At 37.4% G+C, this 144,179-nt stretch overlaps 1 protein-coding gene across 1 annotated transcript; it reads left to right on the top strand.

The window, feature by feature from the left end:
• The first annotated feature begins 79,797 nt into the window (after positions 1–79,797).
• Positions 79,798–140,421, top strand: ZDHHC15 (zinc finger DHHC-type palmitoyltransferase 15). The gene is made up of 3 exons (XM_065901022.1): positions 79,798–79,933; positions 106,173–106,267; positions 140,236–140,421. Exons 1-3 carry the CDS (start codon positions 79,798–79,800, stop codon positions 140,419–140,421), a joined length of 417 nt encoding a protein of 138 aa, XP_065757094.1.
• Positions 140,422–144,179: the final 3,758 nt, after the last annotated feature.

Raw genomic sequence — 144,179 nt, 5'->3', positions numbered from 1 at the left:
AAGAGAAGTGAGGGGTCACAGGGATTTCCACATTCTCCTCTCTTCAAAGTATCCTCTTCACTCTTTCCTCCTAAGCAACCCTTCCCAAACATTCACAACCATCCCCACAATCCTCTAATGTAGAAAAATGCATTGAGAGCATAAGGCTGGTGAACTAGGAGCCAGGAGGCCAAAATTCTACTCCTGGTATACTTCTGATTGGTTACCTGACCTTGGGAGAGTCACCTCACATTTCTGGGACTAATTTTTATTACAGGTTAAAAATAGGAAGTTTGAAGTCCACGAACTCAAGGCTCCCTTACAATTCTAGACTACCGTAATTCTCTTCCAGCGAAGGAACATTTACTAGCGACTAAGGGACATAAGACCTTTTGCTAGGCACAGTGAGAAATACAGAAATGATAGCGATACTGTCTCCCTTCTCCAGGACACAGTGAGAAACACAGAAATGATGGTGATACTGTCTCCCTTCTCCAGGACCCCAGAGTTCATGGGATTCATTTCTCCATACCTATTTCGGATTATTGCTTTACTAAGGAAGCCCGGTTGCTTCTGGTGTATTGACATGTACAAGATCCTAAGCGAATAATGTTGTTCATACTACAGATAAACGTTTTGGTATTTGCATTAGTTATCTATTGCTTCATAACAAAGTGCCCCAAAACGTAGTGGCTGAAAGCAATAGACTCTTATCTCACAGTTTCTGTGGGCCAGCAACTCAGGAGCAGCCTGGTTGCTGGGTGGTTCTAGCTCAGAGTATTCATGAAATTGCATTCAGGATGTTGGCCAGGGCTGCAGTCATCTGGAGGCTTGACCAGAGCTGGACAATGCACCTCTAAGATGATTCACCCATATGGCTATAAGCAGGAGGTCTCAGTTCTTTGCCATGTGGCCTCACCATAGGCTACTTGAGTGTCCTCTTGATATGGCATGTGGTTTTGTCCAAAGCAAGTCATCCAAGTGAGAGACCAACTGAGACAGAAGGCTCAATGCCTTTTACGACCTACTCTTGGAAATGACGCACTGGAACTTCTGCTTCTTTCTATTCATTGGAGGCAAGTCACTAAGACTAGCTCACACTCAGAGTGGGGGATTAGACTGTACCTTTTGAAGAGACTGTCAAGGAATCAATGGACACGTGAAATCATCAGGGTTTTTTTGTGTTTGTTTGTTTGTTTTGGTTTGGTTTTGGTTTGGGTTTATATGGGCCACAGTATTTCAAAGGGCCATAATAAGGAAATGTTTTATCTTGTTGTGTTAATTTCTTGGTCCTTCAGATTCTGTCTTACCCTTGCTCCCCTCTTTAATGGCGGCAGGGGTATGAGACTGGGCTTATTTGACTTCATTGTATTGGAGGGAGGGGGTCAAATTGGCTTCCTCCTGGTCCCTGGATCATGAACGGGCAGCTTTTCCCAGTTAGGGTTAAGGTAGTCCCATTTCCTTTCGCCCTGTGGTTCCACTGCCATGTCTGTTGCTGATAATCCCATGGACTCCATTTTCAGGGCTCTGTCTGAAACTGATGAATCTTCCTCTTGACCCATCCCCAGCAGGGCTTCACTTCAATGAGCAACTTCTGACTCTATCACTGGCTCTAGCCCATTGGATTGTGATATCTTGACTATAACCCAGGCTAACCTTGAGTCCACCCAAGGCTCTCTCCTCTTCTTTCTCTTCCCCTTGCCTCATGTGAATATTTACAGATGCTTCCCACTCTTCAGAAATAAATCCCTCTACATGCCAAATTACACATCCAGGTATAGAGTTTTTATTGAAAAATTGACCTGTCTCCCTGAGAGCCCTCCTTCTCTACCTCCAGCTCTATCATCTTGGTTCTATACTACGTGAAAGAACTGCCACAATCGAGATACAGCAAAGTTCCTCCTCATCTAAAAGATTTGCTGTGCTCTTTGCAGTCTGTCCCTCCTTATGTCTCCTGTCCCAGACAAACACCAATCTGTTTTTTATCACTGTAAGTTTACTGGCAATCTCTAGAATTTTAAATGTGAGCATACAGTATCATTCTTGTGTTCTGCTTCATTCACTCAGTATAATAATTTTGAATACCAGCTATGTTATCAAATGCATCGGTACTTCATTCCATTTTATTGCTGAGCGTTATTCTGCTGTATGGATGTCCACCTTTTGTTTTTGCTCATTGTCTATTGATGGCCCTTTGGACTGTTTCCCTTTTCAGGTCATATGAATCAAGCCACTATGAGTATTCATGTATGTGTCTTTGCAGGGACATACGTTTTCTTTTCTCTTGGGTAAATACCTAGGGGTGGAATAGATGGGTTATACGGTGATAGGTGTATGTTCCACTATTTAGAAATCTTTCAAACATCTATCAAATGTGTTTCTACAAGTTTAGATTCCAGCCAGCAGTGTGTGATCCTTTTAATGGCTCCATATCCTCGCCAAGAATTGGTATGGTAAAACCTTTTTACTTTTAGTCTATTGAGTACCTTAATAGTGTCACTGGAGGAACAATATTTTACATTTTAAGCAATTCAATTCATTGAGTTTTCCTTCAATACTTAGCAATTTTTTGGTGCTGTCTAAGACATCTCGACCTAAGCAAAGGTCACAGAGATATTCTCATATATTCTCTTTTAGAAGAATTATGTTTCTAGCTTTTACATTTAGTTTTAGACTCATCTCGAATTATTTTTGCATATGGACTGACATTGGTTTGGTTTTTTCCTTTTCATTTTCTTCAATTGGTTCTAACATTGTTTGTAGAAGGAAACTTAACTTTCCTTATCGGATTTCCTGGCACCTTGGTCTAGAATGAACTGGCCATAATGTGTGGTTCTATTTCTGCACTCTTTTTTCTGTCCCATTGAGCACTGCTCTATCCTTATGCCAATATCACACTGTCCAGACTACTGTACTTTGATTATCCTAGGAAGAAAGGGCAGCAAGAAGAGAACCAATGCATCACTGTCTTGTTCCATATCTCTTCTTAGAGAAACACAGGCAATGGAATTTGAACATACAGAGTCAAGTGTAGTAGAATTAAGGATGTGTTTTGAAATCCATCCCTTCATGTTTCTGTGTATCCCATCAAACCACCTGCAACCCGCACAGTTTTCCAGTCTGTCAGATGACTGGTTTACAGTCCAAAGCCTAAAGAGTCGATTGCGGAAGCAGAGAGTGGGGAGTTCTGGGATTTGTTTGCTGTTTGGTTGTTCTACACTAGTCAACAACTATCTGTGTACACCAAAATTTGCATTTCATATAACTGTCAAGTTTTATGAAATATTATTCTTTTGATTTGTTTCAAGCACTTAAAAATGAAAAAGTAAATCGTAGCGCCCAGTGTGCACAAAAACAGGTGGTGGGCCAGTTTTTGCTCATGGGTTATAACTTGGTAACCCCTGATCAAAGTTGTCTATGCATTGTCCAATAGCTTCAAACTCATTTTACAAGGCCAGGATCACCTTGACCATAAAACAGACAAAAACATACAAAAAAAAGAAAATTATAGGCCAGTATCACTGATGAACATAGATGCAAAAATCCTCAACAAAATATTAGCAAGCCAAATCCAGCAATACATTAAAAAGACAATACACCGTGATAAGGTGGGATTCATCCCAGGGATGTAAATATGGTTCAGTATGTGCAGATCTATCGATGTGATACATCACATTAGCAAACTGAAGAATAAAAAACATGTAATAATCCAAGAGATGCAGAATAAAAAGCTTTGGACAAAATTTGATATCCATTTATTATAAAAACTCTCAACAACGTGGTTATAGAGGGAACTTAGCTCGACATAATAAAGGCTATATATGACAGACCCACAGCTAACATCACTCAGTGGTGAAAAGCTGAAAGCTTTTCCTCTATGATCAGGAACAAGACAAGAATGCCCACTCGCAGCATTTTTACTCAACATAGTATTGGAAATCCTAGCCACAGCAATCAGAAAAGGAAAAGGAACCCAGGTTGGAAAGGAAGAAGTGAAACTACCGCTGCTTGCGGGTGACATGATACTAGACACAGAAAACCCTAAAGATGCCAACAAAAAACGGTTGGAACTTACCAAAGAATTCAATAAATTTGCAGGATACAAAATTAATATTTAGAAATCTGGTGCATTTCTATACACTAACAACAAACTATCAGAAAGAGAAATTAAGAAAACAATCCCATTTATCACTGCATAAAAAACAAAACAAAACAAACAAACAAAAAAACCCTAGGAACAAATCTAACTAAGGATTTAAAAGATGTGTACTCTGAAAACTATAAGACACTGATGAAAGTAATGGAAAACAACACGAAGAGATGGAAAGATATACTCTGTTCGTGGATTGGAAGAAGTATAATATTCTTAACGTGGCCATATTACCCAAGGTAATCTACAGACTCAATGCAATGCCTATAAAATATCAATGTCATTTTTCACAGAACTAGAACAAATAATTCTAGACTTTGTGTGGAAATACAGAAGATCCTAAACAGCTAAAACTAGCTTATGAAAGATAAACGAAACAAAAGGTGTCACAGTCCCTGATTTGAAACTATACTGCAAAGCTACAGTAATCAAAAAAGGATGGTACTGGCACAAAAATAGACATATAGATCGATGGAACCGAATAGAGAGACCAGAAGTGAATCCACTCTTATATGGGCGATTAACCTATGACAGAGGAGGCAAGAATATACAATGGGGAAAAGACAGACTCTTCAGTAAATGGTGTTGGGAGAATCAGACAGTTACATGCAAAAGAAGCAAACTGGAGTGCTTTCTTACACCATATACAAATATAAACTCAAAATACATTAAAGGCTTAAGTGTGAGACCTGAAACCATAAGACTTCTAGAAGAAAACATAAGCAGTATGCACTTTGACATCGGTTTTAGCAATATTTTTTTGTATATGTCTCATCAGGCAAATGAAACAAAAGCAAAATTATACAAATGGGACTACATCAAACTAAAAAGCTTTTGCACAGTAAAGGAAACTATTTTTAAAAACCCGAAAAGGCCGCCTACTAAATGGCAAATGATATTTGCCATACATTGCTTGTCAGATACAAACAATGTATCTGACAAGGGATTAATATAAAAAGTATAAAAAGAATTCATAAAACTCAACATCAAAAACACAAACGACCCAACTAAAAAATGGATAGATGACCTGAATAGATATTTTTCCAAAGAAGATATACAGAGAGCCAACAGCAACATGAAAAGATGTTCAATATCACTAATCATCAGGGAAATTTAAATCAAGTCCACAATGAGGTATCACTTCACACCTGTCAGAATGGCCATTATCAAAAAGACAACAGATAACAAGGATGGTGGAAAGGAACCTTCATGCACTGTTGGTGAGAACATAAACTGATGCAACCACTATGGAAAACATTATGGAGATTCCTCAAAAAAAGTAAAAATGGAATGACCATATGGTCAAGCCATTCCTCTTCTGGGTATTTATCAGAAGAAAACAAAAACACTAATTAGAAAAGAAATATGCACCTCTATGTTCACTGCATCATTATTTACAATAGCCAAGATATGGAAGTAACCTAAGTTCCCACCTATAAATGAATAGGTAAAGAAGATGTGGTATATTTATATATATACAATAGGATATTAGTCAGCCATTAAAAAGAATGAAATATGGAAAAAGAACTAAAGAAATTAGAAAATGGTATATCTTAAAATTAGAATATCAATAAAGAGATAAATAATTATAAAGAGGGACCAAACAAATTCTGAAGCTAAAAATTGCAATAACTAAAATGAAAAATTCACTATAGAGTATCAGCAGCAGATCTGAACAGGCAGAAAAATCAGCAAACTTGAAGGTAGGAAATGGGAATCATCAAATCTGAGGAGCAGAAAGAAAACAACATGAAGAGAAGTAAGCAGAGCATAAGGTACTTATAAGACATTATTAAATAGACCAACATATGCATTATAGGAGTCCCAGAAGTGAGAAAGGGGCAGAAGGATTATTTGAAGAAATAATGGCTAAGATTCACATTTCTCTAATAATTAGCAATGTTGAGCAGCTTTTCATGGGCCTTCTGGCCGTCTGTATATCTTCTTTGGAGAAATGTCAATTTGGATCTTCTGCCCATTTTTTGATTCAGTTGGTTTTCATTTTTTATTACTGAGCTACTTGAGCTGTTTGTATATTTTGGAGATTAATCCCTTGTGAGTCACATTGTTTGCAAATATTTTCTCCCATTCTGTGGGTTGTCTTTTTGTTTTGTTTATGGTTTCTGTTGCTGTGCAAAAGCTTTTAAGTTTCATTATGTCTCATTTGTTTATTTTTGTTTTTATTTTCATTACTCTAGGGGCTGGATCAAAACTACAATGAGGTATCGCATCACACAGGTCAGAATGGCCATCATCAAAAAGTCTACAAACAATAAATGCTGGAAAGGGTGTGGAGAAAAGGGAACCCTCCTACACTGTTGGAGGTACAGCCACTATGGAGAACAGTATGGAGGTTCCTTACAAAAACTAAAAATAGAACTACCATATGATCCAGCAATCCCACTCCTGGGCATATATCCAGAGAAAACCATACTTTGAAAAGATACATGCACCCCAATGTTCATTGCAGTACTATTTACAATAGCCAAGACAGGGAAGCAACCTAAATGTCCATCAACAGAGGAATGGATAAAGAAGATGTGGTACATGTATACAATGGGATATGACTCAGACATAAAGAAGAGTAAAATAATCCCATTTGCAGCAAGATGGATGGATCAAGCGGTGATCATACTGAGTAAAGTAAGTCAGACAGAGAAAGACAAATACCATATGATATCACTTATATGTGGAATGTAAAAGAAGGATACAAATGAACTTATTTTAAAAACTGAAACAGATTTCACAGTCTTCAAAAACAAACATTTGGGACTTCCCTGGTGGCACAGTGGGAACTTTTCAGTGTAGTGATCTAGCATAGGGTTCAGCAAACTGTTTATATAAAGGGCCAGAATTGTTGCGCCATGCAGTCTCTGCCAAAACTACTCAACTCCAGTGTCATAGTGGAAAAGCAGGCATAGACAATACACAAACAAATGTACAAGGTTATGTTCCAATAAAAGTTTATTATCAAAATCGGGACATGGGCCAAAGTCATTTCTGATTGTTCTGATTTGCCAAACTATTCTTGATCTAACATTTCTGTTTTTATATACATTCCCATTATTTAAAACGTTTTGATGTCATTTAAAAAGGTGCTTAATTTCATCTTATAATTGCTATTGTTATATAGAAACACAATTTAAATTATTGAAACCGTATCCCATGACTTCCTACAAGCATTTATTATATCTCCTAGTTTTTGCCAATTCTTACCAGTTTCAATGTTTACAATGATGTCATCTAAAAATAAAATTGGGGCTTCTCTGGTGGCGCAGTGGTTAAGAATCCACCTGCCAACGCAGGGGACACAGGTTCAAGCCCTGCTCCGGGAAGATCCCACATGCCGTGGGGCAACTAAGCCCGAGTGCCACAATTACTGAGCCTGTGCTCTAGAGCCCATGAGCCACCACTACTGAAGCACGTGCCACAACTACTGAAGCCTGCGCACCTAGAGCCTGTGCTCCACAACAAGACAAGCCACCGCAATGAGAAGCCTGTGCACCACAACGAAGAGTAGCCCCTGCTCGCCACAACTAGAGAAAGCCCGTGTGCAGCAACAAAGACCCAATGCAGCCAAAAATAAATAAATAAAATAAATATATTTTTAAAAAATTAAATAAATAAATAAAAATAACATTGTTGCTTAGTCCTTTCTAATACTTATGCATTTTATTTCCTCTTGAATTATTGAAATAGCTAGAATTTTCAGAACTATTATGAAACAGTAGTTATAAGACTAGCCATACTTGTCTTGCTACCAGTCTAAATGAAGAATGGGAAGTTTGGTTCAAGATGGCGTAGTAGAAGGACATCCGCTCACTCCCTCTTGTGAGAGCACCAGAATCACAGCTAACTGCTGAACAATCATCAAGAGGAAGAAAATGCAACACATGAAAAAAGATACCCCACATCCAAAGACAAGGGAGAAGCCGTAATGAGAGGGTAGGAGGGGTGCAATCATGATAAAAATTAAATCCTATAACCGCTGGGTGGGTGACTCACAAACTGGAGAACAATTATACCACAGAAGTCCACCCACTGGAGTGAAGGTTCTAAGACCCAAGTCAGGCTTCCCAACCTGGGGGTCCAGCAACAGGAGGAAGAATCCCCAGAGAATCAGACTTTGAAGGCCAGCGAGATTTGATTGCAGGACTTCGACAGGACTGGGGGAAACAGAGACTCCACTCTTGGAGGGCACACACAAAATAGTATGCACACCAGAACCGAGGGGAAAGGAGCAGTGACCCCATAGGACACCGAACCAGAATCACCTGCTAGTGCTGGAGGGTCTCCTGCAGAGGCAGTGTGTGAATGTGGCTCATGGTGGGGACAAGGATACTGGTGGAAGAAATTCTGGGAAGTACTCATTAGCATGAGCCCTCCCAGAGTCTGCCATCAGCTCCATTAAAGAGCCTGTAGCCTCCAGTGCTGAGTCGGCTCAGGTCAAACAACCAACAGGGAGGAAAATCAGCCCCACCCATCAGCAGACAAGCAGATTAAAGTTTTACTGAGCTCTGCCGACCAGAGCAACACCCAGCTCTACCCACCACTAGTCCTTCCCATCAGAAAGCTTGCACAAGCCTCTTAGATAGGCTCACCCACCAGAGAGCAGACAGCAGAAGCAAGAAGAACTACAATTCTGCAGCCGCCAGAACAGAAACCACAATCACAGAAAGATGTACAAAAAGAAAAGGGAGAGGACTCTGTCCCAGATGAAGGAACAATATAAAACCACAGGAAAACAATTAAATGAAAAACAATTAAATTCTTTTTTTCCAGAAAAAGAATTCAGAATAATGATAGTGAAGGTGATCAAGGACCTCGAAAAAGGAATGGAGGTAAAGATTGAGAGGATGCAAGAAATATTTAACAAAGACCTAGAAGTAGAGAAGAAACAAACAGAGAAGAACAATACAATAACTGAAATGAAAACACACTAGAAGGAATCAATAGCAGAATAACTGAGGCAGAAGAACGGATAAGTGACCTGGAAGACAGAATGGTGGAAATCACTGCCGTGGAACAGAATAAAGAAAAAAAATGAAAATAATTTTAGACAGCCTAAAGGACTTCTGAGACAACATTGAACACACCAACATTTGCATTATAGTGGTCCCAGGAGGACAGGAGAAAGAGAAAGGACCCAAGAAGAGATTATAGTCAGAAACTTTCCAAACATGGGAAAGGAAATAGCCACCCAAGTCCAGGATGCACAGAGAGTCCCAGGCAGGATAAACTCTATGAGAAACATGACGTAACACATAACAATCAAATTGACAAAAATTAAAGACAAAGAAAAATTATTAAAAGCAACAAGGGAAAAATGACGAATAACATACAAGGGAACGCCCATAAGGTTAACAGCTGATTTCTCAGCAGGAACTCTACAAGCCAGAAGGGAGTGGCACGATATATTTAAAGTGATGAAAGGGAAGAACCTACAACCAAGATTACTCTACCCGGCAAGGATCTCATTCAGATTCAACAGAGAAATCAAAAACTTTACAGGTAAGCAAAAGCTAAGAGAATTCAGCACCACAAAACCAGTCCTAAAACAAATGCTAAAGGAACTTATCTAAGTGGGAAACACAAGAGAAGAAAAGGACCTACAGAAACAAACCCAAAAAATTGAGAAAAAGGTACTAGGGACATACATATTGATAATTACCTTAAATATGAATGGATTAAATGTTCCAACTATAAAATACAGGCTCACTGAATGGATACAAAAACAAAACCCATATATATGCTGTCTAAACTATAACCACTTCAGACCTAGGGACACATACAGACTGAAAGTGAGGAGATGGCAAAAGATATTCCATGCAAATGGAAATCAAAAGAAGCTGGAATAGCAATAGTCATATCAGATAAAATAGACTTTAAAATAAAGAATGTAGGGCTTCCCTGGTGGCGCAGTGGTTGAGAGTCCACTTGCCAATGCAGGGGACACGGCTTCGTGCACCAGTTTGGGAGGATCCCACATGTCATGGAGCGGCTGGGCCCATGAGCCATGGCTGCTAGGCCTACGCGTCTGGAGCCTGTGCTCCGCAATGGGAGAGGCCACAACAGTGACAGGCCTGCGTACCGCAAAAAAAAAAAAAAAAAAGAATGTAACAAGACACAAGGAAGGACACATAAGGATCAAAGGATCAATCCAAGGAGAAGATGTAACAATTAGAAATATATATGCACCCCACATTGGAACACCTCAATACATAAGACAAATGCTAACAGCTATAAAAGAGGAAATCGACAGTAACACAATAATAGTGGCAGACTTTAACACCTCACTTACTCCAATGGACAGATCATCTAGACATAAAATGAATAAGGAAACACAAACTTTAAATGACACAATAGACCAGATGGATTTAACTGATATTTATAGGACATTCCATCTGAAAACAGCAGATTATATTTTCTTCTCAAGTGCATGCAGAACATTCTCCAGGATAGATCACATCTTGGGTCACAGATCAAGCCTCAGTAAATTTAAGAGAATTGAAATCATATCAAGCATCTTTTCTGACCACAACACTGTGAGATTAGAAATAAATTACAGTGGAAAATGAACAACACGAACACACAGAGGCTAAACAACATGTTACTAAATAACCAAGACATCACTGAAGAAATCCAAAACTACCTAGAGACAAATGACAATGAAAACATGAGCATCCAAAACCTATGGGATGTAGCAAAAGCAGTTCTAAGAGGGAACTTTATAGCAATACAATCCTACCTCAAGAAACAAGAAAAATCTCAAATAAACAGTCTAACCTTACACCTAAAGGAACTAGAGAAAGAAGAACAAACAAAACCTAAATTTAGTAGAAGGAAAGAAATCATAAAGATCAGAGCAGAAATAAATGAAATAGAAACAGAGAAAACAATAGGAAATTTCAATAAAACTAAAAGTTGGCTCTTTGAGAAGATAAACAAAATTGACTAACATTTATACAGACTCATCAAGTGAAAGAGGGAGAGGACTCAAATCAATAAAATTAGAAATGAAAAAGAAGTTACAACAGACACCACAGAAATACAAAGCACCATGAGAGACTACTACAAGCACCTATATGCCAATAAAATGGACAACTTGGAAGAAATGGGCAAATTCTTAGAAAGGTATAACCTTCTAAGACTGAACAAGGAAGAAATAGAAAATATGAACAGACCAATCAGAAGTAACAAAATTGAAACTGTGATAAAAATCTTCCGACAAACAAAAGTCCAGGACCAAGTGGCTTCACATGTGAATTCTATCAAATATCTAGAGAAGAGCTCACACTCAAAACTCATTCTATGAAGCCACCATCACCCTGATACCAAAACTAGACAAAAATACTACAAAAAAAGAAAATTACAGACCAATATCACTGATGAATATATGCAAAAATCCTCAACAAAATACTATCAAACAGAATACAACAACATATTAGAAGGATCCGAAACCATGATCAAGTGGGATTTATCCCAGGGATGCAAGGATTCTTCAATATATGCAAATCAATCAATGTGATATACCATATTAACAAATTGAAGAATAAAAATCATATGATCATCTCAATAGATGCAGAAATAGCTTTTGACAAAATTCAACACTCATTTATGATAAAAACTCTCTAGAAACTTGGGAAAGAGGGAACCTACGTCAACATAATATAGGTCACATACAACAAAAGCACAACAAACATCATTCTCAACGGTGAAAAACTGAAAGTATTTCCTCTAAATCAGGAAGAAGACAAGGTTGCCCACTCTAACCACTATTATTTAACATAGTTCTGGAAGTCCTAGCCACAGCAATCAGAGAAGAAAAAGCAATAAAAGTAATACAAATTGGACAAGAAGAAGTAAAACTGTCACAGTTTGCAGATGACATGATACTATACATAGATAATCCAAAAATGCTACCAGAAAACTACTGGAGCTAATCAAAGAATTTGGTAAAGTTTCAGGATACAAAATTAATGCACAGAAATCTCTTGCATTCCTATACACTAACAATGAAAGATCAGAAAGAGAAATGACGGAAACAATCCCATTCCCCATTGCAACATAAAGAATGAACCACCTAGGAACAAACCTACCTAAGGAGGTAAAGACCTGTCCTCAGAAAATTATAAGGCACTGATTAAAGAAATCAAATATGGCACAAACAGATGGAGAGATACACCATGTTCTTGGATTGGAAGAATCAGTACTGTGAAAATGACTATACTACCCAAAGCAATTCAGAGATTCAATGCAATCCCTATCAAATTACCAATGGCATTTTTTCACAGAACTAGAACAGAAAAATCTTAAAATTTGTATAGAGACACAAAAGACCCCGAATAGCCAAAGCAATCTTGAGAAAAAAAAATAGAGCTGGAGGAATCAGGCTCCCTGACTTCGGACTATACTACAAAGCTACAGTAATCAAGACAATATTGTACTGGCACAAAAACAGAAACATAGATCAATGGAACGGGATAGAAAGCCCAGAGATAAACCCACATGCCTGTGATCAACTAATCTATGAAAATGGAGGCAAGGATAAATAATGGAGAAAAGACTGTCTCTTCAATAAATGGTGCTGAGAAAGCTGGACAGGTACATTTAAAAGAATGAAATTAGAACACTTCTTAACACCATACACAAAAATAAACTCAAAATGGATTGAAGACCTAAATATAAGACCAGACACTATAACACTCTTAGAGGAAAAGATAGGAAGAACACTCTTTTTTTTTTTTTTTTTTTTCCGGTACGCGGGCCTCTCACTATTGTGGCCTCTCCCGCCGTGGAGCACCGGCTCCAGACGCGCAGGCCCAGCGGCCGTGGCTCACGGGCCCAGCCGCTCCGCGGCATGTGGGATCCTCCCGGACCGGGGCACGAACCCGCGTCCCCTGCATCGGCAGGTGGACTCTCAACCACTGCGCCACCAGGGAAGCCCTGGAAGAACACTCTTTGACATAAATCACAGCAAGATCTTTTTTGACCCACTTCCTAGAGAAATGGAGATAAAAAAAAAAAAAAAACAGTGGTTCCTAATGAAACTTAAAAGCCTTTGCACAGCAAAGGAAACCATAAACAAGATGAAAAGACAACCCTCTGAATGGGAGAAAATGTTTGCAAACGAAGCAACTGACAAAAGACTAATCTCCAAAATATACAAGCAGCTCATGCAGGTCAATATCAAAAAAACAAACAACCCAATCCGAAAATGGGAAGATGATCTAAATAGACATTTCTCCAAAGAAGATATACACATTGCCAACAAATGCATGAAAGGATGCTCAACATCACTAATCATCAGAGAAATGCAAATCAAAACTACATTGAGGTATCACCTCACACTGGTCAGAATGCCCATCATCAAAAAATCTACAAACAATAAATGCTGGAGACGGTGTGGAGAAAAGGGAACCCTCTTGCACTGTTGGTGGGAATGTAAATTGATACAGCCACTATGGAGAACAGTATGGAGGTTCCTTAAAAAACTAAAAATAGAACTACCATATGACTGAGCAATTCCACTACTGGGCATATACCCAGAGAAAACCATAACTCAGAAAGAGTCATGTACCACAATGTTCATTGAAGCTCTATTTACAATAGCCAGGACATGGAAGCAACCTAAGTGTCCATCAACAGATGAATGGATAAAGAAGATGTGGCCCATATATACAATGGAATCTTACTCAGACATAAAAAAGTGTGAAATAATTCCATTTACAGCAAGATGGATGGATCAATCGGTGATCATACTGGTTAAAGTAAGTCAGACAGAGAAAGACAAATATAATATGATATCTCTTATATGTGGAATCTAAAATAAGTTTACAAATGAACTTATTTGAAAAACTGAGACAGATTCACAGACTTCAAAAACAAGCTTATTGGACTTCTGTGGTGGAGCAGAGTTAAGTATCCACCTGCCAATGCTGGGGACACGGGTTTGAGCCCTGGTCTGGGAAGATCCCTCATGCTGCAGAGCAAAAACCCGTGCACCATAACTACTCATCCTGCACTCTAGAGCCCGCGAGTCATAGCTACTGAGCCCACATGCCACAACTACTGAAGTCCACACACCTAGAGCCCATGCTCCACAACAAGAGAAGCCACCATAATGAGAAGCATATCCACTGCTACGAACAGTAGCCTCCGCTCACTGCAAATAGAGAAAGCCGGTGCACAGCAATGAAGACCTGACATAGCCAAAAATAAAGAAAGAAAGAAATAAAATTTAAAAATTAAAAAAAAAAAAACTTATGGTTACCAAGGGGGAAAGGTGGGGCGAGGGATAAATTAGGAGTTTGGGATTAAGATATACACACTAATATGTATAAAATAGATAATCAACAAGGACTTACTGTATAGCACAGGGAACTCTTCTCAATACTGTGTAATATATTGGTGAAGAATCAGAAAAAGAATGTATATATATATATATATATATATATATATATATATATATATAAATCAATCACTTTGCTGTACACCTGAAACTAACAGAACATTGTAAATCAATTATACTCCAATATAAAATAAATTTTTTAAAAAAAGAAATAAAAGAAATAATGGCCAAAAAACTTTCCCAATTTGATGAATTACATGAATCTACAAATCCAACAAACTATGTAACTACATTTTGTGTAAACCCAGAGACCCACACTGAGACACATTATAATCAAACTATCTAAATCCATGGAGAAAGAGAGCATCTTGGAGGCAGCAAGAGAAAAATGACTCATCAGACAGAAGGTAACTGCAATAAAATTATCAGCAAATTTCTAAGCAGAAATTTTGGAGGCCAAAAGGTGGTGGAGTATATTTAAACTGCCAAATAAAGAAACCTGTGAACCAAAAACTCTAAGTCTGGCAAAACTGTCCTGCAAAAGTGAAGGAGAAATTACAACATTTCCAGATAGACAAAAGCTGAGGATGTTCATTACTATCAAACCTACCCTACAAGAAATCCTACAGGGAGTTTTTCAGGTTGAAATGAAAGGCTGATAGTAACTCAGAGCCATATGAAGACTTAAAGACCTTCAGCAAAGGTAAACCCACGGGAAAATGTAAAAGCCAGTATTTTTGTAATTTTTATTCATAACTCCACTTTTTATTTTCTATGGAATTTAAAATATGCAATTTTTGGCATCAATAATACAAGAGGAAAGGTGATGTACAGTGTAATGTTTGTATGCAATTGAACTCACATTGGTTTCAATGTATGATAGGTTGTTATAAGATGTTATATGCTGCTTCATGGTAACCACCAAGAAAATACATGTATAGAATATAAACAAAATGAAATAAGGGAACCAAAATGTTTTATTACCAAAAAATCAACTAAATACAAAAGAAGAAAGTGATGGAGGAAGTGAGGGACAGGAAAGTTATAAAACATATGAAAAATAAATAGCAAATGACAGAAATAAGTCATTAGCAATTACTTTAAATGTAGAGAGATTTAACTCTCCAAGGCAGAGATCAGCAGAATAGATCTTTAAAAAACAGGATCCAACTCTATGTTCCCTGCAAGAAACTCCCTTTAGGTCTACAGATACGCATAGCTTGAAAGTGAAAGAATGGAAAAATATATTCCTGGCAAACAGTAACCAAAGGAGAGCAGATGTGGTATATTTATATCAGACAACATAAACTTTAAGTCAAAAAAGTTACAAGAGAAAAGGAAGGACCTATATACAGATAACATGGTCAATTTACCAAGAAGTTATAGCAATTATAAACATATAAGAACCAAATATCATTCCCAAAATGTATGAAGCAAATACTGACACAAGTGAAGGTAGAAATAGATGGATCTGCAATAATAGTTGGAAACTTGAATATCTCACTCCCAATAATGTATACAACTAGATTTAAGATCAATAAGGAAATAGAGGACCATAAATCAACTGGAACAGACATATACAGAACATTCCATCCAACAACAGAAGAATACACATTCTTCTCGAGTGCACATGGAACATTCTCTAGTATAGACTATATGTTAGGCCATAAAACAAGTCTAATTAAATTTTTAAAGTATGAAATCATACAAACAATCTTTTAAAATCACAGTGGAATGAAGCTAGAGTTAGAAATTTTTATAGAAGTTGGAAAATCCACAGATATGTGGAAATTAAGCAACATTTTCTTAACACACATAAAGGTTAAGATTGTAAATTTAATGTTATTATATTTTATTACAATTTTAAATAGTAATTTTTTAAATTGGAGAGGTAGAACATTGAGGGAATTATGCTAAGTGAAATAAGTCAGACAGAGAAAGACAAATACCATATGATCTTATTTATATGTGGAACTTAAAACAACATCAACAAACCAAGCTCATAGATACAGGGAACAGATTGGTGCTTTCCAGAGCTGGGGTGGGTAGGGGGTGGGAGAAGTGGTTGAAGGGAGTCAAAAGATACAAACTTTCAGTTATAAAATAATTTAAGTCATTGGGATATAATGTACAGTATGGTAACTATGTTTAATAATACTGTATTCCATATTTTAAAGGTGCTAGAAGAGTAGATTCTAAAAGTTATCACAAGAAAAAATGTAACTATGTTTGGTGATGGATGTTAACTAGACTTATTGCAGGGATTATTTCACAATATGTACAAATATTAAGTCTTTGTGTTGTATACCTGGAAACTCATATAAAGTTATATATCAATTATACCTCGATTTAAAAATGAAGAGACAGAGAATCACAGCTTACTGGATCAGAAACCTCCATGAGAACCAGTACTGGTGTAGGAAAATCTTAACTGTAATTGACAAAGTCCTGGAGGCTCAGTGTGGACAATTTTGAGAGCTAAAAACTCCACAATGGCCCGGACATAGAGGGAACTCATATTTTTGTGAGTTTGGGCTCCAGGGGAGCAACCAAGTTCTCACAATGAAGATCAGGGGAAAAAATATCCCTTCTTGCTTCCAGTAGGGAGAGGGTAAAAGTGAGCATTTTGAAATATGCCCAGAGCTTTCCTTAACAAGTTGTACCCTCAAGGTACCAGAGCATAACTAATCGGTGTTTTACCAGACCCTATTCAACCTATGGAAAGGGAAATGCCCTATTCTAACCCTCCCTGGTCTTCCTGTCTCACAGAAAGGGAAAAAAACAAAACAAAACAAAACAAAACTAGAGGCACTTGCGAAGGTCACAGCCCAGGGGCACAGATTCAGTAGAATATTGAGATTGAATCATAGGACCATAGAATGCTTCCCCTCTCCCCACAGTTAACAAATCACATCAATAGATCTCCTCCGTAATAACAGGGGAGTATTACTGTAAAAACTGCATGTCTCAGATATTATTTAATAAGTCTCTAAGGAAACAAAAAGTATCAGAGACACAAACAAGGACAGAGGAAATTTAAGCCTCTGATATAGCTACAGATACAGCAAACAATAAACATAACCTAACATCTAGCCAGATAAACATAAAACCTGACTAAAGGCCTATTTCCCTCAGCTTTTTTTTTTTACCCAGTACATATTGTCCATATTTCAACAAAAAGTTGCAAGGCATACTAAAAGATCAAAAACACAGTTGGAAGGGACAGAACAAGCATCAAAATCAGACTCAGATACAGCAGAGATGTTAGTATAATCAGACCAGGAATTTAAAACAACTATGATTAATATACCTAGGGCTCTAATGAAAAAGATGGACAACATACAGGAACAGATGGTAAGGTAAGAAGAGAAATGGAAACTTAAATAATTAAAATCAAATGTGAGCAATCAATAACACTGTAACAGCAAAGAATGCCTTTCATGGGCTCATCAATAGACTGGAAATAGCTGAGGAAAGAATAAGTGAGCTTGAGAAACAGAGGGATAGAGAAAAGATAAACTATGCTAAAACTAATAAAAAGAAATGTTATGTAGCTATGTTAATTTCAGACAAAATAGACTGCCAAGTAGGGAAAATTATCAAGGATAAAAAAGAATATTAAATAATGATTAAGGGGCAAATTCTCTAAAAACACATAAAAGGTTTTTTAAATCTGTACATGCCTAATAAGAGATACCTCAAATATATGAGGTAAAACTGAATTGCAAGGAGAAATAGATAAATCCACTATTATAGTTGGAGACTTCAATTTTCCACTGAGTAATCGACAGATCCAGCAGGCAGAAAGTCAGTAAGACATAGTTGAATTGACCAGCATCATCATTAATTGGATCTAATTGACATGTATATAATACTTTACCCAACAACAGCAGAATACACGTTATTCTCAAACTCACACGGAACATTCACCAAGAGATTCTGGGCCTTACAGCATACTTTAACAAATTTAAAAGGATAGAAATCATACAGTGAATGCACTGAGACCACAATGGAATTAGACTACAAATCAGGAAGAGAAGGACAGTAAGAAAATCCTCAAATACTTGGAGATTAAATAACACGTGTATCAAAGCAGTCTAAGTAGAAACTTTAAAATATTTTGAGCTAAATTAAAATGAAAATACAACTTATCAAATTTGTGGGATGCAGCAAAGACAGGACTTAGAGGGATATTTGTACCAGTAAATGCATATATTAAAAAAGAAAGATCTAAAATAAATAATCTAAGCTTTCACCTTAAGAAACCAGAAAAAGAAGAACAAATTAAATCCAAAGTAAGTAGAAGAAAAGAAATTTTAAAATTAGAACAGAAATCTATGAAACTGAGAACAGGAAATCAATAGAGAAAATCAACAAAACCAAAAGTTGGATCTTTGAAAACATCAATAAAATATATAAAACTCCAGCTAGGTTAACTATGAAAAACGGAGGTAAGATCCAAATTATTAATACCAATAATGAGCAAGGGGTCATCACAACTGATTTCATGGACATTAATACTATAATAAAGGAATATTATGAAAAACTGTATGCCCACAAATCTGACATCCCAGATGAAACAGACTAATTCTTTGAGAGACATAATCTACCAAAACTCACACAAGAAGAGATAGATAATCTGAATATATATGTATATGTTTATATACATATATATATACATTAGTATGTTATACATATAACATACTTGCATATATACATATATGTATATAATATAAAATACTTTAAAAATATATGTAATTAAATCAATAATCTTCAAAACAGAAAGCATCAGACTCAAATGCTTTCACTGGTAAATGCTACCAAATTTTCAAGAAAAATTTGTAGCAATTCTTGACAATGTCATCCAAAAAATAGAAGTGCAGGAAATACCACCTAACTTATTCCGTGGAGCCAGGATTACCCTAATATCAAAATCAGACAAAGACACTACAAGAAAGGAAAATTACAGACCAATATTTATCATAATGTAAAAATTCTCAACAAAATATTAGCAAATCAAATCCAACAATGCATAAAAAGAATAATATACCATGACCAAGTGGGATTTATTAAAAGCATGCAAGGCTAGTTCAAAATTAGAAAATCAATTAATGTCCCCTATCATCACATCAATAGGCTAAGGAAGAAAAATCATTTACTATCAATAAATGCATAAAATGCATTTGACAAAATCATTTTAATCTAAAAATAGTGACAGGGATAGAAATAAAAGTAGATTAGAGATAGAGATAGAGATAGAGATAGAAAGAGATTTATTATAATTGTCTCATGTGATTATGGAGTCTGTGAACCCCCACGACCTGCTGTCTGTGGCCCAGAGACCCACAAAAGCCAGTGGTGTGGTTCAATGCCTGAGAACCTGAGAGTCAATGGTGTAGATTCCAGTCTGAGTCTGAAGGTCTAAGAACCAGGAGCATGGAGGGCAGGAGAAGATTGATGTCCCAGCCATGCAGTCAGGCAGAGAGGGAGTGAATCCTCCCTTGCACCGCCTTTTTGTTATATTAAGGCCCTTAACAGATGGCATGACCCTCACCCACACTGGGGAGGGCAATCCACTACACTCAGTCTACTGATTCAAATGTTAATTTCTTCCAGAAACATCCTCATTGAAGCACACAGAAATAATGTTTAACCAAATATCTGGGCATCCCTTGATCCAGTCAAGTTGACACATAAAATTAATTACCACAATACTTAATGGTGAGAAACTAGATGCTTTCCTAGGATTAGGAACAAGGCAAAGATATCTACTCACACAACTTCTGTTCAACGTTGTACTGGATGTTCTAGCTAAAGCAATAAGAAAAGAAGTAGAGGGAAGGAAGAAATAAAAATGTCTTCTTTTATATTACCTGATGGTCTATGTAGGAAATCCTAAAGAAGCAACCAAAAAAACTCTTAGAACTAATAAGAAATTACAGGAAGATTGTAAGAGACAAGGTTGACATACAAATGTCAATTGCTTTCCTATATACCAGCAATGAACAATCAGAATTTCAAAATAAAAACACAATGACATTTATATTAGCACAAAAACAACAAAATAATTAAATATAAAATGAATAAAACATACACAAGTTCTATATGAGGAAAACTAAAAAAATCTGATAAAAGCGATCAAATAAGATTCAGTGGAAAGATATTCCATGTACATGGTTATGAAGACTCAATATTGTTAAAATGTTAGTTCTTCCCAACCTGTGATGATAGATTCAACACAATCCAAATCAAAATTCCACCAGGTTATTTTGTGGATATAGGCAAACCAATTTTAATGTATATATGTAGGGACTTCCCTGGTGGCCCAGCGGTTAAGCCTCCACACTCCCAATGCAGGTGGCCTGGGTTCAATCCCTGGTCAGGGAACTAGATCCCACATGCCACAACTAAGAGCCTGCATGCTGCAACTAAAAGATCCCACATGCTGCAACTAAAGATTCCACATGCCACAACTAAAGATTCCACATGCCACAACCAAAGATCCCTCACGCTACAACAAAGATCCTGCATGCTGCAACGAAGATCCCTCACGCTGCAACTAAAGTCCTGGCACAGCCAAATAAATAAATAAATAAAGCTTTAAAAAAAATAAAAAATAAATGAAAAATAAAGTACATATGCAAAAGCAAGACCCAGAAGAGCCAATATATTCTTTTTTCCAAATTTTATACATATACTATATATATTATATATTGTTTATATTTAATATACATTATATATACTTATAGATTTTACATTTATGAAGTTTTATATATATATAGTTGTCAAATTTAATACATTGCTTTTATTTATTTTTTTAACATCTTTATTGGAATATAATTGTTTTACAATTTTGTGTTAGTTTCTGCTGTATAACAAAGTGAACCAGCTATATGTATACATATATCCCCATGTCCCCTCCCTCTTGCATCTCCCTCCCACCCTCCCTATCCCACCCCTCTAGGTGGTCACAAAGCACCAAGCTGATCTCCCTGTGCAATGCAGCTGCTTCCCACTAGCTATCTATTTTACATTTGGTAGTGTATATGTGTCAATGCTACTCTCTCACTTTGTCCCAGCTTACCCTTCTCCCGCCCTGTGTCCTCAAGTCCATTCTCTACATCTGCATCTTTATTCCTGTCCTGCCCCTAGGTTCATCAGAACCATTTTTTTTAGATTCCCTATATATGTGTTAGCATACGGTATCTGTTTTTCTCTTTCTGACTTACTTCACTCTGTATGACAGACTCTAGGTCCATCCACCTCACTACAAATAACTCAATTTCATTTCTTTTTATGGCTGAGTAATATTCCATTGTGTATATGTGCCATATCTTCTTCATCCATTCATCTGTCAATGGACACTTAGGTTGCTTCCATGTCCTGGCTCAGAATAGCCAATATATTCTATTTTTTTTTCATTTTGCAACATATACATATATCAAATCATTATGTTGTACACCTTAAACATATACAGTGTTATATGTCAGTTATGTCTCAATAAAACTGGTGGGGCAGGTGGGTAGGAAAGGCCACCACTGTGTCCTCTGGACTCACTGGACACACCCTCTGTGCCTGTCTTCAGGCGACGCCGGGGTGAGCAAGAAGGGTGGGAAGAAGAAGGGCTCCTCTTTCCAGACCTGTCCGCTGTGTTCAGGGTTTGTTTTTTGGCAACTTCCACATTCGGTTGTATTTCTGCTCAGTGCAACAGCGTTTGCTAAGGTAAATGTGCTTCTTCTGGTTTGTGTCCCAGGAAAATTTAAACAAATTGATGGCCAATTTAAGGAGCACTCATCCTCACTTTGTGTGATGTCTGATTCCCAATGAGACCAAGACTCCTGGTGAGTAAGAATCCAGAACAGGACTCCTTCATGGGGTTACTGGGAGGCCCCCAGAGGACAAGAAACTTGCTCAAGGTCATGTGGATAGTGGGTGACAAAGGCCAGCTGCAAATCCTGGCCTGACTCCAAAGCTGTACGTTTAGAAGAGGGCCAGGCTGGGATCGGGGAACATCATCACCTCAGGAAAGATCCTGCTGCCCGCAAGGGTGCCCTGTTTCCTTGGAACACCACAGGGAAAGAGGAAGCCCTGCAGGTGTGGGCAGTGCGGGGAAGGGCCCCAAGGGTGGGACCAGCCTCCTCAGATGGGCAGAGCCAGAGGAGGACAGGGTGGCAGAGGTGTCTGTGAGTCTCTCCCCATCTGGGCCCAGTTGCACCTGTAGTTACTTTCCCGCCTCATCCTTGCTTCCTGCACGTGAACTCCATCAGAATCAGTCTGCATGGGCTGCGGGGGTGGCAGGAACATACCCCTGCATGTGACTTCCAAGGAAAGGCTTCCTCAGAAAGCAACTTGTACTCCTGAATTCAAGAGTTACTCTCATTCCTGGGTGCTCGGAGCTGCACTTGGGTGGCTCAGCTGGGCTGGACAAAGCAGTGACCCCAGATGAGGGGCCGTGGACCTCCTGCAGAAGGTTGCCCCAAAGGTCGGGACATCAGGTAGGCAACAGCTCTCCTGCATCCCTTGGATCAGACCCGGCAGAAGCAGCGGGGGACGGGGTCTGGGGCCCTGGCACCAACGCTGTGTTGGCAGGCCAAAGAGGACCGCAAGAACATATTCAGGCTCCAGGACCTGGTGGACAAGCTGCAGGCCAAAGTGAAGGCTTCCAAGAAGCAGGCGGAGGAGGCCATGAGTAGGGGGTCCCAAGGGGGCGCCCTGACCCCGAGCAGGAGTCCGTCCCTGTTTCACAGCACCCATGGCAGCTGAGGCCTGAGTTTTCATTTGCAGGCTATAAACACAAGCTCAGGACGCCTGCCCTTTCCCTCCCCAGTCTGCATTATACAAACCTAGCCAATATATTCTTAAAGAGCAAAGTTGGAGGACTGACACTACCTGACTTCAAGACTTAACATAAAGCACTAGTAATCAAGGCAGTGTGGTATTGCTGAAAGAGAAAAACAAATCAGTGGATCAAAACACATCAATGATACAAATTAGTCCAGAAACAGACCTACATACATATAGTCAACTAATACTTGAAAAAGGAGCAAAGGCAATTCAATGGAGAAATGGTAATCATTTTGTTACCAGAACAACTGGACATCCACATGCAAAAAATAAATTTAGAAACAGATCTTACACTTTCTCAAAAATTTTTCAAAATAGATCATAGACCTAAATGTAAAAGGCAAAACAATAAAATTCCTATGAGATAAAATAAGAAAAAATATATGTAACCCTGAGTTTGGTGATGACATTTTAGATACAACACCAAAAGCACAATCCATGAAAGCAAAAACTGATAAACTGGATTTCATTAAAATTTAAATATTCTGCTCTATGAAGACACAGTTAAAAGAATGAAAAAACAAAGGACAGACTGGGAGAAAATATTTGCAAAACACGCATTTAATAGAAGACTGTTATCCAAAATATGCAAAGAACTCAAAACTCAGCAATAAGAAAACAAAAAACTCAACTAAAAAATGGGCAGGGCTTCCCTGGTGGCGCAGTGGTTGAGAATCCGCCTGCCGATGCAGGGGACACGGGCTCGTGCCCTGGTCTGGGAAGATTGCACATGCCATGGAGCGGCTAGGCCTGTGGGCCATGGCCGCTGAGTCTGCATGTCCGGAGCCTGTGCTCCACAGCAGGAGAGGCCACAACAGTGAGAGGCCTGCATACCGCAAAAAAAATAAATAAATAAAGGGCAAACATCTGAACAGACACCTCACCAGAGAAGATATACAAATGGCAAATAAGCATGCAAATTAAAACAACAAGATACCACTACACACCTTTTAGAATGACTAAGATCCCGAGCACAAAAAAACAAATGGTGGCTAAGATGTAGAGCAACAAGAACCTGTATTCATTGCTGGTGTGAATGTAAAATGTTACAGCCACTTTGGAAGACATTTTGGCAGTTTCTTAGAAAACTATACATACTCTTACCACACTAGCCAGCAATCACACACCTTGGTATTTACCCAAATGAGTTAAAAACTTATGTCCACACAAAAACCTGCACATGAGTGTTTACAGAACCTTCATTCACATAAAATCATATAATCGTCTCAGCAGATGCAGAATAAGCATGTGACAAAATTTTATATGCTTCCATGGTAAAAACTCTCAACAAATTAGGTATAAAAGTATGTATCTCAACATAATAAAGGCCATATTATTATTCAGCCATAAAAAGAAGGAAATCCTGACATTTGCAACAACATGAATGAAACTTGAGGGCATTATGCTAAGTGACATAAGTAAAACAGAGGCAGACAAATACCACATGATCTCACTTATATGCGGAATCTAAAAATTCTGAACTTATAGAAACAGAGAGCAGATTGGTATTTGCCTTGGGTGGGGGGGTATGGGGGAAAATGGGTGAGGTGGTCAAAGGGTACAAACTTAAAGTTATAAACGTGAATAAGTTATGGGGATATAATGTACAGCATAGTGAGTACAGTTAACAATATTTTATTGTATATTCAAAAATTGCTAAGAGAAAAATCTTAAAAATTCTCACTACAAAAAAGTAACCCTGTGAGGTGATGTATACCTTAACTACCTTACTCTGGTAATCACTTTGCAATATATACATATATCAAATCATTATGTTGTACACCTTAAACTTATACAATGTTATATGTCAATTATATCTCAAAGCCAGAAAAAATTAAATTTAACTTACATAAAATGAAAAATAGAGAGTCCAGAAATAAACCAATGCATATATGGCCAACTAATCTTCCAAACAGGTGCCAAGAATACAAAATGGGAAAAGGACAGTCTCTTCTATCTGGAAATGGTGGTGGAAAAGCTAGATATCCACATGTGAAAGAACGAAATTAGACCTATATCTTATACTATACACAAAAATCAACTCAAAATGGATTAGACACTTAAACATAACACCTAAAACTACAAAACTCCTAGAAGAAAATATAGGGGGAAAGCTCCTTGACATTGGTCTTGACAATGATTTTTATGGATATGACACCAAGAGCATACACAACAAAGCCATAAATAAACAAGTGGAACTACATCAAACTAAAAAATTTTTGCAGAGCAAAAGTAACAATCAACAAAATGAAAAGACAACTTACAGAATGGGAGAAAATATTTGCAAGCCATGTATACAATAAGGGGTTAATATCCAAAATATATAAATAACTCATACAACTCAATAGCAAAAAAAAAAGCCAATTTAAAAATATCGGCAAAAGACCTGAACAGACATTTTTCCATATAAGACATACAAACAGCCAACAGGTATATGAAAAATTACTCAATATTAGTAATCATCAGAGATATACAAATCAAAATCACAAGGAGATACCACCTCCTACCTGTTAGGATGGTTATTATCAAAATGTCAAAAGAACAACAAAAGACCCAGAATTGGCAGGGGCAATCCTGAGGAAAAAGAACAAAGCTAGAGGCATAACCCTTCCAGAATTTGGACTATACTACAAAGCTACAGTAATCAAAAAAGTGTAATATTGGCACAAAAACATATAGATCAATGGAACAGAATAGGAAGCCCAGAAATAAACCCACACACCTACAGTCAACTAATCTATGACAAAGAAGGCAAGAATATACAATGGAGAAAAGAGTCTCTTCAGCAAGTGGTGTTGGGAAAGCTGGACAATTACATGTAAATCAATAAAATTAGAACACTCCCTCACACCATATACAAAAATAAACTCAAAATGGTTTAAAGACCTAAATATAAGACACGACACCATAAAACTCCTAGAAGAGAATTTAGACAAAACATTCTTGGACATAAATCATAGCAATATTTTCTTAGATTAGTCTCCAAAGGCAAAAGAAATAAAAGCAAAAATAAACAAATTGGGCCTAATCAAACTTAAAAGCTTTTGCACAGCAAAGGAAATCATCAACAGAATGAGAAGACAACCTATGGAATGGGAGAAAGTATTTGCAAATGATGTGGCCGACAAGGGGTTAAGATCCAAAATACACAAACAGCTCATACAACTCAATATTGAAAAAACAAAACAACCCAATCAAAAAATGCACAGCAAACCTAAAGAGACATTTTTCCAAAGAAGGCACACAGATGGCCAACAGGAACATGAAAAGATGCTCAACATCACTAATTATTAGAGAAATGCAAATCAAAACCACAATGATGTATCACCTCACACTGGTCAGAATGGCTATCATCAAAATGTCTACAAATAATAAATGCCAGAGAGGATATGGAGAAAAGGGACCCCTGGTACACAGCTGGTGGGAATGTAAATTGGTGCAGCCACTATGGAAAATAGTATGGGTGCTCCTTAAAAAACTAAAAACAGAGTTATCATATGATCCAGCAATCCCACTCTTGGGTATATATCTGGAAAAAACAAAAAACCTAATTCGAAAAGATACATGTACCCAAATGTTAATAGCAGCACTATTTACAATAGCCAAGACATGGAAACAATTAACATGCCCATCAACAGACAATTGGCTTGAGAAAATCTGTTTTATATATATGTATAATGGAATATTACTCATCATAAAAGGAATGAAATATTGCCATTTTCAGCAACATGGGTGGGCCTGGAGAATACTATACTTAGTTTAGTAAGTCAGACAGAGAAAGATAAATACTGTATGATATCGTTTATATGTGGAATCTAAAAAATAATACAAATGAATCTATATACAAAACAGAAACAGACTCACAGATATAGAAAACAAACTTGTGGTTACCAAAGGGGAGAGACAAATTAGGAGTATGGGATTAACAGATAGAAACTACTATATATAAAATAGGGCTTCCCTGGTGGTGCAGTGGTTAAGAGTCCACCTGCCGATGCAGGGGACACGGGTTTGTGCCCCGGTCCGGGAAGATCCCCACATGCCGTGGAGCAGCTGGGCCCATGAGCCATGGTTGCTGAGCCTGCACATCCGGAGCCTGTGCTCCACAACGTGAGAGGCCACAACAGTGAGAGGCCTGCGTACTGCAAAAAAAAAAAAAAAAGATAAGCAACAAGAATTTACTGTATAGCACAGGGAACTACATTCAATATCATATAATAAGCCATAATGGAATATAATCAGAAAAAATAACTGAATCACTATGCTGTACACCTGAAATTAACACAATATTGTAAATCAACTATACATATATATGTAAATTGAAAAAAATAAAAAAAGATCAGTATTGTTGAGAATGTGAAGAAAAGAAAATCCTTTCTTGCACACTATTGGTGAGAATGTAAACTGGTTCAGCCATTATGGAAAACAGTATGGAGGTTTATCAAAATTTTAAAAATGGAACTATCATATGATCCAGCCATCCCACTTCTGGGTATAAAGCCAAAGGAATGAAAATCAATATCTCAAAGAAATATCTGCACTCTCATGTTCATTGCAGCATTATTCACAGTAGCCAAGATATAGAGACAACCGAAGTGTCTGTCAATGGATGAATGGATAAAGAAAATGTGATATGTATGCACACAATGGAATATTATCCAACCTCAAAAAGGGAAAGGAAATCCTGCCATTTGTGACAACACGGATGTAATTTTTCCTCTCTCCCCTCTACATCCTGGGTTATTACCTCTGTTTATGCCCCCAGGCCTCCTCCTAGTCATTGAAGTTGGTCATAACACAAGCAACACACACACACACACACACACACACACACACACCACAGTCCACCTCTGTATATTTTACCTCTATCATGACTCTCACAGCAAATCAAGAAGCTTCCTAACTGCCATGCCCACTTCCACCTTCTAGATTTCTCAGAAATCCATCCATAATATTGTCAGTAGATGGCACATCAATCTATCAACTCCTGACTAGAAAGTTGTTGCAGGGAATTGGCAAAGGAGCACAGGGAGAAGTGAAGTGGGTGGTTACTCTGTTATATACATTTTACATTAAACTTTGCAGTTTTATTAAACTGCAGTTGTAACATTTGTAAGAAATAATACAGAGTTCACCTTTTTTCGATTCTACATATGAGTGAGATCACACAGCATTTGCTTTCTGTGTGTCTGGCTTATTTTACTTAGCATAATGCACTACATGTTCATCCATGTTGTTGCAAATGACAGGATTTCCTTCTTTTTCTAAGGCTGAATAATACTCCACTGTGTGTGTGTATGTGTGTATGTATATATACCACATTTTCTTTATCCATTCATCTATCAATAGACACTTAGATTCTTTCCATACCTTGGCTATTGTGAATAAAGCTGTAGTGATATGGGGTGCAGATATCTCTTCAAGATACTGGTTTTATTTCCTTTGGTTATATACGCAGAAGAGGGATTGTTGGATTATACAGTAGTTTTATTTTTAATTTTTTAAGAAACCTCCATACAGTTTTCCATAATGACTGTACCAATTTACCCTTCTACTAACAGTGTACAAGGGTATCCTTCCCTCCATATCCTCACCATTATGTATACACACAATGGAATATTATTCAACTTCAATAAGAAAAAAGAAATCCTGCCATTTGTGACAACGTGGATGTAATTTTTCCTCTCTCCCCTCTACATCCTGGGTTATTCCCTCTGTTTATGCCCCCAGGCCTTAATCTCTTGTCTTTTTTATATTAGCTATTCTAACAGTTGTGAGGTGATGTATCTCATTGTGGTTTTGATTTGCATTTCCCTGCTGGTTAAGTGATTTCAAGTACCTTTTCATATACCTGTTGGCCATTTGTATGTCTTTTGAGAAATGTCTATTCAGGTCCTTACCCCATTTTCTAATCAGGTTATTTGTGGTGTTTCTTTCACGAATGAGTTGTTGAGTTCCTTGTATATTCTGAATATGAAACTCTTATCAGATATATGGCTTGCAAATATTTTCTCCCATTCTGTAGGTAGCAGAGAGTAGAATGGTGGTTGCAGGGGTGAGGGTTGGATGGGAAAATGAGGAGATGTTAAAGGGTACAAAGGTTCATTTATGAAGGATGAACAAACTCTGGAGATCTAAGGTACAGTATGGTGACTACAGTTAATAATATTGTATCGCATACTTGAAATTTGCTAAGGTAATTGACTAAGTATTTTTATCACAAAAAAATCATAACTATATGAGGTGACGGATATGTTAAATAGCTTGACTGTGGTAACCATTCCACAATGTATATTTATATCAGAATATCACATTGTACACCTTAAATATATACAATTTTTATTTGTCAAGTATACCTCAATAAAGCTGGGAAAAAAAGAAAAGAAAAAGAAAGAGTACCAAGGTATCCTGTGTACTCTTTACCCAGTTTACTCCAGTGGCTACATCTTGCAAAGCTATAGTGTAATATCAAGTCCAGGATATTGACATTGATGCAATCAGATACAGAACATTTCCTTTACCATAGCCACATCCACTTCCCACCTGCCCCCAACCTCCTCCCTAATCCCTGGCAACTACTAATCTGTTCTCCATTTCCATAATTTTGTCATTTCAGAGATGTTTTATAAATGGAATAATACATTGTGTAGCCTTTTAGGATTGGCTTATTTCACTCAACATAATCCTCTGGAGATTCATCCAGGTTGCTGTGCATGTAAATAGTTTCTTTTTGTTTCATGGTAGGGACATATCATGGTTTGTCTAACCATTTACCTTTTGAAGGACATCTGGATTGTTTCCAGTTTGGGGCTATGACATATAAAGCTGCCCTAAATATTCATGCATGGGTTTTTGTGTGAACATAACTTTTCATTTCTCTAAGATAAATTTCCAAGACTATAGTTATGGGGTCGCATGATAGTTACATGTTTAGTTTGTAAGAAATTGTCAACCTGTTTCCCAAAATCACTGCACTATTTTCCATTCCCAACAGCAATGTATGAGTGATCCAATTTCTTCCCATCCTTGCTAGCATTTGATGTTGTCACAGCTTTTAAAAAAATTAGCTATTATGATAGATGTGTAGTAATATCCCATTCCCTTTTAATTTGTGGTTCCCGAATGTCTAATGATGTTGAACATCTTTTCATATCATTATTTGCCATTTGTATGTCTTCCTCAGTGAAATATCTCTAGTTGGATTGTTTGGTTTTTTACTATTGAGTTTTGAGAATTCTTTATATAGTCTAGATACTACTCCTTTCTGAGATATTTGGTTTACAGATACTTTCTCACAGCTTGTAGCTTATCTTATCATGCTCTTCATGGGATCTCTTGCAGAACAAAAGTTTTTAATGTTCATAAGGTCCAGTTTATCATTTTTTTCCCTTTATAGATTGTGCTATTGCTGTCACTGTTTTCAAGTAACATTATCTTTCATTTTCAGAAGTTTGAGTATAATGTGTCTTGGTGTGGATTTCTTTAGTTTTATCCTGTTTGGGATTCACTCAGTTTCTTGAATTTGTAGGTTTATGTTTTTCCAGATTTGGAAAGTTTTCAGCCATTGCTTGTTTGAATACTTTCCAGTCCCAGCCTCTTTTTTCTCTCCTGGGACTCTGATGACATGAATATTAGATCTTTTGCAATACTATCATAAGTCCTAAGGCCCTGATCATTTTTTTCCAGTCTATTTAATCTGTGTTTTATCAAATTGGTTAATTCTATTGTTCTATTGTTCTATTGTTCACTGATTCTTTCCTCTGTCGCTTCTGTTCTGCTGTTGATCCCATCCATTAAGATTTTAATTTTTGTATTTTTGGTTATTGCATTTGGTTATTGTATTTTTCAGCTCTAAAATTTGCCCTTGGTTCTCCTTTATATCTTCTATTTCTTTCCTAAGACTTTCTATTTTTCATATATTTCAAGAGTGTCATTGTTGAAATATTTTTATCATGTCTGCTTTAAAATCTTTGTCAAATAATCCTAATATCTTTGTCATCTCAGTGTTGGCATCTATTAATTGTCTTTTTTCATTTAGTTTGAGATCTTCCTGGTTCTTGGTATTATGAGTTATTTTCATTCAAAATCTGTATATTTGGGTTATTATATTATGAGACTCTGGATATATTTAAACCTATTATTTTAGCTGGGTTCCAGCAAGGGAAGGGGGGTGGTGATAGTTTGTTAATTTCAGGTGTGAGTAGAAGTCCAAGTTTCTGACATGGTCTCTATTGACAGCTATGCAGGTGGGGATGGGAGTTATAGCTCCCCACTAGGCCTTACCTGATACATCCCAGACTGGGAGACACAAGTGTGCCTTATTAATGCATAGCATCTATTAACCATGGCATCTATTAACACCCTATGGGGTGGTAGGGAGGAGAGGGTAGGATGATTCATTAGCACTGGGCTATGGTGGAAGTCCTGATCCTCCACTAGTCCTTTGACACCACCTTAGAGGGGAGGGGAAGAAGTAAAGATACCTGTTACTGCCAGTTGGAAGTGCAAGTCCAGGCTCTCACAGGGCCTACACTGACACTATAGGGGGCAGGCTGTGTTACTGCTTAGCAAGGATGAAAGTCTTAGCTCCTCAATAGTATTCTCCAATACAGACCTTTCAGGGAATAGGAGGGGTGCCGCATTATGGAAGAGCACAGTCATAAGTCCAGACTCTACACATTGTTTCCACGGACACCACAGTGTGGGGGAGGGATGTTACTCAATACCACTTGGCTGGAATGAAAGTCCTGGTTCCCTACTTTGCCTTCTCTGACATCACTCTGGCAAAGAAGTTGGGGTACTTCATTACAGCTTGGTGAGGGTGGAAGTCTAGGCTCTCCACTGGTCTTTTCTGGCATTGATTGGAGTGAGGCCACAGTTTTTTTTCAATGGTATTTGGCTGGAGTAGGGTGGTTATTGTCTAAAAGTTTTTCTGTCTTGCTAGCCTGCCCTTTCCCTGGTCCTTTGGCTAAAGAGTGAAGGCTTTTGTGGGGCTTTTTTTTGGGGGGGATTGGGGCCATTGGTATTTCCAGGTTGCTTCTTTAGTTCTAAATGTGGATATATGAAGCAAAGAAACACAGGTAAATCACCACAAATTTGTGGGAGCAGGAGGAGTTCAATGTCTATAGCCACTCTGACTTCTTCTACCTTTCAGTCTTCTTATGTTTGTTTGATGCATCATGTGTAGGGGCTTTTTGCGTTGTGCTTAGAAGGAGGAATAGGGAAGAGAATGGGCACTCCATGTTCCCAGAAGCAGAAGTCTTTTATATACGTTTTTAACTCTGTAAACACTTCTCACATGTATGACTGCCTGCATTTTACCAAATAAAGTAAAAATAAAACCCTCAAGGGCTTCCCTGGTGGCACAGTAGTTGAGAGTCCACCTGCCGATGCAGGGGACACGGGTTCGTGCCCCAGTCTGGGATGATCCCACATGCCGCGGAGCGGCTAGGCCCGTGAGCCATGGCCACTGAGCCTGTGTGTCCGGAGCCTGTGCTCCGCAACGGGAGAGGCCACAACAGTGAGAGGCCCACGTACCGCAAAAAACAAAGCAAAACAAAACAAAAACAAAAACCCCTCAAGTTATCACCTCCAACTTGAAATAATTTCACTCACATTTTTGTCATTCCAATCTGTGCTGAAATCTAAGCATTTCTATCACCTCCTAGATCACAAAGCAGCTTACTAATTCCTATGTTCTCACTGTAAGTTGATGAGTGAAATTATCTCTCTATTCTGTAAATTATGGTTACCGGGACATGTTTGTACCTGTTTCACCTTGAACTTTAGAGCCCTGGAAGTTGGATATCTTCCCTCAGTTCCCACTCTTTCTCCTTCTTCCATGGGTCTCCCTCTGTTAATGGCCCCAGTTCATACTCAAAACCAAAATCTTACCTCCTCTTAAACCATTTCACAACCAAACCACAGTCGGATTCCATAAATGTCACCATAGTTAACATCCTCCAACAACAGCAACTCAGGCTTAACTGGATACCTGCCTGATTCTATCCCTCTCTCCAATCTATCTGGGCATAAACTAGAACTCATCAATGAACTCATCACTCCTGCACTGTCCTGATCAGGGTAACAGAAAGTCAGAAATAAATTGTATCTAATAAACAGAGGCAGATCAGCTTAAATTAACATTCTGTATGTACTTTAGTGAACTGTAACACACCTTTCAGAATACTCTGTGCTCCAGTCCCCTCATATGCCTGGCTATTTCATTAATATAGGCACTACAACTGTAAGGACCACACCTTTCTCCGTGCTATCACTTCCACTTGTAATGAGCTTCCACAGCATGGCCCACAGAACTCTGCAACAACATGAAACACTCCCTAAAACATTCACTTCATGGTAACTCGTGTTAAATGGCATTATACCCACTAGTGGAATAACAGACTATAAAAATGAATATGATTATTCCAAAAGAATTTCAAAAAGTGAAGATACCTCATGGGACATTTGGAGCAATGTCAAGCAGAATAACATTTTCATTATGGGGGCCCCAGAAGGAGAAGATAGAGAGAAATGACCAGAAAAATTATTTGAAGAAATAGTGCCTGAAAACATCCCTAATCTGGGGAAGGAAACAGACATCCAAGTCCAGGAACCCCAGAGAATTCCAAATAAAATGAACCCAAAGAGATACACATCAAGACATAATTAAAATGGTAAAAGTTAAGGATAAAGAGAGAATCCTAAAAGCAGCAAGAGAAAAACCAACTTGTTCCTTACAAGGGAAACCCCATAAGGCTATCAGTAGATTATTGAGTAGAAACTTTATAGGCCAAAAGGGATTGGCATGATATATTCAAAGATGAAAGAAAAAGACTTCCAATCAAGAATTCTCTACCAAGCAAGGTTATCATTCAGTATTGAAGGAGAGATCAAGAGTTGCCATATAAGCAAAAGCTAAAGTAGTTCATCATCACTGAAATGGCCCTACAAGAAATATTAAAGAGATTTTTTTAAGCTGAATAGAAATGGTACTAATTAATAAGAAGAAAAATACAAAACTAAAAATCTCACTGGAAAATGTGAATATATAATAAAGGTAGTGGATTGATCACATATAAAGCAAGAATGAAGGTTAAAAGACAAAAGTAGTAAAATTAACTAAAACTATAACAATTAGTGAAGGGATGCATAAAGTAAAAAGATGCATCATCAAAAGTATAAAATGGGGGTAGGGAAGTAAAACAAATACAGTTTTGGAATGTGTTCAAATTTAAGTTGGCACCAACGTAAAACAGGCTACCCCATTCATAATATTTTATATGTGAACCTCATGGTAACAACAAAGAAAAAACTTATACTAAATACACAAAAGAAAATGAAAAAAGAATCTAAACATGACACTAAAGAAAACCACAAAATATAAGAGAAGAGGAAAAAGGGAAAAAGAAAGTAACAGAGAGAAACTTAAAAACAACCAGAAAACAATAAACAAATTGGCAATAAGTACATACTGACCAATAATTACTTTAAATGTAAATGGACTAAATTCACCATTCTCCCTTATAGGGTGTAATGGAGTATCATGCACTTGCCTGACATACTCAGTGTATGTCCATGGTGGGAGTAATATCTCATGATTGAGAATTAATGGTCATTCCTAGAAGAAAAAAGGCAGTCCCGGGGACTAAGACATCCAGTCTTTTAATATAACAGAGGTGGTGCTTTGCATACTCAGAACTGGATCCTGACTTGCTATATTATTTCTGCTTTCACATCTTCACAGGGATTCAGCAAGAAGGAAACAACCTGGCCTGGGGAATAGCAAGGAGAGGCAGCTCATGAACTCAGTAATTCCTGCCATGACCAGCCATAACAAGTGACCCTCAAAACTTCTTAAGGTGTTATTCTTAGTCATTGACCTTATAGATATGGTAGAACTTGAGGCAGTTTCTTAAGAGTGGATAATAGTTTTTTAAAATTTTATTTATTTATTTTTATACAGCAGCTTCTTGTTAGTTATCCATTTTATACATATTAGTGTATATATGTCAATCCCAATCTCCCAATTCATCACACCACCACCCCGCCCCCCCCGACAGTTTCCCCCCTTGGTGTCGATATGTTTGTTCTCTATAACTGTGTCTCTATTTCTTGCCAGCAAACTGATTCATCTGTACCATTTTTCTAGGTTCCACATATATGCATTAATATACGATAATTGTTTTTCTCTTTCTGACTTACTTCACTCTGTATGACTGTCTCTAGATCCATAGTATTTTTGTATGTAAAATTTACGCGAATTGTTCTCACAAGGAAAAATAGAAACCAGGTCCACCATTATTCATAGCCTCTCTCACTGAGTGAATTTTACCAATGTATTGTTGAGTACATCTATATCTCCTTGGTAAAGAAGAAGAAACTGAGTAATGTTATCTTTGCAGTTGATCTATACCATTTTCAGTCCTGGTCAAGTAATCTTCATGACATTAGAGGACAATATTGCCATGTAGACACTAGAGGCACTGTTGGCTCATAAGTATAGGCCTTGGAAGACCAGCCCTAGAGAAAATTTCTGGAACTCTTTTTGTGAGAAGGAATGCAGTGTTCATTTATAATATAAATTAAAGAAATGAGAGAGTATTTTTCCTTCCACTTGTTTTTGTACTAGGTTCCTCTCCACCCTCTTTTTTGCTCTGAATGGAGACCTCACTCCCCAAAATACACATGTGTATAGACACACACACACACACACACTCTCTCTCTCTCTCTCTCTCTCTCTCTCGCACGTGCACCCTCTCGCTCTCTCTCTTCAGCCAAATTCTGGAGAACCTATTTCTACTGGCATATCAAAAAGCTGATCCCTTTTAGCTATTTGCACTAAGCCCTCACTAGTTCTTTTTACCCTGTTTTGATAACTTCCTCTCTGGTTCCTGCAACTAGCTTCTTCCTCTCAGTACTTCCAAATGTCTCTAACTAAAATATAGATTTAGCATTTCCATGCATAGAGACCTCCAATCATGCAAGATGGGTCATCTCATATATCAGGGGTCAACAAATATTTCCTGTAAAGGGTAAACAGATTTTAGGCTTTGTGAGCTATATGATATCGATTGAAACTACTCAATTTTGCTGTCCCACAAAAGCAGTCATAAACAACACATAAATGAATGGGCATGGCTGTGTTCCAATAAATTTTTATTTACAAAAGCAGGTAACAGCTGTTTTTAACCTGCTGGCTACAGTTTTCTGGACCCACTATTAACATGCATTAGAAATGAAAAAGGAGAAGTTACAGTGGACACCACAGAAATACAAAGGATCATAATAGATTACTGCAAGCATGTTTATGCCAATAAAATGGACAACCTAAATGAAATGTACAAATTCTTAGAAAGACACAACCTTCCAAGACTGAACCAGAAAGAAACAGAAAATATGAACTGACCAATCACAAGTAATAAAAGTGAAACTGTGATTAAAAATCTTCCTACAAACAAAACTTCAGGACCAGACGGCTTCACAGGTGAATTCTAACAAACATTTAGAGAAGAGTTAACAGCTAACATTCTGAAATTCTTCTAAAAAATTGCAGGGGAAGGAACACTCCTGAGCTCATTCTATGAGACCACCAACATGCTGATACCAAAACCAGACAAAGATTTCACAAAAAAGAAAATTACAGGCCAATATCACTGATGAACAAAGATGCAAAAATCCTCAACAAACTACTAGCAAATGGAGCCCAACAACACATTAAAAGGATCATACACCATGAGGAAGTGGGATTTATCCCAGGGGTGCAAGGATTCTTCAATATCTGCAAATCAATCAGTGAGAAAAAAATTATATGATCATCTCAATACATGCTGAAAGAGCTTTGGACAAAATTCAACACCCATTTATGAGGGAACCTACCTCAACTAATAAAGGCCATATAAGATAAGCCCACAGCAAACATCATTCTGAATGGTGAAAAACTGAAAGCATTTCCTCTAAGATCAGGAACAAGACAAGGATGTCCACTCTCACCATACTTATTCTACATAGTTTTGGAAGTCCTAGACAAGGCTATCAGAGAAGAAAAAGAAATTAAAGGAATCCACATTGGAAAAGAAGAAGTAAAACTGTCACTGTTTGCAGATGACATGATGCTATACATAGAAAATCCTAAAGATCCTACCAGAAAACTACTAGAGCTCATCAATGAATTTGGTAAACTTGCAGGATACAAAATTAATACACAGAAATCTCTTGCATTCCTATACACTTACAATGAAAGATCAGAAAGAGAGATTACGGAAACAATCCCATTTACCATCAGATCAAAAAGAATAAAATACCTAGGAATAAACCTACCTAAGGTGACTAAAAACCTGTACTCAGAAAACTTTAAGATACTGATGAAAGAAATAAAAAAGATGACAGAAACAGATGCAGAGATATACCATGTTTTTGGATTGAAAGACTCAATATTGTGAAAATTACTATACTATCCAAAGCAATCTACAGATTCAATGCAATCCCTATCAAATTACCAAGGGCATTTTTCAAAGAATTAGAACAAAAAATTTTACACTTTGTATGGAAACACAAAAGACCCCGAATAGCCAAAACAATCTTGTGAAAGAAGAATGGAGCTGGAAGAATTAGGCTCCCTGATTCAGACTATGCTACAAAGCTACAGTAATCAAAACAGTATGGTACTGGCACAAAAACAGAAATATAGATAAATGGAACAGGATAGAAAGTCGAGAGATAAACCCATGCACCTATGGCCACCTAATCTATGAAAAAGGAGGCAAGAATATATAATGGAGAAAAGAGAGTCTCTTCGGTAAGTAGTGCTGGGAAAACTGTAAACCTACATGTAAAGGATGAAATTAGAACACTCCCTAACACCAAACACAGAAATAAACACATAATGGATTAAGGCCCTAAATATAAGGCTGGATACTCTAAAACTCTTAGAGGAAAACATAGGCAGAACACTCTCTGATATAAATCAAAACAAGTTTTTTTTGGATCCACCTCCTAGAGTAATGAAAATAAAAAGGGAACACTCTTGCACTGTTGGTGGGAATATAAATTGATGCAGCCACTATGGAGAACAGTATGGAGGTTCCTTAAAAAACTAAAAATAGAACTACCATATGACCCAGCAATCCCACTACTGGGCATATACCCTGAGAAAAGCCTAATTCAAAAAGAGGCATGTACCACAATATTCATTGCAGCTCTATTTACAATAGCCAGGACATGGAAGCAACCTGTGTCCATCGACAGATGAAAGGATAAAGAAGATGTGGCACATATATACAATAGAATGTTACTCAGCCATAAAAAGAAAAAAATTGAGTTACTGTAGTAAGGTTGATGGACCTAGAGACTGTCATACAGAGTGAAGTAAGTCAGAAAGAGAAAAACAAATACCATATGCTAACACATATATATGGAATCTAAAAAAAAAAAAAAGAAAAAAGATGGTTCTGTAGAACTTAGGAGCAGGAAAGGAATAAAGACACAGATGAAGAGAATGGACTTGAGGACATGGGAAGTGGGAAGGGTAAGCTGGGACGAAGTGAGAGAGTGGCATGGACATATATACACTACTAACTGTAAAATAGATAGCTGTGGGAAGCAGCCACATAGCACAGGGAGATCAGCTTGGTGCTCTGTGACCACCTAGAGGGGTGGGATAAGGAGGTTGAGAGGGAGATGTAAAAGGGAGGAGGTATGGAGATATATGTATACGTATGGCTGATTCACTTTGTTATACAGCAGAAACTAACACACCATTGTAAAGCAATTATACCCCAATAAATATGTTTAAAAAACCCCAAAATAAATAAATGGGACCTAATTAAACTTAAAAGCTTTTGCACAGCAAAGGAAACCATAAAGAAAATGAAAAGACAACCCTCAGAATGGGAGAAAATATTTGCAAATGAAGCAACCAACAAGGGATTAATCTCCAAAATATATAAACAACTCATGCAGCTCAATATCAAAAAAACAAACGACCCAATAAAAATGGGTGGAAGACCTTAATAGACATTTCTCCAAAGAAGACATGCAGATGGCCAACAAACACATGAAAAGATGCTCAATGTCACTAATAATTAGAGAAATGCAAGACGCAGATCTATTAGAGAATGGACTTGAGGACACGGGGAGGGGGAAGGGTAAGGTGGGACAAAGTGAGAGAGTGGTAGTGTATATATGGACATATATACACTACCAAATGTAAAATAGATCACTAGTGGGCAGCAGTCACATAGCACAGGGAGATCAGCTCGGTGCTTTGTGACCAGCTAGAAGGGTGGGATAGGGAGGGTGGGAGGGAGGCAGACGCAAGAGGGAAGAGATATGGGGATATATGTATATGTATAACTCATTCACTTTGTTATAAAGCAGAAGCTAACACACCATTGTAAAGCAATTATACTCCAATAAAAATGTTAAAAAAAAACCTGCAGTGAGGTATCACCTCACACTGGTCAGAATGGCCGTCATCAAAAAGTGTACGAACAATAAATACTAGAGAGGGTGTGGAGAAAAGGGTACCCTCCTACACTGTTGGTGGGAATGTAAATTGGTACAGCCACTATGGAGAACCGTATGGACCTTCCTTAAAAAACTAAAAACAGAGCTACCATATGACCCAGCAATCCCACTCCTAGGCATATATCCAGAGATAACCATAATTCGAAATGATGCATGCACTCCAGTGTTCACTGCAGCACTATTTACAATAGCTAAGACATGGAAACAACCTAAATGTCCATTGACAGTGGAATGGATAAAGATGTGGTACATATATACAATGGAATATTACTCAGCCCTCAAAAGGAATGAAATGGTGCCATTTGCAGAGACGTGGATGGACCTAGAGAATGTCATACAGAGTGAAGTAAGTCAGAAAGAGAAAAACAAATATCGTATAATATTGCTTATATGTGGAATCTAGAAAAATTATAGAGATGACCTTATTTGCAAAGCAGAAAGAGTCACAGATGTAAAGAGCAAACTTACAGTTACCAAGGGGGGAAGGGGAGGTGGGATGAATAGGGAGATTGTGACTGACAGATGCACTACTATGTATAAAATAGATAACTAATGAGAATTTACTGTATAGCACAGGGAATTCTATTCAATCCTCTGTGGTGACCTAAATGAGAAGGAAATCTAAAAAGAGTGGACATATGTATATGTATGATTGATTTGCCTTGCTGTACAGCAAGAAACTAACACAACATTGTAAAGCAACTATAATAAATACTAAAAAATGCAAAAATAGGGGCTTCCCTGGTGGCGCAGTGGTTGAGAGTCCGCCTGCCGATGCAGGGGACACGGGTTCGTGCCCCGGTCTGGGAAGATCCCACATGCTGTGGAGCGGCTGGGCCCGTGAGCCATGGCCGCTGAGCCTGCGCGTCCGGAGCCTGTCCTCCGCAACGGGAGAGGCCACAACAGTGAGAGGCCCGCGTAACGCATAAAAAAAAAAAAAAAAAAAAAAAAAATGCAAAAATAGAACAAAATAATGCCATTTGCAGCAACACATGAACCTAGGGATTGTCATACTAAGTGAAGTAAGTCAGACAGAGAAAGACAAATATCATATGATATCACTTATATGTGGAATCTAAAAAAAATGGCTACAAATTAACTTATCTACACAACAGAAATATAACCATAGATGTAGAAAATAAACTCATGGTTACCAGGGTGTAAGGCGGGGGGAGGGATAAATTGGAAGATCAAGATTGACATATACACAGTACTACATGTAAAATAGATAATTAAAAAGGACCTAGTGTATAGCACAGGGAACTCTACTCAGTACTCTATAATGGCCTATATGGGAAAAGAATCTTAAAAAGAGTATATATATATATATATATATATATATATATATATATATATATATATATATATATATATAAAACAGATTCACTTTGCTGTACACCTGAACTAACACAACATTGTAAATCAAGTATACCTTAATAAAAATTAAGAAAGGAGAAAAAAAGAAACTGGGTTTTACAGTTAGGCTGTCTAAGTTGTAAATATTGGGTCAGTCACTTACTTCCTGTGTGAATTTTAGGCAAGTCTGTGTCATAGTTTCTGCATCTCAAAACAAGGAAGGACAATAGTACCATCTCTGAGAGTTTTTGACATGATTAAAAAAACAGTGCATATAAAGCACTTAATATGGGACCTAGCATATTGTAAGCAGTCAATAACTGTTAAGTATCATTATTATGGGAAACTGGGGACAGAGCCAGCATTCACAGAACTGTTGGTAGTGATGAGTCTGTCAGGTAGTGACTTCATCTACCAAATAGACCTGAAGGCCTGCTGCTATATACATAATTTTATGAAACTGGGCTCTTATCCACAGCAGAGGAAGGAAGGATACTTTCAAATAATGAATTCAGTAACAAAGTGTTTTCTTCTGCCAATCAAACTAGTGGCTAATTCCTTCTGATTTTATCATAATATCTAATAAATCTAGCCCCTAGCCAAACTTGTTCTGTTCTTATTCTCCTTGTCCCACATTTAGGTATTAATCTCTTACCTAGAGTATCTCCTACTTTCTATCTTACTCCTTTCAATATACCCTCCAGTCTTTTCAGAGTGGTCTTTGTACAAATTAGATCCCAATATACTTTTCACTGCCACACTTAAAAACTTCAATTTCCTCTATTTGATGGATAAATCCCAAATTCCTCTGTTGGGCATTCAGTGTCCTTTACATTCTAGGTCCATTCCACTGTATTTTAAGTGAATTAGGTCCATACTTCATTAACTTTGCTATGTTTAGTATTTTTATGTTGAATTTATACTTAGTTTATTATTTTAATGACATCTGTTGTTTTCTAATTATACAAGCAATACATATACATTGCAGACAACCAGAAATATATAAAAGCATAAAGTTAAAAATAACAATCACCCATAATCCCTACCCCCACCCAGAGATAACCACCATTAGGAGTTTGACACATTTCCACCCAGTATCTACATATTTTTTTATTTTTTAATTTTTTTTTGTCGTACACGGGTCTCTCCCTGTTTTGGCTTCCCCCGCCGTGGAGCATAGGCTCCGGACACGTAGGCCCAGCGGCCATGGCTCATGAGCCCAGCCGCTGCGCGGCATGTGGGATCCTTCCGGACCGGGGTACAAACCCGTGTCCCCTGCATCGGCAGGCGAGCTCTCAACCACTGCGCCACCAGGGAAGCCCTACATATTTTTTTAAATCGAAATTTAATTGACCCACAAGACTGTGTTAGTTCCAGTTGCATAACATAGTGATTTGAAATATAGTGTATATTTCTATACACTATAAAATGATCAGCTTGATAAGTCTAGTTACCATCTGTTACCATACAAAGCTATTACAACATAATTGACTATATTCCCCATCATGTACATTTCATCCCTGAGACTCATTTATTTTGTAATTAGAAATTTGTACCTCTTAATCTCCCTCACCTATTACAATCATCCCCCAACATCTCCCCTCTGGCAACCACCTGTTTTTTCTCTATATCTATGACTCTTTTTCACTTGGTTATGTTTGTTCACTTCTTTTGTTTTTTGGATTCTACATATAAGTGATATCATATGGTATTGATCTTTCTCTTTCTGATTTAATTCATATAGCATAATACCCTCTAAGTCCAACTCATTGTAGCAAATTGCAAGACTCTTCTCCATGGCTAACTAATATTCCATTGTGTAAATATATACCACATCTTCTTTATCCATTTATCTATTGATGGATACTTAGGTGCTTCCATATCTTGGCTATTATGAATAATGCTACAATGAACATGGGGGAAGTGCACATATCTTTTTGAATTCGTGTTTTTGTTTTCTTTAGAAAAATACCCAGAAATGGAATTTCTGGAATGTATGGTAGTGCTACTTTTAACTACTCAGGAAACTCCATATTAGCTGCACCAATTTACATTCCCACCAACAGTGCATGAGGGTTCCCTTTTCTCCACACCCTCACCAACACTTGTTATTTGCTGCCTTTTTGATAATAACCATTCTGACAGGTGTGAGGTGATAGTTCATTGTGATTTTGATTTGCATTTCTCTAATAATTAGTGATGTTGAGTATCTTTTCTGTGTCTGTTGGCCATCTATCTGCATGTCTTCTTTGGAAACATGTCTATTCAGGTCCTCTGCCCAGTTTTTAATTGGGTTTTTTTTTTTATGTTGAGTTGAATGAGTCTTTTGCATATTTTGGATATTAACCCCCTATCAAATATATTGTTTGCAAATATCTTCTACCATTGAGTAAGCCACCTTTCTGTTTTGTTCATAGTTTCCTTCGTTGTGCAAAAATTTTTAGTTTGATGTAATCCCATTTGTTTACTTTTGCTTTTGTTGCCCTTCCTTGAGGAGGCATATCCAAAACAATTGCTAAGGCCAATGTCAAAGAGTGCACTGCCAAAGTTTACTTTAAGGAATTTTATGGCTTTAGGGCTTAGATTAAAATCTTTAATCAATTTTCAGTTTATTTTTGTATATGGTGATCCTTTTGCATGTAGCTGTCCAATTTTCCCAACACCATTTATTAAAGAGGCTTTCTTTCCCCCACTGTATATTCTTGTCTCCTTTGTTGTTGACTAATTGCCCAGGTAAGTGTGGGTTCATTTCTGGGCTCTCTATTCTGTTCCACTGATCTGTGTGTCTGTTTTTGTGCCAGTATCATAATGTTTTGATGACTGAAGCTTTGTAGTATAGTTTGAAATCAGGGAGTGTGACACCCTCAAATTTTTTCTTCTTTCTCAAGATTGTTTTGACTATTCAGGGTCTTTTGTGTTTACCTACATATATCTTTCCAGTTGTTGGTGTTATCTTCAATTTCTTTCATCAATGCATACAGTTTTCAGAGTACAGATCTTTTAGTTCCTTGGTTAGATTTATTCCTAGATATTTTATTCCTTTTGATGTAATTGTCAATGGTATTATTTCCTTAATTTCTCTTTCTAATAGTCCATTGCTAGTGTATAGAAACACAACATACATCTGGATATTAATTGTGTATCCTGAAACTTTACTGAATTCATTATGAGTTCTAACAGTTTTTGGTGATATCTTTAGGATTTTCTATGTATAGTATCATATCATCTGCAAACAGTGACAGTTTTATTTCTTCCTTTCCAATTTGGATTCGTTTTATTTCTTTTTCTTACTTGATTGCTGTGGCTAGGACTTCTAATGCTGTGTTGGATTCAGTAAGTCTGGGGTGAGGGTAGAGAATATACATTCCTAACATGTTCCCAGATCTGGGGCCTGGGAACCACAGTACAAGAAACACCACTCTAGTAATCCTCTGATTTTGTATGGAAGGAGGAGTAGCCAAGATGGCAGAGTAAGAAGATGCTGAGCTCACCTCCTCCCAAGGACAAACCAAAATTACAACGATTTACAGAGCAACTACTGATAAGATCGACCTGAAGACTAGCATAAAAGATCTTCCACAACTAAAAATATAAAGAAGGAACCAAAAGAAGAAGGGTAAGAGAGGAGGCAACATGGCATAGTCAAGACCAACATCCCCAGCTAGATGACCTACAAACGGGAGGATAATCACAATTGCAGTGATTCCCCCCAAGAAATGAGCGGTCTGATCCCCACATTGAGCTCCCCAGCCCAGGGGTCCTGCACTGGGAAGATAAGCCCACAGAATGTCTGGCTTTGAAGGCCAGTGGGGTTTGCATTCCAGAGAGCTGGAGGGCAATAGGAAACAGACTCTGCCCTTAACTATACATTAAAGGTAGTAGGTCAACCATTTATAAAGCTAGTAGGAAGGTTAAAAGATAATAGTAGTAAAATCATCTATATCTACAATAAGTAGTTAAGGGATACAAAAAACAAAAAGATGTAAAACATGATGTCAAAAACATTACATGTGGTGGGGGTGGGCAGCAAAAATGCAGGGTTGTTAGAATGTGTTTGAACTTAAGAGATCATCAACTTAAAATATTCATGTATATATAGGTTCCTGTATATAAACACCATGCTAACCACAAACCAAAAATCCATAATAGATATACACACAAAAAAGAGAAAGGAATCCAAACATAGCACTTTAGATAGTCATCAAACCACAAGAGGAGAGGGCAAAAAAAGAAGAAAAGAATAAAAAAGAACTACAAAGACAGCCCCCAAACAATTAACAAAATGGCAACAAGTGCATACCTATCAACAATTGCTTTAAATGTAAATGATTTAAATGCTCAAGTCAAAAGTCATAGAGTGGCTGGATGGTTAAAAAAACCAAGACCCATCTATATGCTGCCTACAAGAGGCTCACCTCAGATTTAAAGACACACACAGATTGAAAGTAAGGAGATGGAAAAACGTATTCCATGCAAATAGATACAAAAAGAACACTAGGGTAGCAATATTTATATCAGACAAAATAAACTTTAAAACAAAGACTGTAAGAAGAGTCAAAGAAGGACATTACATAATGATCAAGGGATCAATCCAAGAAGATATAACAATTGTAAATACATAAGCACGCAGCACAGCAGCACCTAAATACATAAAGCAAATATTAACAAACACAAAGGGAGAAATTGACAGCAACACAATAATAGTAGGGGACTTTAACACCCCACTTACATCAATGGATAGATTATCAAGGCAGAAAATCAATAAGGAAACACTGGCCTTAAGTGACACAGTAGGCCAGACAAACTTAGAAGATATATAGAGAACATTCCATTCAAAAGCAGTAGAATACACATTTTTTTCAAATGCACATGGAACATTCTCCAGGATAGCTCACATGCTAGGCCACAAAACAAATCTCAATAAAGTTAAGATTGAAACCATATCAAGCATCTTTTCTGACCACAAATTTTCTTGTAGAAATCAACCACAAGAAAAAACTGTAAAAAAACAGAAACATACAGAGGCTAAATAATAGGTTACCAAACCACCAATTGCATTACTTAAGAAATCAAAGAGAAAACTGAAAAATATTTGCAGACAAATGGGAACGAAAACACAATGATCCAAAGAGTGGGATTCAGCAAAAGTAGTTCTAAGAGGAAAGTTTATAGCAATACAAACCTATCTCAAGAAACAAGAAAAATTTCAAATAAACTACCTAACCATACACTTAAATGAACTATAAAAGGAAGAACAAACAAAGCCCAAAGTTAGTAGAAGGGAAGAAATAATAACGATCAAAATAGAAATAAATTAAATAGAGATTAAAAAATAGTAGAAAAAATCAGTGCAATCAACAGCTGGTTCTCTGAAAAGATAAGCCAAACTGATAAACCTTTAGTCAGACTCATCAAGAAAAAAAGAGAGAGGGTCCAAATAGATAAAATCAGAAATGAAAAAGAAGTTAAAACTGACACCAAGGGACCTTGAAGATGGCGGAAGAGTAAGACGCGGAGATCGCCTTCCTCCCCACGGATACACCAGAAATACATCCACACGTGGAACAACTCCTACAGAACTCCTGCTGAAGGCTGGCAGAAGACCTCAGACCTCCCAAAAGGCAAGAAACTCCCCACGTAACTGGGTAGGGCAAAAGAAAAAACAGAGACAAAAGAATAAGGACGGCACCTGCACCAGTGGGAGGGAGCTGTGAAGGAGGAAAAGTTTCCACACACTAGGAGGCCCCTCCGCGGGCGGAGACTGCGGGAGGCAGAGGGGGGAGTTTCGGGACCACGGAGTAGTGCACAGCGACGGGTGCGGAGGGCAAAGCGGGGAGATTCCTGCACAGACGATCGGTGCCGACCAGCACTCACCAACCCGAGAGGCTTGCTGCTCACCCACCGGGGCGGGCGGGGCTGCGAGCTGAGGCTCGGGTTTTGGTTTTGGACGGAGCGCAGGGAGAGGACTGGGGTTGGCGGCTTGAACATAGCCTGAAGGGGTTAGTGCACCACGACTAGCCGGGAGGGAGTTCGGGGAAAAGCCTGCACCGGCCGAAGAGGCAAGAGACTTTTTCTTCCCTCTTTGTTTCCTGGTGCGCAAGGAGAGGGGTTTAAGAGCGCTGCTTAAAGGAACTCCAGAGACGGGCGCGAGCCGCGGCTAAAAGCGCGAACCCCAGAGACGGGCGCGAGCCGCGGCTGAGGGCGCGAGCCCCCGAGACGGGCGCGAGCCGCGGCTGAAAGCGCAAACCCCAGAGACGGGCGCGAGCCGCGGCTAAAACCGCGGACCCCAGAGACGGGCGGGAGACGCTAAGCCTGCTGCTGCCGCCACCAAGGGGCCTGTGTGCGAGCACAGGTCACTCTCCACACCCCTCTTCCGCGGAGCCTGTGCAGCCCGCCACTGCCAGGTTCCCGGGATCCAGGGACAACTTCCACGGGACAGTGCACGGCGGGCCTCAGGCTGGTGCAACGTCACGCCGGCCTCTGCTGCAACGTCACGCTGCCTCGGCCGCCGCAGGCCCGCCCCGCACGCAGTGCCCCTCCTTCCCCCATCCCCCAACCCCCGGCCTGAGTGAGCCGGAGGCCCCGAATCAGCGGCTCCTTTAACCCCGTCCTGTCTGAGCGAAAAAACAGACGCCCTCCAGCGACCTACACGCAGAGGCAGGGCCAAATCCAAAGCTGAGCTCCTGTGAGCTGTGAGAACAAAGAAGAGAAAGGGAAATCTCTCCCAGCAGCCACAGAAGCAGCGGATTAAAGCTCCACAATCAACTTGATATACCCTGCATCTGTGGAATACCTGAATAGACAAGGAATGATCCCAAATTGAAGAGGGTGAATTTAGGAGCGAGATCTATGATTTTTTTACCTTTTCCTCTTTTTGTGAATGTGTACGTGTATGCTTCTGTGTGACATCTAGTCTGTATACTCTAGCTTCCACCATTTGTCCTAGGGCTCTATCCGTCCATGACTTTTTTTTAAAAATTCTTTTTCTTAATAATTAAGTTTAATTGTAATAACTTTATTATACTTTACCTTCGTTCTTTCTTTCTTTCCTTCCTTCCCTCCCTCCTTTAGACAACGAATCACCCCAAATTGAAGAGGTGGTCTCAGGGAGCAGGATTTATGATTTTTCCCCCTTTACCTCTTTTTGTGAAGGTGTATGTGTATGCTTCTGTGTAAGATTTTCTCTGTATAGCTTTGCTTCCAACATTTGTCCTAAGGTTCTATCCGTCCCTTTTTTTTTTTCTAAATATTTTTTAATTCAGTAACTATATTATACTTTATTTTATTTTTACTGTATCATCTTTCTTTCTGTCTTTTTTTCCTTCTTTTCCTCCTTCCTTCCTTCCTCCCTCCCTCCCTCCCTCCCTCCCTCCTTTCTTTCCTTCTTTGCTTCTTTCTTCCTTCCTTCCTTTCCTCCTTTCCCTCTTTCTTTACTCATACTTCTACTAATTCTCCCTACTTTTTCTCCCTTTTATTCTGAGCTGTGTGGATGAAAGGCTCTTGGTGCTCCAGCCAGGAGTCAGGGCTCTGCCTCTGAGGTAGGAGAGCCAACTTCAGGACACTGGTCAACAAGAGACCTCCCAGCTCCACATAATATTAAACGGTGGAAATATCCCAGAGACCTCCATCTTAACACCAGCACCCAGCTTCACTCAACGACCAGCAAGCCACAGTGCTGGACAACCTATGCCAAACAACTAGCAAAACAGGAACACAACCCCACAACACAACAGAGAGGCTGCCTAAAATCATAATAAGGCCACAGACACCCCAAAACACACCACCAGACGTGAACCTGCCCACTAGAGAGACAAGATCCAGCCTCATCCAGCACAACACAGGCACTAGTCCCCTCCACCAGGAAGCCTACACAACCCACTGAAACAACCTTAGCCACTGGAGACAGACATCAAAAACAACGGGAACTACGAACCTGCAGCCTGCAAAAAGGAGACCCCAAACACAGTAAGATAAGCAAAATGAGAAGACAGAAAATCACACAGCAGATGAAGGAGCAAGATAAAAACCCACCAGACCTAACAAATGAAGAGGAAATAGGCAATCTACCTGAAAAAGAATTCAGAATAATGATAGTAAGGATGATCCGAAATCTTGGAAGTAGAATGGACAAAATGCAAGAAACAGTTAACAAGGACCTACAAGAACTAAAGATGAAACAAGCAACGATGAACAATGCAATAAATGAAATCAAAATCACTCTAGATAGGATCAATAGCAGAATAACTGAGGCAGAAGAACGGATAAGTGACCTGGAAGATAAAGTAGTGGAAATAACTACTGCAGAGCAGAATAAAGAAAAAAGAATGAAAAGAACTGAGGACAGTCTCAGAGACCTCTGGGACAACATGAAACGCACCAACATTCGAATTATAGGGGTTCCAGAAGAATAAGAAAGAAAGAAAAGGACTGAGAAAATATTTGAAGAGATTATAGTTGAAAACTTCCCTAATATGGGAAAGGAAATAGTTAATCAAGTCCAGGAAGCACAGAGGGTCCCATACAGGATAAATACAAGGAGAAACACGCCAAGACACATATTAATCAAACAGTCAAAAATTAAATACAAAGAAAGCATATTAAAAGCAGCAAGGGAAAAACAACAAATAACACACAAGGGAATCCCCATAAGGTTAACAGCTGATCTCTCAGCAGAAACCCTACAAGCCAGAAGGGAGTGGCAGGACGTACTGAAAGTGATGAAGGAGAATAGCCTGAAACCAAGACTGCTCTACCCAGCAAGGATCTCATTCACATTTGATGGAGAAATTAAAACTTTTACAGGCAAGCAAAAGCTGAGAGAGTTCAGCACCACCAAACCAGCTTTACAACAAATGCTAAAGGAACTTCTCTAGACACGAAACACAAGAGAAGGAAATGACCTATAGTAGCGAACCCAAAACAATATATAAAATGGAAATAGGAACATACATATCGATAATTACCTTAAATGTAAATGGACTAAATGCTCCCACCAAAAGACACAGATTGGCTGAATGGATACAAAAACAAGACCCTTATATATGCTGTCTACAAGAGACCCACTTCAGAACTAGAGACACATACAGACTGAAAGTAAGGGGATGGAAAAAGATATTCCATGCAAATGGAAACCAAAAGAAAGCTGGAGTAGCAATTCTCATATCAGACAAAATAGACTTTAAAATAAGGACTATTAAAAGGGACAAAGAAGGACACTACATAATGATCAAGGGATCGATCCAAGAAGAAGATATAATAATTGTAAATATTTATGCACCCAACATAGGAGCACCTCAATACATAAGGCAAATACTAACAACCATAAAAGGGGAGATCAACAGTAACACATTCATAGTAGGGGACTTTAACACCCCACTTTCACCCATGGACAGATCATCCAAAATGAAAATAAATAAGGAAACACAAGCTTTAAATGATACATTAAACAAGATGGACTTAATTGATATTTATAGGACACTCCATCCAAAAACAACAGAATACACATTTTTCTCAAGTGCTCATGGAACATTCTCCAGGATAGATCATATCTTGGGTCACAAATCAAGCCTTGGTAAATTTAAGAAAACTGAAATTGTTTCAAGTATCTTTTCCGACCACAACGCCATGAGACTAGATATCAATTACAGGAAAAGATCTGTAAAAAATACAAACACATGGAGGCTAAACAATACACTACTTAATAATGAAGTGATCACTGAAGAAATCAAAGAGGAAATAAAAAAATACCTAGAAACAAATGACAATGGAGACACAACGACCCAAAACCTATGGGATGCAGCAAAAGCAGTTCTAAGGGGGAAGTTTATAGCAATACAAGCCCACCTTAAGAAGCAGGAAACATCTCGAATAAACAACCTAACCTTGCACCTCAAGCAATTAGAGAAAGAAGAACAAAAAAACCCCAAAGCTAGCAGAAGGAAAGAAATCATAAAAATCAGATCAGAAATAAATGAAAAAGAAATGAAGGAAACAATAGCAAAGATCAATAAAACTAAAAGCTGGTTCTTTGAGAAGATAAACAAAATAGATAAACCACTAGCCAGACTCATCAAGAAAAAAAGGGAGAAGACTCAAATCAATAGAATTAGAAATGAAAAAGGAGAAGTAACAACTGACACTGCAGAAATAAAAAAAATCATGAGAGATTACTACAAGCAACTCTATGCCAATAAAATGGACAATCTGGAAGAAATGGACAAATTCTTAGAAATGCACAACCTGCCAAGACTGAATCAGGAAGAAATAGAAAATATGAACAGACCAATCACAAGCACTGAAATTGAAACTGTGATTAAAAACCTTCCAACAAACAAAAGCCCAGGACCAGATGGCTTCACAGGTGAATTCTATCAAACGTTTAGAGAAGAGCTAACACCTATCCTTCTCAAACTCTTCCAAAATATAGCAGAGGGAGGAACACTCCCAAATTCCTTCTACGAAGCCACCATCACCTTGATACCAAAACCAGACAAGGATGTCACAAAGAAAGAAAACTACAGGCCAATATCACTGATGAACATAGATGCAAAAATCCTCAACAAAATACTAGCAAACAGAATCCAGCAGCACATTAAAAGGATCATACACCATGATCAAGTGGGGTTTATTCCAGGAATGCAAGGATTCTTCAATATATGCAAATCTATCAATGTGATAAACCATATTAACAAATTGAAGGAGAAAAACCATATGATCATCTCAATAGATGCAGAGAAAGCTTTCGACAAAATTCAACACCCATTTATGATAAAAACCCTCCAGAAAGTAGGCATAGAGGGAACTTTCCTCAACATAATAAAAGCCATATATGACAAGCCCACAGCAAACATCATCCTCAATGGTGAAAAACTGAAAGCATTTCCACTAAGATCAGGAACAAGACAAGGTTGCCCACTCTCACCACTCTTATTCAACATAGTTTTGGAAGTTTTAGCCACAGCAATCAGAGAAGAAAAGGACATAAAAGGAATCCAAATCGGAAAAGAAGAAGTAAAGCTGTCACTGTTTGCAGATGACATGATACTATACATAGAGAATCCTAAAGATGCTACCAGAAAACTACTAGAGCTAATCAATGAATTTGGTAAAGTAGCAGGATACAAAATTAATGCACAGAAATCTCTGGCATTCCTATATACTAATGGTGAAAAATCTGAAAGTGAAATCAAGAAAACACTCCCATTTACCATTGCAACAAAAAGAATAAAATATCTAGGAATAAACCTACCTAAGGATACGAAAGACCTGTATGCAGAAAATTATAAGACACTGATGAAAGAAATTAAAGATGATACAAGTAGATGGAGAGATATACCATGTTTTTGGATGGGAAGAATCAACATTGTGAAAATGACTCTACTACCCAAAGCAATCTACAGATTCAATGCAATCCCTATCAAACTACCACTGGCATTTTTCACAGAACTAGAACAAAAAATTTCGCAATTTGTATGGAAACACAAAAGACCCCGAATAGCCAAAGCAATCTTTAGAACGAAAAAAGGAGCTGGAGGAATAAGGCTCCCTGACTTCAGACTATATTACAAAGCAACAGTAATCAAGACAGTATGGTACTGGCACAAAAACAGAAAGATAGATCAGTGGAACAGGATAGAAAGCCCAGAGATAAACCCACGCACATATGGACACCTTATCTTTGATAAAGGAGGCAGGAATGTACAGTGGCGAAAGGACAGCCTCTTCAATAAATGGTGCTGGGAAAACTGGACAGGTACATGTAAAAGTATGAGATTAGATCACTCCCTAACACCATACACAAAAATAAGCTCAAAATGGATTAAAGACCTAAATGTAAGGCCAGAAACTATCAAACTCTTAGAAGAAAACATAGGAAGAACACTCTATGACATAAATCACAGCAAGATCCTTTCTGACCCACCTCCTAGAGTAATGGAAATAAAAACAAAAATAAACAAATGGGACCTAATGAAACTTCAAAGCTTTTGCACAGCAAAGGAAACCATAAGCAAGACCAAAAGACAACCCTCAGAATGGGAGAAAACATTTGCAAATGAAGCAACTGACAAAGGATTAATCTCCAAAATTTACAAGCAGCTCATGCAGCTCAATAACAAAAAAACAAACAACCCCATCCAAAAATGGGCAGAAGACCTAAATAGACATTTCTCCAAAGAAGATATACAGAATGCCAACAAACACATGAAAGAATGCTCAACATCATTAATCATTAGAGAAATGCAAATCAAAACTACAATGAGATATCATCTCACACCAGTCAGAATGGCCGTCATCAAAAAATCTAGAAACAATAAATGCTGGAGAGGGTGTGGAGAAAAGGGGACACTCTTGCACTGCTGGTGGGAATGTGAATTGGTTCAGCCACTGTGGAGAACAGTATGGAGGTTCCTTAAAAAACTACAAATAGAATTACCATATGACCCAGCAATCCCACTACTTGGCATATACCCTGAGAAAACCAAAATTCAAAGAGAGTCATGTACCAAAATGTTCATTGCAGCTCTATTTACAATAGCCAGGACATGGAAACAACCTAAGCGCCCATCATCGGATGAATGGATAAAGAAGATGTGGCACATATACACAATGGAATATTACTCAGCCTTAAAAAGAAATGAAATTGAGCTATTTGTAATGAGATGGATAGACCTAGAATCTGTCATACAGAGTGAAGTAAGTCAGAAAGAAAAAGACAAATACCGTATGCTAACACATATATATGGAATTTAAGGGAAAAAAATGTCATGAAGAACCTAGGGGTAAGATAGAAATAAAGACGCAGACCTACTGGAGAACGGACTTAAGGATATGGGGAGGGGGAAGGGTGAGCTTTGACAGGGCGAGAGAGAGTCATGGACATATACACACTAACAAACGTAGTAAGGTAGATAGCTAGGGGGAAGCAGCCGCAAGGCACAGGGATATTAGCTCGGTGCTTTGTGACAGCCTGGAAGGGTGGGATGGGGAGAGTGGGAGGGAGGGAGACGCAAGAGGGAAGACATGTGGGAACATATGTATGTGTATAGCTGATTCACTTTGTTGTAGGGCAGAAACTAACACAACATTGTGAAGCAATTATACCCCAATAAAGATGTTTAAAAAAAAAAAAACTGACACCAAGGAAATACAAAAGATCATAATAAATTACTACAATTATATGCCCATAAATTGGACAACCTAGAAGAAATGGACAAATTCATTGAAATGTGCTATCTCACAAGACTGAACAGAAAGAAATAGAAAATATGAACAGGCCACTTACCAGTAATGAAATTGAATATAGTATAGTCAATATACAGTACTGTACAAAATACTGTAAAATACAGTGATTAAAAAAACTCCCAATCTCCCAACAAACAACAGTCAAGAACCAGACAGATTCACAGATGAATTCTACCAAACATTTAAAGAACAGTTAACACCTATCCTTCTCAAACTACTCCAAAAAAATTGCAGAGGAAGGAACACTTCCAATCACATTCTAAGAGGCCACCATCACACTGATACCAAAAGAAAAAAAATTTAGTTTATTTAAAACTTAAAACAAAGCAAAAATGATTTTTGCCATACAGTTCTATGAATTTTAACACAGGTATAAGCACTACCACAATCATAACAAAGAACACGTGCATCACCAAAAATATTCCTTGTGCTGTCTTTTTCTACTCACACCCTACCACCACCCATTATCCCTGGGAACCACTGATTTGTTCTCTGACACTTTGATTTTGTCTTTTCAAGAACACATAAATAGAACTGTACTCTAAGTGACATTTTGAGACTGGATTTTTTCCACTCAACATAATGATTTTCAAATCATCCAATTTGTTGTGTGTTTCGATAATTCATTCCTGTTTGTTGTTTAGTATATTCCATGGTATGAATATACCACAGTTTAACTACCTGTTGAAGGAAAACTGGGTTCTTTTTAGCTATTATGAATAAAACCACGTGATCACTGATGTACAAATTTTTGTGTGAACATAAGTTTACATTTCTCTGGGATAAATGCCCAACAATGTAATTGCTGTGTCATATGCTAATTACATTTTTAATTTTTAAAGTAACTTCCAATTTGTCAAGGAGAAGGCAGCTGAAGAAGCCAAGAACCAGCTTTAAGAAAAGATACAGCAGATTCAGTCCAAAAAGGAGAATAGTAAGGATGTTGGACTAGGTTCTGACAGTGGCACAGATAAGACTGAAACAAACAAAAAAGCTTTATAGCTTTTTTCTTAAGCTGATCTACAGCCCAGGAAACAGAACGTTGGACCTCCTTCACTGCCCTCCTGCATAAGCTGACAGCCAAGGCAAAGAAGCCTTGATACCCCAGAAAGTGATTTCACCTTGATTTATTAGTAGTATGTGTGTGTAGGGAGGGTGGCCAGAAAGATTGCAACAAAGAGATATTAGGTTCTTCACCTTGTAGGGCTAGGACTACAGAAAAAATAAATAGCTGAAAGTCTTGGAATCAAAGACTTCTCCAAACCACCCAGAATAGGTTATCAAGCTGCTCTACCTGCCTCCATTCCCCAGGACTGGTGGAGCTTCAGGGGAACACAGTTGTGAAATGTGGTCCTAGATAGTGGGTCTTAAGGGCTTACACTACATTTAAATTATTCTATGGCAAGTATTTGAGTCACTTCCAATTATAGAGGTTGGAAAAATGGGGTTTAAGTGGATAAAGTGCCAGAGCAGAGCAGCAGTAGAGTATAATGGCAAAGAGTGTGGGCACTGACTGACAAGGGCTGATATACCTAACCTATTTACAAAGAGATGTTAAGAATCGAGTGAACAAGATCACACATACATACCCTGCCCCCACAAAAGAAACAAAAACTCAATTAAAAAAATGGGGAAAATATAAATAGACAATTCATCAAAAATGATGTAAAAATGATCCTTAAACATATGGAAAATGTTTAAACTCACTCAAAATTAGAGAAATATGAAGTGAAAATACAGAGACACTATTTTTCACCTATCAGACTGGCAAAAATATGACAACACATTCTGTTGGTGAGACTATGAGGAAATAGGCACTCCCACACATAGACTGTAGGAAGGCGAACTGCTACAATTCTTCTGGTGATAAATCTAACAAATCTACTTAGTCCTTACTTTACTTTTTAAAAATTTTATTTGTTTTTTGGCTGTGTTGGGTCTTCATTGCTGTGCATGGGCTTTCTCTAGTTGCAGCGAGTGTGGGCTACTCTTTGTTGTGGTGTGCGGGCTTCTGATTGCGGTGACTTCTCTTGTTGCGGAGCATGGGCTCTAGGCATGTGGGCTTCAGTAGTTGCAGCATGCAGGCTCAGTAGTTGCGGCGTGCAGGCTCTAGAGTGCATGGGCTTCAGTAGTTGTGGTGCATGGGTTCATTGGTTGTGGTGCACAGGCTCAGTAGTTGTGGCGCATGGGCTTAGTTGCTCCACGGCATGTGGGATCTTCCCGGACCAGGGATCGAACCTGTGCCCCCTGCACTGACAGGTGGATTGTTAACCACTGCACCACCAGCGAAGTCCCTATGTCCTTACTTTAAAAAAACAGCTTTATTGAGATATAATTCACATACCATACATTTCATCCATTTAAAATGTACACTTTAATGTTTTTTAGAAAATTCACAACATTTTCATCACTCCCAAAAGAAACTCCATACACATTAGCAGTCACTCATTTCTGTAATAACCTATATGGGAAAAGAAATTGAAAAAGAATAGATGCATGTATATGTATAACTGAGTCACTTTGCTGTACACCTGAAACTAATACAACATTGTTAATCAACTATATTTCAATATAAAATAAAAATTTTTTAAATTAAAAAAATTCACAATGCTGTGCAACCATCATCAAAATCAATTTTAGAACATTTTTGTCACCACAAAAATAAACTCCATACACATTAACAGTCACTCATTTCACCTCATGCCCCTCCCTCCAACCCCAGCCCTAGGCAATCACTAATATCTACTTTATGTCTTTAAACAGCAAAGAGGCATATATGAGGATATAAGATTGAACATTCACAGAAATCATGGGGAGAATGCTGGACTTGTCCAGGTAGTGAAATTGAGGATTCAAGATACATTCACCAAATTCCCAAGGAAAAGGAAGCTCTAAGTGACATCTGTGTTAAAAATGAATAACATCCTTGATTTTAGACCAGGTATAGCACTACCATCTCTAGGTCAAACTTGCTCTTTAAATCCTAAAAGAGGAATTCTTGAACTATGTTGAGCTGAGGGTTCCACATAATTCTAGAGAAAATTTCAGAAGTTCTATACTGAGGAGCTCTCCACATAATCGAGAAAGTTCAGCAGTTCCTGGGGTTACTGGATATTATTGATAGTTTCTTAACATTCTTTCATAATGACCGCTCCATTAATTGACTTGTCCAGTAAAGGAAAGTTATACTGAACAGCCACATTTCAGGAGCTGAAAACTACTTCTTCCATAATATTTGCCTAACCACATCCATCCAATTATCCATTTACCTTGGCAAACTCCTACTCTGCCTCTAATTCTCAAAAAACAAACAAACAGAAAACAAAAACTGGTCATGGCTAAAAGCAGCTACCCAAAGTGAGAAAAAGAAGTTGATGATCAAGGCCACCATCAAGACATGGAGATCATTACCTTGAAGGATCTCAAAATTTCGTGGAAGGCTAAGCTAATCATTACAATTCAGGGCAGCAGATGCCAGAAAACCTTAGTCTATGCCAAGTAGGTAGACTTTATTTTACAGATATTTTAACTTTTCCTTTTCCTATGATCCTAGAGTCAAAACAGCACACAAATATCAGAGGGGTGGTAGAGGAATCCTATCCTGAAAGATGATCTGACCTGAGAATATTCTGGTCATCTATATCAGCTGTAACACAGCAGATGGGCACTGTGCAGAAAAGAGTTAATGTACCAGACCTTAGACTGCTATCCTTAGAAGAACCTGCTTATAAGTTTGGCCCTTGGCTGGCATCTGGGAACTTGGCTTTTGGAGTATTTCCAGTCAACAGTTAACTGACTCGGGGGGGTGGGTCACTGTGCCTAGACTCTTTGTGTAAGCAATCTGGTTCCATGATGAACATCTGTCTTCCTTCTGGGAGTCAGGAATTTGGGTATGTGCTAGGAAGAGTGCTTATGTCGTTAGTCTCCCCACAGAAATCTTGGGCACTGAGTCTAATGGGCCACCATAGTAGACAACATTTCATTTATTTTGCTGTAGTTTTGTTGATGGGGAAAGAGTATACTCTGTGTGACCCCTTATGGGTGGAAGAAAGCATAAGGAAGCCTGCAAAGGGATTCCTCCAGACTCCACCTGTGTCTTTTTCCCTTACCATCTGTGTGTCCTTACTGCATCACTACAATAAATCTTAACCACAAGTCAGACTATATACTGAGTCCTATGACCCTTTCTGGCAAATCATTGAACCTAGTGATAGTTTTGGGAACCTCTGACATAAGATGCTTATTCACCTAGCCACTTACAGATAACCCCAATGGTCAAAGAGTGTTCTATGTCCTGGTGGGAGTAGCCTCTACTACGGGTATGTAGTTCTTCCACACTACACTGAAGGGACACTACAGACTATTCAAAATGCTGAACATGGCTAGTAAGTGAAAACTTCATTCACTCATGCAATGGATATTTACTAAGCACCTACCGTATGCCAGGCACTGTGGTCTCAGACTGAAGACAGACCTGGAAGGCCCAAGGTATTACTCTACGCTATCCTGACCACCAAATTCTCCATGAAATAGCATTTTATTGGACTTCAATGTGGATCTTTCTCCTTCTTAACGTATAATTCCATATTGAAAATGGTAGACATCCTCACTAACGTGGGATGTTTTATCCCCTTTCCTGGACTCCCATTCACAACTACTACTGTCACATTCTTTATCAAAGAAGTATTCCATTTCCATGAACTTCATAACAATATAAAATTTGCCCAAGACCCTCATTTAATATCCTGATCTGAAAAGCACTGTTCAGAGTCCTCCACATGCAGATCCACCTCTATATCAGCCAATACCTGTAGAACAACAGGTAAAGCAATAGGCATGCTTTATACAAGTTCTGGAAGTGCACCTGCACTGTTATACCCCCTCAAACAATATGACTATTTCTACTCTACCACACTGACTTTGTTTATAACAATTCATTACACTATTTACCTAAACACTGATCCACAACTGTGGCTTTCACCTCCACAGCTTCCCCATACCATTGAGCAAATACCACAACCCTGGCAGTCCCCATAATACCCAGAAGAGGTAAAAACCACTCAAAAAGATCTACAAGACAGTATGCTGAATAGCTACAGGGGAGATATAAAAGTGTGACATGATATCTTGCTCTCTTTAAGACACATCAGCCTCGCCCAACCCTGCCAATAACATCTGTGGCTATTGAAGACCATGCTAGCCTTTCAATTTCCAATGCTTCCCATACAAATGGTTTCAATATCTTTTCCCCCATTCCCTGCTAGATCCTACCCATAAAAGCCATTCCATGTCTCTCCATATGGAGTCTGGGAAACTCCATATGGGGAGCCAGAATACATGGTAAAACAAGTAATAGACTCCCATTGATACTAATCAGTTCCAATACTTGGTGTAGTTTGATGCATATCAGCTAGAAGAGCATTTCTTATCACCAAAAAACACTCCAGAATATGTCATAATTTTCTTTCAGGAAAACCTAGGAACAGTGTGCCCTGACCCAAGAAAGGGTAGCATCTGTTCTGGCATTGCTCCTTTAATCTAACTGACCCACCAAAGTATCACACCTCAGTCAACTCATAAAACCAAGCTACAAACACTAATAGGCATTCTAGCAATCATCTCAGACTTCCCTCACTACCTCTCAAAGTACACTTTCATTCTGGCATTCATTCTCACTACTCCAATGACACACTTACCCCACTCACTACTGCTATTGATCCTAACTCATTTGCATTTGTTCTTTTTTTTTTCTTTTTGAGAGAGAGACCATGGTTATAATTGAAGCTTTTCAAATACATTAAACAGAGTTACATATATTTGTTTCTTACATATGTCTTTGTAGCTTTATTTTATATAATTAACATACAAGCTTCACATATTTAAAGTGTACACTTTGATAACCTTGATATTTGTATACACCCAGGAAACCATCAACAAAATCAAGGCAGTGAACATAGACATCACCCAAAAGATCTTCTTGTGCACATTTTTAATCCCTCCCATGTGCCCTTCCCAACTCCCAAATCTTGTCTAGAGGCATCCACTGATCTGCTTTCTGTCACTAGATTAGTTGGAATTTTCGACAACATTATTTGCATTTGTTCTTGCTCTCATATTTTAATTTCCTTGGCTCTGGGTGTTTGGTTCTGTGTCTCAGCTTCAAATTCCTGCCTCTAGCACTCTTTGACTTGGAATACCTCCAGTAAATCCCCCCTACTTCTGACTCCTCATCTTTCTACATTGTTTACAGCTTACCTTGTTCTCTGGTTTGGGCATCCCAAGATGCCTTGGATGAAAACTCCCCTTTCTCATGTTGGGCCCAGGGTGAGACCCCCCACCTCCACCTTGGCCAATATCCACTTCTTTCCTTACAGAGCCTGGATGAGATTTTGATCCTCTAGTCGATGTCTGTAGTTGGAATCTGGTGTTAGAATCTTATCTTTCTCTTAGACCATGGGATGGCACACTTTTTCCAAAAAGAGCCAGATAGTAAAAATTTTAGGCTTTGAATGACATATGGTTTCTATCATGACTACTCAACTGTGCTGCTATAGAGCAAAAGCAGCCATAAACTATAAGTAAAAAAACGGACATAAATATGTTTCGATAACACTTTATAAAACAGTCTCTGTGACTCTTATCCCTTCATACTGCTCTGGATATGAGCTATCCCTATAATAAGCCCCCTGCCCCAGTCTATTTGATTGATGTCTAGACTACCATGTGAGAGGAGGACTTAGACAAAATTCATCATGTCTAAAACTTAAAGTTATCATCTTCCCCCACCAAAGCCACTCTTCTCACCATAGCCCTTATCATGGTGACTTACAACACTGTTCATCTAGCAATGAAGTTAGAAATATGGTTGTTAGCTTTGACTTATCCCACTCCTCACCTGCCAGTTGGTCAACAAGTTCTGTTGATTCTTTCCTCAAAACACTCTTACATTTGCCCTATCTTCTTCCTCCCCACTGTCTCTGTCTCCTCTTGATTAGACTACCATAATATCTTCCAGAAAGATCAGATTACTTGCAGTCTTCCAAATATGCTGTGATGTTTCACAAATGCACTACATATTTCTATTTTCCTGGAATCTCCTTCCCTTTAACTCCTACTCCCACCTTTTATCTTCTTGTTCAACTCCTATTCACTATTCAAAACCCAGCTCAGACCTTCTCTTTCACATTTAATCATTGCCTCTTCAAGGATACTTTGTTTAAATAGTATGCCCTTGACATTCTCAAGAGATATGTTCCAACAGCCCAAAATTCATGAATAATGGCAAACTTAGAGCAAGACGGTGGACAACAGCCCCAAATTCATGAATAATGGCAAATTTAGAGTAAGACGGTAGAATAGGAAGACCTCAGCACATACCCCCCCACAGCAACAATAATTTGGCAGCAATCCATGAACAAAAGTGCCTTTGGGAACACTTTGGGATCTAGGTAGGAGATTATGAAATCCCAATAGAGCCCAACACCAAGGAGGGTCATTTTGAGAAGGTAGGCATGCACCCAGATAGTGGTGGTAGGCTTACCAACTGTGATCAGGGCTACAGACACAAGAACAGACCTTGTCACCTGACTCAGCTATAGCCCCACTTGGCCTTGGTCCTGCCATCAGCACCCTCTGCTGAGAGAACCAGAAGCAGACTCACCCACCCACGCCTTGAGTGACATACTCACAACTTTGGTCCGACTATAGATCCTGAAGAAGCCCTGTGATTTAGCTCTAGCTCCTCTCAGCCATGGTGAGAGTCGTCCTGTGCATCTAGAGATCTGGCAGGATACATACTTATCTGTACCCCAGAGGCAGGCCTAAAAACTTCCAGTGTTGGGCTTCCCTGGTGGCGCAGTGGTTGAGAGTCCGCCTGCCGATGCAGGGGGCGCAGGTTTGTGTCCCGGTCCGGGAGGATCCCGCATGCCGTGGAGCGGCTGGGCCCGTGAGCCATGGCCGCTGAGCCTGCGCGTCCGGAGCCTGTGCTCCACAACGGGAGAGGCCACAACAGTGAGAGGCCCGTGTACCGCAAAAAAAAAAAAAAAAAAAAAAAACTTCCAGTGTTGCTATGGATGATGAAGCAGCCCTGTGACTTGGTTCCAGTCCTTCTCAGACACAGTCTGGAGCTATTCCTGCTCACCCAGGGAACCACCCAGTGACCAGCAGGAGTTACACTTGTCCATAGAGCTGATGACAGGCCCACCATCTGCAGACCCTGAAGTAGAATGTTTTCTCAGTGCTAGTCCTACAACCAAGGTTCTGGAGGCAGTGTTATCTATCTGGAAGATAGATAACAGAAATGACCCAATCTGGAAGATAGATAACAGAAATGACCCAATTAGAACAGCAAAAAGAAAAGCAAATTTTAAAAAATGGGACATATTAAAGGACCTCTGAGACAACATCAAGTGGTACCAACATTCATATTATATGGGTCACAGAGGGTGGTCATTATATGCAGCACGAAATGTACCAAAAATGATGAACCCAAGCAGATCCAACATCAAGACATATAATTAAAATGGCAAAAGTTAAAGATAAAAAGAGTATTCTAAAGGCAGCAACAGAAAAAAATGAGTCACATACAGGGGAACCCCCATAAGGTTATCAGTGGATTTTTCTGTAAATCTTTGCAGCACGGAAGGGAGTGGCATGATATATTTAAAGTGCTGAAAGAGAAGAACCTACAACCTAGGATATTCTACCAAGCAAGACTACCACTCAGAATTACAAAAGAGATAAAGAACTTCTCAGACAAGTAAAAACTAAGAGTTCATTGATACTACACTGACCCTAAAAGAAATGTTAAAGAGTTTTCTCTAAGTTGAAAAGAAAAGGGTACAAGGGGCTTCCCTGGTGGTGTAGTGGTTGAGAGTCCACCTGCTGATGCAGGGGACACGGGTTCGTGTCCCGGTCCGGGAAGATCCCACATGCCATGGAGCAGCTGGGCCCGTGAGCCATGGCTGCTGAGCCTGCGCATCCAGAGCCTGTGCTCCGCAATGGGAGAGGCCACAACAGTGACAGGCCCACATACTGAAAAAAAAAAAAAAGAAAAGAAAAGGGTACAAGAAGTAAGAATCTGTAGGAAAGTAAAAATCCTCATAGGAAAGGAAATATATAGTAAAGGCTATGGATCAACCACTTAAATAAGCCAGTAAAAAGATTAAAAGACAAAAAACTTGTAAAATCAACTGTAACTACAATAAACAGTAAAGGGATAAACATGAAGATGTAAAATATGACATCAAAAACACCAAGTGTGGGAGAGGGGAGTAAAAAAATGTAGATCTTTTAGAATGTGTTTGTATAGCCAAATATACAACTCTGTAATAGCTATAAATGGAAAATAATCTTTAAAAACTATATAGCAAATTAATTTTTTTAAAAAAAAGAACAGAAAGAATAAAATTAAAAATTGTACAACATGAAGATTATAGCCAATATTTTGTAATGACTGTAAATGAAAAGTAGCCTTTACAATTGTATAAAAAATTTTCTTAAAAAGAATAGAATGTGTCTGAATTTAAATGATGATCAATTTAAAACAAGTAGATATAGTTTTAGGTAAACATATATAAACCCTATGGTAACCACAAATCAAAAACCTAAAATAGATATATAAAATGCTAGAAAGAAAGAACACAAGCATACCACTAAAGAAAATCAAAACCACAAAGGAAAAGAAACTCTCTCTCCAAGATTCAATTCAGTACTGGTGTACAGAGGCCAAATTTCAGCTACAAATTTGGGGTCTCACCTGGGATCTGACTCAGAGGCAAGAAACCCCACAAGGTTCCCCTGGCTTGGACACTCTGAGGTCTTCCTCCATGCCAGCTTCCTTCAGGAGAGCAGAGGGTTGGAGGATTCCTTAGGAGACCAGATCGCCTGGGACTCCTAAAAGGGCCGAACCCCAGTCATACCCAGTCCACCATCCTGGCAGTCAAAACTCCAAGGTGGGAGTGGAGGACAGAAGAGGGACCACCACAACAGCTGCCAAGGCCACCTTTGCCTTAAAAACATTCCTCTCTTCCTCCTGCCTGCACCAACCTGTGCTTCCTCCTATGAGGAATTATTTTGGGGAAGGAGAAAAGTAGCTTCTGGGAGGTCACAGCACGTCCTCAAGTGTCTGCTTCTGTAGGTCAGAAGTCTAAAATCAAGGTATGGGCTGGACTGTCTTCCTTCTGGAGTCTTCAGGTGAAGAAAGAAGCCTGACTGGTGTCATACTTGGAAGTCTTCACCATACACCAAGGCAGGGGGAGGAGACAAGATAGTGGAGTAGAAGGACCTGAGCTCACCTCCTCTCACAAAAACAGAAAAATAACAACTAACTGCTGAACAATCATCAACAAAAAAAGACTGGAAACTACTGAAAAAGATATTCTACATCCAAAGACAAAGAAGTTACAATTAGATAGTAGGAGGGACACTTTTTGTGATATAATCAAATCCCATACTCACTGGGTAGGCAACCCACAAATTGGAAAATAATTATATCACAGAGTTTCTCCCACAGGAGTGAGATCTGCACCCCATGTCAGGCTACCCAGCCTGGGGGTCTGGCATCGGAAGGAGGAACCCCCAGAGGATATGGCTTTGAAGGCCAGCAGTGCTTGAGTACAGGAGATCCATAGGACTGGGGGAAACAAAGACTTCACTCTTGGAGGGTGCACACAAGGTTTCACATGCACTGGGACCCAGGGCTAAGCAGTGACTCCATAGGAGACTGGGCCAGACCTACCTGTGGGTCTTGGAGGGTCTCCTGGGGAGGCAGGGGTCAGCTGTGGCCCACTGTGGGGGCAAGGAAACTGATGCCAGAGGCCCCAGAGAATACTCACTGGAGTGAGCTCTCCCAGAAGTCACCACTTTGGCACTGAGAGCTGGCCCCACTCAGCAGTGTGCAGCCTCCAATGCTGGGACGCTGCAGGCCCAACAACCAACAGGGTGGGAATACAGCCACACCCACCAGCAGACAGGCTGCCTAAAGTCATCCTGGGCCCACAGACACCTTTAAACACACACCTTGACACAGCCTGGGTCACAAGAGGGACAAGACCCAGCTCCACCTACCAGTAAGCAGGCACCAGTCCCTCCTAACAGGAAGCCTGCACAAGCCACTGGGCCAACCTCACCCACGAAAGGGAAGACACCAGAAACAAGAAGAACTATAATCTGGCAGCTCGCAGAATGGAGACCACAAACACAGAAAGTTAGAGAAAATGAGATGACAGAGAAATATATTCCAAAAGAAGGAGCAAGGTAAAACCACAGAAGAGCAATTAGTTGAAGTGGAGATAGACAAACAGCCTGAAAAAATTCAGAGTAAAGATAGTGAAGATGATCCAAGGTCTCACAGAACTGAGGCATAGACCAAGAAGATACAAGAAATGCTTAACAAAGACCTAGAAGAACTAAAGAACAAACTGTGATGAACAACAAAATAACTGAAATGAAAAATACCGTAGAAGGAATCAATAGCAGAATAACCAAGGCAGATGAATGAATAAGTGAGATGGAAGAGAGATTGGTAGAAATCACCACCACAGAACAGAATAAAGAACAAAATGAAAAGAAAGGAGGACAGTTTAAGAGACCCCTGGGATGACATTAAATGCACCAGCATTCACATTATAGGGGTCCCAGAAGGAGAAGAGAGAGAGAAAGGGCGTGAGAAAATATTTGAAGAGATAACACCAAAAAATTCCCTAACATGGGAAAGGAAACACTCACTCAAACCAGGAAGCACAGAGTCCCATATAGGATAAGCCCTAGGAGGAGCACGCTGAGACACATATTACTCAAATTGACAAAAATTAAAGACAAAGAGAAACTATTAAAAGCAACAAGTGAAAAGCAAAAAATAACATACAAGGGAATCCCCATAAGGTTATCAGCGGATTTTTCAGCAGAGACTCTGCAGGCCAGAAGGGAGTGACAGGATATATTTAAAGTGATGAAAAGGAAAAACCTACAATCAAGAATACTCTACCCAGCAAGGTGCTCATTCAGACATGATGGAGAAATCAAAAGCTTTACAGATGAGCAAAAGCTAAGAAAATTCAGCATCACCAAAGCAGCTTTACAACAAATGCTGAAGGAACTTCTCTATGCAGAAAAGAAAAGGCCACAAATAAAAACAAGAAAATTAGGAAGGGAAAAGCTCACCAGTAATGGCAAACATACAGGAATGGTAGGAAATCATCCACACAAATATGTCACACAAATATGACATCAAAACCAGCAATCACGAGGAGAGTACAAATGCAAGATATCGGAAATGCATTTGAAATTAAGAGACCAGCAACTTAAGAAAATCTTGTATAGATATAGACTTCAATATCAAAACCACATGGGAACTGCAAACCAAAAATCTACAATAGATACACACATACATAAAGAAAAAGGAATCCAAACACAACATTAAAGTTAGTCATCAAATCACAAGAGAAGAGTACAAAAGAGGAAGGGAAGAAAAGAGACCTATGAAAACAAACCCCAAACAATTAATGAAATGGCAATAAGAACATACATATCAATAATTACCTTAAATGTAAATGGATTAAATGCTCCAACTAAAAGACATAGATTGGCTCAATGGATACAAGAACAAGACCCATACATATTCTGTCTACAAGAGACCCACTTCAGATCCAAAGACACATACAGACTGAAAGAGAGGGGATGGAAAAATTTATTCCATGAAAATGGAAATCAAAAGAAAGCTGGAGGAGCAATACTTGTATCAGATAAAATAGACTTTAAAAGAAAGACTGTTACAAGAGATAAGGAAGGACACTATACAATAATCAAGGAATCAAGCCAAGAAGAAGATATAACAATTATAAATATTTATGCAACAAAAATAGGAGCACCTCAATACATAAGGCAAATGCTAACAGCCATAAAAGGGGAAATCGACAGTAACACAATAATAGCAGGGGAAATAAACACCCCAGTTACATCAATGGACAGGTCATCCAGATAGAAAATCAATAACAAAACACAGGCCTTAAATGACACATTAGTCCAAATGGACTTAATGGATATTTATAGAACATTCCATCCAAAAGCAGCAGAATACACTTTCTTCTCAAGTGCACATGGAACAATCTCCAGGACAGATCACATGCTGGGACATAAAGCAAGCCTCAGTAAATTTAAGAAAACTGAAATCATATCAAGCTTCCTTTCTGACCACAACACTATGAGATTAGAAATAAACTACAAGAAAAAAACTGTAAAAAAAACCCACAAACACGTGGAGACTGAACAATATGCTATTAAACAACCAATGGATCACTGAGGAAATCAAAGAAGGCATCAAAAAATGCCTAGAGACAATTGAAAATGAAAACACAATGATCCAAAACCTATGGGGTGCAGCAAAAGCAGCTCTAAAAGGGAAGTTTATAGCAATAAAATCTAAACTCAGGAAACAAAAAAAATCACAAATAAACAACCTAGTCCTACACCTAAAGCAATTAGAGAAAGAAGAACAAACAAAACCCAAAGTTAGTAGAAGGAAAGAAATCATAAATATCAGAGCAGAAATAAATAAAATAGAGACAAAGAAAATAATAGCAAAGATCAATGAAACTAAAAGCTGGTTCTTTGAAAAGATAAACAAAATTGATAAACCTTTAGCCACACTCAACAAGAAAAAAAGTGGGGGGCTCAAATCAGTAAAATTAGAAATGAAAAAGGAGAAGTTACAATGGACACCACAGAAATACAAAGGATCATAAGAAACTATTACAAGCAACCATACACCGATAAAATGGACAACTGAGAAGAAATGGTTAAATTCTTAGAAAGGTACAACCCTCCAAGACTGAACCAGGCAAAAATAGAAACTATGAACAGACCAATGAAAAGTACTGAAAATGAAACTGTGATTAAAAATTTCCAACAAAAAAAGTCTGGGAACAGACGGCCTCACAGGCAAATTCTACCAAACATTTAGAGAAGAGCTAGCACCCATCCTTCTGAAACTATTCCAAAAAGTTGCAGAGGAAGGAACACTCCAAAATGCATTCTAGGAGACCACCATCACTCTGATACCAAAACCAGACAAAGATACCACAAAGAAAATTACAGACCAATAGTACTGATGAACATAGATGCAAAAATCCTCAACAAAATACTAGCAAACACAATCCAACAATACATTAAAATGATCATGCACCATGATCAAGTGGGATTATCCCAGGGATGCAAGGATTTTTCAATATCTGCAAATCAATGTGTGATACAACACATTAACAAATTGAAGAATAAAAACTGGATGATAATCTCAATAGATGTAGAAGAAGCTTTTGACAAAATTCAACACCCATTTATGTTAAAAAATTTCTGGAAAGTGGGCAAAGAGGGAACCTACCTCAATATAATAAAGACCATATATGACAAACCCACAGCTAACATCATACACAATGGTGAAAAGCTGAAAGCATTTCCTCTAAGATCAGGAACAAGACAAGGATGTCCACTCTCACCACTTTTATTCAACATAGTTTTGGAAGTCTTACCCACGCCAATCAGAGAAGAAAAAGAAATAAAAGGAAACCAAACCAGAAAAGAAGAAGTAAAACTGTCACTGTTTGGAGATGACATGATACTATACATAGAAAATCCTAAATATGCCACCAGAAAACTACTAGAGCTCATCAGTGAATTTGGTAAAGTTGTAGGATACAAAATTAATACACAGAAATGTGTTGCATTTCTATGCATTTACAATGAAAGATCAGAAAGAGAAATTAAAGAAAGAATCCCATTTACCATCACATCAAAAAGAATAAAATACCTAGGAATAAACCTACCTAAGGAGGCAAATATCCATACTCTGAAAATTCTAAGACACTGAAGAAAGAAACTGAGGATGACACAAACAGATGGAAAGATCTGCCATGTTTTGGATTGGAAGAATCAATTTTGTCAAAATAAGTATACTACCCAAGGCAATCTACAGATTCAGTGCAATCCCTATCAAATTACCAATGGCATTTTCCACAGGACTAGAACAAAATAATTTGAAATTTGTATGGAAACACAAAAGACCCCAAATAGCCAAAGCAATCATGTGAAAGAAAAACGGAGCTGGAGGAATCAGACTTACTGGCTTCAGACTATACTACAAACCTACATTAATCAAGGCAGTATGGTACTGGCAAATAAAACAGAAATATGGATCAGTGGAATAGGAGAGAAAGCCCAAAAATAAATCCATGCACCTATGGTCAATTAATCTATGAGAAAGGAGGTTAGAATACACAACAGAGAAATGACAGCCTCTTCAATAAGTGGTGTTGGGAAAACTGAACAGCTACATGTAAAAGAATGAAATTAGAACATTCACTAACACCATACACAAAAATAAACTCAAAATGGATTAAAGACCTAAATGGAAGACCGAACACTATAAAACTCCTAGAGGAAAACATAGACAGAACACTCCTTGACATAAATTGCTGCAATATCTTTTTGGTTGCACCTCCTAGAGTAATAAAAATAAAAACAAAAATAAGTAAATGGGACCTAATTAAATTTAAAAGCTTTTGCACAGCAAAGGAAACCATAAACACAACAAAAAGTCCACAGGGGGCTTCCCTGGTGGCGCAGTGGTTGAGAGTCCACCTGCCGATGCAGGGAATACGGGTTCATGCCCCAGTCTGGGAAGATCCCACATGCCGTGGAGCAGCTGGGCCTGTGAGCCATGGCCACTGAGCCTGTGCATCTGGAGCCTGTGCTCCACAACGGGAGAGGCCACAACAGTGAGAGGCCTGCATACTGAAAAAAAAAAAAAAAAGCCCACAGAATGGAAGAATATATTTGCAAATGAAGCGACTGACAAGGGATTAATCTCCAAAATATGCAAACAGACTATGCAGCTCAATAAGAAAAAACAAACAACCCAATCAAAAAATGGGCAGAAGATCTAAATATACATTTCTGTAAAGAAGACATATAAATGGCTGAAAAGCACCTGAAATGATGCTCAACATCACTAATTATTAGAGAAAAGTAAATCAAAACTACAATGAGGTGTCACCTCACACTGGTCAGAATGGACATCTTCAGAAAGCCTACAAACAATGAATGCTAGGGAGGGTGTGGAGAAAAGGAAACCCTCTTACACTGTTGGCGGGAATGTAAATTGGTACAACCACTATGAAGAACAGTGTGGAGGTTCCTTACAAAGCTAAAAATAGAACTACCATATGATCCAGGAATCCCACTCCTGGGCATATATATGGAGAAAACTAGAAATGAAAATGAACATGCACCCTAATGTCTATAGCAGCACTATTTACAATAGCCAAGACATGGAAACAACCTAAATGTCCATCGACAGAGGAATGGATAAAGAAGATGTGGTACACATATACAGTGGAATATTATTCAGTCATAAAAACGAATGAAATAATGCCATTTGCAGCAACATGGATGGACCTAGAGACGATCATACTAAGTGAAGTAAGTTAGACAGAGAAAGACAAATATCATATGATATCACTTATATGTAGAATCTAAAAACAATAATAGAAATAATTGACAGATGAATGGCTGAAGAAGATGTGGCACATATATACAGTGGAATATTACTCAGCCATAAAAAGAAACGAAATTATTTGTAGTGAGGTGGATGGACCTAGAGTCCGTCATACAGAGTGAAGTAAGTCAGAAAGAGAAAAACAAATACCATATGATAACATATATATATGGAATCTAAAAAAAAATATGGTTCTGATGAACCTAGGGTCAGGACAGGAATAAAGATGCAGACATAGAGAATGGACTTGAGGACACAGGGAGGCAGAAGTGTAAGCTGGGATGAAGTGAGACAGTGGCATTGACATAGATACACTACCAAATGTAAAACAGATAGCTAGTGGGAAGCAGCTGCATCACACGGGGAGATCAGCTTGGTGCTTTGTGACTACCTAGAGGGGTGGGATAGGGAGGGTGGGAGGGAGAAAGTTCTAATTTCATTATTTTACATGTATCTGTCCAGTTTTCCCAGCACCACTTATTGAGGAGTCTGTCATTTTTCCACTGTATATTCTTGTCTCCTTTGTTGTAGGTTATTTGTCCATAAGTGTATGGGTTTATTTCTGGGCTCTCTCTTCTGTTACATTGATTCATGTGTTTGTTTTTGTGCCAATACCATACTGTTTTGATTACTGTAGCTTTGTAGTATAGTTTGAAGTCAGGAAGTCTGATTCCTCTAGTTCTGTTCTTCTTTCCCAAGATTGTTTTGGCTATTTGGGGTCTTTTGTGTTTCCAAACAAACTTTTAAATTATTTGTACTAGTGTTATGAAAAATGCCATTGTATAGGGATTGATAGGGATTGCATTGAATCTGTATTGCTTTGGGTAGTATGGTCATTTTAACAATATTAATCCTTCCAATCCAAGAACACAGTATTCTTTCCATCTGTTTTTGTCATATTTAATTTCTTTCATCAGTGTCTTATAGTTTTCAGAGTATGGACATTTTACCTCCTCAGATAGGTTTATGCCTAGGTATCTTTTTTTTTTTTGATGTGATGGTAAAAATAGCACTACCATATGACCCAGCAATTCCACTACTGGATACATATCTGAAGAAAACAAAAACACTAATTCAAAAAGATACATGCAAACCAGTGTTCATAACAGCATTATTTACAATTACCAAGATATGTAAGCAACCTAAGTGTCCATACAGAGATGAATGGATAAAGAAGATGTGGTATATATATACAATGGAATTTTACTCAGCCATAAAAAAACCCAAAATAATGCCATTTTCAGCAACATGGATCCACCTAGAAATTGTCATACTGAGTGAAGTAAGTCAAATATCATATGGTATTGCTTATATGTGAATTTTTAAAAAGGGTACAAGTGAACTTATCTACAAAACAGAAATAGATTTACAGATGTAGAAAACAAACTTAAGGTTATCGGGGGTAAGGTGGAGAGGAATAAATTGGGAGATTGGGATTGACATATACACACTACTGTATGTAAAATAGATAACTAATGAGGACCTACTGTACAGCACAGGAAACACTACTCAATATTCTGTAATGGCCTATATGGGAAAAGAATCTAAAGAGTGGATATATGTATATGTATAACTGATTCACTTTGCTGTACACACGAAACTAGCACAACATTGTAAATCAACTATACTCCAATAAATTTTTTTTAAAAGATCTGGTATATGTATATATGTGTATATGTGGTATATGTGTGTGTGTGTGTGTGTGTGTGTGTGTGTACACAATGGAATACTGCTCAGCCATAAAAAGAATGGAATTTTGCCATTTGCAACAACATGGGTGGACTTGGAGTGTGTTATGCTAAATGAATTATTCCAACAAAGACAAATACTGTATGTTGTAACTTGTATGTGTAATCTAAACAATAAGTGAATAAATATAACCAAAAAGAAGCCAGCTCACAGGTATAAGGAACAAACTAGCGGTTACCAGAGGGGGAAGGAAGGGGTGGGGCAAGATATAGGTAGGGGATTAAGAGGTACAAACTACTACGTATAAAGTAAATAAACTACAAGGATATATTGCATTGCACAGGGAATATAGCCAATATTTTATTTAAAAAATTAAAAAATAAATGAACCAAACAGAAATCCTGAATCTGAAGAATACAATGACAAAACCTAGAAAATTCAATACACAGCTTCAACAACAGACTCAATTATGCAGAAGTATTGGGTTGGCCAAAAAGTTCGTTAGGGTTTTTCCATAACATCTTATGGAAAAACCCTAACGAACTTTTTGGCCAACCAATAATAACCAGAAAACTTGAACGCAAGTCATTTGAAATAAGGCAATTAGAGGAAGAATTAGAATAAAGACTGAAAAAGAATAAAAAAATCACACACGACCTATGTGACACCATCAAGCATGCAAATATATACATTATGGGAGTCAAAGAAGGAGAAGAGAAAAAGAAAGGGATAGAAAGCTTAGTCAAGGAAATAATGGCTGAATATTTCCCAAATCTTGGGATGGATATGGACATCTGGACTCATGAAACCAAATATCCCCAAGCAAGATCAAACAAAAGAAGATTTCCTCAAGTCACATGATAATCAAATTGTAAGAAGTCTAAGACAAAGAGAATTTTGAAGCAGCAAGAGAAATGCAATGTGTGACATACAGGGCAACCCCCCCTAAGGCTTTCAGTGGATTTCTCTGCAGAAACCTTGCAGGACAGGAAGGAGTCAGATGATATGTTCAAACTGCTCAAAGAAAAACATGCCAACTAGGAATACTATTCCAAGAAAAGCTGTCATTCAGAAATGAAGGAAACATAATTGCATTCCCAGAAAAACTAGAGCTGAGGAAGATAATCACTATTAGATCTGACTCATGAGAAATGCTAAAGGGAGTTCTTCAACTTGAAAGGAAGCTAAGAAACAGCATGAAAACATATGAAAATATAAAACTCAGTAGTAAAGGCAAATATATAGTCAAATTCAGAACACTCTAATATTGTAATGGTGGTATGTAAATCACTGAACTCTAGAATAAAATTTAAAATATAAAAGTATTAAAAGTAAATGCAGCTATAATAATTTGTTAATGGATACACAATATAAAAAAGATGTGAAAGGTCATAACAGCATAAAATGTGGGGAAGTGTAAAAGTATTTTTTCAAATGACTGAAGTTAAGTTCTTATTAGCTTAAAACAGAATGTTATAATTATTTATTTTGTAAGCTTCATAGTAACCTCACATGCAAAAAAAAAAACCTCTAGTGCACACACAAATGATAAAGATAAATGAATCAATGCATACCACTGGAATAATTAACAAATCAAAAGGTACATAGCAAGAGAGGAAACAGGAACAAATAAACTAAAGAAATGGTCAGAAAATAATGAACAAATTGGCAACAATAAGGACTTATCTGTCAATAATTACTTTAAAAATAAATGGATTAAGTTCTCCTATCAAAAGTCACAGAGTGGCTGAATGGATTAAAAAAAAAAGATCCAACAATGTTTTGCCTACAAGAGATTCACTTAAGCATTAAGGACAAGTGAAGGGATAGAAAAAGATATTCCATGCAAATAGTAATGAAAAGAGAGTAGAAGTGGCTATACTTAAATTAAACAAAATAGACTTTCATTCAAAATCTGCCACAGTAGACAAAAGTCACTATATAATGATAATGTAGTCAATTCATCAAGAGGATATAACAATTATAAATTAATTTAAGTGCTCCAGTCAACACTGGAGCACTTAAATATATAAAGGAACTATTAATCGAACTGAATGGAGAAATAGACAGCACTATAATGATAGCAGGGGACTTCAATAATCCACCTTAGGGAACTAGAACAAACTAAGATCAAGTTAGCAGAAGGCAGAAATTAATGAAAATTAGAACAGAAATAAATTAAGTAGAGACTGGAAAGACAATAGAAAAGATCATAGAAACTAAGAGTTGGTTCTTTGAAAAGACAAAGAAAATTGAAAAATTTTAGCTATACTGACTAAGAAAAAGATAAATAAAATTTTAAATGAAAGAGAAGACATATTAACCGATACCAAGAAATAAAAAGGATAATAAGAGACTTTAACGAACAATTATATACCAACAAATAGAATGACCTAGAAGAAATGGATAAGTTCCTAGAAATATATAACCTACCAAGACTGAATCATGAAGAAATAGAAAATCTGAACCAACCAATAATAAGAATTTTGAATCAGTAATCAAAAATTTCCCAACAAATAAAAGCCCAGGGCCAGGTGGTTTCACTGGTGAATTCCACAAACATCTAAAAAAGAATTAATGTTAAACCTTCTCAAACTCGTCCCAAAAAATTAAACAGGAAGAAACACTTCCAACTCATTTTACGAAGCCAGCATTACTCTGAAACCAAAGCCAAACAAGGACGCTAAAATAAGGAAAACCACAGGACCATGTCCCTGATGAACAAAAGTCTTCAACAATATACCAGCAAACTAAATTCAGTAGCACATGAAAAGGATCATATACCATGATCAAATCAGATTTATCCCTGGGATGCAAGAATGGCTCAACATATGCAATTAATAAATGTGACCCATCATATTAACAGAATGAAGAATAAAAATCATAAGACCATCTCAATAAAAACAGGAAAAGCATTTGACAAAATTCAACATCCTTTCATGATTAAAAACTCTCAACAAATTAAGTACAGAAAAAATGTCCCTCAACTTAATAAAGGTAATATATGACAAGCCCACACCTAACATCATACTCAGTGGTGAAAATCTGAAAGCTTTTCCTTTATGATAAGAAACAAGACAAGGACGCCCACTCTCACCACTTCTTCTCAACATAGACTGAAGTCCTAGCTAGACAGAGTAGGCAAGAAAAAGAAATAAAAGCATCCAAACCAGAAGGGAAGAAGTAAAACTATCTTTGTTAGCAGATGACATGATCTTATATGTAGAAAACCCTAAAGACTCGACCAAAAGCCTGCCAGATCTAATAAATGAATTTAGTGAAACTGCAGGATACAAACTCAACAAAAATCAGTTACATCTTTATATGGTTATAGCAAACTATCTGAAAGGGAAATTAAGAAAACAATCCCTTTTACAATAGCATGAAAAAGAAAAACTACTTAGAAATAAATTTAACTGAGGAGATGAAAATATCTGTACACTGAAAACTTTAGGACATTGGTAAAAGAAATTGAAGAAGATACAAATAAGTAGAAAGATATCCTATGGTCATGGACTGGAAAAATTAATATTGTTAAAATGTCCATACTATGCAAAGTGATCTACAGATTCAATGCAATCTCTGTCAAAATTTGAGTGGTATTTTTCATAAAAATAGAAAAAATTATTGCAAAATATATATGGAATCACAAAAGACTGAATAGCCAAAGCAATCTTGAGCAAGAACAAAACTGGAGGCATCACACTTCCTGATTTTAAATTCTATTACAAAACTATTGTCATCAAAACGGTATGGTACTGGCATAAAAACAGGCACATAGTCCAGTGAAACAGAGTAGAATCTAGAAATAAACCCACACATAGGCAGTCTACTAATTTTTGACAAGAGTGGAAACACAATGAATACACAATGGGAAAATGATAGTCTCTTTAATAAATGGTTCTGGGAAATATGGATATCCACATGCAAAAGAATGAAATTGGACACATCTTACATCATACACAAAAATCAACTCAAAATGGATTAAAGACTTAAACGTATAACCTGAAACTGTAAAACTCCTAGAAGAAAACATGGGGAAAACACTCTTTGATATTAGTCTTGGCAATGATTTTCAGGATATGACACCAAAAGCAAATGCAACAAAAGCAAAAATAAACATGTGGAATTACATCAAACTAAAAAGCTTTTGCACAGCACAAATCACCAAAATGAAACAGCAACCCATAGAATGGGAAAAAATATTTGCAAACCATATTTCTGATAAGGGGTTAGTCTCCAGAATATATAAGGAACTTATATAATTAATTAAATAGCAAGACAAACCCTGATTTTAAAATGGACAGAGAACCTGAATAGTCATTTTTCCAAGGAAGACATACAGATTGCCAACAGGTATGTGAAAAGGTGCTCAACATCACTAATTATCAGGGAAATGAAAATCAAAACCACAATGATATATCACCTCACACCTGTTAAATGGTTATCATCAAAAAGATGAGATAACACATGTTGGTGAGAGTGTGGAGAGAAAAGGAGCCCTTGTGCATTGTTGGTGGAAATGTAAACTTGTTCATCCACTATGGAGAACAGTATGGAGCTTCCTCAAAAAATTAAACATAGAACAACCATATGTTTCAGCAATCCCACTTCTGGGTATATATCCAAAGGAAATAAAAAAGGTTACTGAGGAAACATGTTCTCCCATGTTTATTGCAGCATTATTCACAATAGCTAATGTACATATAAAATGCTATTCAGCTGTGAGAAAAAAGGAAATTCTGCCATTTGCAACAACATGGATGGATCTTGAGGACATTATGTTAAGTGAGATAAGTCAGACAGAGAAAGACAAATACTGTATGATATCTCTTACATGTGGAATCTAAAAAGAAAAAAAACACATATTGTTACCAGAAGCTGCAGTGGGTGGGGGGCCGGAATAAGAGGGAAGTTATTTAAGTGCACATATTTGCATTATGTGATGCGATGGAGGTGTTAGCTAAGGCTACAGTGGCAATCATACTGTCACAATGGCAATCATACTGCCAAGCAATATGTTGTACACATTAAATTTACACAATGTTGTATGTCAAATATACCTCAACAAAAAACAATTGTCGAGGGATTCCCTGGTGGCGCAGTGGTTGAGAATCTGCCTGCCAATGCAGGGGACACGGGTTTGAGCCCTGGTTTGGGAGGATCCCACATGCCGCGGAGCAACTAGGCCCGTGAGCCACAACTATCGAGCCTGTGTGTCTGGAGCTTGTGCTCTGCAACAAGAGAGGCTGCGACAGTGAGAGGCCCGCGCACCGCGATGAAGAGTGGCCCCCACTCACCACAACTAGAGAAAGCCCACGCACAGAAACGAAGACCCAACACAGCCAAAAAAAAAAAATTGTCGAAAAATGGTACCTATGTGAGGTGATGGATGTGTTAATTAGCTTGATTGTGGTAATCATTTCACAATGTATATGTATATCAAATCATCAAATATATATACTTTTATTTGTCAACTATATCTCAGAAAGGTGGAAAAATATCTAAGTATCCATGTCAGAACCTTAGGGTACAAATCATTAATAAGGCTATTAAAATAAATATTGTAACTGAAATGAGTCTGCATTTCATTACAACATTAATTTAGTAATATCAACCATGAACGTAACTTAATCTGAAAGAAACAACAAAGTTCTTATATCAGTTCAGAAATTTACTCCATACATAACCATGAAAAAGAATAGAGAGCAACATGGGTCTCAGCAAAATCACAAATTTCTTCATGTCATAGACCTTTGTAAATCTTTGAACAGTAGGTATCAAATCCATGTCAAAAGTTTACTATACTTCTATCATTGTACTTATGTCATTGAACACCTATTGCTCTGATGAGAACATGAACTTCCTGGAGACAGGCCCCGTCTTTTCATTCTTTTTATACCAAAGTTGACATAACACAATGCAACCACTCCAAGAACATTTGCTGAATTAAATTGCCTTCTAATTTGTGTCTGTGTTTCCAGGCCATCCTCCTCTACAAAATCCTGCCAGTTCTTTTACAAAAATACAATTCTGATAATGTCACTTTTATTGTCCCCAAATCTTTATTGGCTGTTCTTAATCTGCTTTACAAGATTATGTCCACATACCCTGGCAGGGCATTCTGTGCCCACAGCCTGTATTCCCAGTCTCATTCCCAGCCTCTCCTCTTCATATACCGACCCTCTCCTCAAGCCATGCTAACTGTTCCTTGAACACTTTTAGATTTTCATTACTCTATGCCTTTGCAAATGCTGTTTCCTCTGTCTGAAAGTTCCTTCCACCTCCATCTGCCCAGCAAACTCATTTATTATTAAAGCTCAGCTTAAATATCACCACCTTGTAGCTTTCCCTGACCCCTCACAGAATTAGTATCTCCCCCATTTGCTTTTTTTGTACCAATATGTTTATTTATCCTTAAAATGGACTAAGCTGACTCAGGGGAAAGGGAAGAAGAGAAGGATGGAGGGAGCGCCCTGCCAATGGACTTACCCAACCAGCGACTGCGGCACTACGTGTTAAGCATATTGTTCAAGCAGCCGTCAGAGGATGGGGCTGGATGACATTTAAGTCATTAGATGCTACGGTTCGCATCTTTCACATTGCGTGTCTGTGCGTGTGTGTGTGTGTGTGTGTGTGTGTGTGTGTGTGGAGTTGGGAGGGAGGGGACAAAGAGAGAGAAACAGAGACAGAGATCAGAGAGGAGATGAGGCTGGACGCAGTGCGGTAAGAACAGATGGGCGGACCCAAATTTCTTCTGCTTTACAGTTTTGCAGAGGTCTAGCCCTGCATCCAGTGCTGTGGCAAGGGGGTGGGCGAGGAGGAAAGAGGAGGGATTGCACTCCCTCTGAGCGTGTCCAGCTTCGACTGCCTGACGGATCACTTTCCGCACTAACACCGCCAGTTCCTCCTCGCCGTGACTCATGCCTATTGTGCCAGGCAGGGCGCACTCTGCCCTGCAGCCCCACAGGTGGTATCGACTAGGGGAGACTGTTCCCGCCAGGCTAGGCAGTGGAGCGCCGCACAGCGCGCCTTCCCGCCTCTCAACTGCTGCCCCAGCAGTTCCGACCCAGCGCCAGCAGGCCTGCTCGGTCGATCTTCGAGCTGAAGATGCGGCGGGGCTGGAAGATGGCTCTGTCCGGGGGGCTACGGTGCTGCCGCCGTGTACTTTCCTGGGTGCCTGTGCTTGTTATCGTCCTCGTCGTGCTCTGGTCCTACTATGCCTACGTCTTTGAACTCTGCTTGGGTAAGTGGAGCTAGCACCTAAGATGGGGAAAATATGCTCCCCCTATGTTCTTAGCCCTCACACTGCGGTTTTCCTTTAGCTCCCTAGAGAGCTCCTGGTCTCCAACCTCTGGCTTCCCACAGTATTTCTTGCGGCCTGCCACGAGGGTCCCGCCATGTCACCATCGCTTCCTACCCAAGGTTTCTTACATTATTTCCTGGCCCTACCCACAAGAATTTACTGGCTTTTTCCACTGGGGCCCCCTTTTGTCATACAGGACAACCACTTGTGCCTTGTGCTCTGGTTCTGGGGGCTCCCATCCTACAGAGTTGAGGAAACAACATACCCTGTATACTTAAACTGTCCACTTACGCTATGAATCCCACCAATTCACCCAACTAGAAGCCCCACATTTTCCCATTCCTTCCTACTAGGAATCCCAAAATATTTCCTGTACTCTTAATGGCTCGCCTTTATCTAACAGTAGGATTCCTCCTTTTCCCGTGATCCTCTCAAGCCAGCTGAAGTGATTCACATTTTTCTGCCACTTGGGACCCCACAGTACACCTTGTTCTACCCCACTGTGGTCTCCCCTTTTCACAAAGTAATAAGCCCTCCATTCCTCTTTCCCTGTGGCTTCAACATTTTCTCATCTTCTCCAGCAGAATACGAGTCCTACAATACATCCTGTCCTGTCTCCTCATGCAAGAGGCCCTGATTTTGTCACACTGGAGCTCCCTGTAGTCTCCTGCCTGGCTGCTTTGAGGCGTTTTCACTCCTTCCCATTTGGGGCCCCACATTATTTTGTGAACCTCATACTAGTCACCCTGCTTTTATCACACTATGGTCCTGCTTTGTCCACTGTCTTCTCACACTAGAGTATCCTCATTACCCTCCCACAAGAGTTCCCACAGTATCCCCCACACCCCTTCCAAGGGCCATTACTTTTCTAATGATGATCTCCCCTTGCTATCTTTTTTGAAACCACTCTCTACCTCCTGCAATACGCTTCCACTGTTAGCCACACATTTTGCCATCCTCTTCCTCTGGGTTCTTATTATTATCTTCACTTATTTTTCTCTAGGATTGCACTTGTCCCTTGTCTTCTCGAACTAGGGAAACACCATGCTTTCCTACAGGGGTTTCTAGTATTTCCTGCCCCTTCCAATGGGAGCCTCATTTCTTGTTCCCTCTCCTAGACCACCCTTTTATAAATCCAGGGTCTCCTCTTTGTATCCTGTCCTGTAACACCAGGGAGCATTTCATCCCCTCCATATCTACAAAATGGTTCCCACAGTGTATCTTCTGCTTTCAAACTCAGAATTCCACAGTATTTCCGGACACAAATCTCAAGACCCTATCCCACTTGGATTACCCCCAGCCCCCTATCTTTATCACTAATGGCTTTATAGTGTTCTAATCACTATACATCAATTCACAGTGTAGTCTTCATGGTATATCCTGTCTCCTCAAGAGCCTCTGTTTTTCTCATAGTGAGATCTCCCCTTGCCTCTCACATTGAAGAATCCCTGTCTCTTCTCAAAGGAGATTCCACTAATAGTTATTGTGACTTCAGTGCTAGAATCCCACTTCTAATACCCTTAAAACTGTGTTCTACAATGTTCCCTATTAATTCAGTGTGAGGTCCCAGTATATTTCCAATCCCCTCACATTAAGACTCCTATTTGTCCTGTTGGACATCCCCTCACAGAACACTGGCCTGCACAGTGTTTTCTTAACATTTTACATCAGATTCCATTATTTAAAAACCAGGAGGGTAAGGTAGCCTTGATTTCCAATTCTGGTTCCACCAGTCCATCCTGTCATCTTCACTTGACAATCTTTAACAAATGAGTGGCCTTGGTTTCAGAAAGGTTAGATCAAATTTTCCTAAACTCACATATTTAGTAAATAATACAGAATCGGATATCAAAGCTACCTGATAACCAAAGCAACACAACCAAAACAACAGATTTGAGTTTCAGTATGACTCAAAAAGTAATATTAAGGACCTCACTTCTTTCTAAAAACAGAACCTGATGTCTTTCTCCCTAATATCAGGTTAGAGCTGAAGTCAAAAATGGTATTTTTGTCTTATAAATCTTAGAGTTTGGATTCTGCCACTTACTAATTAGGATACCTGGTGCAACTTACCTAATCTCTCTCAACTTCAGTTGCCTCACATGCACTTTGCTTATATGGTTGTTCATTCATACCACAAATACTTCCTTATCACCTACTATATGCCATTATAGCATTGTTATGAGATTTAAATAATATGGTGCATGAAAAGCATGCATCACAGTTGACAGCACATTGTAAGAGCTCATTAAATAATAACTTGTTATTACTATTATTAATGAGGATATAAGATTCTGCTTGACTCAAGAAAATAAGCTTAGACTTTAAACAGGGAGAAAAGTAACAGGATCCATTTTTTAAGGTACAATTCACATAACATAAAATTAACCATTTTAAAGCGTTCAATTTAGTGACAGTACATTCACAATGTTATACAGTCATCACTAATACAGTCATCACTAATATCTAGTTCCAAAACACTTTCATTACCCCAGAAGAAAACCTCATAGGCATTAGACAGTCACTCCCCATTCGCTCCTTCCCCTAGTCTCTACCAACCACTAATCTGTGTTCTGTCTCTATGGATTCTGGATGTTTCACATAAGTGGTATCATACAGTATATCTCCTTTTGTGCCTGGCTTCTTTCAATTGGTGTACTGTTTTTGAAGTTTATTCACATTGTAGTATGTAACAGTACTTCATTTCTTTTTATGGCTGAATAATATCCCATTGTATACCACACTTAATCCATCTTATCCATTCATCCCTTGATGGTTGATGGACATTTGGGTTGTTTCCACTTTTTGTGTATTCTGAATAGTGCTGCTATAAACACTGATGTACAAGTATTTGTTTAAATACTTGTTTTCAACTCTTTTGTGTAAATACCAGGGAGAGGGGTGGTAAAGCTGGGCTGTATGTTAATTCTATGTTTAACTTTTTGAGGAACCTCCAAACTATTTTCTACAATGGCTGCACAATCTACATTTCCATCAGTAATGTTGGAGGGTTCCAATTTCTCCACATTCTCACCAAAACTTGTTATTTTCCTTTTTTTAATTATAGCCATCATAGTGGGTATGATGTGGTATCTCAGTGTGATTTTGATTTGCATTGCCCTGTTGACTAGTGATACTGAGCATCTTTTCATGTGTTTGTTGGCCATTTGTATATCTTCTTTAAAGAAATGTCTATTCAAGTCCTTTGCACGTTTTTAATTGGGTTATTTATCTTTTTGTTGTTGAATTATAAGATTTCCTTATGTATTTTGGATACTCAACCCTTATCAGATAAATAATTCACGGATACTTTCTCCCATTCTGTGAATTGTCTTTTCACTTCCTTGATAGCATCATTTGATACACAAAGTTTTTAATTTTGATAAAGTTCAATTTATCTATATTTTTTACTTGTGGCCTATGCTTTTGGTATCATATCTAAGAACCCATTGCCAAATGCAAGGTCATAAAGATTTACCCCTGTGTTTTCTTCTAAGAGTTTTATAGTTTTATCTCTTACATTTAAGTTTTTGATCCATTTTGAGTTCATTTTTGTATATGGTGTGAGGGAGGAGTGCAGGTTCATTCTTTGCATATGGCTATCCAGTTGTGCTAGCATCATTTATAGAAGAGACTATTCTTACCCCATTGAATAGCCTTGACATGATTGTCAAAAACCAATTGACCGTAGAGCTCTGGATTTATTTCTGTACTCTTAATTCTGTACCATTGATTCGTTTGTCTGTTCTTCTGCCAGTACCACACTTGTTTTGATTACCATACCTTTGTTTTAAATTTTGAAGTCAAGATGTGTGAGTCCTCCAACTTTTTCTTTTATAAGACTGTTTTGGCTAGGGTCTCTTGCAATTCCATATGAGTTTTAGGATCAGCTTTTCCACTTCTGCAAAATGTTCATTGGAATTTTGATAAGGGTTGTACTGAATTGTGTATTGTTTTGAAGAGAATGCCATCTTAAAATCAAGTTTTCCAATCCATGCACATGGGATGTCTCTTCATTTATTTAGGTCTTCAGTCACTTTCAGCACTGTTTTGGAATTTTAAGTGTATAAGTCCTGAGCCTCCTTGATTAAATTTATTCCCGAGTATTTCTTTTTTGATGCTATTATAAATGGAATAGATTTCTTAATTTCCTTTTCTGATTGTTCACTGCTAGTGTATTTAGAAATAAAACTGATGGAGTGTTGATCTTGTGTTCTGCAACTTTGCTTGAATTTGTTCATTGGTTCTAAGAGGGTTTTTTTGGTGGATTCTTTAGAATTATTTATACATAGAATCATATCATACGCAAATAAAAATAATTTAATTTCCTTTTTCCAATCTGGATGCTTTTTTCTTTTTCTTGCCTAGTTGCACTGGCTAGAACTGTCAGTACAATGTTGAATAGAATTGATGAAAATCAACATCGTGACCTTATTTCTTAGCTGAGGGAGAAGATTTCAACCTTTCACCATTGAGTATACTGTTAGGTGTGGGTTTTCCGTAAATGCTCCTTATCAAGTTGAGGAACTTTTCTTCTATTTCTAGTTTCTTGAGCATTTTTTTTCATGAAAGTGTGTGGAATATTGTCAAATGCTTTTCTAGCATCAATTGAGATGAATGTGTGGATTTTTTTCCTTCATTCTGTTAATGTACTGTATTACATTATTGATTTTCATGTGTTGAATCACCCCTTACATTTCTTGGGTGCATGTCACTTGATCATGATGTGTAATCCTCTAATATGCTGTTGAATTTGGTTTGCTAGTAATTACTTGAGTAGTTTTGCATCTATATTCATAAAATATGTATGTAGTTTTCTTTCCTTGTGATGTCTTTATCTGGCATGGGTGTCAGGACAATGCTGGCCTCATAGAATGAGTTAGGAAGTGTTCTCTTCAACATTTTTTTAACTTTTTGAAAATAATCTTTAATGAGAAACTTGAGCTTGCTTTCACAAACTTACTTTTTAATATCGGGTTTTATATTTGAAATGGCTGTACATAAATCGTAATCAAGATTTTAATAGTTAGCATTGGAACACATATGTTGTAGCAAATAGCAGAATAATGTCTTTTATTCCTCAGCTGGCAGGAACTTCCCCCTCACCACTAGCCAGAATTTATATAATTTGATCTATTTAAGTTGTTATTTAAGGGTAAGATGATCCTTTACTTAAATCCAGCAGCTTTTCTTTTTCTTTCATTGACAAATATAATATCTTATGATAATGTGAATGGATTTAGAATGAAATCAAATTTGATCATATTAGTTTTTCTAAATAATAATGAAGCTTTTCCTTAAGCCTACACAAATGTTCTATTGGTTTTTAATCATTTTTAAGATTCATGTATTAGTCTTGATTATTATCACCAGTAAATCACATTAACCCCACTTATCCAAAGAACTGCATGAAAACATGTAAATGTGGATGGACAAAATTTATGAATTCTCTTCAATTTTTTGTAAGAGTTTGAAAAGGATTGGTGTTAATTCTTTAAATATTTGGTACAGTTTGCCAGTGAAGCCATCTGGTCTTGGCTTTTTTCTTTGTTGGGAGGTTTTGATTACTGATTCAATCTTTTACTTGTTAAAAATATGCTCAAATTTTCTTTCTTCTTTTGTCAGTTTTGGTAGTTTCTGTGTTTCTAGGAATTTATCCATTTCATCTAGGTTATCCAGTTTGTTAGCATAAAATTGTTCCTACTATTCTATTATAATCCTTTCCATTTATGAATGTTCTTTATTAATATCTCCACTTTCATTTATGATATTAGTAATTTGAGTCTTCCCTTCTTTTTTCTTGTCCAGTCTAGTTAAAGATTTGTAAATTTTGTTTTCTTTTCAAGGTCCCAACTTTCAGTTTCCAGAGTTCTGCAAAAGTTGATTCTGACAGTTTCTGCCACTTCATGCATGGCTTTTAGGGAAGGACAAAAGCCTGGAATTTCCTACTCTGCCATTTTTGGTGATTAACAGTATCCATTTTGAGATTAAAATTAAAAGGTCCAGGAAATAATTCTACTGAGAGGCTAGAATTTCTTCAAAGAGAGTCAGAAGAAATGAAAACTGATAAGGCAAAAAACCAGAAGGAACAGTTTCTAGAAACCAAATTTCTATATAAGTAAAAGCTATCCATTTAAGCCTATATGAATCATGGTATTCTTATATCTAAAATAGTTTTATAACTCATCCATATAAAACAGTCAAAAGCATCACACCTGAGTAGTTAAGTATCATATGAAACATCTAAAATAATTCCAATGATTCTTAAACCTGGCTGATAATCATAATCACCTGCTGAGTTTTTTGTAATACACATTCCTACACCTCCACCCAGAGATGTGTTATATGAAGGGGGCCCTAGAATCTATATTTTTATCAGTTCCCTAGGTGGATATTAAAATCATCTAGATTTGGGAATGGATGCTGAAAAAGTAAATGAATGGCTAGTATGAGTAACTTTTTCAGAGGAGTAAATGAAGACTGGCATGATTAGTTTGCTTTCAACAAGCAGAACATAATGAGAAATGTATCTAGGTTCTGCATTTCAAATTCTATTCTCTCTCCTAACCTAAAGTATAAGAAACATCTATTGGAAAAAGTGAGTATCGAATATATTCATTTTGACATTGAATACATTATTTTAAAACCATCCTATTTAACTTTGGGATCAATATCATAAATAATTTTAAAAATAAGACTTGTTTTGTCCCAAACTATTGTAAAACCTAACCTCACTGAACAGTTTACCTTTTTCAGAAAAATAATAAATAGCTAATAATAATGAACTACCTATTATGTATCAGGCACCCAAGTACTTTACGTGTATTTTATAATTTAGTTCCTATAACAACCTTATAACATAAATTAATTTATCCTCAGTTTACAGATTAAAAAAACTGAGGCACAAAGAGATTAAATAATTAATTACAGAACAAGTAAGTGACAGAGCCAGAATATGAATACATACCATATTCATCAGTGGTGATTGCTAAACATCACTGCAATAAACTCCCTTCCCAAATGAGTCATCAATTAAAAGAGAACTTCATGCTGTAACTAAGCACTCATCTCACTAGATTCATATTTTCAGCCTTCCCACTCTCCTTCCACAAGTCCTTTTGAGCTTCACTAATTTGGTAGCCATTAGCCATATGTGGCTATTAAACACGTGAAATATGGCACCTGAATTGAGATGTGCTGGAAAACTTAAAATATGCACCAGATTTCAAAAATTTAATGCAAAAAGAAGTATGCAAAATATATAGTTAATAATCTGTGTAGATAACATGTTGAAATGATATTTTTGATATATTGGATTAAATAAAATATATTATTAAAGTCAACTCCACTTTTTTATTATTATTTTTAATTTTAAAAAATGTTCCTACTGGAACATTTAAATTACATGGTTTGTATTATATTTCTTTTGGACAGCACCGTTGTAGAATTTCTTCCATGTCCTTGGACTAACATTGTTGACCATCCACATATAGTCCCAAATTAGGTTTATTCTACCAGTACCCTTCTGTGAATTCTAAAATGTGTCTATTTAAAGGAAGTCATGATATATGCTTTTGTTTGAAACTAGTTGTCTTTTATGAAAAGCCCTTGCATATTTTCTACCCTTCCATACCTTTTCTCCATACTTGGTTGCAAAGAATCAGTAAACAGGTAAAAGAAAAGAGGAGAGAGTAAAAAAAGCTATTTGATGATAACCCCAGTCACTTAACTTGCCGGGTAGTGAGCTAAAATTTGAAGGAACAGAGCAGGTGTATAATTACACATATCACCACATCACTCTATAATCATGCATGACAAATTACCCATAGTATGACTAAGTGTACATTTCCCCAAGAGATTCATGATAAAGGATTCATTTTGGGAAAGTTTAGTCATTTTCATTTTAAATATGACTGAAGTATCTTAGTCTTTTCCTTTAATAACGCAAAAGGCAATATTAGAAAAATAAAGGAAAGGCAGAACTACCAAGATAAGTGCCACAATGTTTTAGAATAAAGACCACCTTTGTTTTTTCTCAGAAGTATGTAACTTCTAACAGGGAATTTTACAAGAAAATATTTTTCCCTTAGACTTATTGACTCCGTACAGATTTTAGGAGTGAAAATACTTTAAAAGTCAAGTCCAATACCTAACTAATGTCTAAATGTCCTACAGGACATTTCCAAGTGTTTATAATGGGAAACTTACTCCTTCCCAATGCTGCCAGTCTGGCTGCTCATCGTTATCATCATCATCATCTTCTCTTTTATTGAACTGAAATGTGCTGACCTGCAGCTTTTACTCATTGATTCTATTTCTGCCCTCTGTTCTTGGATCATATAAACCAATCCCACTTGCACATGATGGTCCTAAAATTACTTAAAAACAGCTATCCCCCACCTAGAGACTTCACAGGTCCCCACTCATTTTTCTGTATATACATTGTCTCATTCCAATATCTGCAAAGCACCGGATGTTCTCCTTCCCTCACCCACAAATGCTGTAGCAAGTAGCCAATCAAATGAGAGTTAGGATCTCCACTTTTTGTTTCGCAGTAATTGTTCATTGATAGAGGTAGAAGGAGATATACCAAACAGCAATTTGTCAGCTACTCTTTATTAATATTGTTCTCCAAGCAACTGTGCTCTCTCTAGTCCCATTTTAAAGAGATGTTATTAACCCAATTCAGGGCCTAGTGGGACTGATGTAGTCACACAACATGTATGTGCAAAATCATGAAGTCCCAGGTTGACCCATCAAGACTTCTTGTTTCCACTTCCATTTGTCAAAGTAGAGGATGTGCTTCTGTCAATCATTCTTAACCAGGATTCTCTAACTGAAAAGAAAAAACAAAGAAATTGGTATCAATCTCCAGGCCAGTGTATTAGAAAAAGAGGACATCATCTGGTCGGATTTTTAGCACAGACAAAATGGAACAGTTTTAACAAAGTCCATTCAAAAGATCCTTACAAGGAGCATTTTTTAAAGACTCAACAAAAATAGACCTGCAAATAAAGAGGAGAAGTTATGACTAATAAAGAAACTGAGGAAATAACCCCTAGAGTATAGTCTCATTCTCTGTTTGGATTTTTCCCCTTTTCTGATCCTTAAAAGCTTAACAATGTGTATGAAAACCACTTTAATTTAATAGCTTCTCAAGATTGAGATCTATGCCTTATAATTTCACTTTACCTTAGCACCTAGTACAGATGCACACAGATGTTGGTGGTGAGTAAAGACAGGTAGGCCCCATTTTGTACAAATGACGTTCTGAACAGAAGTTACATATATATCACAGTAAGCCAACAAGGAATGATTGGAGAAGGTAGACATAATACATGCAAGAAGTCCTGGAGACTGGAATATAGTACCAACTCCACCACTAACTTGTTCTGTGACCTTGGGCAAATCATATGATCCTACTCTAGTCCATTTTTCCCATCTGTAAATGAGACAGATAAACCAGATAATCGCTAAAGTCCCTTCCAGTTCTAATATTTTATGAAATCTTCATTCAAATGTAATAATTAATATTCATTATTTGCCTTGTGCTAGATACTATGCTAGACAGCATTTACATACATTAACTCATCTAATTCTCAAGTAACCTTGTGAGGTAGGCAATGTTATGGAAGTTAAGGAACTTACCCAGGGTCACAAAATAGTGCAACTGGGCTTCTAACCCAGAAAATCTGACATCAGAGCTGGCATGCAACCTCTACACTATATTGCCTCTAAATATACAAGAGAAACTTGGTTTTTAAAGATGTTCTACAGTGAATACTTTGGGAAAATGAATAGTCATCTCCTAATTTATCATCTTTTAAGTTCTTATTGCCATGTTATATAGCTTGAGTGTTTCCCATTTGTTGGCTTTTTAAAAGTCAGATTATCCTTGTATTTGTTGAATGAGTAGAAATTCTTACTCAAGGTTTAAAATGAAGGAAGGTAGCAAAAGATAGAATTTAATCGTCCTTGCCTTCTGTTATGTTAGCAGGCTGGTGGTTTCCTAAAGTATCATTGAATAAATTACTAAAAATGATGCTATGGAAAAATGCATTAGAAAAATAATGTTTCTAAGTATCACTAATCTTGACCTTTCCTTCTCTTTTCACAGTGACTGTTTTGAGCCCAGCAGAAAAAGGTAAGCGGGTATTATAAATTGTTTTGGTCAGGACTGTATCCCTCTTTCTGTCTAAAAGTGAATTACATTAAAGCCTATAAATTGAGCAACTTTCCCAGGAATACACTGAGGTTAGTGGAAAGTTTAGGATAATGGTTTTTAGGAAGCTTACCCAGAGATAGAGCAGAACATATTTTAAGTAGCTCCTCTGGCTGTAGGACAGGAATTTGAAGTTACCAGGATTTATGATAGAAAAGGGCACAGGTAGCCACTCTGTTTGTTTGCCATACTAACCCTAGGCTTTCTCTTGGTTCATCACTATTGTCCTAGGTACCTTGCCTTTCTGCCCAGTTCATTCCCTCTTCAAGGCATGGAGTAAGGGTCCCACAGTGGGGCTTTTAAAGGCTAAGTCCTTCACCATCACAGTTCCAATATATTTACTATACTACTCTTCACTTCTCACCCCCATCTTGGCTTGATCTGCATTCTAAACAGACTGAGGCATTCTTCATTAAAAAATGTGTAAGCTAAACATGTGTCTTAACAAACCTTTAGTTTCACATTATTTTATCAGGTATAACCATAAGTATTCATATAGCCACTTTTAATTCTCACTTCATGGGAATTGTTGTAATTCATTAACTACATAACTTTCATATTATGCTGTTTTAAAGCTGAAGTTTGCTATTACTCATTTAACAGAGGTGTTGGCTGTAGAGGCAATAGAGCAGAGTGGTGGGAAGATAGTAGAGCACTGTAGTTAAAAGTATGAGAACTGTCTAAATTCAAATCCTGGCTCCACTACCTCATAGTAAATTATTTGACCTCTTTGTGCTCACTTTATTCATATGTAGAATAGAAATAATAATAATACCTATTTCATAGAGTTATTATGAAAATTTAATGAGGTATGCATGTAAAGCCCTTAGAACAGTGGTGAATAAAGCACATACTGATGACTTAATAAATGTTTGCTACTTTTGTTACAGCCTTAGAGCAAGTCTTGAGTTGCCTCTTATTGTTATGGATGGTTCTTAAAGTCAGAGATCATTTTCTGTATACATATATAAATATTTACAAATAAATGTCATTTTCTACAATAACCTTTCAAGATAAGTTGGGTGGGGGCTTAGATGATGTTCCACCATAATAGAAAAAATGACAATAATATTGTTATTATTATTGGAAACTACAACTTATTGTGCAGAGTACCCTGCTAAGTATTGTGTGTGTGTGTGTGTGTGTGTGTGTGTGTGTGTGTATAATCTTTCAATATTTACGTCAACACAATGATGTAGACATTCTTATATCCATTTTATTGAGAAGGAAACTGAAGTTTAGAGAGGTTAAGTAACTTAATCCCAGGTCATCTAGCTAGTAAATGGTAGGATGCAAACCCAGAACTACCTGACTTCAAAGTCCATGCTGTTAAGCAAACCTATACTTGTTCTTTTTACTTTTTAGTCTACAACTCCCTCATTTCATTTGCTTAGTTGACCTCCTTACTCAGAAAATTGATGCTCAAATGATCATTTTTCTAGTGTCCAAAGTAGTATATTTTCATTTCTTGTGTGTTGTCAATGAACTTAACCACACCAGTGTAGATAGAGTGTCATTTGTAAGCCAAACTCAGTTCAAAGCCTTTCTAATAGCATCAATCCAGTTACCAGAATTTGATCTCTTTAGGAAACTGTTACCACAATGTACAATTTTAAGGTCCCTCTGACTCTAGAATTCTGTAATTCCAAAGCACTTCTCTCCTGATAGCTCTTAAATTTATCATAACACTAAAAAAATAAGATTAGACTTTGCTTCTTTATTCTGAAGTGGGGTATAATAGGACAAAGCACAGGATTTAGGGACAGAAGATGTGGGTTGGAGTTCCAGCTCTATCATTTACTAGCTCTATGACCTTTGGTAAGTAACTCAACTTCTCTGAACTTCAATTTCTGTAAAATAAGGCTAGTTTAATAACATCTTACAGATTTACTGTAAGCTAGCAGGAGTAAAAGTATATAGGAGTAAAATATGCAGCATTAAATTGCTTTGTAAATGTTAAGTATTAACAATCTCATTGTAACATTTTATGTCAGGATTCTCAAGACAGTAGAATCCATAAACTAAAATTAGATTCAATTGTAGCCAGAAGTTTGAAAGTTAGACTTGAAAAGAACTTCTGAACACTAGGGCAGGTTACTAGGAGATGCCATGAAAGCTATTCAGAAAGTATCAGGGACCCAACTATCTGGCATGAATCAGTGAGCCTTGCCTAGAAGCAGACCAACAGGCCTAATGAGTATCTAACCATGTGAATAACCACAGTTCTAACCATGTGAATCTGTGACTTCTTTCAAATTATACTACACTACTAACTTAGAATACAGTACAACATGACTGCCAGTAGGAACATTATTTGGCATAGCAAAGAAAATATAAGGGACAAAGAAATGAAAGCCTCAATTCACGTAACCTTTTATTCATTATTCACAGCTTAGGAAAACCATAGTCAGACATACTGCAAAAGTTTTTCCATTTCTTGTCTGCTTAATGGTTCCTCTACTGGGTTGAAGAGTGTCCCTCCAAAATTCATGTCTACCCAAAACCTGTGAATGTGAATTTATTTAAAAATAGGATCTTTGCAGATGCAATCAAGTTAAGATGAGGTCACATTGGATTAGGGTGGGCCTTATGGCTGGTGTCCTTATAAGAAGAGGGAAATTTGGATACACAGATACACACAGAGAGAAGACAGCCATGTGAAGACAGAAGCAGAGATAAGAGTTTTGTTGCCACAAAGGAACACCAAGGATTACCAGAAATGGCCAGAAGCTAGGAAGAGACAAGGAAGCATCCTCCCCTGGAGCCTTCAGAGAGAACATGGCCTTGCCTATACTTTAATTTCAGACTTCTTGCCTCCAAAACTGTAAGAGAATAAATTTATGTTGTTTTAAGCCACCCAGTTTGTGATAATTTTTTATGACAGCCCTAGGAAACTAATACAGTTCCTGATAAGAGATTTCAATCTCTAATGCACTGTTAAGTAGCAAATTAGCAGACTTTGGTGTTAGATGTACCAGGGATCAAATATTGACTTTGCCACTTACTATATATATGACCTTGGGGAACTTAAGCTAAGTTTCACTTTCTTCCTCTGTAAAATTGGAATAGCAATACTTACCTTTCATGGTTTAAAGCACTAAATGAAATGATGTATGTAAGTCTCTTGGCATAGTGCATGGCATATGATAAGTACAAAATAAGTAGTAATAGATACTATTGTTATTAACATTGGAAAGGACCTAAAATATCTTTCTTCTAAGAAGGATAACATATTTCAGGACTATAATTCCGACTACTACCCTTGTAAATATATTGTCAAAATCCTTGCACTCATATTTTGTAAGTAGAACAACTGAGACCCAAAGAAGTAAAATATTTTGACCTAGTCATGCTGATTCTAGTGCACAGAAAGGACTAAAGCTCAGATCATCTGAACCACAGTCCAGAATATTATATATTATGTCATCCTTGATTATACAGGACTCAGAAATTCTTTAAGACATGAGTCCATCTGTTCTTCCATAGCCCGTACAAGAAAACACAGTATTTGCTTTCATAAGAGTGTTTTGCATGGATGATCTCATTCAGCATCTTACTGTCTGTATTTTGAAGATCTTGAGTAGAAGGTCTTCCCTCCTCTACTCCTAAAGTGAGGCTATGGGATAAACTAGAGGTTAAGAATTTGGTAGAGTCCAAGGATTGGTAAGGCTAAGGGATGAATTTAAAAATGAGATTAGGCACAATCTGTCAGGCAATCCACATATAATCAAGAGTAATGTATTGACCACAGTTGTTCATCTTCAAAAAGGGCCATCAATCATTTTAAGCAAACATTTAACTCATTATCTGAGAATTCATTTGTATTTTGAATGGTTTGCATACTAAATTCTCTAGTTTCCCATTTAAAGTTAAAAATGATTGTAATTATTTACCATTTTAGAAATAGGTGCAATTCCTAAATAATAGAACTGTTATGGGCTGAATTGTGTCCCCTCAAAATTCATATGTTGAAATCCTAACCTCCAGTGACTTAGGATGTGACCATATTTGGAGGTAGGGTCTTTAAAGAGGTAATTAAATGAAAATGAGGTCACTAGGGTGGGCCCTAATCAATATTACTGGTGTCCTTATAAGAAGAGGAGATTAGGAAAAAGACACACACAGAGAGAAGACCATGTGAAGAGACAGGGAGAAGATCACCATCTACAAACCAAGAGGAGAGGCCTCAGAAGAAACAACCTTGTCAACACCTTGATCTTGGACTTCCAACCTCCAAAATTGTGAGAAAGAAAATTTCTGTTGTTTAAGCCACTTAGTCTATAGTACTTTTCATGGCAGCCCTAGCAAACTAATAAAAGAACTTATTCAGGTTTCCACTTGAAAACTCTGCTTTGTGTCAGTTTTTTTATTATACTAACCTTAATTTATTGGTGGTATATTAGACACCATCAGGGTGAGAGGGCATTGGGAGGAAAAAGTTTGGGCCACAATATGATCTTTTATATTCACCTCCATACTGTATAGGGAATCTTCAATTTATTTTGTTGTTGTTGTTCTTATTTTCCTTTTTTTTAAATTACAGTATAGTTGATTTACAATATTATATTAGTGCCAGGTGTACAACAGAGTGATTCAAAATTTTATAGATTATGCTCAGTTTATAGTTCAGTTATTCTCTGTGCTAGCTATACAATATATCCTTGTTGCTTATTTATTTTATACATAGTAGTTTGTGCCGCTTTATCCTCTACCCCTATCTTGCCCCTTCCCCCTTCCCTCTCCCTACTGGTAACCACTAGATTGTTCTCTATACCTGTGAGTCTGTTTCTTTTTTGCTATATTCACTAGTTTGTTTTATTTTTTAGATTCCACATATAAGTGATAACATACAGTATCTGTTTTTCTCTGTCTGACTTATTTCACTACGCATAATACCCTCCAGGTCCATCCATGTTGTTGCAAATGGCAAAATTTCATTCTTTTTTTATGGCTGAGTAGTATTCCATTGTGTGTGTGTGTGTGTGTGTGTGTGTGTGTGTGTGTGTGTGTGTGTGTATATATACCACATCTATATCTGTTCGTCTGTTGATGGATACTTAGGTTGCTTCCATATCTTGACTATTGTAAATAATGCTGCTATGAATATTGGGGTGCCTGTATCTTTTTGAATTAGTATTTCTGTTTTCTTTGGATATATACCCAGGAGTGGAATTGCCGAATCATATGGTAGTTCTATTTTTAGTTTTCTGAGAAACCTCCATACTGTTTTCCACAGTGGATGCACCAATTTACATTCCCACCAACAGTGTATGAGGGTTCCCTTTTCTCCACATCTTCACCAACATTTGTTATTTGTGTTCGTTTTGATGATAGCCATTCTGACAGTTGTGAGGTGACATTATGGTTTTGATTTGAATTTCTCTGATGATTAACAATGTTGAACATCTTTTCATGTGCCTGTTGGCCATCTGTATGTCTTCTTTAGGAAAATGAATATTCAGGTCTTCTGCCTATTTTTTAATTGTTTGTTTTTTTGATATTGAGTTGTATGAGCTGTTTATGTATTTTGGATATTAACCCCTTATCATTTGCAAATATTTTCTCCCATTCAGTAGGCTGTCTTTTCATTTTGTTGATGGTTTCATTTGCTGTGCAAAGCTTATAATTTAAATTAGGTCCCATTTGTTTATTTTTGCTTTTGTTTCCTTTGCCTTAGGAGACAGATCCAAAAAAATATTACTATGATTTATGTCAGAGTGTTCTGCCTACATTCTCTTCTAGGAGTTTTATGGTTGCCAGTCACATTTAGGTGAGTTTATTCACCTAATTCATTTTGAGTTTATTTTTGTATATGGTGTGAGAAAATGTTCTAATTTCATTCTTTCGCATGTAGCCGTCCAGCTGTCCTAGGCCCACTTATTGAAGAGACTGTCTTTTCTCCATTTTATATTCTTTTTTTATTGAAATATAGTTGGTTTACAATGTTGTGTTAGTTTCAAGTGTACAGCAAAGAGATTCAGTTATACACACACACACACACACATATATATATATATACTTTTTTTTACATTCTCTTCCATTATAAGTTATTACAAGATATTTAGTATAGTTCCCTGTGCTATACAGTAGGTCCTTGTTGGTTACCTATTTTATATATAGTAGTGTGTGTATTTGAATCCCAAACTCCTAATTTATCCCTTCCACCCTTTCCCCTTTGGTAACCATAAGTTTGTTTTCTATGTCTGTGAGTCTATTTCTGTTTTGTAAATAAGTTCAAGTGTATCAATTTTTTTAGATTCCACATATAAGCAATATCATATAATATTTGTCTGGCTTACTTCACTTAGTATGATAATCTCTAGGTCCATTCATGTTGCTGCAAATGGCATTATTTCATTCTTTTTTATGGCTGAGTATTCCATTGTGTATATATACCACATCTTCTTTATCCATTCATCTGTCAATGGACACTTAGGTTGCTTCCATGTCTTGGCTATTGTAAATAGTGCTGCTATGAATGTTGGGGTGCATGTATCTTTTCAAATTAGAGTTTTCTCTGGATATATGCCCAGGAGTGGGATTGCAGGATCATATGGTATCTCTAATTTTAGTTTTTTAAGGAACCTCCATACTGTTCTCCATAGTGGCTGTACCAATTTACATTCCCACCAACAATGTAGGAGGGTTCCTTTTTCTCCACACCCTCTCTAACATTTATTTTCGTAAACTTTTCGATGATGGCCATTCTGACTGGTGTGTGATACCTCATTGTAGTTTTGATTTGCATTTCTCTAATTAGTGACGTTATGCATCTTTTCATGTGCCTTTTGGCCATCTATATGACTTCTTTGGAGAAATATCTATTTAGATCTTCTGCCCGTCTTTTGATTGGTTTTTTCTTTTTATATTGAGCTTTATGAGCTGTGTCTATGTTTTGGAGATTAATCTCTTGTTGGTGGCATTGTTTGCAAATATCTTCTCCATTCTGTAAGTTAACTTCTTATTTTGTTTATGGTTTCCTTTGCTGTGAAAAAGCTTTTAAGTTTAATTAGGTCCGTTTATTTTTGATTTTATTTCCATTACTCTAGGAGACGGATCCAAAAAGATATTGCTGCGATTTATGTCAGAGAGTGCTTTGCCTTTTTTTTTTGCTCTAGGAGTTTTATGGTATCCAGCTTTACATTTAGGTCTTTAATCCATTTTGAGTTTATTTTTGTGTATGCTGTTAGAGAATGTTCTAATTTCATTCTTTTACATATTCTGGCCTCCTTTGTTGTAGATTAATTGACCATAAGTGCATGGGTATAATACACTATTTTATATTTATTATTGTGAAATTACTTTATAATGAGGATTTGGGAACCAGACAAAAGCTCTCTTTATGGGCTAACCCACTTCTAAAAGAATATTATGTTGATGTTAATATTAGTGTAATTATAATAATTATATATAATTATAATAATTAGTATCAATTTGCTGATTTATATCAATATAATTTTGTTACAAAAATAATGCTTATTGAAAATTCAAACTAAACAAAAATATGTAAGATAAAAAATAAAGTCCTCCTCACACTCCCCCCTCCCCTATCAATGTCTATTCACAGATAACTAGTATATTTGGTTTGATTTGTATCCTTTTAGATCTTTCTCTCTGTATTTACATATAAACATATGATTATGGATTTGTATAATTTGTTTAGGATTGGTTGTTTTTTAATCTGGATGACACTGGGCATATTTTCCTATGATTTACTTTTTTCACTTAATAATATATCATAGATGTCTTTCCATATTAGTATATACAAACATATTTCATTTTTTTAATGACCTCAAATTATTCCATGGTATGGATATATTGATACTATGATTTATTTAACCATTCCTCAATGATGAACTTAGAAAACAAAACTTTATTGTTTTTCTTGATGATAAAGGTAATAGAACCTCATAAAATGCAAACAGTATAGAAGTGGATAAAATAGAAAGTGTAAGTCCTTTGTAGTCACTGCAGAGGTTAAGGATGAAGCAAGATTCAGTGGTGTGTATAGTACACACCGCTTGATAAATGTTTTAAAAAGTGATTTTCCTCCCTTACATTTTGACAAGTCTCTTTTGCTATAGCTACATCTAGATGTACCATTTCAAAGATATGACTCTCCCAAGCTTCAATTTGCTCCTCCCCAGTTGGCTGGGCTGGAACTTCCATGCTCCTGTGCCCTTCCCAATATGTCTCCTGCAGCCCCCACTTGTATCTGGCTACCATTTGGTGCAGGCATGTATGGAGCCAAAATGGTGAGGTCTATGTGTGTGAGGAAAGATCATCCAGAGTTCAGCCAATGCTAGGTTTCAGAGACATGATTTTGCTTCCTACCCTAGCTGTGTAGCTGTCAACACTGTTTTCAGTCATACAGCCTATAACTTCTAACACATTTAAATGTGGCTATGAGGAAAATAAGAATATTACACTGGAAGTAAGAATAAATAGCTAACTTTTAGAAAATCTATGATGAAAAGACATCAAAGGAAAAGGCCCATGTAATCTCTTATTTATTTATTTTCTTATTTACTTATTTATTTTCTTTGGGTGTTAAACTAAATATTTTGATTATTATCAGTTAACAGGTGAAGGGACTGGAGGCTAAAGATAACTAAGGTCACTTAACTGTTAAAGAGTCATAATAAATACTACTTCAAGTGCACTTAATGTGTGCCAGCTACTGCTCTAATGTGCCTTAGGTATATTGATTCATTTAATTCTCATTTACAGCCCTATAAAGTAAGTATTATCATATGCCCATTTACAGATGAGAAAACTGAGTATAGCGAGTATATTAGTTTGCTAGGGCTGCCATTACTAATTACCATAAGCATAGTGACATAAACCAACAGAAATTTATACTTTCATGGACCTGGAGGGCAAAAGTCTGAAATCAAGGCATCGGCAGGCCATGCTCCCTCCAGAGGCTCAAGAGGAGATTCCAAATCTTATCTTTTCCAGCTTCCAGTGACTGCCTTTGTTCCTTGACTTGTGGCTGCATCACTTTACCTTGGAAAAGGCCCATTTTAAAATCTCTTTGTTTTTTGTTTTTGTCAGGTTTATTGAGATATGATTTACATACAATAAGAATCACACCTTATTAGTGTACAGGTTGTTGAGTTTTGACAGATGTATACAATGATGTAAACACCACTACCATCAAGATATAGAATATTTATGTTACCCTCAAAATATCGCCTTTCCCCAGAGTTCTCTGACTTTCCACCCTGGCAACCAATAATCAGTTTTCTGTCCCTATAGTTTTACCTTTTTCAGAATGTCATATAAATTGAATATTACAATGCATAGCTTTTTGTATCTGGCTTCTTTATTTAGCAGTATGCATTTAAGATTCATCCTTGTCAGTGTATGTATGAGTAGTTTGTTCCTTTTTATTGCTGAGTAGTGTTCTATATAATAAATGTACTACAGTTTGCTTATTCATTCATCAGCTGATGAGCATTTGGGTTGTTTTCAGTTTTTGGCTATTATAAATAAAATTGATAAGAATATACATGTACAGGCCTTTGTGGAAATGTGTGTTTTTATTTCTTTTGGGTAAATACCTAGGAGTAGGATTGCTGGGTTCTGTGGTAGTTTTATGTTTATCTTTATAAGAAACTGCCAAACTGTTTTCCAAAGCAGTCCTACCATTTTATATCTCCATCAGTGATATGAGAAGTCCAGTGGCTCTGTATCTTCACTGTCACTTAGTGTTGTCAGGTTTTTTGTGTGTGAAGTGGTATCTCCTATGGTTTTAATTTACCCTCTGTAATGACTAATGATAACCATCTTTTCATGTGCTTGTTTGCTGTCTGTATATCTTCTTTTATGAAGTGTCCAAGTCTTCTGCCAAATTTTTTTGAATTGTTTGTCTTATTATTGAGTTGTAAGAGATCTTTAAATGTCTAGATACAAGTCTCTATGTTTTTAAGAAAATATGATTCCTCTCCATGGGAAAAAATTAGGATCAACAGGAGGGCATTACCAGGAAGCATATTTCTGTTTAATATGACAAAGATATGTCTAACAATCAGAGTTATCCAGCGATAGAATGGACTGCCCGAGAGTTGATAAGTTTCCCGTGACTTCAGGTGTTCAAATGAAAGTTGGGTGACCAATTGTTAGGGATAATGCAAAGCAGATTTATTCATCATGGAGACTGCTGGACCAAATGACATCCAAGGGCTCTTTCTAATCTAAAATTGTATAATACTAAGATAAATCAAGTCAACATCATATTAATGAGGTAGAGCTCTTATTGGTTGTATAAACAAAAGGAAATAGATTCTGAGGGAACCAAGCTGGGATTTTGACAAACCCTACCACTTCCCCAGCCAGTGAAAAATTGGCTCACAAATCCCTAGCCACCATAAAGACAGTAAAGTGTCTCTGTTCTGCTTCAGTGTCCTCTGTGAATATGCCTGACAACATGGGGGCATTGGGCTATACTTAATCCATATGATACATACAGAATGATGACATCTCAACTATCCATTTTAAACCAGGAAAGTAGACAAAGATAATTCCCCAATGAATGTTGCTCTGTGTACTTCTTTATCCCCAAGATGAATGAATCAATGAAATGTTAAGTAGATATTATCAAGAAGAGGACTGGAAACAAACCATTTTCCTCTTTTTGAACAAAACCATGGTGTGTCTGTCCCTGAAGTCTGTGTAATTTTTACCACCATACGTCAGAAAACAGATCACTAAGATTTAAGAGGAAGGATGGGAGAGGAAGAAAGCTGATGTTAATTAAGTCCTTAGAGTATGTGAGATACTTCCGTATTCAAGTCAATTAGTTCTCACAACCTGACAAGGTGGTTGTCGTTTATGTGTGTGTGTGTGTATGTATGTATGTATATATGTATATATATATATATATATATATATATATATATATATATATATCCAAAGCGGACCAAAAAGAGAGGCCTCTTCAGCATGGAAAAACAAAAACTGAAAGGGGCTATAATCCAAGATTGTAAACATACGAAGGCTATATATCTTGTTAGCTTTGTGTTGTTAACCAAACTCCAATACACAGGACTAGAAAACACTTTGAAAGTGAAAAATAGTTTAAGGCAACTAAAATGAAGCCCTGCTTTTGCACAGTGGCTGACAAACTTATGAGACTTACCACCCCCCAGAATTGGTATAGACTGAAGACATAATCAGCTTCATAAAAGTTTATATAAATTGATGAGTGGTAGATATCTGATGGGTAACTAGGGGAAATTAGTATACTTGGAGACAACCCTAACTTTTGAAGTTGGTATCAATAAGGAAAACCATGCTCTTTCAAAACATGATGCCATGTTTTGGCTCTAGAATTTGATCTCACCGAGACTCCTGGGGGTAGCTGGCTAAACCTTAGAAACAACTATTTAGAAAATCTTGTATTCTCCTAGGGGTGGCTAAATCATAGAAACAACTCTTGAGCCAATCTTATATTCTTGTGAATTATCCCTAGCTCCTTGATTACAACCTATGGGCCTCTAACCCCATTCTCTCCAAACATTCCTTCAAATAGCTGAGAGACAAGGTTCAGCTCTTTGTTAGAGCTTTTAAGGCAGTGAAAGTAAAGTAAAGCAGTGAAGTCAAATATTAGAGTCAAGACCTCTTTACTAGGTATCCCATTCAAAGGGAAAAGTGACTATCTAGTTGACAATTTTCCCCTGATCATAATCTGGGGTTTTCTATATTGAGCCAAAATGGGAATTTTAGTGAGGACTCTTTCAATTGCTAAAGCTACAGCTGATATTCCTATTTGAATTATAGTATGTAATTGAAAGGTGCACCCATCTCCCCATAACCCCCTTCTACCAACTAAAATGCTTTTCAATTGATATAAAAGATATTACAGAAAATAGTGTCTTTTTAAACTAAGCATAGTTTCCAACAATAGCTTTTTAAAGAAAAAAGGTATGCTAGATAATTGCCACAGCAACAGCCTTAGCATTTATGTGTCTGAGTATATATAGTAAAGCATTATTATTTTCCTAGTTTCCCCATTTTGGTGCTGATCTTGCTGCATTCAAAGCAGTCTATCTGCTGCATTCATTTTTATTCACACAAGAATGTATACGCATGTATACACATGCACACACATACACACAAAATCATTCACTTCTCATTAGTCCCTGGGAGCAATACCTAGAAAGGCATCCTGCTGACCAAAGATGTTGCTAATAACAACCTTATGCTGCTTCCACCATGTGGTTTCGATTCCATAATTTTTATCAAGAAGTTTATGAGTCATTATTTCAGGGAAAAAGCTCAAGTAGTCATTCTCATTTCAGAAGCTATTCCCACAATGGGATATTGACATTGCAACACAGTGACAAAATTCAGAACAACTGCATGCTGAGGTGGATTTTTCTGACAGTTGGTCATTTCCTTATGGCTGATTTCTCCTTCTCCTGAAAACCTTTGTACATTATGGAAGGAAAAAAAGAACACTTGAAAGGCTTTTGGCTTTCATGTGGTAAACAGCTTCAGCGGCTTCAGAAGCCCCATGACTGTGATTACTACCAAATAAGCGAAGGGCTCTACTTTGCCTGTTTGCTTAAAAAAGATGTTTTCCAATTTCATTCCAATGTCAATGAGTAGTGGCAGTTCAGGGATACAGTTCATAAGCTGTTTGATTTCTCTAGTTATCTGAAATCTCACTAGAGCATCACACTTAAAAAGAAAGACTCAGTGTCCTTGCAGTTTATAGGGATGATTATTCTAGGTACAAAATTAGTAATTATAGAGAAATATGTTGCTCATTTTTAAGACAGAAAAAGAATGGACTTCTATACATTTGGGACCATAGCTTAGGAAGACTATATATATATATATATATATATATATATATATATATATATATATATATGGAGAAACATAAAATTGAGACTCACGAAGCCTAGCCATAATACTCACTGCAGGATGCAATGTGGGATGAAATGTGACAGAGATATGGTAATTGCCTGTCAAGGATTTTGGAGGATGAAATGTGACAGAGATATGGTAATTGCCTGTCAAGGATTTTGGAGAGGAGCTTCCTCCTTGGGATGGTAAGCTGAACAACCCAATAACCTCTAAGGCCCTATTTCTCATGGTTCTTCTGCCTCAGAATTACCTGGGGAAGTTGGTAGATTCTTGGACTCCATCACAGACTACTGATTCAGAATATTTTGGTGTAGAATTTGGGAATCTGCCTTCTAATAATCTCCCAAAGTGATTTTGATGCACACTAAAATTTGAGAACCACTCCTCTAGGGAAAAGAGCTCTGGACTGGGGGTGAGGAAACCTGGATTCTGGTCCCAGTGTTTCCGTAACTTTGCTGGGTAACCCTGATCAAGTCACTTACCCTCTCTAGGCCTCAGTTACCTGTCTATAAAATGAGGATGTTGAACTAGATGATCTCTATGTTCTCATCCAACTCTAGATTTTTATGAAATCTATAGTATAGTCCCTATTCTGCCAATCTACTGAATGACTTTGACTTAATCATTTGACCTCATGAGTCCTCATTTTCCATCCATCTATAAAGTATTCATAACTTCTATGAAACCATGGAATGCAGAAATGGGAGCCAGCTGTTTCTAGTTCTATGATTAAGCCAGGTATAGATTTGTACTATGACCTAGAACAAGTTAAAATCCTACACTTCCCATCTCAATCACTGGAACTAAAGCAAAGTAAATATGCTTAAAATACTACCAAGTGTAAGAGTTTAGTTCTCATCATTCAAGTGATCCAAATTGCTGAACTTTATTGTCTTTGAAGTGCACAGTGAGAACGTAAACATAAAATTATTTTGTCCTAATTTCTTTGCAGCCAAAAGTTCCATACTCCCATTCCATACTGAAGGAACAGAGGTTACTATATGTCCCATGTAACTTAGATAGTCATGGAATCTTCCCTGTATAAACCTCATAAAATCAAAGAAACAAAAACATAGCAAAGGATAACACAGAAAGAAAAAATTTAAAAGTCTTGCCAAAGATAAAAAATTCTAATAACATTTCACAAGGACTATGCTGTGGAAGAAGAGTTACTCTCATTTATTGGTGAGGAGAATGTAAAGTAAATAAAACTTTTAAAATGGCAATTTGGCAGTATCTATCAAAAGGCCTGTGTTTGTATCTAGCAGTCCCACTTCAGGGAATTGATCCTATACATATTTTTAGTACATATGCCAGTGACATGTATACAAAGCTTTTCATTACAACATTATTTGTATTAGCAAGAGAAGGGGAAAAACTAAGTTTCTATCAGAGACAATTTGGTTAAATAAATTTTGGTACCTTCATGCAATGGAATCCCATGCCACTTTTTAAAAGGAGAATGAGGAAGCTCCCCCTCTCCAAGTTATATTATGTGGAATGATCTCCAACTTATAGCAGGTGTAAAAGAAATGGGTTGCAGAACAGTGTGTACAGAATACTGCTATTTGTGTGAAAAAGCACACTGTTTTGGTGCTTTTATATGTATAAAATCTGATAGGATACAGAATAAACTCATGACGCTGTGACAATTGTGGCTTCCAGGGAGGGGAACTGGGCGGCTGAGGGACAGTGATAGAAGGGAGACTTTTAACTGTGTACTATTTTGAACCTTGTGAGTGTATTACCTTTCAAAAATACAGTGAAAAAAATTTAATATAACAAAAATTCCATATGTGTACTGTGTTTATATACTTATATAAACATATACAAATAGAGGATCTGGAATGATACACATCAAACACAAAATAGGTATTATGCCTTAGGAGGAAGAGGGGGGAGGTTAGATATATGTGTGTGGTCGACATTTACTTTTACTTTCTACTGCTTGAATTTCAAAATGAGATTTCATAATTACTCAAAACAAGCACATTAAAAAGGTCTCATACCACAGGGCTGGGAGCACTGGGCCAGCTTTTTTCGATTCCGTCATAAATATGTGAGAGACTCAGCCTTATTAACTTGGTGTTGAGTCTCATCGTTCCCTTGAGTCTTCCTGATGGATTGAAGTAATCACACCTTACTATGCAAGGACTCACAATGAAACAGTAAAATGACCTTCAGTCTTACAATGACCTCTTTGAAGAATACTGAAATTTCCCATATCAGAAGAGCGATCTAGGAGGCAAAGAATATAAAAACAAAAGTGGTGGGGAGCCACAAATGTCTCAAAGGTACAACTCACATTTCAAAAGTGTGTAGTCTTGGGGACTTCCCTGACGGTCCATTGCTTTCCAATGCAGGCGGTGTGAGTTCGGTCCCTGGGCAGGGAGCTAAGATCCCACATGCCTTGGAGCCAAAAAACCATAATATAAAAACAGAAGTAATATTGTAACAAATTCAATAAAGACTTTAAAAATGGTCCACATAAAAAAAATATTAAAAAAAAGTGTGTAGTCTTTGGGGCTACTGAAACAAAAACTTGTGATTTAGAGTCAGAAGTCCTGTGTTTAAGACCTGGCTATGTTATATAGTAGCTGTGTGACTTCGGATAATCAACTACCCCTGATAGTTAATCAACTGTCCTTATCCTGTTACCTATCTCACAAACTTGTTGAAAAAATAAAATTGGATAATATTATGAAATCACATTGTAAACTCTATAGCACTGTGCAAATACTATCATTATTATCTTTCAGTACCCATAGTGGCAGAGAGAATGACAACTGGCAACAGTAGCTTCCCCCACATTGTCATAAAAGACATTTCCCCTTTACTCCCAGAATCACATGACAACTTTTAAAATACGCGACTTCCAGAAAGTCTCTGGTTCCAAATTTGGCATTATAAATTGTTTCTGTCACTGCATGGGAAAAGGGTAAGAATTAACCTTTCATAATAATACTAGAAAATACTTGGTAATAGGAAAACAAAATAGAGATTTGTTGAGATTTACATCTTACTGAACTCTTAGAAATGGACGAAAATATAAACACTGATTTTTTTCTTAAATTTCAGTTATCTACCTCATATTCTACCATGCCATCTTTGTGTTCTTTACCTGGACCTACTGGAAGTCTATTTTTACACTCCCACAACAGCCAAACCAGAAGGTAAGAATACTGGTTACTTCACAAAGGCTAAAAACAGAGGAAAGTAGAAATGCCAATAAGGCAAGAAGAGGGCAAAAAGAGGAGCAAATAACCTTCCATTACAAAAGAGAGATTCAGGGTGATCTTTAAAAAGGACTTGTAGTGATAAATGTAAATTAAGAATAAGATAGTCTATTGAAGGAGTTTGTGAAATCACCAGCCATGGATATCTTTAAGACTAGGAAACCACTATCTGTATTGGTGATAGATTGAGAGAAACAAGAAAACACTTGGATTCTGAGGACTCATCTATTTCAATTCTATGAAACTATAATAATTTAGGCCTCAGTGAGAATCTAGGAGACAACTAGAAAAAATTACAATAGTTAAATTGATCATTTTCAAATTGTGTTCCCTTGAATGAAAGTGTTTCATGCAATATTTGGGAGGGTGCATAAAAAATTCTAATAATATCAGGCATTTATAATATGTGACTACTGTGAAACAGATTAGTTTCCAAAGTAGGAAAAAAAAAACAATGGAAGAAGTTTCAACAGTCTCCAAACATTAGGGAAAGTACTGGTTTTAATTTTCCCATTTATGGGATCAAAATTGTACACATACAAAATAAAATTAAACACAGAGAAAGACAAATATCATGTGATATCTCTCATATGTGGATTCTAATTTAAAAAAAAGATGCAAATGAACTTATTTACAAAACAGAGACAGACTCACAGATATTGGAAACAAACTTATGGTTACTGAAGGGAAGACATGGTGGAGAGGGATAAATCAGGAGCTTGGGATGAACATACACACACTACTACATATAAGATAACCAACAAGGACCTACTGTATAGCACAGGGAACTCTACTCAATATTCTGTGATAACCTATATGAGAAAAGAAAGAATGAATATATGTATATGTATAACTGAATCACTTTGCTGTACACCTGAAACTAACACAACATTGTAAATCAATTATACTCAAATAAAATGTTTAAAAAACACAAAGGAAGGTAGTAATGCAAGAATCGAGGAACATGAGATATAGGTTATATAGAAAATGGCGGAAGTTCTTCCTTATGAGTAATTATTTGAAATATAAATGGATTAAACTATCCAATTAAAAGGCAGACGTTGGCATAATGGATAAACATTATCATCTATCTTTATGCTGTCTACAAATGACTCACTTTAGAGCCAAAGACATAAATAGGTTGAAAGTGAAAGGATGGAAAAAGTTATTCCAAGCAAATAGTAATCAAAAGAGAGCAAGGGTAGATATACTAATATCACACGAAGAGGTTTTAAGCCAAAAACAGTTACAAGACACAAAGAAGAAAAAGACCTACTGAATGATGTCAGAAAGATGGCAGAGTAGGAGATACCAGCCTCTATCCCTGCCCCCCCCCCACCAAAAACAACAGACAGCTATACAGAAATGAAAATATCCCTGGGGGGGGCTCAAGTAATTAAGAGCCTGCAGCAACACAGTGGGGAAAAAAATGGAGAATAACCACACAGAAAGGATTGCTGGGGAAATCATGGCAGAGACATCTGAAGAGGGCTAAGAACAAAGAAACAGGGCAGAGGCTATCAGTAACAGCCCTGCGGCAGATGCCCATGCAGTCCCCACTGGTCTCCTCTGTGGAGGATCCTCGCAACTTTTGCTTCTGAGGATCTCAACCGCTCCCATGACAGACATGAATTTCTGCAGCTTTAACAGCAGAGGACTCCATAGTGTTTGTTGGTGTGGACCCCAGCAGCCTGCTCTGTAGAGGATACTGTCAGCTTTTGCCACTGAAGTAACCAACAGCCAACATTGCCACAGACACCCCAGGGAGTGAGACACTGCTGAGACTTCTCTAAAAGAAGAAGCTGCTGTTGTGCTGCCTCAGTACCAGGGCTGCCACCACCCCCCCCAACACTGTGCTTGCCCTAGACACCAGACCTATGGCCACTCCATGTGTACCTACCACCTGACCCCAGCACCTGCCACCAGACTCCATGCATGCCCATGCTCCAGAAACTGGCTCCATGGCCACTCCACATATACCAATAACTCAGACACCAGAGCCACTGACACTGCAGGGTATCCCATGGCCCAGGCACTAGAGACACTATCACTCCATGAGCACATGCTCTGGACCCTGTATCCACAGCCAATCTGCAAGTGCCTGCACCACAGAAACCAGAGCACTGCTGCAGTGGGTGTACCTGCCCTCTAGAACCCAGGTCCACTAGCTGCTTCACAAGTGCTCAAACATGGAACACCCAAGCCACTACTGTAGCAGGCTCATCCATGCACCACGCATGCCTGCTATCCAGACCATAGCTCCATATCTACTCTGCAAGTGCATGCACCTTGCACACCATTACCACCATTGCAGTGAGGTTGCCTGTGCCCCAGGCACTAACACCACCACCTCCCTAGACCCCTGAGCCACTCCAGTGGCTTCACACATGCCTCCATTCCAGACTCTGTCTCCATTGCTTCTCCATAGGCACCCATGCATCAAACATCTTAGACACAACCACAGTAAGTGTGTCCACAAACTGGACCCAGGGCCTCGAAGGATCCCCTCAGCCATGACTTCCACCATGCTAGAAAAAGGTATCAGGAGGACTCCAGAAGCCGTTACTACTGAAGACCTCAACAGCCCACACTTCTTCTGCAGACACCCACAGCCTTGGCCACCAACGTCTCCTTCAATCTTTGCTGATGCTGATGACAGCTGACAGAGCTGCACAGAGACTGAACCTTCCCTGGAGTCAGAAGTACTTCATCCCACCCAACTGTAAGACTTGTACCCACCAATAGATAAAGGGCTTTCCCCACTTAAACCAGTCCATAAATTCTGGAAGAAGTGGTTGCTACATCAAATGTGAACACATCCATGCAATGATACAAGAAATGCAAACACTCAAGGAAAAATAACACCACCAAAGGAGCACAATATTCTGGTAAGCAACTGCAAAGAGATCTATAAAAAAAATCAAAATAATTATTTTAAGGAACTTGACAATTTACAGGAGGACACAGATAGACAACTCAACGAAATCAGGAACAAAACAAGAAGTTAAACAAATAGAGATAAACCATTAAAAAAAGAACAAAAACAATTCTGGAGCTGAAAAATACAATGAATGAAAGGAAAAATAATATAGAGAGTATCAACAACAGATTTGATGAAGCAGAAGAAAGAGCCTGAAAACTCAAGCATAGGTAATATGAAATTATCCAGTTAGAGGAACAAAAAGAAAAAAGAATGAAAGGGTGAAGACAGTTCATGGGACTTATGAGACACCATCAAGCATAAGAATATATGCATTATGGGGATAAAAGGAGAAGAGAGAAAGGGGCAGAAAGCTTATTTAAATAAATAATGGCTGAAAATTTCCCAAATTTGGGGAGAGATATGGATATCCAGGTACATGAAGCTCAAAAGTCCCCAGTTTCAACCAAAAGAGGACTTTACCAGGACATACTATAGTCAAACTTTCAAAAGTCAAAGACAAGGAGTTTTGAAAGTAGAAAAAGAGAAAGAGTGGTCAATCACAAGGGAAACTGCATAAGGCCATCAGTGGATTTCTGAGAAGAAACCTTGCAGGCCAGGACAGAGTGGAATGATATATTAAAAATGCTTGTAGAAAAAACTACAAGCATTTTTTACAAAGGTTGTCTTACCCAGCAAAGCCATCCTTCAGAAATGAAGGAGAGTTAGTTTTCCACCAAACAAAACCTGAAGGAGTTCATCCCTAGGAGAAGTGCCTTACAAGAAATGTTGAAGATGAAATGACAAGATGACAATTAGTAATGTGAAAACCTATGAAAGTAAAACAAACATGCACTGATAATGGTTAATATATGGAACAATTCAAAATACTGTAATACTGTAATGGTGGTGTGTAAATCACTTTTAACTCTGGTATAAAGATTAAAAAACAAAGTATTAAAAATAACTATGAGTAAAATATTTTTAATGGATACACTATAAAGTGATGTAAATTGAGAAATCAAATGCATAAAATGTTGGGGAGGAAGTAATACGATAGTGTTTATGTATGCAGTAGAAGTTAACTTCTTAACAGCTTCAAATAGAATGTTATAAATATAAGATGTTTTATGTAAGCTCCATGGTAACCCCCCAAAAAACTCTAGCAGATACACAAAAGATAAAGAAAAGGAAATAAAAGTACACTACTACAGAAAATCAAACCACAAAGGAAAACACTTAGGATGAATAAAGGAACTATAAAACAGCCAGAAAACAATTAACAAACTGGTATAGTGCATCCTTACCTATCAATTATTACTTCTAATGTTAATTGGTTAAATTCTCCAATCAAAAGACATAGAGTAGCTGAATGGATAAAAAAAAAAGCAAGACACAGTTACATGCCTATAAGAGACTCATTTAAGATTTAAGGATACATATGAGCTTAAAGTGAAGGGATGGAAAAAGATATTCCATGCAAATGGAAGCTAAAAGAGATCAAGGATATCTACAATATATCAGGCAAATAGACTTCAAGTCAACAACCATAAGTGGAGACAAAGTAGATCATTATATAATACTAAAACAGGTAAATTCATCAAGAGGATATGACAGTTGTAAATATATATGCACCTAACATTAAAGCATCTAAATATATCAAGCACATATTAACAACATTGAAGGGAGGAATAGAGAGAATAAAATAATAGAGGAGAGGAGCTTCAAGATGGTGGAAAAGTAAGATGTGAAGATCACCTTCCTCCTCACAAATACATCAAAAATATATCTACATGTGGAACAACTCCTACAGAACACCTACTGAACGCTGGCAGAAGACCTCAGACCTCCCAAAAGGCAAGAAACCCCCCATATACTTGGGTAGGGCAAAAGAAAAAAGAAAAAAAGGAAAAAGGAATAGGGACGGGACCTGAACCAGTATGAGGGAGCTGTGAAGGAGGAAAGGTTTCCAAACACTAGGAAACCGCTTCACAGGTGGAGACTGCAGGTGGCGGATGGGGGAAGCTTCGGAGCCGCGGAGGAGAGCGCAGCAACACGGGTGCAGAGGGCAAAGCAGAGAGATTCCCGCACAGAGGATTGGTGATGACCAGCACTCACCAACCCGAGAGGCTTGTCTGCTCACCCACCAGGGCGAGTGGGGGCTGGGAGCTGAGGCTTGGGCATCACTCGGATCGCAGGAAGAGGACTGGGGTTGGCTGCGTGAACGCAGCCTGAAGGGGGCTACTGTGCCACAGCTAGCCAGGAGGGAGTCTGGGAAAAAGTCTGGACCTGCCTAAGAGGCAACAGACTTTTTCTTCCCTCTTTGTTTTGTGGTGCATGAGGAGAGGGGATTAAGAACACCGCTTAAAGGAGCTCCAGAGATGGGCGCGAGCCATGGCTATCAGTGCGGACCCCAGAGATGGGCATGAGACGCTAAGGCTACTGCTGTAGCCACCAAGAAGCCTGTGTGCAAGCACGGGTCACTATCCACACCTCCCCTCCTGGGAGCCTGTACAGCCCGCCACTGCCAGGGTCCCGGGATCCAGGGACAACTTCCCAGGGAGAAAACAGGGCATGCCTCAGGCTGATGGAACGTCACGCTGGCCTCTGCTGCCACAGGCTCGCCCCGCATACCGTACCTCTCCCTCCCCCTGGCCAGAGTGAGCCAGAGCCCCTGAATCAGCTGCTACTTTAACGCCATCCTGTCTGAGCGAAGACCAGACGACCTCAGGCAACCTACATGCAGAGGCGGGGCCAAACCCAAAGCTGAGCCCCGGGAGCTGTATGAACAAAGAAAAGAAGGGGAAATTTCTCCAAGCAGCCTCAGGAGCAGTGAATTAAATCTCCACAATCAACTTGATGTACCCTGCATCTGTGGAATACCTGAATACACAACGAATCATCCCAAATTGAGGAGGTGGACTTTGGGAGCAACAATATATATATATTTTCCCCTTTCTCTCTTTTTGTGAGTGTGTATGTGTATGCTTCTGTGTGTGATTTTCTCTGTATAGCTTTGCTTTTACCATTTGTCCTAGGGTTCTGTCCATCTGTTTTCTTTTCGTTTATTTTTAGTATACATTTTAGCTCTTGCTATCATTGGTGGATTTGTTTTTTGGTTTGGTTGCTCTCTTCTTTCTTTTCTTTATTACTTTAAAAAATTTTAATAATTATTTTTTATTTTAATAACTTCATTTCATTTTATCCTTTTCTCTATTTCTTTCTTTTTTTCTCCCTTTTATTCTGAGCCGTGTGGATGACAGGTTCTTGGGGCTCTGGCCAGGAGTCAGGACTGTGCCTCTGAGGTGGGAGTGCCAAGTTCAGGACATTGGTCCAGCAGAGACCTCCCAGCTCCATGTAATATCAAACGGTGAAAATCTCCCACAGATCTCCATATCAATGCCAAGACCCAGCTGCACTCAATGACCAGCAAGCTACAGTTCTGGACACCCTATGCCAAACAACTAGAAAGACATGAACACAACGCCACCCATCAGCTGAGAGGCTACCTAAAATCATAGTAAGGTCACAGACACCACAAAACACACCGCCAGATGTGAACCTGCTCACAGGAAAGACAAAATCCAGCCTCATCCACCAGAAGACAGGCACTACTCCCCTCCACCAGGAAGCCTACACAACCCACCGAACAAACTGTAGCCACTGGGGGCAGACACCAAAAACAATGGGAACTATGAACCAGCAACCTGCAAAAAGGAGACCCCAAACACAGTAAGTTAAGCAAAATGATAAGACAGAGAAATACACAGTAGATGAAGGAGCGAGGTAAAATCCCACCAAACCTTCCAAATGAAGAGGAAATAGGCAATCTACCTGAAAATTCAGAATAAAGATAGTAAAGATGACCCAAAATCTTGGTAATAGAATGGAGAAAATACAAGAAATGTTCAACAAGGACATAGAAGAACTAAAGAGCAAACAACAGTGATGAACAACACAATAAAAGAAATAAAAAATTCTCTAGAAGGAATCAATAGCAGAATAACTGAGGCAGAAGACGGGATAAGTGATCTGGAAGATAAAATAGTGGAAATAACTACTGCAGAGCAAAATAAAGAAAAAGTAATGAAAAGAATTGAGGACGGTCTCAGAGACCTCTGGGACAACATTAACCACACCTACATTCGAATTATAGGGGTTGCAGAAGAAAAAGAGAAAAAGAAAGGGCCTCAGAAAATATTTGAAGAAATTATAGTTGAAAACTCCCCTAACATGGGAAAGGAAATAGTTAATCAAGTCCAGGAAGCACAGAGAGTCCCATACAGGATAAATCCAAGGAGCAACACGCCAAGGCACATATTAATCAAGCTATCAAAAATTAAATACAAAAATATTTCTTAAAAGCAGCAAGGGAAAAACAACAAATAACACACAAGGGAATCCCCATAAGGTTAACAGCTGACCCTTCAGCAGAAACTCTGCAAGCCAGAAGGCAGTGACAGGACATATTTAAAGTGTTGAAAGGGAAAAACCTACAACCAAGATGATTCTACCCAGCAAGGATCTCATTCAGATTTGATGGAGAAATTAAAACCTTTACAGACAAGCAAAGGCTAGGAGAATTCAGCACCACCAAACCAGCTTTACAGCAAATGCTAAAGCAATTTCTCTAGGTGGGAAACATAAGAGTATAAAAATACCTACAATAACAAACCCAGGATAATTAAGAAGATGATAACAGGAACATACATATCGATAATTACCTTAAATGTAAACGGATTAAATGCTCCAACCAAAAGACAAACACTGGCTGAATGGATACAAAACAAGACCCGTATATATGCTGTCTACAAGAGACCCACTTCAAACCTAGGGACACACATGGACTGAAAGTGAGGGGATGGAAAAAGATATTCCATGCAAATGGAAATCAAAAGAAAGCTGCAGTGGCATTTCTCATATCAGACAAAATAGACTTTAAAACAGACTATTACAGGAGACAAAGAAGGATACTACTACATAATGATCAAGGGATCGATCCAAGAAGCAGATATAAAAATTGTAAATATTTATGCACCCAACATAGGAGCACCTCATACATAATAAGAATACTAACAGCCATAAAAGGGGAAATTGACAGTAACACAGTCATAGTAGGGGACTTTAACACCCCACTGTCACCAAAGGACAGATCATCCAAAAGGAAAATAAATAAGGAAACACAAGCTTTAAATGATACATTAAACAAGATGGACATAATTTATATATATATAGGACATTTCATCCAAAAACAACACAATACACTTTCTTCTCAAGTGCTCATGGAACATTCTCCAGGATAGATCATATCTTGGTTCACACATCAAGCCTTGGTACATTTAAGAAAATTGAAACCTTATCAAGTATGTTTTCTGACCACAACGTTTTGAGACTAGATGTCAATTACAGGAAAAAGTCTGTAAAAAATACAAACACATGGAGGCTAAACAATACACTACTTAATAACCAAGAGATCACTGAAGAAATCAAACAGGAAATCAAAAAACACCTAAAAACAAATGACAATGGAAACACGACAACCTAAAATCTATGGGATGCAGCAAAATCTGTTCTAAGAAGGAAGTTTATAGCAATACAATCCTACCTTAAGAAACAAGAAACATCTCAAATAAACAACCTAACCCTACACCTAAAGCAATTAGAGAAAGAAGAACAAAAAAACCCGAAAGTTAGCAGAAGAAAAGAAATCATAAAGGTCAGATGAGAAATAAATGAAAAAGATATGAAGGAAACGATAGCAAAAGTCAATAAAACTAAAAGCTGGTTCTTTGAGAATATAAACAAAATTTTTAAACCATTAATGAGACTCATAAAGAAAAAAAGGGAGAAGACTCAAATCACTTAAATTAGAAATGAAAAAGGAGAAGTAACAACTGACACTGCAGAAATACAAAGGATCATGAGAGATCACTACAAGCAACTCTATGCCAATAAATTGGACAACCTGGAAGAAATGGACAAATTCTTAAAAATGCACAAGCCTCTGAGACTGAACCAGGAAGAAATAGAAAATATGAACAGACCAATCACAATCACTGAAATTGAAGCTGTGATGAAAAATTTCCAGCAAACAAAAGCCCAGGACCGGATAGCTTCACAGGCGAATTCTATCAAATATTTAGGGAAGAGCTAACACCTCTCATTCTCAAACTCTTCCAAAATACAGCAAAGGGAGGAACACTCCCAAACACATTCTACGAAGCCACCATCACCCAGATACCAAAACCAGACAAAGATGTCACAAAGAAGGAAAACTGCAGGCCAATATCACTGATGAACCTAGATGCAAAAATCCTCCACAAAATACTAGCGAACAGAATCCAACAACACATTAAAAGGATCATACACCATGATCAAGTGGAATTTATCCCAGGAATGCAAGGATTCTTCAATATGCACAAATCAATGTGATACACCATATTAACAAACTGGAGGAGAAAAACCATATGATCATCTCAGTAGATGCAGAGAAAGCTTTCAACAAAATTCAACACCCATTTATGATAAAAAAAACCCTCCAGAAAGTAGGCATACAGGGAACTTACCTCAGCATAATAAAGTCCAAATATGACAAACCCACAGCCAACATAGTCCTCAATGGTGAAAAACTGAAAAGCATTTCCACTAAGATCAGGAACAAGACAAGGTTGCCCACTCTCACCAATATTATTGAACATAGTATTGGAAGGTTTAGCCACAGCAAAAAGAGAGGAAAAAGAAATAAAAGGAATCCAAATTGGAAAAGAAGAAGTAAAGCTGTCACTGTTTGCAGATGCCATCATACTATACATACAGAATCCTAAAGATGCTACCAGAAACCTACCAGAGCTAATCAATGACTTTGGTAAAGTAGCAGGATACAAAATTAATGCACAGAAATCTCTGGCATTCATATACACTAATGATGAAAAATCTGAAAGTGAAATTAAGAAAACACTCCCATTTACCATTGCAAATAGAAAAATAAAATATCTAGGAATAAACCTACCTAAGCAGACAAAAGACCGTATGCAGAAAACTATAAGACACTGATGAAAAAATTAAAGATGATACAAATAGATGGAGAGATATACCATGTTCTTTCATTGGAAGAATCAACATTGTGAAAATGACTATACTGCCCAAAGCAGTCTACAGATTCAATGCAATCCCTATCAAACTACCACTGGCATTTTTCACAGAACTAGAACAAACAATTTCACAATTTGTATGGAAACACAAAAGACCCCGAATAGCCAAAGCAATGTTGAGAAAGAAAAATGGAGCTGGAGGAATCAGACTCCATGTCTTTAGAGTATACTCCAAAGCTATAGTAATCAAGAAAGTATGGTACTGGCACAAAAACAGAAATACAGATCAATGGAACAGGATAGCATGCTCAGAGATAAACCCATGCACATATGGTCACCTTATCTTTGATAAAGGAGGCAGTGGAGAAAAGGCAGCCTCTTCAATAAATGGTTCTGGGAAAACTGGAAATCTACATGTAAAAGAATGAAATCAGAACACTCCCTAACATCATACACAATAATAAACTCAAAATGTATTAAAGACCTAAATGTAAGGCCAGACACTCTCCAACTCTTAGAGGAAAGCATAGGCAGAACACTCTATGACATAAATCACAGCAAGATCCTTTTTGACCCACCTCCTAGAGAAATGGAAATAAAAACAAAAATAAACAAGTGGGACATAAGGAAACTTAAAAATTTTTGCGCAGCAAAGGAAACCATGAACTAGATGAAAAAACAACCCTCAGAATGAGAGAAAATATTTGCAAATGAAGCAACTGACAGGATTAATCTCCAAAATTTACAAGCACCACATGCAGCTCAATATCAAAAAAACAAACAACCTAATCCAAAAATGGGCAGAAGACCTAAATAGACATTTCTCCGAAGAAGATATGCCAATTGCCAGCAAACACATGAAGGTATTCTCATCATCATTAATCATTAGAGAAATGCAAATCAAAACTACAATGAAATATCATCTCACAGTGGTCAGAATGGCCATCATCAAAAAATCTACAGGCAGTAAATGCTGGAGAGGGTGTGGAGAAACGGGAACCCTCTTGCACTGTTGGTGGGAATGTAAATTGATACAGCCACTAAGGAAAAACATATGGAGTTTCCTTAAAAAACTAAAAATAGAACTACCATCCCACCCAGCAATCCCACTACTGGACATATACCCTGAGAAAACCATAATTCAAAAAGAGTCATGGAACACAATATTCATTGCAGCTCTCTTTACAATAGCCAGGACATGGAAGCAACCTAAGTGTCCATTGACAGATGAATGGATAAAGAAGATGTAGCACATATATACAATGGAATATTACCCAGCCATAAAGAGAAACAAAATTGAGTTATTTGTAGTGAGATGGACTGACCTAGAGTGTGTTATACAGAGTGAAGTAAGTCAGAATGAGAAAAACAAATACCATATGCTAACACATATATATAGAATCTAAAAAAAAAATGGTCGTGAAGAACCTAGGGGCAAGACGGGAATAAAGACGCAGAGCTACTAGAGAATGGACTTGAGGACATGTGGAGGGGGAAGGGTAAGCTGGGACAAAGTGAGAGAGTGGCATGGACATATGTACACTACCAAATGTAAAATAGATAGCTGGTGGGAAGCAGCCGCATAGCACAGGGAGATCAGCTCGGTGCTTTGTGACTACCTAGAGGGGTGGGATAGGGAGGGTGGGAGGGAGGGAGACGCAAGAGGGAAGAGGTGTGGGTATATATGTATATGAATAGCTGATTCACTTTGTTATAAAGCTGTAACTAATACACCATTCTAAAGCAATTAAAGTCCAATAAATGACAGGGTGAGAGAGAGTCATGGACATATACACACTAACATAAGGTAGATAGCTAGTGGGAAGCAGCTGCATGGCACAGGGATATCGGCTTGGTGCTTTGTGACCGCCCGGAGGGGTGGGATAAGGAGGGTGGGAGGGAGGGAGATGCAAGAGGGAAGAGATATGGGAACATACGTATATGTATAACTGATTCACTTTGTTATGAAGCAGAAACTAACACACCATTGTAAAGCAATTATACCCCAATAAAGATGTTTAAAGAAAACTCCAATAAAGATGTTATAAAAATAAAAATATTAATTAAATTAAATAATAATAGAGAACTTCAATATCCCAATTTTATGAATGGATAGAACATCTAGACTGAAAAGTACTAATGGAAAAGCAAATATGAATAATTCAGTAGACCAAATGTACCCAACAGATATACCCAGAACATTCTACACAACAGCAGTAGAATACATATTCTTTTCAAGCACATACGGAACTTTCTCTGGGATAGAGCGTATGTTAGGCCAAAAAACAAGTCTTAAAATTTAAGAAAGTTGAATTATATCGATGATATTTTCTAATATAATTGTGTGAAAGTAGAAATCAATAACACAGGGAAACTGGAAAACTTACACATACGTGGAAATTAAACAACACCCTCCTGGACAACCTATGGGTCAAGAAGAAATCAAGAGAGAAATCAAAATCAAGAGAGAAATCAAAAAATATGTTGACAAAAATGAAAATGGCGTTACAATATACCGAAACTTATGTGATGCAGCAAAAGCAGTTCTAAGAGGGAAGTTTATAACAATTAATGCCTACATTGAGAAAAAAGAAATATCTCAAATAAACAACCTAAGTTTTCATCTCAGAGAACTAGAAAAAGAAGAAACTAAGCCCTAAATTGATAGAAGGAAGGAAATCACAAATATCAGAGCAGAAAGAAATGAAATAAAAGCTAGAAAAACAATAGAAAAGATCAGAGAAACAAAAATCTGGTTTTCTGCAAAGATAAAAAAATTGACAGACCTTTAGCTACACTTACTAGAACCAGAAAACAGAGAAGACTCAAATAAATAAACTTTAAAAAGAGATGTTATGAGTGATGCCACAGAAATACAAAGGATCATAAGAACAATTAATAAATGAACAATTAATAAACAATATGAACAATTAATAAATCAGATAACCTAGAAGAAGTGGATATTCCTAGAAATATACAACCTTCCAAGACTGAAACATGAAGAAATAAAAAATCTGAACAAATCAATACAAGGAGTTTGAATCAGTAATAAAAAAAATCTGCAAACAAATAAAAGTCCAGGGCCAGATGGATTCACTTGTGAATTCTGTCAAACATTTAAAGAAAGATTTATAGCAAACCTTCTCACATTCTTCCAAAAAAATTTAGTATGCTTCGAAACATTTACAAAGACAGCATTACCATGATACCAACGTCAGAGAAGGACACTTACAAGGAAAGAAATTAGGCCAGTATCCCCAAACAACATAGATATAAAATCCTTAACAAAATACTATCAAACCAAATTCAACAGCATAATAAAAGGATCATTCACCACAGCCAAGTGGGATTTATACCTGGGATAAAAGGATGGTTTGACATACGTAAATCAATAAATGTGATACACCATATTTTTTAAATTAAAGATTTAAAAAATCATATAATTATCTCAAGAGATACAGAAAAAAACATGACAAATTCCAACATTCTTTCATGATAAAAATTCTCAACAAATTAAGTATAGAACAAATGTACCTCAACATAATAAAGACCATATATGACAAGCCTGTAGCAAATATCATACTCAATGGTGAAAAGTTGAAAGATTTTCCTCCAATATCAGGAACAAGACAAGGATGCCCACTCTCACAACTTCCATTCAACATAGTACTGGAAGTCCTAGCTAGAGCAATTAGGCAAGAAAAGGAAATAAAAGGCATAAAAATCAGAAAGGAAGAAGTTAACTTTTCTATTCACAGATGACATAATGTTATATATAGAAAATCCTAAAGACTCCACCGAAACCAATTTAGAATAAATGAATTCTGTAAAGTTGCAGGATTTAAAAAAATCAGTTGTGTTTTTATACCCTAAAAACAAGCTATCCAATAAAGAAATTAAGAAAGCAACCCCATTTACAATAGCATAAACAAAGAATAAAATACTTAAGAATAAATTTAACCAAAGAGGTGAAAGATCTGTACAAGTAAAGCTATAAAACAATGATGAAAGAAATTGAAAAAACAAATAAATCCATATCATTCTTATGGATTGGAAGAATTAATATTGTTAAAATGTCCATACTATCCAAAGCCATCTATAGATTCAATGCAACCCCCATCAAGATTCCAATGGCATTTTTTACTGAAATAGAAAAAACAATCCTAATGTTCATTTGTAACCACAGAAGATCCCAAATAGTTAAGGCAATCTTCAGCAAGAAAAAGAAAGCTGGAAGCATCACACTCCCTGATTTCAAATTATACTATAAAGCTATAGTAATCTAAACTGTACGATACTGGCATAAAAACAGACACATAGACCAATGGAACAGAATTAAGAGCCCAGAAATAAACTCATGTATATGGAGTCAACTGTCAACAAAGTTGCCATGAATACACAATGAGAAAATGATAATATCTTTCAATAAATGTTGCTGGAAAAACTGCATATCCACATGCAAAAGAATAAAATTGGACCTTTATCTCAGACCATTCACAAAAATTAATTTAAAATGGATTAATGATTTAAATATAAGACTTGAAAACATACAAATCCTAGAAGGGAAAAGGGAAAAACTCCTTTACAGTGGTCTTGGCATGATATTTTGGATTTGAGACCGAAGCACATACAAACAAAAGCAAAAACAAACAAGTGGGATTATATCAAGCTAAAACGTTTCTGCACATGAGGAAACAATCAGCACAATAATAAGGCAACCTATGGAATAGGAGAAAATATTTGATTACCATATATCTGAAAACGGGTTATTATCTAAAATATATATGGAACTCTTACAACTCAATAGCAAAAAGCCAAATATACCCATTTAAAAATGGGCAAAGGACCTGAATAGATATTTTTCAAAAGAAGACATACACATGGCCAGCAAGTATATTAAAAAGTGCTCAACCTGACTAATTATCAGGGAAGTGCAAACCAAATCTACATGAGGTGTCACCTCACAGCTGTCAGATGGCTATCATGAAAAAGTCAAAACGTAACAAGTGTTGGTGAGGATGTGGAGAAAGTGAACCTTCGTACACTGTTTGTGGGAATGTAAATTGGTATAGCCATTATGGAAAACAGTACAGTGGTTCCTCAAAAATTAGTAATAGAACTACTGTATCATCCAGCAGTCCCACTTCTGGGTATATATCCAAAGGAAACAAAATCTGTATCTCAAAGAGGTACCTGCATTCCTATAGTCATTGCAGCATTCAGTCATAAATACATGGAGATAACCTATTTGTTCACAAACAGATGGATAATGAAATATGGTATATACATATAATAGAATATTATTCAGCTTTTAAAAATAAAGAAATCCTGCCATTTGTAACACCATGACGTACCTGGAGGACATTATGCTAAGTGAAATAAACCAGACACAGAAAGACAAATACTGCATGATCTCACTTATATATGGAATGTTTTAAAAAAGTCAGACTCATAGTAACAGAGCAGAATTGTGTAATAGTTATAAACATATATGTACCTAACAAGAGAACTCCAAAATATAGGGTGAAAAATTGACAGAACTGAAGGAAAAAATATACAGCTCTACAATAATAATTGGAGATTTCAATACCCTATTTTCAGTAATGGATAGAACACCTAGACAGAATATCAATAAGGAAAGTCAGGATTTAACAACACAAAAAACCAATTAGATGTAACACACATGTATGGAACACTCCACCTCAAAATAGAAGAATACACATTCTTCTCATATGCACATGGAACATTCTCCAGTATAGATCATATGGTTGGTAACAAAAGAAGTCTTAATAAATTTAAAAGATTGAAACCACACAAAGAATCTTCTCTGATTTCAATGGAATGAAACTAGAAATCAATAACCAAAGGGAAATTATAAATTCACGAATGTGTGGAATTGAACAACACACTCTTAAACAATTAGTGAATTAAATAAGAATCCACAAAGGAAATTAGAAAATACTGTGAATGAATGAAATTGAAAAATAGCATTCCAAATATTATGGGATGCAAGGAAACAGTGCTCAGGGGAAATTTATAGCTATAAACACCTACAGTATAAAAAGGAGTAATATATTAATTCAGTATTCTTTACACCTTAAAGAAACAGAAAATCAAGAGCAATCTGACCCCAAAGATAGCAGAGGTAAATAATAAGGATTAGAGCAGAGGTAAACTAAATAGGGAATAGAAGACAATAGGGATGATTAAGAAAACAAAAGTGGGGCTTTGAAAAGATCTACAAAATTGACAAACCTATAACTACACTGACCAACAGAGAGAGAGAGGGAGACAGAGAGGACACAAATTACTAATATCAGAAATGAAAGTAGGACATTACTATAGACCTTACAGAAACAGAAAGGATTACAAGAAAATACCATGAATAATTGTGTGCCAACAAATTAGATAACCAAGATGAAATGGGCAAATTTCTAGAAACACACTAACTAGTAAAACTGAATCAAGAAGAAATTTTAAAAATAGAATATACCTATAGTAAGTAAAAAGATTGTATTAATCAAAAACCTATCAAGAAATAAAAGCCCAGGACCAGAAAGTTTCACAAGTAAATTCTATCAAACATTTAAAGAAGAATTAGCACCAATCTTTCTCAAATTATTCCAAAAAAAAAGAGAAGATGGAGAAACACTTTTTCTACTCAGTGCATGTAGGCAAGAAAAATAAAAATTGGACAGGAAGACATAAAGTTATCTCTGTTCACAGATAACATGATCTTACTTGTATCCAACCCTAAAGGTTCCACCAAAAATCCTGTTAGAACTAATAAATGATTTCAGCAAAATTGCAGGATGCAAAATTAACACATCAACAGACAGTAATCAGTTGCATCTCTATACACTAGCAATGAGCAATCAGAAAAATTAAGTAAACAGCTACCTTTACAAAGCATGAAAAAGAATGAAATACTTAGGAATAAACTTAACCAAGGAGGTGAAAATCTTGTGTACTGAAAACTAAAAAAAAGTTGCTGAATGAAGTTAGATACAAATAAATGGAAAGACATCCCGTGTTCATTAATTGGAACAGTTAATATTGTTAGGGATATCATTACTACCCAAATTAGTCTACAGATTTAGTGCAATCTCTATCAAAATCCCAATGACACTTTTTTCATAAATAGAAAATTCCATCCTAAAATTCATATAGAATCTCAAGAGACTCCAAATAGCCAAAACAATCTTGAAAAAGAACAAAGTTGGAGGTCTCACATTTCCTCATTTCTAAACTTACTACAAAGCTACAGTAATCAAAACAGTGTGGTACAGACATAGAAACTAATCGAATAGAATAAAGAGGCCAAAATAAACCCTCACATATATGGTCAGATGATTTTTGAAAAGTGTACCAAGACCATTCAAAGGGAAAGGAGGGTCTTTTCAACGAATGGTGTTGGGAAAACTAGATACACACATGCAAAATAATGAAGTTGGACCCTTACATTATACCATGTACAAAAATCAACTCAAATGGATTAAAGACCTAAACCTAAACCTGTAGTTTTTAAAACTAGAAAACACTTAGAAGAAAAACTAGGAATAAATTTCATGACATTGGTTTGGCAATAATTTCTTGGATATGACACCAAAAACAGAGTAAACTAAAGTAAAAATAAATTGGATGACATTAATACATTTAAAGTTCTAGGCATCAAAACACAACAGACTGACTGAAAAGGCAACCTATGGAATGGGAGAAAATTTTTACAAATCATATATCTAATAAGGGGTTAATATCCAGAATATAAAAGAACTCTTACAACTATACAACAACAGAAAACAAACCAATCTGATTTCTAAATGGGCAAAGGACTTGAGTAGACATTTTCCCAAATGACCAACAAACACATGAGAAGATGCTCAACATCATTAATCATTGGGGAAATGCATATCAAAACCACAATGAAATACCACTTCACATCCATAAGGAGGGATACTATTTTTTTTAAAAAAGCAGAAAATGGCAAGTGTTGGCGAGAATGTGGAGAAACTGGAACACTAGTGAGATGTTGATGGGAGCATAAAATGGTGCAGCCACTATGGAAAATAGTATGGTATCTCCTCAAATAATTAAAAATAGAGCTACCAGGGCTTCCCTGGTGGCACAGTGGTTGAGAGTCCACCTGCTGATGCAGGGGACATGGATTCGTGCCCCGGTCTGGGAAGATCCCACATGCCACGGAGTGGCTAGGCCCGTGAGCCATGGCCACTGAGCCTGTGCATCCGGAGCCTGTGCTCTGCAACGGGAGAGGCCACAACAGTGAGAGGCCCACGTACCGCAAAAAAAAAATAATAATATAAATAAATAAATAAAAATAGAGCTACCATATGATCCAGTAATTCCACTTCTTGTTATGTACCCAAAAGAATTGAAAGCATGGTCTCAAGGCAGTATTTGTTCACAGCAGCATTATTCACAATAGCCAAAAGGTGGATGCAAGCCAAATGTCCACTGAAAGATGAATGGATAAACAAAATGTAATATATACAAACAATGGAATATTATTCAGCCTTCAAAAGGAAGGATACTGACACATGCCACCACGTGGATGAACTTTGAGGACTTTATGATAAGTGAAATAAGCCAGTCACAAAAAGGCAAATACTGTATGATTCCACTTACATAAGGGACTTAGAGTAGTCAAATTAACAGAGACAGAAAGTAAAATGGTGTCTGCCTGGAGCTGGAGGGAAGAGGTATAAGGAGTTGTTTAATGAGTATAGAATTTCAGTTTGGAAAGATGAAAAAAGGGTTTAGGATGGATGGTGGTGATGGTTGCACAACAATGTGAATGTACTTAATGCCACTGAGCTATACACTTAAAAATAGTCTAAATGGCTGAACTATATGTTGTGTATATTTTATCACAATAAAAAATGGATCAAACACCAAAATGTAAAACTTAAACCTCTTAAACTCTTAAAAGAAAACCTAGGGGTAAATCTTAATGACCCTGGATTTGGTAATGGATTATTAGATAAGACATTAAAAACAAGAAACAAAAGAAAAACATATAAATTAGACTTTATCAAAATTTAAAACTTTTGTGCATCAAACAACACTATCAAAAAATTGAGAAGGCCACTCAAAAAAGGGGGAAAATATTTGCAAATTATATATCTGATAAGTGTCAAGTATCCAGAATACATAAAAGATTCTTGCAATTCAACAACAAAAAGACAAACAACCAAATTTAAAATGGGCAAATAATTTTATTTTGTATCTATATGAGATAATGGATGTTCACTAAACTTATTGTGGTAATCATTTCCTTATGTATATAATTCAAATCATTATGCTGTACACCTTAAAATTATACTGTGCTGTATGTCAATTATACTTCAATAAAACTGGAAGAAAAAATATTAGGTGAAAAAGTAGTATGGAAAATTAAAGGAATGATTGTATATACAAATGAAAGGAAAGACTACACCAAAATAATACTGGCTCTTTATGAATAAGATTAGAAGGATTTTTTTCTTAATGTTTTTCTGTAATGTCTATATATTCTACAATGAGCTTGCATTACTTTTATAAAAATAAAACAATAACTCTTGTATACTGATACAATGAAAAATAAAATTAAAATTTACATTTAGCCATGTGATCCACTTTGAGGTAATTTTTTTAAATTGGAGTATAGCTGTTTTACAATGTTGTGTTAGTTTCTACTGTACAGAAAAGTGCAGTTCCCTGTGCTATACAGCAGGTTCTCATTAGTTATCTATTTTACACACATTAGTGTATATATGTCAATCCCAATCTCCCAATTCATCCCACCCACCCTTTCCCCGCTTGGTGTCCATACATTTGTTCTCTACATCTGTGTCTATTTCTGCCTTGCAAACCAGTTCATCTGTACTATGTTTCTAGATTCCACAGGTATACGTTAATATACGATATTTGTTTTTCTCTTTCTGATTTACTTCACTCTGTATGACAGTCTCTAGATCCATCCACATCTCTACAAATGACCCAATTTTGTTCCTCTTTATGGCTGAGTAACATTCCATTGAATATATGTACCACTTCTTCTTTTCCCATTTCTCTGTTGATGGGCATTTAGGTTGCTTCCATGACTGGCTATTGTCAATAGTGCTGCAATGAACACTGGGATGCATTGTCTTTTTGAATTATGGTTTTATCTGGGTTTAAGCCCAGGAGTGGGATTGCTGGGTCATATGGTAGCTCTATTTTTAGTTTCTGAAGGAACCTCCATACTGTTCCCATAGTGGCTGTATCAATTTACATTCCCACCAACAGTGTAAGAGGGTTCCCTTTTCTCCACACCCTCTCCAGCATTCAGTGTTTATAAATTTTCTGATGATGCCCATTCTAAATGGTGTGAGGTGATGCCTCATTGTAGTTTTGATTTGCATTTCTCTAATAATTAGTGATGTTGAGAAGCTTTTCATGTGCCTCTTGGCCATCTGTATGTCTTCTTTGGATAAATGTCTGTTTAGGTCTTCTGCCCATTTTTGGATTGGGTTGTTTGTTTTTTTGCTATTCAGCTGCATGAGCTGTTTACATATTTTGGAAATTAATCCTTTGTCCATTGATTCATTTGAAATATTTTCTATCATTCTGAGGGCTGTCTTTTCATCTTCCTTGTGGTTTCCTTTGGCGTGCAAAAGCTTTTAAGTCTCATTAGGTCCCATTTTTTAATTTTTGTTTTTATTTGCATTACTCTAGGAGGTGGGTCAAAAAAGATCTTGCTGTGATTTATGTCTTCTGCCTTTGTTTTCTTGCTGTGATTTATGTCTTCTGCCTTTGTTTTCCTCTAAGAGTTTTATAGTGTCCAGTCATACATTTAGGTCTTTCATCCATTTTGAGTTTATTTTTGTGTATGGTGTTACGGTGTGTTCTAATTTCATTCCTTTACATGTAGCTGTCCAGTTTTCCCAGCACCACTTATTGAAGAGGCTGTCTTTTCTACATTGTATATTCTTACTTTCTTTATCAAAGATAAGGTGACCATAGGTGCGTGAGTTTATCTCTGGACTTTCTATCCTGTTCCATTGATCTATATTTCTGTTTTTTTGCCAGTGCCATTCTGTCTTCATTACTGTAGCTTTGTAGTATAGTCTGAAGTCAGGGAGCCTGATTCCTCCAGTTCCATTTTTTTGTCTCAAGATTGCTTTGGTTATTCGGGGTCTTTTGTATCTCCATACAAATTTTCAGATTTTTTGTTCTATTTCTGTGGAAAATGACATTGGTAATTTGATAGGGATTGCATTGAATCTGTAGATTGCTTTGGGTAGTTTAGCTATTTTTGCAATATAGATTCTTCCAATTCAAGAACATGGTATGTCTCTCCAACTGTTGGTATCATCTTTGATTTCTTTCATCAGTGTCTTATAGTTTTCTGCATACAGGTCTTTTACCTCCTTAGGCAGGTTTATTCTGAGGTATTTTATTCTTTTTGTTGCAATGGTGAATGAGATCATTTCCTAAATTTCTCTTTCTCATCTTTTGTTGTTAATGTATAGGAATGCAGGAGATTTCTGTGCATTAACTTTATATCCTGCAACTTTACCAAATTCATTGATTAGCTCTAGTAGTTTTCTGGTGGCATCTTTAGGATTTTCTATGTATAGTATCATATCATCTGCAAACAGTGATAGTTTTACTTCTTCTTTTCCAAATTGTATTCTTTTTATTTCTTTTTCGTCTCTGATTTCTATGGCTAGGACTTCCAAACCTATGTTAAATAATATTGGTGAGAGTGGACATCCTTGTCTTGTTCCTGATTTTAGAGGAAATGCTTTCAGTTTTTCACCATTGAGAATGGTGTTTGCTCTGGTCTGTTGTTACGGCTTTTATTATGTTGAGGTAGTTTCCCTCTATGCCAACTTTCTGGAGAGTTTTTATCATAAATGGGTGTTGAATTTTGTCAAAAGCTTTTTCTGCATCTACTGAGATGATCATATGGTTTTTGTTCTTCAATTTGTTAATATGGTGTACCACATTGACTGATTTGCATATATTAAAGAATGCATATATCCTTGCATCCCTGGGATAAATCCCACTTGATCATGGTTTGTGATCCTTTTGATGTGTTATTGGGTTCTGTTTGCTAGTATTTTGTTGAGGATTTTTGCATCTATATTCATCAGGGATATTGGTCTGTAATTTTCTCTTTTTTGTAATATCTTTGTCTGGTTTTGGAATAAAGGTGATGGTGGACTCGTAGAATGAGTTTGGGAGTTTTCCATCCTCTGAAATTTTTTGGAAGAGTTTCAGAGGATGGGTGTTAGCTCTTCTCTAAATCTTTGACCGTATTTACCTGGGAAGCTGTCTGGTCTGGACTTCAGTTTGTTGGAAGACCTTTAATCACAGTTTCAATTTCATTACTTGTGATTGGTCTGTTCATATTTTCTACTTCTTCTTGGTTCAGTCTTGGAAGGTAATACCTTTCTAATAATTTATCCATTTCTTCCAGGTTGTCCATTTCATTGGCATAGAGTTGCTTGTAGTAGTCTCTTATGACGTATTGCATTTCTGTGGTGTCCGTTGTAACTTCTCCTTTTTCATTTCTAATTATTTTGATTTGAGTCCTCTCCCTCTTTTTCTTGATGCATCTGGTTAAACGTTTATCAATTTTGTTTATCTTCTCAAACAACCAGCTTTTAGTTTTTATTAATCTTTGCTATTGTTTTGTTTCTATTTCATTTATTTCTGCTCAAATCTTTATGGTTTCTTTCCTTCTACTCACATTGGGTTTTTTTTTTTTTTTTTTTTTTTTTGCTCTTCTTACTCTAGTTCCTTTAGGTGTAAGGTTAGATTCTTTATTTGAGATTTTTCTTGTTTCTTGAGGTAAGATTGTCTTCCAATAAACTTTCCTCTGAGAACTGCTTTTGCTGCATCCCATAGGTTTAGGGTCATTGTGTTTTCATTGTCATTTGTCTCTAGGTATTTTTTGATTTCCTCTCTGCTTTCTTCAGTGATCTCTTGTTTATTTAGTAGCGTATTGTTGAGCCTCCATGTGTTTGTGTTTTTTACAGTTTCTTTCCTGTAATTGATTTCTAATTTCAAAACGTTGTGGTCGCAGAAGATACTTGGTACAATTTCAATATTCTTAACTTTACCAAGGCTTGATTTGTGACCGAAGATATGATCTATCCTGCAGAATGTTCAATGTGCACTTGAGAAGAAAGTGTAATCTGCTGTTTTCAGATGGCATGTCCTCTTAATATCAATTAAATATATTCGGTCTATTGTGTCATTTAAAGCTTGTGTTTCCTTATTTTTTTTCATTTTGGATGATCTGTCCATTGGTGAAAGTGGGGTGTTAAAGTCCTCTACTATTATTGTGTTACTGTTGATTTCCCCTTTTATGGCTGTTAGTATTTGCCTTATGTATTGAGGTGCTCCTATGTAGGTGCATAAATATTTACAATTGTTATATCTTCTTCTTGGGTTGATCCCTTGATCATTATGTAGTGTCCTTCTTTGTCTCTTGTAATAGTCTTTATTTTAAAGTCTATTTTGCCTGATATGAGAATTGCTACTCCAGCTTTCATTTGATTCCCATTTGCATGGAATATCTTTTTCCATCCCCTCACTTTCAGTCTGTATGTGTCCCTAGGTCTGAAGTGGGTCTCTTGTAGACAGCATAAATATGGGTCTTATTTTTGTATCCATTCAGCCAGTCCGTGTCTTTTGGTTGGAGCATTACTCCATTCACATATGTGTGTTCCTATTACTATTTTCTTAATAGTTTCGTGTTTGTTTTTGTATGTCCTTTTCTTCTCTTGTGTTTCCAGCTTAGATAAGTTCGTTTAGCATTTGCTTTAAAGCTGGTTTGGTGGTGCTGAATTCTCTTAGCTTTTGCTTGTCTGCAAAGCCTTTGATTTCTCTTTCAATCTGAATGAGATCTTCCTAGGTAGACTAATCTTGGTTGTAGATTTTTCCCTTTCATCACTTTAAATACATCATGCCACTCCCTTCTGGCCTGCAGAGTTTCTGCTGAGAACTCAACTGAGAACCTTATGGGGATTCCATTGTATGTTATTTGTTGCTTTTCCCTTGGTGCTTTTAATATTTTTTCTTTGAATTTAATATTTGTTATTTTGATTAATATGTGTCTTGGTTTGTTTCTCTTAGGGTTTATCCTGTTTGGGACTCTCTGCACTTCCTGGACTTGGGTGGCTATTTCCTTTCCTATGTTGGGGAAGTTTTCGACTATAATTTCTTCAAATATTTTCTCAGACCCTTTCTCTTTCTCTTCTTCTTCTTGGACCTCTATAATTCGAATGTTGGTGTGTTTAATGTTGTCCCAGAGGTCTCTGAGACTGTCCTCAATTCTCTTCCTTATTTTTTCTTTATTCTGCTCCATGGCAGTTATTTCCACCATTCTATATTCCAGCTCACTTATCCATTCTTCTACCTCAGTTATTCTGCTATTGATTCCTTATAGAGTATTTTAACTTTCAGTTATTTTGTTGTTTATTACTGTTTGTTTGCTCTTCAGTTCTTCTAGGTCCTTGCTAAACGTTTCTTTTTTTTTTTTTTTTTTTTGCGGTACACGGGCCTCTCACTGTTGTGGCCTCTCCCATTGCGGAGCACAGGCTCTGAACATGCAGGCTCAGCAGCCATGGCTCATGGGCCCAGCCGCTCTGCGGCATGTGGGATCCTCCTGGACTGCGGCACAAACCCTTGTCCCCTGCATCGGCAGGCGGACTCTCAAGCACTGTGCCACCAGGGAAGCCCCGTTAAATGTTTCTTGTACTTTCTCTATTCTATTTCCAAGATTTGGATCATCTTTACTGTGATTACTCTGAATTCCTTTTCAAGTAGACTGCCTATTTCCTCTTCATTTGTTTGGTCTTGTGGGGTTTTACCTTGCTCCTTCATCTGCTGCATATTTCTCTGTCTTCTCGTTTTGTTTAAATTAGTGTGTTTGGGGTCTCCTTGCCACAGGCTGCAGGGTCATACTTCCTCTTACTTCTGATGTCTGTCCCCAGTGGGTGAGGTTGGTCCAGTGGCTTGTGTAGGCTTCCTGGTGGGGGGGACTGGTGCCTGTGTTCTGGTGGGTGTGGCTGGATCTTGTCCCTCTGGTGGGCCAAACCATGTCCATTGGTGTGTTTGGGGTGTCTGTGAGCTTCATATCACTTTAGGCATCCTGTCTGCTAATGGGTGGGCTTGTTATCCTGTCTAGCTAGTTGTTTGGCATGAGGCCTCCAGCACTGGAGCTTGCTGGCCATTGTATGGAGCCAGATCTTAGTGTTGAGATGGAGACCTCTGGGAGAGCCCTCACCAATTAATATTCCATAGGGCTGGGAGTTCTCTGGTGGTCCAACATCCTGGACTCAGCTCTCCCACCTCAGAGGCTCAGGCCCAACCCCTGGCCAGAGCACTAAGACCCTGCAAGCCACATAGCATGGAAAAAAAGAAAACAAACAGATAAAACCCCAAGACAAATGGTAAAAGCAAAACTAAACAGATAAAATCACATGAAGAAACACACACACACATACACTCACAAAAAGAAAAATAAAAAAGAGAAAACAAAAAGGGAGAGAGCAACCAAACCAATAAACAAACCTCATAATGAAAACAAACACTAAGAACTAAACTAACAAAAACAAAAAAACAAAATCAAATCAAACACAGAAAGCAAACTAAAAAAAAAGGCAAAGAAAGCATAAAACACACAAAAATGATCAAAAGAAAACTAAAAACAAGAGAAAGATGAAAACAAAAGGAAAAATGTACGAAACAACAAAGAAGTAAACATAGAAAAATGTAAATTATAGTTTAAAATAAGAGAAAAACAATGCAAAACAAAGAAAAACCAAAACAAGTAAAAACTACAATATAACAAAAAATACAGTAGAAATAGGAAAAAAATAAAATTAAAAATATATTAAAAATAAAAGCATAAAAGAGAATATATAAAGTAAATAAAAATTAAAAGAATGATAAAAAATCAACAAAATTTTTAAAAGTAGCAATAATAATAATATTTTTCTGTGGCTTCAGCTTTCTGTGTCCTTGCCCCCACAGTGAACCATAGCCAGTCCCTGCCTACCCAGGAAGTCCTCCAATACTTCTAGGTAGGTCTCTGGATCTGCTGTGGGCACTGTGGCACCAGCTCAGACTCTTATCTGGCCTTACTCCTGTGTGTACTTGCCTCCAAAGTCCACAGTTGCCCCCAAAGTCCACATGCTCAATTGTGGGAACACTCATCTATTCAGATATTCCCAGGTGCAGTGTTTACCAAGCTGATTGTGGATGTTTAATCCGCTACTCGTCTGGGTGCTTGGAGAGATTTCCCTTTCTCTTCTTTGGTCGCATGGCACCTGGGGTTCAGCTTTGGCTTTGGCCCCGCCTCTGCGTGTGGGCCACCCTCAGGCGTCTGTTCCCTGCCCAGGCAAGAGGGGGCGAAAGCAATGACTAATTAGGGCTCACTTGCTCTCTCAGTTCAGCGAGAGGGACAGATACAGCAGTCACAATTGGGATGTGCTGGGACTGCTTGCAGTGGCAGAGGCAGGCATGAAGCTGCAACAGCCTAGGTGCACCATGCGTTCTCCTGGGGATGTTGGCCCTGGATCACAGGACCCTCAGCAGTGGCGGGCTGCACAGACTCCCAGGAAGGTGTGGGCATTGACCTGGGTTTGCTCACAGGACCCTTGGTGGCAGTGGCAGCAGCCATTGCACCTGCCTCTCAGGCTCACGCCCACCTCTGGAGCTCGCATAGGTGGTGCCCTGCAATCTGTGAGCACACGGAACAAGAAGCTCATATGGTGGGCCTGCCCCTCTCCTTGTGGACCCCATGACAATGGCCTCTTGCCTCTCTGGCAGGTCCAGACTTTTTTCTGGACTCCCTCCCAGCTAGCTGTGGTATACTAGCCCCCTCAGGCTGTCTTTGCACAGCCTGCCCCAGTCCTCTCCCTGGTTTCTGACCTCCAAAGCCTGTGCCTCAGCACCCAGTCCTCACCTGACCCAGCAGGTGATCAGATAAGTGTCTCAGGCTGGTGAGTGCTGGTTGGCACTGATCCTCTGTGCAGGATTCTCTCTGCTTTCCCTCCGCACCCCTGTTGCTCCCCTCTCCTCTGAGGCTCTGAAGTTCCCCCAATTCCCGCCAGTGAGGGGGCTTCCTAGTATGTGGAAACTTTTCCACCTTCACAGCTCCCTCCCAGAGGTGCAGGTCCCATCCCTATTCTTTTGTCTCTGTTTTTTCTTTTTCCTTTTGCCCTACTCAGGTACATGGGGATTTTCTTGCCTTTTGGGAAGTCTGAGGTCTTCTACCAGTGTTCAGTAGGTGTTCTGTAGGAGTTGTTCCACATATAGATGTATTTTTGATGAATTTGTGGGGACAAAGGTGGTCTCCATGTCTTACTCCTCCATCTTGAAGATCCTCCATTTTGAGGTAATTTGTGTAAGATGTGAGGTAATATTGAGGGTTTGTTTTTTTAATATTATGTCCAATTGTTATAGTACAGTTTGCTGAAAAGATGATCCTTAATATTTTCAATACGGACTATCCTTTAAAAAATGGGCAAATGACTTGAATAGATCGTTCACTAAACAATACATATGTGTGTGTGTATATATATATATATATGTATGTATGTATATGTATATATAGTAGAGAAATGCAAATTAAGACCACAATGAGATAACATTTCACACCAGATGGCTAAAATATGACTAACTGAACAGATACATGCAAAAGAATGAAATTGAACCACAGCATACACTAAATACTAAAATTAACTCAAAATGTATTAAAGACTTGAATGTTAGACCTAAAACCATGAAACTCTGAGATGAAAACATAGCTGGTAAGCTCCTTGTTATTGGTCTTAGCAATGCTTTTAGGGATCTGACTCCAAAGGCAAGAGCAACAAGAGGAAAAATAAACAAATGGGACTATATCAAACTAAAAAGCTTCTGCACGGCAAAGGAAATTATCAATAAAACGAAAAGCCAACCTATTGAATGGAAGAAGGTATGTTCAAGTCATATACCCAATAAGGGGTTGATATCCAAAATACATAAAGAACTCATACAATTCAATTACAAAAAAAATCTGATTAAAAATGGGCAGAGTATCTGAATAGACATTTTCCCAAAGATGTACAGATGGCCAACAGGCACTTGAAAAGATGCTCAGCATCACTAATCATCAGGGAAATGAAAATCAAAACCACAGTGAGATATCACCTCATGCCAGTTAGAATGACTGTTATAAAAAAGACAAGAAATAACAAGAGTTGATAAGGATGTGGAGGAAGGGGTACCCTTATTCACTGTTGGTGGGAATGTAAATTGGTGCAACCAGTATGGAAAACAGTATAGAGGTTCCTCAAAAAATTAAAAATAGAACTACCATATGATCCAGGAATTCCATTTTTGGGTATCTATCCAAAGGAAACAAAAACATGAATTAGAAAAGATATATGCACCCCTATGTTCACTGCAGCATTATTTACAATAGCCAAGATATGGAAGCAACTTAAGTGTCCATCAGTGGATGAATGGATAAAGAAGATATGGTATATATACAATGGAATACTACTCAGTCATTAAAAAGAAAGAAATATTGTCATTTGCAACAACATGGTTGGACCTTGAGGGTATTATGCTAAGTGAAATAAGTCAGAGAAAGACAAATACCACATGATTTCACTTATATGCGAAATTTAAAATACAAAACAAACAAAACAAAACTGAACTCAGACTCATAGATACAGAGAACAGATTCCCAGTGGAGGTTGCCAGAGGAAAAGGGGTAGGAGTGGGGGGGAGGAATGGATGACGGGGATCAAGAGGCATCAACTTCCAGTTATAAAATGAATAAGTCATGGGGATGTAATGTATAGTATACGGAATACAGTCAATATTGTGTTAATTTTGTATGGTGACAGATGGTAACTGGACATTGTAGTGATCATTTTGAAATGCATAGAGATGTCAAATCATTATGTTGTACACATGAAACTAATATAATATTGTATGCCAGATACATTTCAATAAAAATAATCATGGAATCATATATCATATAAAGATAAATTTTACTGAATGGAAATTTTTTTAACATAAAGGAAAAAATTGTCAGTGATCCTCCAATATTGAATCAAGCCAAATTCCTATTCAGATGAGCTGTCTTCCTTTGCCCAGGAAGCAGAAAAAGAAGATTGTAGGTGTGGTAGAGTGATCACATCAATTGTTCCAATTTCTCATGCTTTCTTGCAGTCATGAACTTTGCCATAACCTCTTATGTCCTCCCACTCTCTCTGCATCTAGCCATGTAACTTGCTTTATCCAATGGGATGTTAGTAGATGTGAGATAAGTAGATGCTTGAAAGAGCACTTACATGTTTCCATTTGGATTTCTCCTCTTGCCTTCTATCACCACCTTGACAACATGCCAGTCTAGCCTGATGGGACACAAACATGGGAGCAGAATTGAGTCATCAGGGTCATCCCAACCAAGATGGATCAATAGTCAGACAATTACCAGATACGTGAGGGAGTTTGGGGACCAGAACTGCTTAGTCAATTCAGCCAAAATTGCCAGCACACAGACCCTTGAACCTTGATGCTTATTATTCTAGATTTCAAAGTTGTATGTTATGAAACATTATTGTGACCATAGATAACTGATACAAAAAGTAAGGAATTATGGACCATAAGAAAAAGGCAAAAACCAAGGAAAATGTTAACTTTGGGGAGGTGGGAAACTGTGGGAGTTGGGCACACTTTCTTGAAGTGCTAGTGTCTTAATTTATTTTTTTAAATAAGGAAGGCTATCTGAATAATGCTATGCAGGAATATGAAAACAAGACTGGAGTAGAACCAATCTAGAGGTATATCATCTTGTGATCAGTTCATGACTTTCCCTAATAATGAAGGTCTCTTCACATCTTTGAATTTTATTCCATGAAATCAAATATGTACAACCTCAGATGAATGTAATAAAATAATTGTAATAAAAAAAGACAAAAAGAAAGAAGGAAGGAAGGAAGGAAGAAAGAAAGAAAAAGAAAGAAAGAAAGAAAGAGAAAGAAAAAGAAAGAAAAAGAAAGAAAAATGTAAAATAACAAGTGTTAGTGTAAATATGGAGAATTCTGAATCCTCATACATTGCTACTGGGAATTTTAATGGCGTGGCTAGTGTGGAAAACAGTTTTTCATTTCCTCATAAGGTTAAACATAGAATTACCATGTGACCCAGCAGTTCTACTCCTAAGTATATACTCAGGAGAATTGAAAACAGTTGTTCAAACAAATAGTTATACACAGTTGTTCACAGATCACTATTCACTGTAACCAAAAGATGGGAAGGAGCCAAATGTCCATTAACAGGGGAATGCATAAACCAAGTGTGGTATGTCCATACAATGGAATATTATTCAGCCATTAAAAAGGAATGCATTACTGATACAACATGGATGAACCTTGAAAACATTATGCTAATTGAAATACAGCAGACACCAAAGGCCACATACTGTTTGATTCCATTCATATGAAATATCCAGAAAGAAAAATCCAGTGAGGCAGAAGGTAGATTAGTGGTTGCCAGGGAATGGGAATGGAGGGAATAGGGAATCACCACTTAATGTATAGAGGGTTTCCTTTTGGAGTGATAAAAATATTCTGGAACTAGATAGTGGTGATGGTTGCAAAACACTGTGAATGTACTAAATGCCACTGACTCGTACACTATAAAATGTACATTTTAAAATGAAATTTTATGTTATGTGAATTTTAGCTCAATAAAATAATTGTCCTTGTCATACTATTTATAAAGCTTGTAGACCAGTAAAAAGGCTGAGTGATTAGGAATTTTGTTGGCCTAAACTGGGTGACATGATGACAGGATTTAGATAATCACTGCAAATGTCTAACATTTAAGACCACATGTTAATCATTTTTAATGGGTAAAAAGAAAAGGTGAATCTTTTGGACCTATTTGATAGCCATGATATTAATTTATCTAATACCAAATACATCCCAGTCTATCACCAGTTGTCCCACCCGAAGTGCATTTAGTGGCTCATTGCATTCTAACCCTCAAAAATGCTTGGTTAGTGCCAGAAATAGGGTATCCAGGCATGACATCCTATTCCAGACCAAAGCCTACTGGCTGTATAACCACAACGTTTCATCACATACAAGCAGTAACAACACTGCCTGTGCCTTTCAAGCTGGGGCAGTATACCACAAGAAAGTTATATTCCCAAGACCATCCCCGAACTTAAAGCGCTGCCCCAAGGTGCTACTTTTAATTATCAACATTAAAAAAGAATTGTTTAAAACTTTATACTTTTAAATCAACTATACTTCAATAAGAAGGTTAATAATAAGTTAAAAAATAAAACTTTATACTTTCCAGTTAGCATAATTGTTCTTCTAAGAAAACAAAAAAAAAACCCAGTTGTTTTTATATTAAGTTTATATTATTTAGTTACCATTTTATAATATTGACCTATATACTTTTGGTTCTGAAAATTCTTAGTTGTGTGTGCCTATACAGTTCATCACAGAATCCTTGGCTTCCTGGGCCTCCACCCATTGAATGCCTAGAGTGCACCATATTTACTGTAATAGCCAAAAATTCCCCTATACATTTCCACATACCCACAGGAAGTCACTCTACTTTAGAATGACATGATACCATAAAAATGCACCACCACAGGTATCGTTCTTAAAATAGAGTGTTTGATTTTATACATTTCCAATTTTAAAAGTCAGATACATTTAAATTATCTTAAATATTTTATTAATTTATTTGTTTTACTATTTTACTGCTGTACAAATACATACTCTATTCCAAGAACTAAGCTGTAAAAAGTATGATTTCATGATTTTTTACCTATATTTACACCTATATAATCACCATCCAGGTTAAGATTTTGAACATTTCCAGCACCTCAGGAATCTCTTTCACACCCTTTCCCAATCAGCTTCCTATCAGACATAACCACTAGTCTTTCTATCACCATAGATTAATTTTGCCTATTTTTGAGCCTCACACAAAAAAGGAATCATAGTATGCACTGTTTTGTGTAAGCCTTTCACTCAGTGCAGTGTTTTCCAGATTCATTCATGTTGATGTATGTTTCAGTTATTCATTCCCTTTTACTGCTGTTAGTTATTCTCTTATCACAGTTGATTTATCCATTCACCAATTAAAGGACACTTGTGTTGTTACCATTTATTTCTATTATGAATAAAGCTGCTATGAACAATGTTGTACCTGTCTTTTGGCATACACACAAACACACATACATATACACACACACACACACACACTCATTGTTCTCTTAGGTATATAACTGGGAATGGAATTGCTGAGTCATAGGGTGGCACATATTTAGCTTAAGTAGATAATGCCAAACAGTTTTCCAAAGTGGTTGCATAAATATACACTCCCACCAAGATCTTCAGATCCTCAAAATGCACCATAAGGGAAGTAAAGAGGAAAGCCACAGACTGGTAGAAAATATTCAACAAAGGACTAGTATACAAAATACATAAATTACTATTCAAATCATTACAAAATCAATAATAAAAAAGACACATAACCCAATTATTTTTTTTTTTTTTTTTTTTTTTTTTTTTTTTTATGCGTTACGCGGGCCTCTCACTGTTGTGGCCTCTCCCGTTGCGGAGGACAGGCTCCGGACGCGCAGGCTCAGCGGCCATGGCTCACGGGCCCAGCCGCTCCGCGGCATGTGGGATCTTCCCAGACCGGGGCACGAACCCGTGTCCCCTGCATCGGCAGGCGGACTCTCAACCACTGCGCCACCAGGGAAGCCCCCAATTATTTTTTAATGGACAAAAACTTGAATAGGCATTTCACAGGAAGATACCCAAATGGCCAATAAACTCATAAAAAGGTGCTGAATGTCATTAGTAATCAAAGGAGTGCAAATTAAAATCACAATAACATACTGCTACACACTATCTAGAATAGTTAAAAATTTAAAGATTGGCTATATCAAATATTTCTAAATGATTTAAGAAATTGGACTTGTAAAAGAGCCTTTAATTACTTGTTATTATCCAGCACTGTTATACCAGTCTTGTGAAGTAAGTATTATTTCCTCTGTTTTACAGACAAAGAAACTTAGGTTGAGAGTATCTGATTTTCCAAAGTGATTTTTGAACTATTAAATGGCAGAGATTAAGTTTAAATCCAGAGAATGTGATCACAGATCTTTCTCTTTTTCACCTCTGCCTACCCTTTGGCCCAAACAGAAGAAAACTTACAGGTTTGTATTACTTTGGAAAATCGTTGGCATTTTTTTTTGCCAGATTAGCAAAGTGTAGCACAAACATGGCAACAAGCTCCATACCAGACTAAAAATTTCTGAAATAGTGAGAATATCCAAATTTCTATTCATTTGAAAAATTATTATAGAATGTGAAGACAATGTTGCAAGTAGTCTCATCCAGCTTCTCCAAGAGTGTCACCTATGAAAAATACTCACAACTTAATAAGAAGCATAGTTTATCATCAACAGGGTCCTGGCAGCAAGGTATCACATATCAACATGCAATATCGTATTATGGTATAATGGAGTGGAAATGGCATAAGTCTTGGGGTCAAGTGAACTGGGTTTGGGGCTTAGTTTTGCTGCTTTTATTAGTTGAGTGAGTGTAACCATAGACAAGGTACTTAATCTAAGTTTTATTTTCTTTAGTTATAAAACAATATTACCTATCACATAGACTTATGAATATTTAGATAAAAGCCAAATAAGATAAATGAGATAATTATCCAGAGAAAGTTATAAACCAAATTGGTACCTGAGCTTCAAGGATAGGTAACAAATATTTTCATCCAAATAGTTATTGTTTTTAATCTTTTCTGTGAATTTTGGAAAGTAAAGTCGTGCCTCTCACTTCTCCTTCCAGTTCCACCTGTCCTATACCGACAAGGAGCGCTATGAAAATGAAGAAAGACCTGAGGTCCAGAAGCAGATGCTTTCTGATATGGCCAAGAAGCTACCAGTTTACACAAGAACTGGGAGTGGAGGTCAGTTCATCCAAAGTCGCTTAGAGAGGCAGATCAACAATGATCTCAGAAAGACTGAGTCATAAATATCCTCAATCTAGCCCACTTTTTCCTCCTTTCTTCTGAAGAACACTGTGGAGTTTTTTCTCAACATTTTATTATAAAAAAGGTCAAACATTTACCCAAGATGGAATAATTATAAACATCTGTATACCCACCACTGGAGTCACCACTAACATTTTACTATATCTCTTTATCACATATCTGTCCACAAATCCATCCCTCTATCCATCATCCATCAAGATATCTTATTTTAAAAAAACTTTTTTACTGAAGTATAGTTGATGTACAATGTAGTGTTAGTTTCTGGTATACAATAAAGTGATTCAATTAAACATACATAAATGTGTGTGTGTGTATATATATATGTATATATATATGTATATATATACTTTTTCATATTCTTTTCCATTATGGTTTATTACAGGATATTGAATATAGTTCTCTGTGGTATGCAGTAGGTCCTTGCTGTTTATTTCATATATACTAGTTTGTATCTGCTAATACCAAACTCCTAATTTATCCCTCCCCACCTCCTTTCCACTTCGGTAATGATAAATTTGTTTTCTATGACTGTGAGTCTGTTTCTGTTTTATAAATAAGTTAAATTCTAACATTTTTTTAGATTCCACATATAAGTGATATCATATGATACTTGTCTTTCTCTCTTATTTCATTTAGTATGATCATCTCTAGGTCCATCCATGTTGCTGCAAATGGCATTATTTCATTCTTTTTTATTGCTGAGTAGTACTCCATCATATATATATACCACATCTTCTTTATCTATTCATCTGTTGATCGACATTTAGGTTGCTTCCATGTCCTGGCTATTGTAAATAGTGCTGTAATGAACATGTAGGGTGCATGTATCTTTTCGAAGTATGCTTTTCTCTGGATATACGCCCAGGAATGGGATTGCTGTATCATATGGTAGTTCTATTTTTAGTTTTTTAAGGAACCTCCATACTGTTCATTATAGTGATTGTACCAATTTATATTCCCACCAACAGTGTAGGAGGGTTCCCTTTTCTCCACACCCTCTCCAGCATTTGTTATTTGTAGATTTTTAATGATGGCAAGCCATTTTATTTTTTGATGCATTTCAAAGTAAGTAGCTGATATCAATACACATCTACCTAAATATTTTATTATTCTTTTTTGGGTGAAATTTACATACAAAACATGCACAAATCTTAAGTGTACCATTCAGTATTTTGACAAATGTACACACCTGTGTAACTAAAACCTCTGAAAACATTACCACACCCCAGAAAGTTCTCTCATGCTCCTTCCCAGTCAAGCCCACCACCACAACCAAAGACAAGCATTATTCTGATAGTTTTCCACCATAGATTACTCCTACCTGCTCTAGAATTTCGTATAAATGGAATCATACAGTATGTACTGTTGTATCTGGCTTCTTTTATTCAGCATAATGTTCTTGAGACTCATTCACACTCTTGTGTATTTCATTCCCTTTACTGCTGAGTAGTATTTCTTTTTTTTTTACATCATTTTTTTCATCTTTATTGGAATATAATTGCTTTACAATGTTGTGTTAGTTTCTGCTGTACAAAAAGGTGAATCAGCTATATGTATACATATATCCCCATATCCCCTCCCTCTTGAGCCTCCCTCCCACCCTCCCTATCCTACCCCTCTAGGTCATCACAGGGCATCGAGCTGATCTCCCTGTGCTATGCAGCAGCTTCCCACTAGCCATCCATTTTACATTTGGTAGTGTATATATGTCAATGCTACTACCTCACTTCATCCCAGCTTCCCCTTTCCCCACTGTGTCAAGTCCATTCTCTATATCTGTGTCTTTATTCCTGCCCTGCCATTAGGTTCATCAGTACCGGTTTTTTAGACTCCATATATATGCGTTAGCATACGGTATTTGTTTTTCTCTTTCTGACTTATTTCACTCTGTATGACGGACTCTAGGTCCATCCACCTCATTACAAAAACTCAATTTCATTAGTTTCTGTGGCTGAGTAATAGTCCATTGAATATATGTGCCACAACTTCTTTATCCATTCATCTGTCAATGGACATTTAGGTTGCTTCCATTTCCTGGCTATTGTAAATAGTGCTGCAATGAACATTGTGGTACATGTATCTTTTACAGTTACGGTTTTCACAGGGTATATGCCCAGTAGTGGGATACCTGGGTCATATGGTAGTTCTACTTTTAGTCTTCTAAGAAACCTCCATACTGTTCTCCATAGTGGCTGTATCAATTTACATTCCCACCAACAGTGCAGGAGGGTTCCCTTTTCTCTACACCCTCTCCAGAATTAATTGTTTATAGATTTTTTGATGATAGCCATTCTGACCGGTGTGAGGTGATACCTCATTACAGTTTTGATTTGCATTTCTCTAATGATTAGTGATGCTGAGCATCTTTTTATGTGTTTATTGGCAATCTGTATGTCTTCTTTGGAGAAATGTCTATTTAGGTCTTCTGCCCATTTTTGGATTGGGTTGTTTGTTTTTTTGATATTGAGCTACATGAGCTGCTTGTATATTTTGGAGATTAATCCTTTGTCAGTTTCTTTGTTTGTAGATATTTTCTCCCATTCTGAGGGTTGTCTTTTCATCTTGTTTATGGTTTCCTTTGCTGTGCAAAAGCTTTGAAGTTTCATTAGGTCCCATTTGTTTATTTTTGTTTTTATTTCCATTTCTCTAGGAGGTGGGTCAAAAAGGATCTTGCTATGATTTATGTTTTAGAGTGTTCTTCCTATGTTTTCCTCTAATAGTTTTATAGTGTCTGGCCTTACATTTAGGTCTTTAATCCATTTTGAGTTTATTTTTGTGTATGGTGTTAGGGAGTGTTCTAATTTCATTCTTTTACATGTAGCTGTCCAGTTTTCCCAGCACCACTTATTGAAGATGCTGTCTTTTCTACATTGTATATTCTTGCCTCCTTTATCAAAGATAAGGTGACCAGGGCTTCCCTGGTGGCGCAGTGGTTGAGAGTCCGCCTGCCGATGCAGTGGACACAGGTTTGTGCCCTGGTTTGGGAAGATCCCACATGCCACAGAGCAGCTAGGCCCGTGAGCAATGGCCGCTGAGCCTGCACATCCAGAGCCTGTGCTCCACAACAGGAGAGGCCACAACAGTGAGAGGCTCACTTACCACAAAAAAAAAGATAATGTGACCATATGTGTGTGGGTTTATCTCTGGACTTTCTATCCTGTTCCATTGATCTATATTTCTGTTTGTTTGCCAGTACCATTCTGTCTTGATTACTGTAGCTTTGTAGTATTGTCTGAAGTCAGGGAGCCTGACTCCTCCAGCTTCATTTTTCTTTCTGAAGATTGCTTTGTCTGTTTGGAGTCTTTTGTGTTTCCATACAAATTGTAAAATTTTTTGTTCTAGCTCTGTGAAAAATGCCATTGGTAATATGTAGAGATGGCATTGAATCTGTAGGTTGTTTTGGGTAGTATAGTCATTTTCACAATACTGATTCTTCCAATCCAAGAGCATGGTGTATCTCTCCATCTGTCTGTATCATCTTTGATTTCTTTCATCAGTGTCTTATAGTTTTCTGCATGCTGGTCTTTTGCCTACTTAGGTAGGTTTATTCCTAGGTATTTTGTTCTTTTTTTTGCAGTGGTAAATGGGAGTGTTTCCTTATTTTTTTTTTATTTTTTTTATTTTTTTAACATCTTTATTGGGGTATAATTGCTTTACAATGGTGTGTTAGTTTCTGCTTGATAACAAAGTGAATCAGTTATACATATACATATGTTCCCATATGTCTTCCCTCTTGCAT

Source organism: Phocoena phocoena, chromosome X, assembly GCF_963924675.1.
Source record: "Phocoena phocoena chromosome X, mPhoPho1.1, whole genome shotgun sequence".
NCBI lineage: Eukaryota > Metazoa > Chordata > Mammalia > Artiodactyla > Phocoenidae > Phocoena > Phocoena phocoena.
Note: the sequence above shows the minus strand (reverse complement) of the source record. Positions and strands in the feature narration are given on the sequence as shown.

Excerpts from the sequence above, each read along its gene's own strand:
- ZDHHC15 (XM_065901022.1), top strand. The coding sequence starts at position 79,798 with ATGCGGCGGGGCTGGAAGATGGCTCTGTCCGGGGGGCTACGGTGCTGC. Across the intron at positions 79,934-106,172 it reads CGTCTTTGAACTCTGCTTGG|TTATCTACCTCATATTCTAC; the intron begins GTAAGTGGAGCT and ends CTTAAATTTCAG. Across the intron at positions 106,268-140,235 it reads CACAACAGCCAAACCAGAAG|TTCCACCTGTCCTATACCGA; the intron begins GTAAGAATACTG and ends TTCTCCTTCCAG.